This window comes from Apodemus sylvaticus, chromosome 1, assembly GCF_947179515.1.
Source record: "Apodemus sylvaticus chromosome 1, mApoSyl1.1, whole genome shotgun sequence".
NCBI lineage: Eukaryota > Metazoa > Chordata > Mammalia > Rodentia > Muridae > Apodemus > Apodemus sylvaticus.
Genome location: NC_067472.1, coordinates 100,829,849 through 100,974,027, shown reverse-complemented (window position 1 = coordinate 100,974,027; position 144,179 = coordinate 100,829,849). Strand labels below are relative to the sequence as shown.

The 144,179-nt window shown below is 42.5% G+C and overlaps 7 protein-coding genes and 1 pseudogene across 13 annotated transcripts in view; 5 read left to right on the top strand and 3 right to left on the bottom strand.

Moving 5' to 3' along the window:
• Positions 1-34,108: 34,108 nt before the first annotated feature.
• Positions 34,109-35,077, top strand: LOC127680426 (olfactory receptor 688-like). The gene has a single exon (XM_052175885.1). It carries the CDS (start codon positions 34,112-34,114, stop codon positions 35,075-35,077), a length of 966 nt encoding a protein of 321 aa, XP_052031845.1. The 5' UTR covers positions 34,109-34,111.
• A 25,597-nt stretch (positions 35,078-60,674) lies between these two features.
• On the bottom strand, positions 60,675-63,519 carry LOC127680408 (olfactory receptor 52B2). 2 transcript variants are annotated; one of them, XM_052175874.1, is made up of 2 exons: positions 63,500-63,519; positions 60,675-61,632 (listed from the first exon to the last, which is right to left on the bottom strand). In XM_052175874.1, exons 1-2 carry the CDS (start codon positions 63,517-63,519, stop codon positions 60,675-60,677), a joined length of 978 nt encoding a protein of 325 aa, XP_052031834.1. The 2 variants fall into 2 exon arrangements, with proteins under 2 accessions (XP_052031834.1, XP_052031837.1); XM_052175877.1 differs by lacking the exon at positions 63,500-63,519 and having other exon boundaries at positions 60,675-61,643.
• A 15,138-nt stretch (positions 63,520-78,657) lies between these two features.
• Positions 78,658-79,647, top strand: LOC127680398 (olfactory receptor 52W1). The gene has a single exon (XM_052175867.1). It carries the CDS (start codon positions 78,658-78,660, stop codon positions 79,645-79,647), a length of 990 nt encoding a protein of 329 aa, XP_052031827.1.
• Positions 79,648-81,643: 1,996 nt separating this feature from the next.
• Positions 81,644-113,492, bottom strand: Fhip1b (FHF complex subunit HOOK interacting protein 1B). Of its 4 annotated transcripts, XM_052155599.1 has the most exons (13): positions 113,356-113,492; positions 111,575-111,614; positions 100,448-100,779; positions 99,671-100,309; positions 99,209-99,367; positions 98,969-99,055; positions 98,602-98,769; positions 95,668-95,747; positions 95,272-95,477; positions 94,055-94,846; positions 91,601-91,779; positions 91,282-91,444; positions 81,644-89,387 (listed from the first exon to the last, which is right to left on the bottom strand). In XM_052155599.1, the coding sequence occupies exons 3-13, from the start codon at positions 100,583-100,585 to the stop codon at positions 89,029-89,031; spliced, it is 2,970 nt and encodes a 989-aa protein (XP_052011559.1). In that variant the 5' UTR covers positions 100,586-100,779; positions 111,575-111,614; positions 113,356-113,492; the 3' UTR covers positions 81,644-89,028. The 4 variants fall into 4 exon arrangements, with proteins under 4 accessions (XP_052011559.1, XP_052011552.1, XP_052011564.1 ...); XM_052155592.1 differs by lacking the exon at positions 111,575-111,614; XM_052155604.1 differs by lacking the exon at positions 111,575-111,614 and having other exon boundaries at positions 95,314-95,477.
• On the top strand, positions 85,325-88,547 carry C1H11orf42 (chromosome 1 C11orf42 homolog). Its single transcript, XM_052155622.1, has 3 exons — positions 85,325-85,396; positions 87,351-88,149; positions 88,414-88,547. Exons 1-3 carry the CDS (start codon positions 85,325-85,327, stop codon positions 88,545-88,547), a joined length of 1,005 nt encoding a protein of 334 aa, XP_052011582.1.
• On the bottom strand, positions 85,735-85,828 carry LOC127676728 (uncharacterized; annotated as a pseudogene).
• Positions 113,493-118,280: 4,788 nt separating the features above from the next.
• On the top strand, positions 118,281-122,257 carry Cnga4 (cyclic nucleotide gated channel subunit alpha 4). The gene is made up of 6 exons (XM_052175859.1): positions 118,281-118,342; positions 118,476-118,577; positions 118,745-118,851; positions 119,076-119,721; positions 120,752-121,101; positions 121,608-122,257. Exons 1-6 carry the CDS (start codon positions 118,281-118,283, stop codon positions 122,066-122,068), a joined length of 1,728 nt encoding a protein of 575 aa, XP_052031819.1. The 3' UTR covers positions 122,069-122,257.
• Positions 122,258-138,034: 15,777 nt separating this feature from the next.
• The window catches only part of Cckbr (cholecystokinin B receptor), a 9,115-nt gene continuing 2,970 nt past the window's right edge, over positions 138,035-144,179 (top strand). For all 3 annotated transcript variants that reach the window (XM_052175853.1, XM_052175845.1, XM_052175842.1), the window contains exon 1: positions 138,035-138,185. In XM_052175853.1, coding sequence (XP_052031813.1) covers positions 138,035-138,185 — 151 coding nt within the window. The remainder of the gene's footprint in view (positions 138,186-144,179) is intronic.

The window sequence follows — 144,179 nt, the reverse complement described above, 5'->3', positions numbered from 1 at the left end:
TAAATTTGATCTCTCCACATTTACAGGGCATCCACTCAAGGTCATCTACTTTGAATAGTAAACTCCACATGTAAATTGTGTCTCAAAGCATTTCAGAAAATTTCTCTCTCATTTCCTGTGGAAGCCTATGATGCAAGTACTGTTCTTTGTAAGTTCTGCAGACAGGGAAAGTGAATTGAGAAACTTTCCCAAGATTGACTAGGAAGTTGAAACCTAAGATTTGTACTCAGATAGTGTCCAGAGTCTGTGATCTTACCTTCTGCTCCATTCAATAGTAAGTTAATATAGCAAGACTAGTTAACATGTATACTTAATTTTTAGTAAAATTCCCTTTAGAGGATGGCAGTAGAGGTGAATGGCAGCAATGGAATGATCAATTCTACATCCATCAAGAAGAAGAAAATGGGAGCTAGCGAGATGATTCAGTGGTTAAAAGCACTTGTTGCTCTTGTGGAGGATAGGATTTGATTACCAGCACCCACATAGTGGTTCACAGCTGTGCTTAATTCCAGTCACAGTAGATCTGGTGCCATTTTCTGGGATCCTGGACCACGCACTTGGTACCCAGAAGTATATACAGGCAAAACACCTATACACACTATATGGTAAAATAAATTAATCCTTAAAATATTTCTGAAAAAGAAGAGGAAGATGTTCATGATCACAACTTGACTGCGGAACAGAAGGAAATCAAGTCCAGTCAGGCAGGAGTGTGCATACCCAGATCATACGACTCAGGTATATTTACATGCACTCAGAGATACTAGGAGGAAAGCATTTGAACAGTGTGCAGAAGCCATGTTTCACCACATGAAGAACACTGGAACCTTCCCTTTGGACCCTTCCAAAGAGTAAAATAAAATATCAAGAATATTATTACTGTCTATACTGTATGTGTGTGTATGTCTGTATGCATGTATGTTTGTATGTATGAAATTATTGGACTCTGACTTCTGTTTCATCCATTCAGTGTGTGTGTGTGTGTGTGTGTGTGTGTGTGTGTGTGTGTGTGTGAATTTCTACACACAGGAAGCAAAAAACATAATGCCAAGCCAAGGGGCATGCAGTAGAAATGACGGAATGATGAATGGCTTTAGAACTCAAGGAATGCTGCCCATTGGTTACCACAGCGACGTGGGTGAGCCTCAGCCCCGAGGACTACATGGATTGAGAACTTTATACTGTTATGGAGTTCTGCTCTGTTTTCTGCCCTCACATCCCTCTTAATTTAAGAATAATATGAAAACTCTCAGGCATTGTGGGTAGGGCAGATTGGTGATTAAATCACCACCCTAGGAAAGAACTTAGAGACATAGATTGTCAGTAATGACTACTACCCTTAGAAAACATTTGGAAAAATAAAACTTAGTGAAGATAAGATGTTTTTACTACCGCCTCTGATGTTTAAAAAAACACACAAGAAAGACACACTCTTATTAGTTAAACTAGGGACCTTTTATGGTCAAGGAACAAGAAGAACGGCAGCACTGGCTGATGTGACTCTCACTGATGCTAGACTGGTGATGATTGATTTCTTATATCCATTTTTCCCTCAGCTTCCTGATATTATTTATTAAGAGTTCCTGGTAAGTGGATATTCATTTTGAGAATTTAAGTTAGATATGACTAATTTTTATATAAAAGTTTAGATTTGTGATTCTTTGATTCTTACAAGATTACTTTTAAAGATAAATAATAATTAATTCTTCCTTTGTAACCACAAATTGCTACCTACCAGTAAGAGAAACTGGCTGGGAAAACTACCTTGCTTGCTTACACTTTGTTAACAATACCCAAAACATTGCTTAGTTACAAATGTATATGGGTTTGGAGGAATAATTTGTTTTCTTTACCTGTACTACATAATGTTATTTCTTACAAAAGTATTGGGAAACATACTGTTTTTTGACAACTATTTACTAGAAGAAAACTAAAATGTAATCACATTGTAATTTTATACTGCTTGAAAATTTTTGTTGGTATATATAAGCTCTGAAGAAAGAATAAAGTATAAGAATTGGAGCATCCATCAACTCTGCGTATGTATAAGGTTTGTATATGTGGTGGGTTGAAGTATTGTTCCTTCCATCCATAAACTACGTATATGTATGTATATGTGTAAAGTTCGTGTGAATGAGGGGTGGAACACTGTTTCTTGCACTCATCAACTATATGTGTGTGTGTGTGTGTGTGTGGGTGTGTGTGTGGGTGTGTGTGTGCATATATGTATGTATAGCTTGTCTGGGGATGTGTTGGAGCTTGCTCCATCCAACAATTGTGTGTATTTATGTACCTATGTGTGAAATGTTTGGAACATGCTTACTGGACCTTTGCTCTAATCATTCTATGTGTGAATGTCTGTAGGTCTGTATGCATGTATGTATGTATGTGTGTATGTACACATATATGTTTGGGTGTATAAAGTTATTGGACTCTTCCTTCTGTTTGATCTACTCAGTGTGTGTGTGTGTGTGTGTGTGTGTGTGTGTGTGTGTGCACCAATTTTCTCTTTCCTTCTCTTTACCAGCCCCAAGAAGTTAAATGAGTTTATAGGGTTTTTTTTTTTTTTTTTTTTTTTTTTTTTGCTGGCCACAGAAAATGCCAGCCCCAGTAAATTAAGCTTTGCTCCCTCAGGAAAAAAGAAATGTCTGCTGAGTAATTTCTCTAATCCCTGGCTGCCTCTGGCAGCAGCTCCTATAGGTATTTTAATCCACCCCAGTCAGCTGCTTTAAGTACTGACCACCAAGGGCAGCCAGCCTCAGTTTACCCACCATATCGATGCCAATGCCAGTCAATGGCAAAAAAATAAGATATTCTGCAATGCTTATTAATGCTTTATATTATGTCTATAATATAGAGAACTCAGAATGATATTTTTCTTTTTTTCAATATTTTTCTTCTCTTGTACAATAATATGTCTCTTCTTCATCCTCCCCTCCCTCAACTCCTTCCAGTACTTCCTATATCCACACTTCCCAGATCCACTGCCCCTCCATTCCCATTCAGAAAAGAGTAAAATACAGAAGCTATGGTCATTGTTCCCATTTAAAATAGAAAAATATCCCTATGAAAAACGGACTTCTCTTTTTGAGAAGATTAAATTCTTTGAGAAGATTAAGTGATTCAATTTCTAAATGTCATTTGCCAAATGTAAACTTACATAACAAAAATTTAAAGAGTAACTTATAGAAACAGGAAAATGTGGACGTAGCCATGGTCCCAGATCAGATTCTTCAATTCTTGAGGAAAACAAAGAAAGCAAGAGCAGTTCTCCATCACTGTAAACTATAGTACTTTGAAATCCTCTGCAAGGATTCACTCCACACAACTAACTAGTAAGAGTTAGACAGGGTTTATTTTTTTCAGTTCACAAACTTTTGAATTAATTTGCCCTGGAGTTCTATAAAGAAGAAAGCAAAGTATTAAAAAAAATAATAAAACATTCAACTTGACTTAAACTTCTCTGGTGAAATACGAAAGTTCTATAGAGTTTGATAGTGCACCATAAAAAACCATAGAAGTTCTATGGGAAAGTGATGCTTGGCTAGAACAAAGAAACTAATAGACTAAGTTTGTTACCTGCTCAAACATCCAAGTATGGATAACAAAGATTAAATACTGGCTCAGGACAATGTGTGTACAATAGAAGATTTTCTGACATAATATCATGGCATTAAGATAGACTCTGGGAAAAGAACAACTGTGCCAGTAATTTGGAAGCCAAAAATTAGACTTCTGACACTCAAGCCATTGGATCCTCTTTCCTTTCGAAGAGTCAGTTAGGTGGCATGGGCATCCTCTGTGAATAAGGAGACTATTGACCCTGTGAGTTTATTTAACATTCTTCAATCATACTAAGTTAGTGATGCCCAATCATTGCTCATCTGGTTCTATTGCTTTCATGTCTGTGACGAGGCAGGGGTATAAGAGTAAAAAAGCATGTGTAAGAAAGTTGATCATTCAGTGGTCCTTGGAGAGCAGAGAGAGTGAGAGAGGTTTATGGACAAGACCCTTCAAGTCCATGCTCCAAGGAACCTATGTCCGTTAACTAGGATCCCCCCCCCCATTTCCTAAGAGCTCATGCACCTATGAACTTATCAATGGATTAATATGTTTATGATGTTAGTGATTTTATTATTCAATTGCCTCTCAATATGGCCATGAGCTAGGGATTATACCTTCATCACATAAGCTGTTCAGGACGAATCTTCATATCTTAAATATAACCTTTTATGCCTTGCCACCAAAGACCCATATCCATCTCATAATGCAAATGCATATCTATCTCCTAATGCAAAATGCATAGACCTTCATGAGTTCCTGAAGCCTCAATATTTCAACATTTCTCAAACTTCCAAGTCCCCCTTAAAATTCAAGGCAGAATCTTGCTGTGAGCCTCCCAAAAACCATAAAGAAAGTTACACTTTTCAAAATTGCAATGATACAGCACAAACACTCTCCTTCCCAAAGGAAGGGACATGACAAGACCAAAGCCAAGCATCCTCTGTGAATGAAGTAAATGGTCAAGGTCAAAATCCATGTGCATCATCCAGGGCACATGGTGCTGTGCTATAAACTCCAAAGGGCTGAGAGAGCCCCAGTCACACTGTTTGCCTGGGTATAGTCTATAAGGCATCTCTCTCTCTTGGGCTAGTTTTGCATATGAGAGAACCTTCTCTCCTCTGCTCTACAATAATCAAATATAATGTAACAGCTCCTGATTTTGTCTAAAATTTTTAAAAAGGCTTTATCTCTAACACAGAAAACTTTTTTACAATAAAAACAATCATAAAGATTGCTAATACACACAAAAAAATCTATCATCTATCAAGCTTTAACAAAACCCAACATGCTTGTATCAGACAGTTTTTGAGTATTTTTTAATTACTTTTATTTTTTTACAGTCTAGTCCCTGCCTTTCTCCTGGTCCATCCTCCCACAGTTTCTCATCCCATTCTTCCTCCCCACTGTATTCAAGAGAATGTCCCCAATCCCCACACCAGACCTCCATGCTCCCTAGGGCCTCAAGTCTCTCAAGGGTTAGGCCCATCTTCTCCCACTGAGGCCAGACCAGGCAGTCCTCTGCTGTGTATGTGTCATCAAGGCCTTGAATCAGCTAATGTGTGCTGCCTAGTTGGTGGCTTAGTGTCTGAAAGATCTCAAGGGTCCAGGTTAGTTGAGACTGCTAGTCTTGCTATGGGGTCGCTCCTCCTCAGCTTCTTCCAGCCTTTCCCTAATTCAACCACAGGGGTCCCCGACTTCAGTCTAATAGTTGGGTGTAAGTGCATCTGTCTCAGTCAGCTGCTTGTTGGGCCTCTCAAAGGACAGCCATGCTAGGTTCCTGTCTATAAGCACACCATAGCAACAGTAGTAGTGCCAGGGCTTAGAGTCTACCCTTGAGATGGAAGTTTAAAGTTTATTAAAATGTTCAGGCCAACCCCATATGAACTCAGTAGTTTGAATGTCTTTATGAAGTACTCAAAGCGTTATCTGATGTGATAACCTCCATAGCCTTTCAACAAACTTTTTGTCAGTAAATGTCTGTCTCAGCCTGTTTACAGGAGTGTCTTGTTAAGTTTCTCTTGATCCCTCCATCATCTGAAAACACTTGTTTTACTCTGAAACACAAAACTTCAAAGTATCATCCTGAAAAATTTCAGCATTATCACATGTATGAAGTTGTGCATTTTATACAAATGACATCATGGTTATTGTGCCATAGCACAATTTCTTTAATCAACACATATTGTTGACTTTTGAATCTGTGCCAGAGCGGATGAGAGGATTACTTTGAGCTGATTGAATATACTGTCACAGGGGGCTACAAATCCCTGATCCATGCCATTTTAAACTAGGCCATTGTCAGTGTATCCAGTTGAATACTATGTTGGCATATCACATTCAGACCTTAATTGGCATTAATCACATTGTCTCTATGACATGTGTGTTCATTTGATTTGTCTTCTCTAACAAAGGGGATTTGGCTTTGTATTGACAATCTGATAATTAATGTATAATACAGTTAGTAAACATAACAGCATTGTTTTTTATATGCTACCAATATACTCCTTTACTTAGAACATCTTTCCTCAATGATCCATCATTTCTCTTTAGATGTTTCTCTTGTCTAGTGGTCTCAGGATTCCTTAGCTGGATGCTTTTCTTCTCCTGGAAAGATAAAAGTGAAACCCTGCCTCAACCCTAAATGTTGCTTCTTGGTAACACAAAAGTATTAACTTTCAAATTCTAAATAATTCCTTTTAATATTTTTATTTTTACATTTATTTCTACATTTGAAGTTTGAAACTAAATATAATTTAGTGTATGGATAGCTATACCTATATTCTGTTGGGTGTTGGTTTGATGCTGCTATGTATACAAATGCTAAATTCTGACCCAAAAGAACTGGTTTCACCCAAATGAATTCTCACATATACCCACCTTTTTGTGTAAACTTTGCTCCCCAATTTGAAGCTATTTGTTAAATAAAAATGGATACAGCCAATTATTTTGGAGCACAGATATAGGTGGACTTTCACTTAAGGGGCTGGGTGTCACAGAGAGAGAGCATGAGAGAGAATGACAGAAAGAGCAGGAAAGGGAGAGAGATAAGAAAGATGGGAAGAGGAAGAGGCCACCAGGAGAGGAGATGGACAGAAGTGCATCCTCAGGGCAGGCTGCTGAACAGAGTCCACATGGTGAGACTCAAACAAGTAATTTCAGGAGCACAGCTGAGAATTAACCAATTTGGCATATAGAAAACTAGATTGAAGATAATCACTCAGTAATTGTGCTAAGCTCATTAAATAATTCAATAGGATTCAGTCTCCATTATTGGGGAGGGTGGCCAGGTCATATTAATAACTAATAGTTAATAATTAATAAAGATTTTAACAATAATATTCCCCTTTCTCTTTATATAAATTTAACATTGATGTGTATTTGTCGTTTTAAATCATTAAGGACACTACTATTCATTATTAAGCAAAACCTACAGAGTACCTTTAATGAAAAGGAATGTATCATTTTAAATCTCAAACATTTGTTTGCAAGCAGCTTTTTCTACTCTGCAGAGGATCCCACCCTGACTTCATTATGTAGACCAGGATGCTCTAGAATTCACAAAGATCCTCCTGTCTCTGCCTCCTCCTGAATCCTGGGATTAAAGGCCTGTGTTACCACCATACTGCTCAATCAATTATATTACCTCAATTCCAAATCACTATAATTCTTTAACTTAGAAAACAACATATTTGAACTGAGATACTCTGAATTTAATTAAAACCTTTGTCTTAGTCAGGGTTTCTAACAACACCATGGGGTGCACAAACATCCCATGGTCCCCCATGGCCTCTGCATCTGCTCCTGCTTCCTGACCTGCTTGAGTTCCAGTCCTGACTTCCTTTGGTGATGAACAGCAATGTGGAAGTGTAAGCTGAATAAACCCTCTCCTCCCCAACTTGCTTTTGGTCATGATGTTTCATACAAACCTTGTTTTACAGCCCACCCACAAGGGGCCCTCCCTCCTTAATCACTAATTGAGAAAATGCCTTACAGCAGAATCTCATGGAGGCATTTCCTCACTGAAGCTCCTTTCTCTGTGGTAACTCCAGCTTTTGTCAAGTTGGCACAAAACCAGCGAGTAAAACCTTCCTTTAAAAACAAAATCTATGTTTCAATAATACCTCACACAAAAATGTGTCCATGCTATTTAAATAGCTACACAGCTAATAATAGAGTCTGGTCTGCACTTCTCAGGGCAGCAAGGGCAGCAAGGGTCTTGTCTGTGTCCTTGACCATGAACTTTCTACCTCTGTTTCTAATTTTTTTATATAGGATCATCATTTTTATGATGTAGTCATCTCTGATATCAGAGCTAGAAACAAGTTTGCAGCATTTAAAGGCCTGTCAGTAAGATGAAGTGTGGCCTCTCCTTCCTCAGTCAGCCTCCCTCAGCTGTCTCCATGTGGGGGATTACTCACCAGTGTCACTTGTTCTGTCCTGCTCATGGACAACCTGGACCGTCTGTGACTGTTCTGTGCAACACCTTTCAATACTTTTTTCAGGAGTATTTTTTATTTTTATGATTTATCTTTGCAACTAAAGCAATATGAATCAGTGTCTTCCATTGCTGCAACAAATCACGCGTCTATAAATTCATAGCTATACTAGCCATATATGATATTAGTTTTCCCATTTGACCTTCTGGTCCTATAGAGTAAACTGTCTCACACTTTGTTTTGCCTAAGATATTGCTCTAAGCCCTAGAAACTGAATATCTACCTTCTGAAGAGGCCAATCTGGAAGCCAATGTATTGTCGAAATTGTTACATCTGTTCCTGTGTCTACCAAATTTTCAATTTTAATATCATTATAAATACTTTTAGTTTTGACCTCAAATAATTCATTGTTCTTTGCCAAAGTACTTGTTTTCTGATCCTTCTTGAGTTCTCTGTTTTATCTACTGAAGCTGCTCTGACTTTGATATCTGGCTATTTACAGAGCAGATTGGAAAGAAAGATTGGAAGAAAGGAAAAAACTTTTCAGATATGAAATATGGAATACAATCACTTCTTCTTAAAACACAAATATATTCCAAAATCTCTAATAATTGTTTGCAAAACAATTTGACCCTAACTAAATTTTATATTTCCATAAGAGCAACTGTATCCACTAGAAATAATTACTGGAAGCAGTGTTAAAAGGCAAAATTACAACAAACTTAGTTTACAGGTTAAATTGAATTTTACCTTTCATTGTACACTTGCACACCAACTCACTTCATAGTATAAAAAAATATTTCTTTGAACTGAGCAGACATGGTTGGAGGGAAAAACAAAGAAAAGGAAAGGTAAACAGCAAAAGTAGATTGGCTGTTTCTGTTACTTTCCCTAACGGGTTAAAATTGAAGGAACTTCTATTTGTAATGACTCAAGCTGCCTAGAACCTTTTGTATAAGAAAAAAGATGATACAAAGTTCAGGTGAATTATATGAGATTTAGCACAAGTGACTCCATTCTGCTTTGGTCTGGTAGAGACCAGTGATAGAAGCTAGGCCACTACAGCTTCATAGTTAATTTGTTAAATAGCAGAAAATTGTCAAGGTGAAGGTGAGATGCAGAGAAATACACAAAACACACATACACACTCACACACATACACACACACACACACACACACATACACACACACATACACACACACACACACACACCACTTATTTTTTATTTTACTTGCTGTCTGATTTTGTAACGAACCCCTGGCTTGAGAGGATATATCATTATTATTATTGTTGTTGTTGTTGTTGTTGTTGTTATTCTCTCATACAATACATCCTGACCACAGATCCCTTCCCTTCACTTTTAGCAGTTCCTCACCTTCCACCTCCCACTACAACTCCCCTCTCCCCTAGATCCAATGCTCCTTTGTTTCCCTTCAGAAAAGAGCGGACCTCCTGTGGGTATCAACCAAACAGGGCATAACAAGATCTAATAAGACTAGGCAGAAACCCTCATATCAGGGCTGGGTAAGGAAACCCAAGAGGAGAATCCTGTGCCAAAAGCAGGCAAAAGAGGTAGAGCCACCCCAATTTCATTGTTAGGAGTCCTGTGAAAATCCCAAGCTAAACAACCACAGCATGTATTGAAAGGGCCTAGGGCAGACCACACAGTCTCCATGACTGCAGCTTCAGTTCTGTGAACACTGCTTAGGTGGTTCTTTGACATTTGTTCTAATGGTGTCCTCAACCCCTCTGGCTCCTACAATCCTTCCTCATCTTCTTCCACAGGGTTCCCTGAGTTCTGGCTGAAGTTTGGCTGTAGCTCTGTGAACCTGCTCCAATCAGCTGCTGACAGAATCCTCTCTGACGAAGATTGGGTTCAGAGCATATCAATGACATATCAGAATATCATTAGAAATCATTTCATTTATCTTTTTACTTTTTATCAGTCATGTTTGGTTCTATCCTAGGTCTCTGGGACATCAGGCTTCCAGTTCCTGGTCATCTATACAGTGTTGAGAATAGGGTCCTTTCCTGGCTTGGGCCTCAAATTAGACCAGTCATTGGTTGGCTACCCACAGGCTCTGCACCATCATTGTCCCAGTCAGAACAGGTGGCTGAGTTGGTGCCCCAGTTCCACTAGTGGGAACCTGTGGGAGACCAGACTGTGGGAAACCAGACCTTTGACAGCTCCCACCCTGAGAACCAACTGACCCTTTGTCGGGAGCTGAGCCACCCCCTCCTTAAGCAGACCTTGACAACCCTTTGCTTGGTCTCGCTCCCCTTTCTCACCCGTTTCTTTCAGGCTTGCTCTCCCTAGACCCCTGAAAAACTAGGTCCCGCAGGACAGGATAAGTGGCGCCTCAAACGTGGGGCTCGAGGTACAGACCATCACGGATGGAACCTCTCCCCGCGACCCCCCAGAAGGCTGCTGCGGCTAAGAAACCATTTTGAGGAGTGCTCTTACCGCTCATGAGAGAAAGTCGGCCTCGGTAAGTTGACATTTCTCCGTCCCAAAGGAATGGGCCATAAGTTGTCTAAAGAAGCGGTCTTCATCAGAGACCTGAAAGCTTCTCTCAGGGAAAGGGGTGTTAGAGTTAAAAAGAAAGATTTGATAATTTTTTTTATTTTTATAGATCACACATGCCCCTGGTTTTTCATTGATGGGCCAGAGATCCACCGTAAAAAATGGCAAAAAGTAGGTTGAGACCTAAATGAAAAATTGACTAGCCAGGGCCCCGATGCTGTCTCTGCAACTGTTTTTTCTTACTGGAGACTCATTCGCAATGTAGTGGAAGGCACGACTGAGGATCCTGATAAACAGCAACTTTTGTCGGTCGCTGAATATTGCCTCCACCCCTTGTCTTGGGCAGCCTCAATGACCTCTCTTTCCTCCAAAAAGAACCCTTCAGAACCTTCCTCGGTCATTATAGACTTGTCTGAGGCCCCGCCACCCACTCCCCCGGCTTCTCTTTATCCTCCGCTCCTGATGGGCCCATCCCCTTCTGATATGCCATTGACTGATCCAGTCTTTAAGAGGAGCCCTTAGATCCCGGGGATGCGGCCACCCTGGAGGAGGAGGCGGCTCATTTATCATAATCCCGACTGGCTGCCGCTTGCTTCAGTTCCTTCACATGGCCCCCTCCCTGTGTGCCACAAATTTGTGCACCCGTCTTTCTGCCCCATCCTTGCCTGCCGCCACCCTCATGGAAGCCAGGGACAAACTCTAGTCTCAGGTCGCTGAGTTACAAGAGGTTCTACATCTCCAAAAACAGTTTGCCCAGCTCTCTACAGAACTTGCCTCGCTACAAGGCCTCCTTTAAAGAGACCCTTGTCGCCCATCCAGTCGCGGTCTCGAGCAGCTTTAAAAATGAAACCTCAGCCATGGTTTTGGATGGCGTTAAAAGGAAAGCTCGTCGGGGCCTAAAAACTAAAACCCTGGCTTTCCCTGTTATCACCCGCTCTACAGGAGCCTCTAATTCTCCTGCCTCTACCTCGGAGGACCCTCTTCCGGCTGCCGCAGCCGAACCTGCCCCTGATAATCTTCTCCCTGTCGAATCTGACAGCAACGATGAGGCTGCTGGTGAAGAGAAAGTGAAACTCAAGAACAGGCATGGCGCCTGCCAAGCAAACAAGAGTTCCATATATTACTTTTTAAAAGCCTGAGAGAGCTCAACACTCTGGTCAGGACCTATGGACCCAATGCCCCTTTTACCCTCTCTGTTCTTGATTCAATCCAAAGAGGTGAGATTCCTTACAGACTCTTAATGATTTTCAATGCCTGTTAGGAGAGATTAACTGGCTCCGCCCCTATTTAAAACTTACAATAGGGCAGTTAAAACCTTTGTTTGATATTTTGCGCAGGGACTCAGATCCATCCTCCCCATGTATGCTGACCCATGAAGCACGAATGTCCTTGGCCAAGGTAGAACAGGCCATCAATGAACAAAGCATTGGATATTTCTCCCCAGATTTACCTCTCCAGTTTCTTGTTTTCCCTACTCCCTTTTCTCCCACTGGCCTTTTGTGGCAATGTTTTGGGTCCATCTGCCAGCTTCTCCCTCTAGAGTGCTGCCCATATCCTGCACCTTGGCAGGGAAACTGCCCTTAGGCTTTTTGGCAAAGATCCTGATATTATTGTTCTTCCCTAAGATACCTCCCAAGTTCAGTGGCTCATTCAAAATAATGATGATTGGGCAGTTAATTGCACCTCCTTCCAGGGTGTGATTGATAACCATTATCCTGCTGATAAATTGGTTTAATTCCTACATAGGACACCTGTGGTTTTCCCAAAGAGAAACAAGTCAGCTCCCCCTCACCCCCCTACCCCCCACCCCCACCCCCTCACTCCCCCACCCCCCACCCCTGATTGTTGGGGCCATGGTAGTCTTTACCTATAGATCCTCCTCAGGTATGGCTGCCTTCAGCATTGATGGGGAGGTTTCACGTTTTTTTTTTGGTTTGTTTTTTGTTTTTATTCAATATATTTTTTATTTCCATTTCAAAAGATTTCCCCGTTTCTAGCCCCCCACTCCCCAAAAGTCCCATCAGCCCCCTTCCCTCCCCCTGTTTTCCCACCCAACCCTTCCCACTTTCCTGTTCTGGTTTTGCCCTATACTGCTTCACTGAGTCTTTCCAGAACAAGTGGCCACTCCTCCTTTCTTCTTGTACCTCATTTGATGTGTGGATTATGTTTTGGGTATTCCAGTTTTCTAGGTTAACATCCACTTATTAGTGAGTGCATACCATGATTCATCTTTTGAGTCTGGGTTACCTCACTTAGTATGATGTTCTCCAGCTCTATCCATTTGCCTAAGAATTTCATGAATTCATTGTTTCTAATGGCTGAATAGTATTCCATTGTGTATATATACCACATTTTTGCATCCACTCTTCTGTTGAGGGATATCTGAGTTCTTTCCAGCTTTTGGCAATTATAAATAGGGCTGCTATGAGCATAGTGGAACATGTGTCCTTATTACATGCTGGGGAATCTTCTGGGTATATCCAATATATATAAAGAACTCAAGAAGTTAGACTCCAGAAACCCAAATAACCCTATTAAAAAATGGAGTACAGAGTTAAACAAAGAATTTTCACCTGAAGAACTTCGGATGGCAGAGAAGCATCTTAAAAAATGCTCAACTTCATTAGTCATTGGGGAAATGCAAATCAAAACAACCCTGAGATTTCACCTTACACCAGTCAGAATGGCTAAGGTTAAAGGAGACAGCAGGTGTTGGCTAGGTCTCACGTTTTATGGCAAACTTCTCCTCCTCGGCACAGCTTATTGAGCTGGCAGCCATTGTTAGGGTGTTCGAACTCTTGCTTGAAACCCCTTTTAATTTGTATACAGATAGCACCTATGTGGCTGCCTCTGTCTCCCTTTTAGAAACTGTTCCATATATCCGCCCCTCTACCAATGCTTCCCCGTTGTTTGCTAAACTTCAAAAATTTATTCTTGGCCATAGAATGGTCATATCTGTGCCCATCCTGGCCTGCCTGGGCCGCTGTCTGAGGGCAATGATATAGTTGATCGGGCTACCCAGGTAGTGGCTGCTGCCTTGTCTACCACCCCTCTTGCCACCGCGCAACAGGCCCATAATTTACATCACCTTAATGCCCATACCCTGAAACTTAAATTTTTCATCACCTGCAAACAGGCGGGACAAATTGTTCGTCAGTGCAAGGGCTGCCTGACCCTTTTACCCGAGCCACATATGGGAGTCAACCCCTGCGGGTTAGTTCCTGGTGAGTTATGGCAGATGGATGTCACCCACTATGCCCCCTTTGGAAAGTTAAAATATATTCATGTCTCTGTTGATACTTAAAGTGGTTTTATCTGTGCATCCTTACAGACGGGGGAGGCCACTAAACATGTTGTCAGTCATGTTCTCTCCTGTTTGGTGGTTACTCCACAACCCATGATCTTCAAAACAGATTATGGCCCGGGATATATTAGTTCCTGCTTTAAACAGTTTTGTGCTCAGATGGGCGTCAGACATATTACTGGCATTCCCTCTAACCCCCAAGGCCAAGATATTGTAGAAAGGATTCATCAAACCCTTAAAAATATGCTTTTTAAATTGCAGTCTGGAGGCAGGATTCTATATCTCAATCTGGCAACTTCAAGACCCTCTTGAATCATGCACTATTTGTCTTAAATTTTCTTACATACGACTCTGCAGGCAAGTCTGCCGCAGATCGCCTTTGGTACCCCAAGAGTAACAAAGGGCTCACACTGAATCAAGTGTCAGGTCTGGGCTCATGCCTTTTGGGGCCTTCCACACTCCCCCCTCAGGCCTTGCTAGAGCTTTGCAATCAGACTACTGTTGTGAATGCCTTTTCAATACCTTGGGGCTCCTAATGGTACTTATTTAGAATGTTCTACTGGACTTACTACCTATGTGGCTACCCAGACCTTTTTAACTAAAAGATCACTGTGTCCTGGTCCAACTTCTACCAAAATTAATGGTGCACCAAGCAGAAGATCTCCTCCGGTTTGGGGAAAGAGGCACTAACCTGCCCCACGATAGGAGGGAGCCTATTTCCGCGGTGACCTTAGCAGTGATCCTTGGTTTGGGAACTGCAGGTGCAGGAACCGGTATTGCCTCCCTGGGCACCTCCCAACAAAGTACACTCAGCTTAGCCTCGCCATGGACAGAGATATTCAAGAACTACAAAAAGACTTGAAAAATCTAAAAGATTCTTTAGTCTCCTTGTCTGAGGTAGTGTTACAAAATAGGCGAGGTCTCCACTTGGTGTTCCCGCAGGAGGGAGGGCTCTGTGCAGCCCTCAAAGAGGAATGTTGCTTTTATTCTGATAAAGACTGGCCTAGTTCAAGATAGTATAGAGAAAGTCAGAATTAGTTTAGAGGAAAGGAAACACAATAGAGAAAAACAAGGATCTTGGTACCAAATTGGTTTTCTACTTCTCCCTGGCTCTCCACCTTGGTCCCCAGCCTTTTGGGGCCCCTTGTGGGTATTTTGTTGCTTTTGTCATTTGGCCCCTGGGCTTTTAACAGGTTAACCAGTTTCGTTAAATCACAGATTGATTGTGCCTTAAACAAACCAGTTGCAGTCCACTACCATCGGCTAGACATCTGAGGCTCAGCCGAAGACCTCTCTTCCACCAATGCGGAGAGAGCAGCCATTGGCCTTCAGTTCTCCACCCTTGCTGCAGGCACGGAGCCTTCTTGGTTCCGTAAGCTGTGGAGATTTCAATGATGGGAAGGGTGACCTCCTGCTCCTAATAGTGGCTAAGGGATTTAAGCTGTGGAGTCACCAATGACGGGAGTATTGTGGTGCCACAAGCCAGATGTACACCGCCTATTGGCTGCAGGGTGACTCCATGACGGGATTATTGTGGGTCCACTGCCTGGGCACCCATTAGTGACTCCATGACAGGATTGTTGTGCGTCCACTGCCTGAGCACCCATCACGACCACCAAAGGCCTGATCAAGTCATTGGAGTGGGATGAGATGCTGGGAGTAGGTACCACCTACATAGCCTAAGACAGAGGCCCTGCCCTACTAGGACCTAAAAAGGCCTAGTTACTGCAATGCTGGACATGGGTGCAAGCCACATAGCCTAAAACAGGCTCTCCACTGACCCTCTTTTTATGGCCAGCCCCAACTTTAATAAAGAAAAGAGGGAGAGATGTGGGAGACCAGACTGTGGGAAACCAGACCTTTGACAGCTCCCACCCTGAGAACCAACTGACCCTTTGTCGGGAGCTGAGCCACCCCCTCCTTCACACAATGATAATTGTAAGAACCAACTGGTCCTTATCTTGGCTGAACACCTGGGGTTGTTTAGGCAGAACCAGCATTCCAGTAAAACCGCAAGATGTTTCAAGCCTGCAGTCAGCATCTGCCCTAGATGTCCTTCCCTCTTTCTGTGCCTTTACTCATTCTCCCTGAGCCCCTCCCTATTTCCTTTCACTTTGTGCTTATAACCAGTCTTGCAGCCTTTCATTAAGCAGACCTTGACAACCCTTTGCTTGGTCTCGCTCCCCTTTCTCACCCGTTTCTTTCAGGCTTGCTCTCCCTAGACCCCTGAAAAACTAGGTCCGACGGGATGGGATAGGAACCTTGCCTGGTTACAGAAGATAGCAACTTAAGGCTCTCTTACTGGGAGTCTTCCCTACGGTCATCCTCAAAGATTGCAGGAAGGTTTCACTGCACTAGGTTTATATATCACCCCTAAGTGTCTCCATATTCCAGTCTCCCAGTGCGTGCTCTCTCTCTCTCTCTCTCTCTCTCTCTCTCTCTCTCTCTCTCTCTCTCTCTACCTCCCTTCCTCCATCCCTCCATTCCTTACCTAACCCATCTTGTTCTCATACCCACTAACCCGCTGTCCACCTACAAAATTTATATGATTTCCCTGTCTAGGGAAATCCATACGTCCCACCCAGAGCCCTCCTTGTTACTTAACCTCTTTGGGTCTGTGGAGTGGAGTGCAATTATCCTTTACTTAACAGCTAATAGGTACTTATAGGTGAGTACATATCATATTTGTCTCTCTGGGTCTGGGTTACCTCACTCAGGATGATTGTTTGCTAGTTCTATCCATTTGTCTACACATTTCATTATGTCATTTTGGGGGGGGTTATTTTTGTTGTTTTTTATTTTTATTGGATATTTTATATATTTATACTTTGAATATTATCCCATTTCCCGGTTTTCCCTCTGTAAACCCCTCTCCCCATGTTTCTATGAGGATGCTCCCCTACCAACCCACACACTCACACCTCACTCCCTTGGCATTCCCCTACACTGGAGCATCAAGCCTTCACAGGATCAAGGGTCTCCCCTCCCATTGATGCCAGATAATACTCCATTGTGCAAATGTACCACATTTTCTTTATCCATTCTCTGTTGAGGGATGTCTATCTCTGCTGTTTTCAGTTTCTGGCTTTTATGAATAAAGCCACAGTAAACATAGTTGAGGAAATGTGGTTGAGGTAGGATGAAGCATTCTTTGAGTATATGCCTACGAGTGGTATAGTTGAGACGTGAAGTACACTGATTCCCAACTTTCTGAGGAACTGCCATGTTGATTTTTGTATGACTGTATACATAACTGACCCCAAAAATTTATCATGAACTTCTATTGCTGATAAACACCTTCAGTAGTGTGCTGCATACTAGATTAATCTTAAAAAATCAGAGTCCCTCATATACAAATAACAAATACACTTAGAAAGAAATAAGGGAAACAATACCCTTCATAATACTCACAAATGATAAAATATCTTGGAGTAACCCTAACCAAGCAAGTGAAAGACTTGTATGACACAAACCTCAAGTCTTTAAAGAAAGAAATTGAAAAAGTTATCAAAAGATCTCCCATGCGCATGGAATCATAGAATAAAAAAAGTAATAATAGTCATCCTACCAAAATCAATCTACACATTCAACACAATTCCCATCAAAATTCCCAACATAATTCTTCATAGACCTTGAAAGAGCAATACACAACTTCACATGTAAAAACAAAAGACCCAGGATGGCTAAAACAATTCTGTACAATAGGAGAACTTCTGGAGGTATCATCTGGGATTTCAAGCTTTACAGAGGTGTAGTAATAAAAAACCATATAGTATTGGCAGGAAAAAGAAACATTGACCAACAGAATGAAATTGAAGACCCAGATATAAAGCCACATACCTGTGGCCACTTGTTTTGACAGAGAAGCCAAAATTATACAATGGAAAAAAGAAAGCACCTTCAGCAAATTGTATTGATATAACTGGATCTCTGCATGTAGTAGACTGAAAGTATCTACTAGCCTGCACAAAACTCAAGTCCAAGTGCACTAAAGATTTCAACATAAATCCAAATATGATAAACCTGATAAGAGAGAGTGAACACATTGGCTCAGGATATAACTTCCTGACTCACACACCTATAGCACAGGCACTGAGACTGACAATTAATAAATAGGAACTCCTGAAACTGAAAAGCTTCTGTAAGGCAACAGGACAAAGCAGTAGCCTATAGAACAGGAAAAGATCTTCTTTCTCCATAATATGATATAGAGCTAATGCTAATTTCAAAAACATATAAACAATTCAAGAAACTAGACATCAACAAACCAAAAAATCCAACTTGAACAATGGTGTACTGATCTAAACAGAGAATTCAAAATAGAGGAATCACAAATGGCTGAGAAACACTTGATGCAATGTTCAACATCCTTACCCGACAAAAAAATGTAAATCTAAACTACTTAGAAATTTCATTTAATATTTATCAGAATGATTAAGATCAAAAACCCACCTATTTTGGGCGGCGGCGGCGGTAGCAGTGGCTGCTCCAGCTGAAGGGCCATCAGCAGTGGAACCAAGGCGACACAGGGTCCAGTTAGGCCCTGCGCCCACGACCACTGACCTTCGCTGACCAGCCGGGCGGCAAGCAACTGCGGTTCTGCGGAGCCTTTCGCTGCACGGAAGCCACTTCAGAACTCGGCTGCCCGCCAGTCAGGAGAGACTCACCGCCATCTTGATCCCGGGCTCCAGAGATCGGTCAGACTGAGGTACACAAACATAATCCTAGGCCCAACACCGCAGGGGTCTGGCCAGACGGGCGTTGGCCTGCACCCAGGCCCTGGGCTGTTCGAGTGGCCATCGGGGCGCCAACCCAGCCAGGAGTTTTTTTTTTTTTTTTTGCCCCGGCCGGTGCACGCGCCGCCATTTTGCCTACAGGAGCCAGAGTGCTCGGGAGGGCAGAGACTGCTAACAAGCGTAGCCTGAGGCTAACAAAACGGGGGTCTAGGCCCCAAAAGGCACAGGACTGACCCCAAGAACTGGGCGGCTTGGTGGACCATCTGTGTGTCAACCAGCCCAGGAGGTTATTAGCACAACAGACTCTCCCGGTGCTTTCGCGGAGCGCGGACGCGCGCGCCCGCCATCCGGGTCACCTGGCGGACCCAAATAACAGACATAGCCCTAGGGGAACTTTGCTCGGACCTTGGCCTCCCAGGCGTTTGCCTGGACTCAGGGCCCAGGCGACAAGGCTAACCTAGTGTGCGCCAGCCCGGTTGGGGAAATCGGCTGCCCAGCGGAGTGAGCGGAGCACAGGGGAGGTCACAGCAACATTCACCTTCGGAGCTCCCTGGGGGTGCACACGGGTTCCACCTGGTCCACAGACACAATCTGGGGCAAGGCCTCAGGCAGAAGCCCCCAGCTCAACTCTCTCCGATTCAGATCAGCCTGGGTGGCCGCCACATCTCCAGGTCCCTCAAGAGGCTAGTGGGGGCTTCCGGGCGGCCAGCTGGGAGAAGTCGGTGTGCTCCAATAAATCCTGTGGGCCCCAGCGGGAGCCTTCAGGTGCCTGCTTTGGGATCTGAACAGCCTGGACAACAGCACCCTGTCTATAGGCAGTGCAGAGTGTAAGCTGTGCACCAGAGGCCAACGGGGAAGGGGCAGCTTGCACTGGTGAGTCCAGCACTGACAAGACCAAGTAACACCAGTGAGAGCTAGATGGCAAAAGGCAAACGCAGAAACGTCACTAACAGAAATCAAGGCAATATGGCAACATCTGAACCAAATTCTCCTCTACCAGCAAGTCCTGGATACCCCATCACACCAGTAAAACAAGATTTGGATTTAAAATCACTGGTCATGATGCTGGTACAGGAACACATGAAGGACATTGAGGAGAAAATGGATCAAAAGTTAGAAGCCCTTGCAAGGGAAACACAAAAATCATTGAAAGAAATCCAGGAGAATACAAAAGCCAACAAGGAGGAAATGCAAAAAACACTTAAAGAAATACAGGAGAACTTTGCTCAACAGGCTGAGGTCATGAAAGACGAAACACAAAAATCTCTTAAAGAAATACAGGAGAACTTTGGTCAACAGGCTGAACTCATGAAAGAGGAAACACAAAAATCTCTTAAAGAATTACAGGAAAACACAAACATGCAAGGGAAGGAGCTAAGCAAAACCATCCAGGATCTAAAATCAGAAGTAGAAACAACTAAGAAAACTCAAAGGGAGACAACTTTGGAGATAGAAAGCCTTGGGAAGAAATCAGGGGACAGAGATGCAAATATCAACAACAGAATACAAGAGATAGAAGAAAGAATCTCAGATGCTGAAGATTCCATAGAAACCATGGACTCAACAGTTAAAGAAAATGCAAAGTGCAAAAAGCTTGTAACCCAAAATATCCAGGAAATCCAGGACACAATGAGAAGACCAAACCTAAGGATTATAGGCATAGATGAGAGTGAAGATTTACAACTTAAAGGGCCAGCAAATATCTTCAATAAAATTATGGAAGAAAACTTCCCTAACCTAAAGAGAGAGATGCCCATGAATATACAAGAAGCCTACAGAACTCCAAACAGACTGGACCAGAACAGAAATACTTCCCGTCACATAATAATCAAAACACCAAATGTTCTAAACAAAGAAAGAATACTAAAGGCAGTAAGAGAAAAAGGCCAAGTAACATATAAAGGAAGACCTATCAGAATCACAGCAGACTTTTCACCTGAGACTATGAAGGCTAGAAGGTCCTGGGCAGATCTCATGCAGACTCTAAGAGAACACAAATGCCAACCAAAACTACTATATCCAGCAAAACTCTCAATCACCATAGATGGAGAAACTAAGATATTTCACGACAAAACCAAGTTCACCCAATATCTATCCACAAACCCAGCCCTAAAAAGGATAATAGGAGGACAACACCAATACAAGGAGGGAAACTCCACCCTGAAAAAAGCAAGATAGTAACCTTTCATCAAACCCAAATAAGTTAAGCAATCAAATTTAAAAAATAACGTCAAAAATGATAGGAAGTAACAATCACTATTCCTTAATATCTCTTAACATCAATGGACTCAATGCCCCAATAAAAAGACACAGACTAACTGACTGGATACGTAAACAGGACCCTACATTTTGCTGCTTACAGGAAACACACCTCAGGGTCAAAGACAAACACTACCTTAGAGTAAAAGGCTGGAAGACAATTTTACAAGCAAATGGTCTCAGGAAACAAGCTGGAGTAGCCATTTTAATATCAGATAAAATTGACTTTCAACCCAAAGTCATCAAAAGAGACTCTGAGGGACACTTCTTGCTGGTCAAAGGAAAAATACAACAAGAAGAACTCTCAATCCTGAACATCTATGCTCCAAATGCAAGGGCACCCTCTTTCATAAAAGAAACTTTATTAAAACTCAAAGCACACATTGCACCTAACACAATAATTGTGGGTGACTTCAACACTGCACTTTCCTCAATGGACCGATCAGGAAAACAGAAACTAAACAAGGACACAATGAAACTAATTGAAGCTTTGGACCAATTAGATTTAACTGATATATATAGAACATTCTATCCTAAAACAAAAGAATATACCTTTTTTTCAGCACCTCATGGTACCTTCTCCAAAATCGACCATATAATTGGTCACAAGACAGACCGCAACAAATATAAAAAGATAGAACTAATCCCATGCCTCCTATCTGATCACTATGGAATAAAAGTGGTCTTCAATAGCAACAGAAACAACAGAAAACCCACAAACACGTGGAGATTGAACAATACTCTACTCAATGACACCTTGGTCAAGGAAGAAATAAAGAAAGAAATTAAAGACTTTTTAGAACACAATGAAAATGAAAACACAACATACCCAAATCTATGGGACACAATGAAAGCAGTGCTAAGAGGAAAACTCATAGCCCTGAGTGCCTCCAAAAAGAAAATGGAGAGAGCATACATTACCAACTTAATGACACACCTGAAAGCCCTAGAACAAAAAGAAGCTATTTCACCCAGGAGGAGTAGAAGGCAGGAAATCATCAAACTCAGGGCCGAAATCAATCAAGTAGAAACAAAGAGAACCATACAAAAAATCAACAAAACTAGGAGCTGGTTCTTTGAGAAAATCAACAAGATAGATAAACCCTTAGCCAGACTGACCAAAGGGCACAGAGAAAGTATCCAAATTAACAAACTTAGAAATGAAAAGGGAGACATAACAACGGAAACTGAGGAAATCCAAAAAATCATCAGATCCTACTACAAGAGCCTGTACTCAACACAACTGGAGAATCTGGAGGAAATGGACAATTTCCTTGACAGATACCAAATACCAAAATTAAATCAGGACCAACTAGACCATCTAAACAGTCCCATAAAGCCTAAAGAAATAGAAGGAGTCATAGAAAGTCTTCCAACCAAAAAAAGCACAGGACCAGATGGTTTCAGTGCAGAATTCTACCAGACCTTCAAAGAAGAGTTAACACCAATACTCTTCAAACTATTCCACAAAATAGAAACAGAAGGAACACTACCCAATTCCTTCTACGAAGCCACAATTACGCTGATACCAAAGCCACACAAAGATCCAACAAAGAAAGAGAACTTCAGACCAATTTCCCTTATGAACATCGATGCAAAAATACTCAACAAAATTCTTGCCAACCGAATCCAAGAACACATCAAAACGATCATCCACCATGATCAAGTAGGCTTTATCCCGGGAATGCAGGGTTGGTTCAATATACGGAAATCCATCAATACAATCCACTACATAAACAAACTCAAAGAACAAAACCACATGGTCATTTCATTGGATGCTGAAAAAGCATTTGACAAAATTCAGCATCCTTTCATGCTTAAAGTCTTGGAGAGAACAGGAATTCAAGGCCCATACCTAAACATAGTAAAAGCAATATACAGCAAACCGGTAGCCAGCATCAAACTAAACGGAGAGAAACTTGAAGCAATCCCACTGAAATCAGGGACCAGACAAGGCTGCCCCCTTTCTCCTTATCTTTTCAATATTGTACTTGAGGTACTAGCTCGGGCAATTCGACAACATAAGGAGGTCAAAGGGATACAAATTGGAAAGGAGGAAGTCAAACTATCATTATTTGCAGACGACATGATCGTCTACCTAAGTGACCCAAAGAACTCCACTAGAGAGCTCCTACAGCTGATAAACAACTTCAGCAAAGTGGCAGGTTACAAAATCAACTCAAGCAAATCAGTGGCCTTCCTATACTCAAAGGATAAGCAGGCTGAGAAAGAAATTAGGGAAATGACCCCCTTCACAATAGCCACAAACAGTATAAAGTATCTTGGGGTGACTCTTACCAAACATGCGAAAGATCTGTATGGCAAGAACTTCAAGACTCTGAAGAAGGAAATGGAAGAAGACCTCAAAAAATGGGAAAACCTCCCATGCTCATGGATCGGTAGAATCAATATAGTTAAAATGGCCATTTTGCCTAAAGCACTATACAGATTCAATGCAATACCCATCAAAATCCCAACTCAATTCTTCACAGAGTTAGAAAGAGCAATTATCAAATTCATCTGGAACAACAAAAAACCCAGGATAGCTAAAACTATTCTCAGCAACAAAAGAAAATCTGGGGGAATCAGTATCCCTGACCTCAAGCAATACTATAGAGCAATAGTGTTAAAAACTGCATGGTATTGGTACAGTGACAGGCAGGAGGATCAATGGAACAGGATTGAAGATCCAGAAATGAACCCACACACCTATGGCCACTTGATCCTCGACAAAGAGGCTGAAAACATCCAATGGAAAAAAGATAGCCTTTTCAACAAATGGTGCTGGTTCAACTGGAGGTCAGCATGCAGAAGAATGCGAATTGATCCATCCTTGTCTCCTTGTACTAAGCTCAAATCCAAATGGATCAAGGACCTCCACATAAAGCCAGACACTCTGAAGCTAATAGAAAAGAAACTGGGGAAGACCCTTGAGGACATCGGTACAGGGAGAAAGTTTCTGAACAGAACACCAATAGCGTATGCTCTAAGAGCAAGAATTGACAAATGGGACCTCATAAGGTTACAGAGTTTCTGTAAGGCAAAGGACACCATCAAGAGGACAGATCGGCAACCAACAAATTGGGAAAAGATCTTCACCAATCCTACATCAGATAGAGGGCTAATATCCAATATATATAAAGAACTCAAGAAGTTAGACTCCAGAAAACCGAACAACCCTATTAAAAAATGGGGTACAGAGTTAAACAAAGAATTCTCACCTGAAGAACTTCGGATGGCAGAGAAGCATCTTAAAAAATGCTCCACTTCATTAGTCATTAGGGAAATGCAAATCAAAACAACCCTAAGATTTCATCTTACACCAGTCAGAATGGCTAAGATTAAAAATTCAGGAGACAGCAGGTGTTGGAGAGGGTGCGGAGAAAGAGGAACACTCCTCCACTGCTGGTGGGGTTGCAAATTGGTACAACCACTCTGGAAAGCAGTCTGGCGGTTCCTCCGAAAACTGGGCACCTCACTTCCAGAAGATCCTGCTATACCACTCCTGGGCATATACCCAGAGGATTCCCCACCATGTAATAAGGATACATGCTCTACTATGTTCATAGCAGCCCTATTTATAATTGCCAGATGCTGGAAAGAACCCAGGTATCCCTCAACAGAAGAGTGGATACAAAAAATGTGGTATATCTACACAATGGAGTACTATTCAGCCATTAGAAACAATGAATTCATGAAATTCTTAGGCAAATGGATGGAGCTAGAGAACATCATACTAAGTGAGGTAACCCAGACTCAAAAGGTGAATCATGGTATGCACTCACTAATAAGTGGTTATTAACCTAGAAAACTGGAATACCCAAAACATAATCCACACATCAAATGAGATACAAGAAGAAAGCAGGAGTGGTCCCTGGTTCTGGAAAGACTCAGTGAAACAGTATTTGGCAAAACCAGAACGGGGAACTGGGAAGGGGTGGGAGGGAGGACAGGGGAAGAGAAGGGGGCTTACGGGACTTTCGGGGAGTGGGGGGGGGGGCTAGAAAAGGGGAAATCATTTGAAATGTAAATAAATTATATCAAATAAAAAAAAAGACAAAAAAAAAAAAAAAAAAAAGATCAAAAACCCAAAAGAAATCTCATGCTGGTGAGGATGAGGAGCAACACTCCTCATTTGATTTGAAAATTAATATGGAGGTTTCTCAGAAAATTGGAAACCAAGCTACCTCATGACCCAGCTAGGCTATTCTTAGGCATATACCCAAAGCATACTCCACCATATCTCAAGGACACTTGATTCACTATGTTCATAGCAGTTTTATTTTAAAAAAAAAAAAAGCAGAAACTGAAAACAACCTAGATGTCCCTCAAATAAAGAATGGATAAAGAAAATAGGGTGTGTTTATAGAATGGAGTATTACTTCATGGTTAAAATCAATGACATGAAATTTGAAGGCAAACTAGGGAAAACTTATCCTGAGTGAGATAACCCAGATCCAGAAAAATAAACATGGCATGTACTCACTTATAAGTAGATATTAGCTGTAAAGGGTAACCATGCTACAATCCATACATCTAGAGAAGCCAAATAACAAAGGTTCCAAGGGGGAACACATGGGTCTCCCTGTAAAGGAGAAATAAAACAGGTATCTTGTTTGGATATAGGGTGGGGTACAATTGATGGGTGGGTGCTGTGGGAGCAGGAAGTATCAAGTGAAGGGGAGGATTGAAAAAGAGAGTACTGGGAGAGACAAATGGAATCAGTGGGTGTGGGTCATCTCTGGGTCAAACTAGAAACCTAGAGCAATGGAAATGCCCAAGAATCTATGAGGGTGGCCTGGATAAGACTCCTAGCAATGGGGGATACAAAGCCTGAATTGGCCATCTCCTGTAACAATGCAAGACTTCCAGTGAAGGATTGGGACACCAGCCCAGCCACAAAATCTTGTCCTACAATTGCTGTCCTGAATAAAAAATACACTGGGGTAAAGGTAGCACAGAAATTGTGGGAATGGCCAACCCAACTTAAGTTTGGACAACTCCAACTTAAAACCCGTGCCATGAGAGGGATCCCACCACTGATACTGCCTAGAGGGCCAGAACCCAAAGGCCAAGATAACCCAAAAACCTACAATGAAAATTATTCCTAATTATAGACTGCTATACTCATAGATTGGTTCCAAGACCCATTTTCATCAGGGTGGCTTCACCAGAGAATGATGTAAACAGATACAGAAGTTTACAGCCAACCATTAGGTGGAGCTGAGCAGATTCAGTGGAAAGGGGAAGGAAAGATTGTAAGAGCCAGAGAGGTCAAGGACTCCACAAGAAAACCCATAGAATCAGCCAACCCGGGCTCACAGGGACTCAACAGAGAATGAACTGCCAACCAGAGTGCCAACATGGGACTGACCTAGGCCCTCTGCTTATATGTTACAGGTACATCTTCTCAGGAGTCTTCTAACAGTAGAAGCAAGGACTGTCATTGACTCTGATTGATTTAGGGACCCTTTATTCCTACTGAGTTTCCTTGGCCAGCTTCCATATGAAAAGAGTACTTAGTCTTACTGCAACTTGATAAAACATAGTTGGTGCTATCTTTCAGGAGCCATCTAGGAAAGGCTAAAGGCATGCAGGTGACTTTCCTGGAGATTGCGGCATCATTTTGCATAACTGCAATGGATTCTGAATTGCAGTGTTATCAGAAATCTCATTTCAGGATTGATTCTTGTAGCTGATATGCTTTTCCTGACCTCATAAAATTAATCTAATGGTCCCTGGGAATTAGCCCACCTATTGGAAAGATTTTTCTACAAATCTATTAAGATACACTGTCTTGTAATGATGCTATACAGACAAATAAATGATTTCTTAGTTTCTAATGACGATTCTATAAAAATTCCTAAAATTATGCTATCAATTATTAAGCCTTTTATAATAGAACAGAAAATAACACTCTCTGTGATATGAATACTGCAATTGGAATACTACAAGTCTTTACGTGTTATGGGCAATCTGCACTAAGAGAGAAAGCAGAAAGAGCTACAATTAAAGAATACATCCTTTGGGGCTGTAAAACAGTTCACCCAAGGTTATAAAAGGGCAGGAATGATTTATTGTAGGTCAAGGACAGAAGATAAAATATTGACTGCATGTATGTTTATCTATGCAAAACTTCATTGTTAACTTAGACATGGGAATTAGAGTTTCTAACTTTCGATGAACCTTTGAGCTAGTGACAGGAAATGAATGTCTAGATAACTACTTAGAATGATAGATACCTAGTCTTAATGGAAACACATGTAAACATCTCTATTGTAAACTTGTTTAATTTATGTTTAAACCTAGGATGAACTTTTGAAATAGATACCATACTACCTATTCCGCCAAAACCAAAAAAGTACAACAAAACTAAGAACAGTGATAATAGGTGGCAAAAGAGCAGCACTAGGAGGAAGCAGAGAGCAGTAGGCAGAAAGCAGAGGGAGACAGAGAGAAGCTGCGGAGAGACCAGAAAAAGCAGGCAGCCTTCTCCTTACCACGGGATGGACCAGGTTCTTTTCTTAACACTAACGTAGGTTTATGCTAAAGAGGGGAAAGCTTTTTTCCTACAGACAAGTTTAATTTATTTAGCAATAAAAGAGTGGAAGTTTTTTTTTTCTTTCTCTGTGCAATAAAGGTTGGAGTTTATTTTTCATCCAGAATGAATGAGTTCTTTCTGCACTGGCACTTGGACTTTTGCTTCATATGCACATGTAAGTGTGTATGTGTGTGTGTGTGTGTGTGTGTGTGTGTGTGTGTGTGTGTGTGTGTGTGTTAGTATGCAAATATGAGATAATTAGCTAGACCCAACAGGAGTGTATGACAGTGTATGAGTGAGTGTGAGTGTGCATGAATATATATAGGAAAGTATGTGTGTGCATTATGGCTTGTATAAAAGTTTCTTTTGCCAGTGTGAGAGGCTTTGGCTTCTAGGCAAGAGAAAAAGAAGCCCTAGAAAGGAGCCAGAGCAATTAATCCTTTACTTGATTCACTGCTGTCAAGCAACAGGTATTAACTTGCCCAGAGGCCTGAAGCCTTCAGTCAGCAACACTTGGGAGTCAAGACTGGCAAGAATTATTATAGAAAGCAGCCATGATCTCTTGCAAGACCAAGTGTTGCCCACTGCCAGCACTCTTCCCCTCAGGCTGCTTCAGGGAGGACAGAGCCCAGGGCTAAACTCTCAGCAGATATCCATGGGGGAAAGTGCCCATTGCTGAAGAGAAATGGGGGATGCATGGATGGGAGAGGAGGAGAGGAGGGAGAGACTGGGTGGGAGGAGGGAGAGGGAACTGCAGTGGAGATACAAAGAGAAAAAATGAAGGGAGGAAGGAAGGAAGGAAGGAAGGAAGGAAGGAAGGAAGGAAGGAAGGAAGGAAGGAAGGAAGGAAGGAAGCAGAAAATATATTCATTTAAAAATAAGAATGAATTGGGCGGTGGTGGCATTTAAAAATAAGAATGAGCCGAGCAGTGGTAGTACATGCCTTTAATCTGACTTGGGAGGCAGAGGCAGGTGGATTTCTGAGATTGAGGCCAGCCTGCTCTACAGAGCGAGTTCCAGGACAGCCAGGGCTACACAGAGAAACCCTGTCTCGCAAAACAAAAATAAAATAAGAATAAGAATGATAATTCATTATTAGAAAGACAGAGGCCAACACCTCTGTAGGTGTTATAAAAAAGAAAGGCTATATCAGAAAGAAATCTCAGAAGCTCGGCCAGGTATGGACAGTGCCAAGAATCTGATAATCTATATACTGGAGTCTTTTTATTAGAACACTGCTCAGTTCCTGAGGAAGTGGAAAGCTACATCAGATCTCATCTTAGGCAAAGGCAAGATTATGAACCTAAAGTAAAATGTCCTGTTTTCTGATAACTAACATTTGATAACAGTGAGTCGAAGACAGATGAGGCTTTGATAACTCTGAGACATCAGGAAAAGGCCTAGGTAACAAAACAGCACTGAAACTCACCAAAACGTACAGACAAGACAGCTGTCTAAAGCTATATGAAGACCAGAGGAAACTAAGGCAGACACACAGAACCATAACAAAACTGAGATGCGGACAAGTGAGTAAACATTTCCATAAAAGGGTATTTAATAGGTGAGAGTGCAGTGCAACAGTATGGGGGACACCAGAACAGGGGAGTGGGAAGGGGTAGATGGAGGAACAGGGGAGGGAAGGGGACTTATGGGACTTGCGGGAAGTGGGGACCCAGAAAAGGGGAAATCATTTGAAATGTAAATAAAGAATACATCGAATAAAAAATAAAAAAATAAAATAAAAAAATAGGTGAGAGTGTGGACCACATGACTAAAGTCAGAAACTGGAGAAAGCGTAGAGAGATTGGAATAAGGATGACCTAAACACAGTCCAGAGGCCTTGACATGGATTAATGATGGATGGAATTTTAAAAGTCTGAATTTCTCTTAAGATTATAGGACAGTCTGCATACACAATGTGGTTGTTTATCTTAAGGTGCTTGTGGGATTCTAAAAGTAAAAGACAAAAAGTCTCTAACTCTAAAAGTCTCTGACACTTTTGCTTGTTCTTGGGACTCTTTTTCTCTTGCTAGGCTGCCTTGTCCAGGCTTAATATGGTTTTTTTTTTCTTTTTTTATTGGTTGTTTTCTTTATTTACATTTCAAATGTCATCCACTTTCCCAGTTTCCCCTCTACAAACCCCCCCTATCCTATACCTCCCTACTTCATTGAGGGTGCTTCCATTCCCACCCACCTCCTGCCTCACCACACTAGCATTCCCCTATTCTGGGGCATCAAATCTTCATAGGATCTAGGGCCTCCCTTCCCATTGAGGGCATCCTCTGCTACATATGCAGCTGGAGCCATGGGTCCCTCCATGTGTACTCTTTGGTTGGTGGTTTAGTCCCTGGGAGCCATCTTCATCTGATGGCTGCTACGAGGAGACTCAATTCTAGGCATCTATAACAATGGTATTAAAGCCACACCCACAGTGGCACACCAACTTCCACAAGGCTACACCTCCTAAGAGTGGCACTCCCTGGATCAAGCATATACAAACCATAACACTACCTATCCCAACCAGGAAATAACGGTGCATGCTAAGGCAACATATAACCCACTAGGTAGCTCTGTCTGTAGAAGACAGAGCTAAGGTAGAGGCCTGTAGAAGCCTTACATCTCTCATTGTCGCTGCTAATCATCACATTTAACTTTGGATTTGAGAAGCATCCAAGGATTACATCTGTCTATCTATACTTACTTCCCATCCACCATCATCACTACACCAGCTTCCTGACTACTCATCTCAGAAACCCTAGAAGATTCCTCCAGGAAGTAGGCTAGAGCATTAACTTGTTGATTTCAGTATACCTCTGAACTTAGAAGTGTTTGTTCTGGTGCACATCAAAAAGATGCTCCTCCCCAAGGTTATATACATGTTTTGTAATAGTCTGACCTACTGGAGTTCATTTTGTTATTCTGTCATTCAACATTCATTTCACAGAACATCACCAATTCATCAACTATGACCCAAGCATATGTATAATTCCATGCTATACATTGTTGTCATATAATTTCACTAATATCATAAAGAAATTGAGTTCATTTTAAATATGTTTTTATTTTTAGCTGTATGTGAATATACTACCTGAATGTATGTCTGCACCACTTAAATTTGTGTCTGGTGCCTATGGAGCGCATCAGATCTCCTGGAACTGGAGCCACATTATGGGTGTTAGAAATTGAACCCAAGTCCTCTAGAAGAGCAATCAGTGCTCTTAAACACTGAGTCATCTGCCTAACACCCCAACACCAATAGATTGGTTAGTGAAAACTATCACAAAGAACAGCCTTTACCAAAACAGACTGGTGACTCTATCAAGAAAAGTAATCTCATTGCTCTATATTCTAAATTATCATTTAAAATTTGTCATAAAAGAGAGGAAATAGCCTTGGGCATTGTGAAGTCCTTAGCAAGAACAATACTTGGTTTTAAGAAAAAAAAAGAACTGCTGGTAAGATTTAAAAGTCTTCAGAGCTCAAATAAAAGGAAGTAAAAAAGACTGTAGCCTTTCAAAGAGATATTGACTAAAGATAGCAACCATTCTCTTAAAACCTTCCTATTATTAGTGGGACGGTTGATGAGAATGGAGTGAGTTGATATCTGAAGAACCTGGAGTGTTACAGTAATAGTCTGTTAGGCTGCTCCTGGGATCAGGGCTACTTGTCAAAAAGCTCTTGAGTCACATTGCCAAGGCAATATGTGAAGTATTGGACTCTTGAGAATAGAGTAAGGAGGGCCCAAGAACCTGCACCTCAGAAGGAGGCAACCTGGGGAGTTATACTAAACCCCAGACTCCAGGTGAAGGGAATAAGAGAAGGGATGTGTTCAGGATGGCAGGCTGAACACACGTACTGTATCACAGAAAGCAGCAGCTACTGCAGAGCCCTGTAACAGGAAGTCTCTTCACACTCTCCTGAAGGGGTAAGTAAGCCAGGGAAGGGCCTGCAGGTTCAGAGGGGAAAGGACGAGTCCCTGCTTTATAATCCAGTCCTGTTCTCTGAGTGGTGAGGTGACAGAGTCCTGCCCTGTAGTTCAAGCCTGGTCTCTGACTACAGATCTCATCTCTGGCTTCCACAACATGTTTCTTTTCTTTTTAAAATCCGTCATCTTCAATACTCCCTGGCTCTCAGCTCCTCACTTAGATAGAGATTGGGATCTTTGATCAGAAAAGCAGGAGAGGAATGGAGGTGAAGCCTCGACCAAGCAGTGACTAACAGGCCAGTGGACTTTTAGTAATGCTCTACAGCCCGTTACAATCCCTCAGAACAGTAACAACAAACTCCAAAAAAATTTGTAAGACACTTAATATAACAAATATGTCAAGTGCAAAACAATAAAAATATAGTATTTGATGTAAGTCCTATCTTAATTCCCATTAACATAAATTAAAAACAAGGCTTACATGTGCTCATAATGGCATTGTTTCATACTTATATTCCATTCATGAAGTTCTAACCATTTTATTGAGACAGGAAGCCAAAAATAAGGAATATAAATATTTAGAAGAAAGAAAAAATACTGTTTTATGCAGTTTTGTGCTATATATTAAATAAATGTTTTAGAAGCAGTACCAATGAGAAATTGTAGAAATTAATAATACTTTCCTAAAAAGGATGATATAGAATATAAAAATGAAACTGCAATGTATAAAATAAGATATATAAAGCAGCAGTAATTGTTTACTTGTTACAATACAAGATTTTAAAAAATCACAGAGCTTTAAAGGGAGCACAACTTCAGTTGAGCATGGTGCTGTAATCCCAGCTCTTAAGATGTAGAGGAAGAAGGATCAGGAGTTTCAAGTCATCTTTGGATACAGAGTCAGTTTGAGGCCAGCTTGGGATATATGAGACTCTATCTCAAAAAGTGAATAAATACATACAAAATAGTAACAGCACAATCTTATTAAAGTTACTGTATACAAAAAGAAATAACAAAAATAAGAATATACAGATCAACTCAACAGATGGTTATGTCAGAAAAGTATGTTTATACATTATATAGAGGAATAACCATGTTGCTTTTAAAAGATCTCAAAATATTAATAATTGTAAGAACATCACAGACCAACATCCTGGAGCTTTACTTTTTATTACTTGTGTGTGTGTGTGTGTGTGTGTGTGTGTGTGTGTGTGTGTGTGTTTGCACACATCTGGGGGCTGCTCTCAGAGTCCAGAAAAAGGTGTCCAGTCCCCTGGAACTGAAATCACAGGACTTTGAAAGCCCTGCAGGCTGAGAACTCAACTCCAGTCCTAAAGAGCAGCAAGTGTGCTTGCTCACAGAGCTACCCTGTTCAAAAATTTTTTATTGGTTATTTTATTTATTTGCATTTCAAATGTTGTCCCCTTCCCAGTCTCCCCTCTGCAAACCCGCAATCCCATCTCCCCACCCCTTTGCCTATATAAGGGTGCTCCTCCACCCACCCACCCACTCCTGTCTCACCACACTAGCATCCCCTGCCCTATTCAAATTCTTAATGACAAGTTTTTAAAAGGGACATGAAAGAATAATCTATGTTGAATGAAAAAAACTTGATGCAAAAGTGCCTCTTTTCTCCAAACATCCATCCATATGTAAACCCAAATTACTGGTGCTATTTTATAACTTGATACAAAAATTCTGAAGTTGATTAATTGAACAAAACAGTGAAATGAATTAAATTCCATGTGTTTTAAGCTTACAGACCTTTACACAAAAATAACCAGAAATAGAAACAGTGGATTGCGAGGATAGAACTATGTGTGTCCATACACACACATGTGTGTCTACATGTGTCTTCATTATGACTAAAGAGGCATCCTAATCATTTGATGAGAGATACAGAACCTGTACTTAATTATTCAAAATAAATTAGTTTACATAACTCTCATTTTATTGTTTATTTTTAATTTTTATTGGATATATTCTTTATTTACATTTGAAATGTTATCAGCTTTCCAGGCTGCCCCCCTCCCAGAAAACCCCTCTCCCATCCTTCCTCGGCTGCTTCTATTAGAGAGTTCCTCCACCCACTCCACTCCCACCTCCCTGCCCTCAAGGCATCTATCAAGCCTTCATAGGACCAAGGACCTCTCCTCCCATTGATGCCTGACAAGGCAATCCTCTGCTACAAATGGAGCTGGAGCCATGTGGACCCCTTGGTTGGTGGCTTAGTCTCTGGGAGCTCTGGGGAGTCTGGTTAGTTGATAATGTTGTTCTTCCTATGAGGTTGCAAATCCTTTCAGTTCCTTAAGCTCTCATTAACACAAAAATCAATTCGATGTAATCTAGTTATGCTATAGACCAAAAAGACAATCATTAAGAATATCCATTCAGAAAGTAATATTGGTAAAATTATTTTTGAGAAAAGAATAATTATATGTAACTAGTACTTCCTTAAATAATAAATATAAATGTTTTACATTTTATGTAAATAGTGGACTAAGTGGATATTTCACAGCAATGTAAAAATAACCAAACAGAAATTAGAAAAAAAAGTAATAAAAAAATCAATGTTTGGGTTCTTTTGTTCCTATCTGGAATTTTCTAAACATCTTCTGTTTTTTACTTGTTAACTTTATATCCCACTAATTGTCGCCTCCAAGTTAGGCCCCCCAAATAAAAGTCTTATTGAGAATTCAGTATGGTCAATAAACTGCAACATAATGGGTAAGACCTATATCACTACCTTAAGCATAGATAACCATGAATATTTTTTTTTTATTTTTCCTCAGTCAATGCTGAGAACAGACACTCCATGAAATGCTTACGGCTCTGCATGAGACCAACAGCTCAGAGTTCCAAGTGTCTGAGTTCATTCTGCTGGGATTCCCAGGCATTCATCAGTTCCAGATCTGGTTGTCCTTGCCTATGGTTCTGCTTTACATTGTAGCTCTTGGTGCTAACCTCCTCATCTTGATCACCATCTACTGTGAGCCTAACCTGCATCAGCCAATGTATCAGTTTCTTGGTATCTTGGCCGCAGTAGATATTGGCTTGGCTACCACCAGCATGCCCAAGATCCTGGCCATCTTGTGGTTTGATGCCAAGACCATCAGCCTCTCTGAGTGTTTTGCTCAGATCTATGCTATACATACATTTATGTGCATGGAGTCAGGCATCTTCCTATGCATGGCAATAGATAGATATGTGGCCATTTGTTATCCCCTCCAGTATCCTTCCATAGTCACTGAAGCTTTTGTAATCAAAGCCACACTGTCCATGCTGCTCAGGAATGGCCTGTTAACCATCCCAGTGCCTGTACTGGCTGCCCAGAGACAGTACTGCTCCAGGAATCAAATAGACCACTGCCTTTGCTCTAACTTGGGGGTCATTAGTCTGGCCTGTGACGATATCACTGTTAACAGGTTCTACCAGTTGGCACTGGCCTGGCTTATGGTTGGAAGTGACATGATTCTGGTCAATGCTTCTTATGCTTTGATTATTCGCTCAGTGCTGAGGCTGAACTCCACTGAGGCAACATCTAAGGCCCTCAGTACCTGCAGCTCCCACCTCATCCTCATTATGTTTTACTACACAGCTATTGTTATTTTATCTGTCACTCACCTAGCAGGAAGAAGGGCTCCCCTCATCCCTGTTCTCCTCAATGTGTTGCATATTGTCATCCCCCCATCTCTCAATCCTATGGTATATGCCCTTAGGACTCAGGAGCTGAAGGTGGGCTTCCAGAAGGTGTTTGCCTTGGGTGATTATGTGTCTAGAAAGTAAATGGACTATATGTGAAATAGCTCTGAATGCAGTATTGCAGGAAAAAGAAAGTATAGACTTTGACCCCCAAATACCTTATTAAAATTCCCTAACTTCCAGGGCCATCTACTCAAGTTTACCTACTTTAGATCATATGCCCTATGTGTAAAGTATTGGTGGAAGCTTTTCATAAATGTTCCTTCTTACTGCCAGCGATAGCCTATGATGTAGCTACTATTCTTTTTAAGTTCTGCGGAGGTGGGAAAAGAATTGGGAAACTTTCCCAAGGCTGATTAGGAAGTTAAAACATGAGGTTTGGACCCAAATCATCACCACAGTCCGTCCTCTTAACCCTTTCCCTCTGTGTACCTCATTATTTGTTTTCAAAGGTAAGTTAAGAAAATAAAACAATGTAAGATTATATATTCTCATATTTTAGTAAAATTCCCTTTAGAGCATGGCAGTAGAGGTGAATGGAGCAACAGAATAATCAATTATACATCCATCAAAAGGAGGAAGACATGAGCCACAGAGATGACTTAATGGTAAAAGCAGTGTTGCTCTGGTAGAGGACCAGGATTTGGTTCCCACCACCCACATAGTTGTGCACAGCTGTGTTTAATTCCAGTCCCAGGGGATCTGATACCTTCTTCTGGGATGTTTGAGTATGCACTTAGCACTTATAAGTACATACAGGCAAGACACTCATATACATAAAATAAAATAAAATAATCTAAACGAAATGTTTGAAAACAAGAAGTGGAAGATGTTCATGACTACAGCTTGACTGTGGGACAGAAAGAAATTAACTCAAATTGATCAGGGGTGTGAATATTCAGTTGATATGACTGACATACAATTACAGGCCCTGGTAGATACTTTCAGAAAAGCATTTGAACAGTGTACAAGAGCTGTGTTTAACCACATGACAAGCACTTGGACTCTAAAATCCTGCCAAACACTAAAATAAGAGTAAGTAATAACATACTGCCAATGCATGTCTACAATGAAGAGAAACCAGAAAGGGGTTTATCAGTTTTTTTCCTTTTATTTTTCTTCTCTTATACAAAAATATATCCTGACCACATCCTCCCCTCCCACTTCTTCCAGTCCCTCCTACCTCCTATCTACCCCATATCCACAAGCCCCACATTTCCCTTCAAAAAAGACCCAAAACCAGAATTTTATATGAAGTTCATGTATAAAAAAAGAAAAATATCCCTGTGAAAAACTAATTTTTCTTTCTTTTGAGGAGATGAATTGTTCAATTCTACATTGCCTTTTGTGGAATGTAACATTACAGAAAACAAAATTTAAAGAGCAACTTTGGGAAAACGGAGAATGAATAGACTAAGTTTGTTTGTTACCTACTTAAATATCAAGTATGGAGTAACAAAGATAAAATATTGGCTCAGGACAAGGTATAGATCCCTGACACAATACCATGACATTATGATAGAGACTGAGAAAAGAACAACTGTGCCAATAATTTGGAAACCCAAATATGAGAAGTTTAGACCATTGAAAGTTAAGCAGTTGAATCATCTTTTCTTTGGAAAAGTAAGTTAGATGGCATGGAGGATAAGAAGGAATTTTACAGTGTGTATTTCTCTGACATTCTTCAATCATATTAAAACTATGTTAGTCACATTCTATCATTGTTATAAAGTATTTGAAAAAGAACAACTTCAAGAAGAAAAATGTGGGTCTTATATTTTCAGGTGATTCTCATCTGATGCTTTCATGTCTGTAGCAAGGCAGAAGTATCAGAGTAAAACGACATGTATAAGAAAGTTGGTCATTTCATGGCCTTTAGAAAGTAAAGAGAGTAGGAAAGGCTTATGAAGAAGTCCCTTCAAGTCCATACTCCAAGTAACCTACATGCTTTAACTAGGCACCATTTCCTAAGAGCTGATGCACCTATGAATGTATCAATAGATTGATTTGTTGATGATGTTAGTTCTTTCATAATCTAATTGCCTTTAAATAGTGCCATGAGCTAGGGACCATGCCTTCAATACATAAGATATGAAGATGGGAAGAATCTTCATATCCTAACTATACCATTGCCTAACCCACAAAGACAACATATATCCATCTCCTAATGCAAAATGCATAGACTTTCATGAGTTCCTAAGGTCTAAATATTTCAACATTTTTCAAAGTTCCAAGTCCCCTTTGAGACTCAAGGCAGACTCTTCCTGTGAACACAAAAATAGCCAGAAAGAAAATCACATACTTCAAAATACAATGGTAGAGAATAAACACTCTCATTCCAGAAAGGAGGGACACTATAGGAAGATCAAAACCCAGCAAGAGAAGCATGAACCTGAAATTCCATATCTATCATTAAGGACACGTGGTTCTGTGTTATAAAATCCAAAGAACTGAGAGAGTTTTTCCCATGGTTTTCCTGGGTATAATCCACAGGACATCTCTTTTGGGTTAGTTCTGCTTACTGGGGAACTTTCTTTCCTCTGCATATCTTCAAAGTTCTTGGTATCTATGCCTTCTAGGTGTCTTGATTGTAGCTCTTACTTACTTTCATGGTTATTTTCACTGTCATCTCAAGGTCTGCCTAGAGAAATTCTGTTACACTGCTTACCCTCTCAGGTCTATCTTTGGGTGGATATCTCCATGACCTCACAATTCTTGCATTCTGCAGGCCTACAAACTAACACTGATCATCTAATACTAAGAGGGGCAGTGAGACTGTTCCAGCCTAATTAATGAAGTAGCTCATAAAGAAAATTCAAGACAGTTTTGTGATACCATTCATAAGTCTTAGATCAATAAAGAGTAAAAGTGGACCTAAAATATTGGAGATTGAGTAGGAAGACAGGGGATGGACTTGTAAAACTATAAACCATCATTCCCTATGATGTCTGAAGAAAAAGCTCCAACATAAATTAAGCCATTAATATAGACCTTATTTCCCCTACAAGTTCATCAAAGGTATACAGCGACATTCCAAGATTGTCTACTAACAAGGATCACACAGCCAATGATTAAGTAAGTCTGACAAAACTTTAAACATATATATTCCCAGATATAGTTCCCCAGTCTCCCTTTTCTCAGAGCATTTGCTTCAGAAATTTGCTCAACTCCTTCCAGTTCCCCTACACATACTTCCCCTGACCCCTTCCCTTGACCCCTTCCCCTATCCCCTGCCCCAATTCATTGCTCTGATGTTTCCCTTCAGAACAATGCAGTCCGCCATGGATATAAACCAAAGGATGAGGCAACCCAGTAAAAGAAAAAAGAATGCTAAGCAGGAAAAAGAGCCAAAGATACCCCCAATTCCTACTGTTACAAGTGCCATAAGAATCCAAAGGTAAGCAACCACAACATACATTGAGAGTACCTAGTGCAGACCCGTGTAGGCTCCAGGATTTCTGCTTCTTTCTCTGTGCGCCCAAATGAGCCCTGCTTAGTTGATTCTGTGAGCCATGTTCTCGTGTTGTCCTTGACCTCTCTGGATCTTATCATTCTTCCTCCACAGTGTGGCCTGAGTTCTACCTGATGTTTGGCTGAGGGTCTCTGAATCTGCTCCAACCTTGTAGAGCTCCAAGCTGCAGCAAGAAGCTTGTTACTTAGCCTCTTTGGGTCTGTGGAATGGAGCGTGACTATCTTGTACTTAACAGTTAATATCACTAATGTATGAATGAGTATATATTATGTTTGTCTCTCTGGGTCTGGGTTACCTCATTCAGGATGATTGTTTTCTAATTCAATCCATTTGTCTACACATTCCATTATGTCATTTTTCTCTGATACTGAGTAATACTCCATTGTGTAAATGTACCACATTTTCTTTATCCCTTCTTCTATTGAATAATGTCTATTCTCTGCTGCTTTCAGTTTCTGACTCTTAGGAATAAAGCCACAGTAAACATGGTTGAGGAAATGTCGTTGTGGTAGGATAGAACAGCCTTTGAGTACTTATGAGTGGTATAGTTGGGCCTTGAGGTACACTGATTCCCAGTTTTTGAGTAACTGCCATATTGATGATATGATAGTATACATAACTGACTCCAAAAGTTCTCCCCTGGAACTCCTATTGCTGATAAACAACTTCAGCAATATGGCTGCATACAAGAGTAACTCAAATCAGAAGCCACAGTGCTCGGTCTCCAGGAAGTGCGGGAGACCAGGTGTGCACTCAGAGGCAGTCTAGGAGCGCACAGCCTGCTCCGGTGGCACGGAGCTTAGGTTCCAGTCCTGAGGCCTCTGGCAGGAGCCCTCAGGTCTCTCTGCTTCCTGATCCAGATCAGCCTGGGCAGCAACGCCACATCTCCAGGTCCTGCTAGAGTCAAGAGGGGCTTCCGGGAGGCCGGTTGGGAGAAGTCAGTGTGCCCTGGTGAACCCAGCAGGCCCCGGCAGGAGCCTTCAGGTGTCTGCTTCGGGATCTGAACAGCCTGGGCAACAGCACCCTGTCTCCAGGCAGTGCAGGAGGTAAGCTGTGCACCAGAGGCCACCTTGGAAGAGGTAGCTTGCACTGGTGAGTCCAGCATTGACAAGACCAACCAACACCAGTGAGAACTAGATGGCAAAAGGCAAACGCAGGAACGTCACTAACAGAAATCAAGGCAATATGGCAACATCTGAACCCAATTCTCCTTTAACATCATGTCCTGGATACCCCATCATACCAGTAAAACAAGACTTGGATTTAAAATCACTGGTCATGATGCTGGTACAGGAACACATGAAGGACATACTTAAAGAAATTCAAGAGAAAATGGATCAAAAGTTAGAAGCCCTTGCAAGGGAAACACAAAAATCATTGAAAGAAATTCAGGAGAATACAAAAGCCAATAAGGAGGAAATGCAAAAAACACTTAAAGAAATGCAGGAGAACGTTGGTCAACAGGCTGAGGTCATGAAAGAGGAAACACAAAAATCTCTTAAAGAATTACTGGAAAGCACAAACAAGCAAGTGAAGGAGCTAAGCGAAACCATCCAGGATCTAAAATCAGAAGTAGAAACAACTAAGAAAACTCAAAGGGAGACAACTTTGGAGATAGAAAGCCTTAAGAAGAAATCAGGGGACAGAGATGCAAATATCAACAACAGAATACAAGAGATAGAAGAAAGAATCTCAGATGTTGAAGATACCATAGAAACCATGGACTCAACAGTTAAAGAAAATGCAAAATGCAAAAAGCTTGTAACCCAAAATATCCAGGAAATCCAGGACACAATAAGAAGACTAAACCTAAGGATTATAGGCATAGATGAGAGTGAAGATTTACAACTTAAAGGGCCAGCAAATATCTTCAATAAAATTATGGAAGAAAACTTCCCTAACCTAAAGACAGAGATGCCCATGAATATACAAGAAGCCTACAGAACTCCAAACAGACTGGACCAGAACAGAAATACTTCCCGTCACATAATAATCAAAACACCAAATGTACTAAACAAAGAAAGAATATTAAAGGCAGTAAGAGAAAAAGGCCAAGTAACATATAAAGGAAGACCTATCAGAATCACAGCAGACTTTTCACCTGAGACTATGAAGGCTAGAAGATCCTGGGCAGATCTCATGCAGACTCTAAGAGAACACAAATGCCAGCCAAAACTACTATATCCAGCAAAACTCTCAATCACCATAGATGGAGAAACTAAGATATTCCATGACAAAACCAAGTTTACCCAATATCTATCCACAAACCCAGCCCTACAAAGGATAATAGGAGGAAAACACCAATACAAGGAGGGAAACTTCACCCTGGAAAAAGCAAGATAGTAACCTTTCATCAAACCCAAAAGAAGTTAACCAATCGAATTTAAAAAATAACGTCAAAAATGACAGGAAGTAACAATCACTATTCCTTAATATCTCTTAACATCAATGGACTCAATGCCCCAATAAAAAGACATAGACTAACCGACTAGATATGTAAAGAGGACCCTATATTTTGCTGCATATAGGAAACACACCTCAGGATCAAAGACAAACACTACCTTAGAGTAAAAGGCTGGAAGACAATTTTACAAGAAAATGGTCTCAGGAAACAAGCTGGAGTAGCCATTTTAATATCAGATAAAATTGACTTTCAACCCAAAGTCATCAAAAGAGACTCTGAGGGACACTTCTTGCTGGTCAAAGGAAAAATACAACAAGAAGAACTCTCAATCCTGAACATATATGCTCCAAATGCAAGGGCACCCTCATTCATAAAAGAAACTTTATTAAAGCTCAAAGCACACATTGCACCTAACACAATAATTGTGGGTGACTTCAACACTCCACTCTCCTCAAAGGACCGATCAGGAAAACAGAAACTAAACAGGGACATAATGAAACTAATTGAAGCTTTGGACCAATTAGATTTAACAGATATATATAGAACATTCTATCCTAAAGCAAAAGATATACCTTTTTCTCAGCACCTCATGGTACCTTCTCCAAAATCGACCATATAATTGGTCACAAGACAGACCTCAACAAATATAAGAAGATCGAAATAATCCCATGCCTCCTATCAGATCACTATGGAGTAAAAGTGGTCTTCAATAGCAACAAAAACAACAGAAAACCCACATATACCTGGAAACTGAACAATATTCTACTCAATGATACCTTGGTCAAGGAAGAAATAAAGAAAAATTAAAGACTTTTTAGGACTTAATGAAAATGAAGACACAACATACCTAAATCTATAGGACACAATGAAAGCAGTGCTAAGAGGAAAACTCATAGCCCTGAGTGCCTCCAAAAAAAAAAAAAAAAAAAATGAAGAGAGTATACACTAACAGCTTAATGACACACCTGAAAGCCCTGGAACAGGAGGAGTAGAAGGCAGGAAATCATCAAACTCAGGGCCGAAATCAATCAAGTAGAAAGAAAGAGAACCATACAAAGAATCAACAAAACCAGGAGCTGGTTCTTTGAGAAAATCAACAAGATAGATAAACCCTTAGCCAGACTAACCAAAGGGCACAGAGACAGTATCCAGATTAACAAACTTAGAAATGAAAAGGGAGATATAACAACAGAAACTGAGGAAATTCAAAAAATCATTAGATCCTACTACAAAAGCCTATACTCAACACAACTGGAGAATCTGGAGGAAATGGACAATTTCCTAGACATATATCCGACACCAAAACTAAATCAGGATCAAATAGATCAACTAAACAGTCCCATAACACCTGAAGAAATAAAAAGGGTCATAGAAAGTCTTCCCAACCAAAAAAAGCACGGGACCAGATGGGTTCAGTGCAGAGTTCTATCAGACCTTCATAGAAGACTTAACACCATTACTCTTCAAACTATTCCACAAAATAGAAACAGAAGGAACTCTACCCAACTCGTTCTATGAAGCCACAATTATGCTGATACCAAAACCACAAAAAGATCCAACAAAGAAAGAGAACTTCAGGCCAATTTCTCTTATGAATATTGATGCAAAAATACTTAATAAAATTCTTGCCAACCGAATCCAAGAACACATCAAAACGATCATCCACCATGATCAAGTAGGCTTCATCCCAGGGATGCAGGGATGGTTCAATATAAGGAAATCCATCAATGCTATCCACTACATAAACAAACTCAAAGAAAAAAACCATATGATCATCTCATTAGATGCAGAAAAAGCATTTGACAAAATCCAACATCCTTTCATACTAAAAGTATTGGAAAGAACAGGAATTCAAGGCCCATACCTAAACATCGTTAAAGCAATATACAGCAAACTGGTAGCCAACATCAAACTAAATGGAGAGAAACTTGAAGCAATCCCACTAAAATCAGGGACTAGACAAGGCTGTCCTCTCTCTCCATATCTTTTCAATATAGTACTTGAAGTTCTAGCTTGAGCAATTAGACAACATAAGGAGGTCAAGGAGATACAAATTGGAAAGGAAGAAGTCAAATTATCACTATTTGCAGATGACATGATAGTCTACTTAAGTAACCCAAAAACCTCCACCAGAGAACTCCTACAGCTGATAAACAACTTCAGCAAAGTGGCTGGTTATAAAATCAACTCAAGCAAATCAGTTGCCTTCCTATACTCAAAGGATAAGCAGGCTGAGAAAGAAGTTAGGGAAATGACACCCTTCAAAATAGCCACAAACAATATAAAGTATCTTGGTGTGACTCTAACCAAACAAGTGAAAGATCTATATGACAAGAACTTCAGGTCTCTGAAGAAGGAAATCGAAGAAGACCTCAGAAAATGGAAAAATCTGCCATGCTCATGGATTGGCAGGATTAATATAGTTAAAATGGCCATCTTGGCAAAAGCGATCTACAGATTCAATGCAATCCCCATCAAAATCCCAACTCAGTTCTTCACAGAGTTAGAAAAAGCAATTCTCAAATTCATCTGGAATAACAAAAAACCCAGGATAGCTAAAACTATTCTCAACAACAAAAGAAATTCTGGGGGAATCAGTATCCCTGACTTCAAGCAATACTACAGAGCAATAATGTTAAAAACTGCATGGTATTGGCACAGTGACAGACAAGTGGACCAATGGAATAGAATTGAAGATCCAGAAATGAATCCACACAGCTATGGTCACTTGATCTTTGACAAAGGAACCAAAAACATCCAGTGGAAAAAAGATAGCCTTTTCAACAAATGGTGCTGGTTCAATTGGAGGTCAGCATGCAGAAGAATGTGAATTGATCCATTCTTATCTCCATGTACTAAACTTCACTCCAAGTGGATCAAGGACCTCCAAGTAAAACCAGACACACTGAAACTAATAGAAAAGAAACTGGGGAAGACCCTTGAGGACATGGGCACAGGGGAAAAGTTCCTGAACAGATCACCAATAGCTTATGCTTTAAGATCAAGAATTGACAAATGCCTCATAAAATTACAAAGTTTCTGTAAGGCAAAGGACACTGTTAAAAGGACAAAACAGCAACCATCAAATTGGGAAAGGATATTCACCAACCCCACATCTGCTAGAGGGCTAATATCCAATATATACAAAGAACTCAAGAAGTTAGACCCCAGGGAACCAAATAACCCTATTAAAAATGGGGTACAGGTCTTAACAAAGAATTTTCACCTGAAGAAATTCGGATGGCTGAGAGGCACCTTAAGAAGTGCTCAACATCATTAGTCATTAGGGAAATGCAGATCAAAACAACCCTGAGATTTCACCTTACACCAGTCAGAATGGCTAAGGTCAAAAACTCAGGAGACAGCAGGTGTTGGTGAGGATGTGGAGAAAGAGGAACACTCTTCCACTGCTGGTGGGGCTGTAAGATGGCACAACCACTTTGGAAATTAGTCTGGAGGTTCCTCAGAAAACTGGACATGACACTTCTGGAGGACCCTGCTATACCTCTCCTGGGCATATACCCAAAGGATTCCCTGGCATGCAATAAAGACACATGCTCCATTATGTTCATAGCAGCCTATAATAGCCAGAAGCTGGAAAGAACCCAGATGCCCCTCAAAGGAGGAATGGATACAGAAAATGTGGTATATTTACACAATGGAATACTACTCAGCAATTAGAAACAATGAATTCACAAAATTTTTAGGCAAATGGTTTGATCTGGAAAATATCATCCTAAGTGAGGTAACCCAATCACAAAAGAATACACATGGAATGCAATCTCTGATAAGTGGATATTAATTAGCCCAGAAGCTCTGAATACCCAAAGCACAAATTGCATAACAAATGACTCCCATGAAGAAGTATGGAGAGGGTCCTGATCCTGGAAAGGATTGATCTAGCATGGGAAGGGAATATAAAGACAGAGAAAAAGGAGGGAGGTGATTGGAGAAGGGATGGAGAGAAGAAGGTTTATGGGACATATGGGGAGGGGGGATCCGGGAAAGGGGAAATCATTTGGAATATAAACAATAAAAATATTTAAAAAAAAAGAAAGAAAAGAAAAAAAAGAAAAAAAAGAAAAAATCAGAAGCCTTCTTATATGCAAATGCACTTTGAAAAAAATAAGAGAAACAGCATCCTTCATAGTAGTCACAAATAATAAAATAGCTTAGGGTAACCCTAACCAAGCAAGTGAAAGACATATGTAACAAAAACATCATGTCTTTAAAGAAAGAAATTGAAAAAGTTAGCAGAAGAGGGACCAATCTCCCATGCTTATGGATTAGTAGAATTAACATAATAAAAATAACCATCCTATCAAATTAATCTACAGATTCAATACAATTCCCATTAAAATTCCAACATAATTCTTTACTGAGCTTGTGTAGTTGTTTGAATATGGTTGACCCAGGGAGTGGCACTATTAGGAAGTGTGGCCTTTTTGGAGTAGGTATAGCCTTGTTGGAGGAAGTCTGTCACTGTGGGGGAGGGCTATAAAACCCTCCTCTTAGCTGACTAGGAGACAGTCTTTCCTGGCTGCAATTGGATCAAGATACAGAACTCCCAGCTCCTTCTATGGTGTCTGTCTGGACACTGCCATGCTTCCTGCCATGATGTTAATGGACTGAACCTTTGAAACTGTAAGTTCACCCAAATTAAATGTTGTCCTTTATAAGAGTTGCCTTGGTCATGGTGTCTCTTCACAGCAATGGAAAGCCTTACTAAGACAGAAGTTGGTACCAGGGATTTGGATATTGCTGTGATTAAGCCTGACCATGTTTTTGTTTGAAGGGATGCAGATTTGAGGACTTATGATTTGGAAAGCCACAGAATTCTTTAAGTGTAACTTAATGGGCCATCCTAGTAGGAATATTATAAGCTTAGTTTTTTCAAAATCTACTTTAATAAGGGTTCTTAAATACTTCAACCTCCCTTATAGCCCACCAACTAAAGACAGAGGAGGAGAAAAGGTTCATAGGGCAATGGGGACATGGACTTGTTCAGAAGTAGTTCTTTGGGGTGATTCTAATCTTTGTTGTCAGGATATCAGCTGTCCAGTTAACAGTGTCACCAAACATGAATCAGCAATGTCAGTCCAGCAGTCCACAAATCAGTAGCAGCAGCTAGATGCAAAAGAGGCTCAACAAATTGGTGAATCAACACAACTCTGTGAAAGCAGAGGTAAGTTCATTGGTGCATTTCTGTTGATGAAATCACAACAACCAAAGATCAGTGCTGCAGGGGAAGGCAAACCACTGCCAGGGTGTCATGAGCAAAGACCATTATCAGCAAAGCCCAATGACCAGGGAAAAATTACAAGGGGAACCAATGCAATCTCCTCGTCCACTATTGGGTTATACTTAGACTCCAATCTTCACATGTTTTCTCAAGTGTCCATTCCAGGAAAACATCACGTGTTCTTTCACCAGAAAAACATCACATGACACAACTGGGTCTCTGATGAAACCATAAATTTCCACTTCAAAATATGGAAGACAATGATACTGAGGGTTATTTGAACTCTGGAGACTGTACTTCTGATGTTTTGGTGAAGAATGTTGCTGCTTTCTGCCCTTGTCTGAGGAGCCTACTTAAGGATAAGGTGAGGGGTTTCAATTAATTGCTTTGACAAAGCAAGTCTCAGAAATGCCCAACATAGACTTTTTCCTCTGGTTTACCCCAATGAAGAATGTTTTGATCAAATATAACAAGCTTTGACAGAAAAAAAAATAAAAAATATGTGATTCAAGTAATTAAAGGTTACCAGGAAATGCAATGTACCTAAATCCTGTATTCAGGAAGATAAACAGCTTAAGGAAGTGTTGACTTTGGGACAAGATCCCACCTAGCTAATCTTATTGTTTATGCATTTGCCATTGAACAAGAAATAATTATGTCAGTTAGATGTTATTATTACTTGATTATTGTTTTCATTTGGACTTTTAATCTGGAATGAACTACAATCCAGAAATTGAGGACACAGACTTTTGATCCAGATCTTGAGGCATGGTAGCTATGAAAAGCTTTCACTCAGTGTTGGTATATGCATTTAATCCTCGGAGACAGAGGTAAGCAGATCTTTGAGTTCAAGCCAAGGTCAGCCTGATCTACAGAGCAAATTCCAGAACAGTCAAGCTTGGGCAGTGAAGAATGTAATAAAACAAAGGGGGCATGTTCCAGCCCCAGCAAGCAGCAGAACTGTGACTTTGCCTTTCAGAAGGGACATATGTTTAGTAAACTGTCGCATCATTCCTTGTGGATGTGTGTTTGATTCCAGGGAGCGTACAAAGTTATACTTTATTCCAGACCACATATAAACCTATAACCTATTTTAACATTCATAACCAGGTATTGATTGCAACTAGGAAACAGCAGAAAATATCCACCTTAATATTGACAAATATTTCATTTACCCCAAAAATGTGCTATTTCCCCAGGACATGTAGAAAACTGTTTAGATCTAACCAAAAGCAGAGACAGTTCATGAAGTTGATTATGCTGTGAAGATGCTGGTAAACTTGTTTTTTCTTACTTTCTAGCTCCTGAGCCTTACCAAATGTCAATGACAATGCCCTAGGTGTGCTACTTCTTATCTTTTACTCCCTTGACCAAGCTCACTCAGTCAACAGGGTCTCGAGGGGGAATGGGGAGTGAGGATTAAAGAAAGAAAAGACAATTAGACAATACTACAATTTGACTCCAGCAAGTGCTGAAGCAAGTTTATTTTTTCCCAGCTGCTTTTATACCCTTCTAAGTCTGTGCAAAGAATAAGGTCAGTTCTTGGTCAAGGACAAACGAGGCATAAACAAAAGTCTCATGATCACTGTATCCATGGACTTATCAAGAGAATCAAGATACAAGGAACACATTCCTTGGCTGTATTTATTATGAGCCTACTTTCTTGTCCTATCCCAATGTCAATGTTCAAGGACATTCTTGCTGATGTCCTTGAAGCAACATTAAGAGCTCTCCACACTCCCTAAGTGTTTGATATTGTATGTAATACACTCCAATTTACAACTGAGATGAAGAATTCCCTTAATGGTAAGAAGTCATGCTGTCAATCAACTGGATGCACAAAATCAGGATACCATTTTTCATATGAAGCAGAGCTTATATATAGGAATATAATATATCACATGTAAGTAATATAATATTATGTAATATAATATAAAACAGTAAGGAGTGAGAGGATGGAAGAAAGGATTAATCACTTACATATTCCATCCTGTGAGGACACATCTATATTCCACATCCTAGAAAAGAGTCTGCACATACACATCATCAGAATAGAAGATGACTTTCTAAGTCATTCAACATATATTGGTCATGCCCCCCTTCTGCTCAGACAACATGGAAATGTTATATGATTATCTGAATCAAAATGAAGACTTAATATCCTACATGTATAGCCAAATTCTAGTTTCTAAGCCTTTCTTTCTGTCCTATAAACGAATAAATTCTAATTCTGCTTAAAGAACTTGTTCTATTTGTCAACAACAATCTCAAGGCCAATAAACAATTATGTTATTTGAAATTTGCCGAGCTCTCAAATCTCTTTTCTCATCTGTGCAAGGACAGAACTAATACTTCTTTGTGACTACAATGTTCAGGAAGACCATGAGACAGCTGAGGGTTAGCTCTGTGTTAGAACGTGCCTAGTATGCCTGGAGCCCTAGATAGGATCCTTAACACCAGAGAAAGAAAGAAATGTGGGGATGCAGATGAGGAGGGAGAAAGAGGAAATAGGAAAAAACATGTCTAAATGTGAATTCCATAGAATAGTAATTTATTTGCAGTAAAATTCAAAGCATGCTAAAATCATTCCATATGCCCTTTTATAGCATTAAAACCATTTTTAAAATATTTTTAACTCTAATGATACTATGAACAAAACAGGGTGTCTGGCAGGGAGTACCTATTCCTGAACCTACCCAACAAATTCACTATAGATGGCAAGAAAGTAAAGGTGGTATATTTCCCAGTAGAGAAAAATAATGTAGGTGAATGGACAGGCACAGACCAGAAATTCCTAACACCTGGGATGCAGAGGAAGGAGAATCACATGTTTGAGAATAGCCTGAACTATATAGAGACTTATATGAACACACATACACACACATGCACACGCACACATGAACCCATGCATACACACACACACATGAACACAAACTGTACCCCCACACCTCACATATACCCAAACAAAACAAACCACAGTAAGCATTTTGTCCCCAAGGCTGTATCAGATCTGATGAATGTAAGGGGTGAGGACGGGAAGGCTTGCCTAGCATAGGAGGAACAGGCAAACGATCAAAGCCTGGGAAGGAGTTATGTGGGACACAGGTGTGTGCAGGTTCCAGACACTGCTGCAGTGTGGTCAGGTTCGTATCTGCACTGCTAGAGTTGAGAACTGTCATCTTTTTTCTTTTTTTTTTTTCTTTATTTATTGAATATCATCTTCATTTGCATTGCCAATGGTAAAAACCTTTCCTGATTTCCCCCCTCCCCAAAGACCCCCTAACCCCTCTGACCCCCTGCCTCCACCTATATGCCCCCTCCTCCCAAACCACTCCAACCTTTTCCAACCTGGATCTCTCTTTGTTGGAGCCTCTATTGGGCCTTCACCTGACCAAGGACCACTCCTCCCACTGATGCCCAAAAAGGCATTCCTCTGCCACATTTTTGGTTGGTACCATGTGCACCCCTTGGGTTATGGTTTAGTCCCTGGGAGTCCTGGGGTATCTGGGTGGCCAAAATCATTGTTCTTCCCACGGGGCTGTATACCCCTTCAGCTCCTCTGGACCACCCTCCAGATCCTCCATTGGGGACCCCACACCCAGACCAATGGTTGGCTACTAGCATCTGCCTCTGTATTTGTAAGGCTCTGGCAGGGTCCCTCTGGAGACAACCATGGCATGCTCCTTTTGGTATATACTTCTTGTTGTCCATAATAGTGTCGGGGTTTGGTGACAGTTTATGAGGTGAATCCCCAGGTAGGGCAATCTTTGGGTGGCCTTTACCTCAGTCTCTGCTCCACACTTTGTCTCCCTTATTGCTCCTGTGAGTATTTTGTTCCCTTTCTCAAATGAACCAAAGCACCCTCACTTAAGTCCTCCTTCTTGAACTTCCTGTGCTGGGTGAATTGTAATTTGTTTATTTTGAGCTTTTGGGCTAACATCCACTTATCAGTGAATGCATACCATGTGTGTTCTTTTGTGATTGGTTACCTGGCTCAGAATGACACTTTCTAGTTCCATTTGCCTAAGAATTTCATGAATTCATTGTTTTAATTGCTGAATAGTACCCCATTGTGTGTGTGTATATATACCACAATTTCTGTATCCATTCCTCTGTTGAGAGACATCTGGGTTCTTTCCAGCTTCTGGCTATTATAAGTAAAGCTGCTATGAGCATAGTGGAGCATGTGTCCTTATTACATGTTGGAGCATCTTCTGGGTATATGCCCAGGAGTAGTATAGCTGGGTCCTCAGGTAGTACTATGTATAATTTTCTGAGGAATCGCCAAACTGATTTCCAGAGTGGTTTTATCAGGTAGCAATCCCACCAACAATGGAGGAGTGTTCCTCTTTCCCCACATCCTCTATAACATCTGCTATCCCCTGAGTTTTTCATCTTATCATGCAAGGTGGAATCTCAGTGTTGTTTTGATTTGCATTTCCCTGATAACTAAAGATGCTGAACATTTCTTTAGGTGCTTCAGAGCCATTTGAGTTTCCTTAGTTGAGAATTCCCTGCTTAGCTCTGTACCCCATTTTTAATAGGGTTATTTGACTCTCTGGAGTCTAACTTCTTGAGTTCTTTGTATTTATTGGATATTAGTCCTGTATTGGATGTAGGACTGGTAAAGATCTTTTCCCAAATTGTTGGTGGCCCTTTTGTCTTATTGACAGAGTCCTTTGCCTTACAGAAGCTTTGTAGTTTTTGAAGTCCCATTTGTCAATTCTTGTTCTTAGAGCATAAGCCACTGGTGTTCTTATATTCAGGAAAATTTCCCCTGTGCCCATGTGTTCAAGATCATCACCACTTTCTCCTCTATAAGCTTCAGTGTGTCTGGTTTTATGTGTAGGTCCTTGATCCACTTGGACTTGAACTTTGTACAAGGAGATAAGAATGGGTCAATTTCTCCACATAAAGCCAGACACTCTGAAGCTAATAGAAAAGAAACTGGGGAAGACCCTTGAGGACATCGGTACAGGGAGAAAGTTTCTGAACAGAACACCAATAGCGTATGCTCTAAGAGCAAGAATTGACAAATGGGACCTCATAAAATTACAAAGTTTCTGTAAGGCAAAGGACACCATCAAGAGGACAAATCGGCAACCAACAAATTGGGAAAAGATCTTCACCAATCCTACATCAGAGAGAGGGCTAATATCCAATATATATAAAGAACTCAAGAAGTTAGACTCCAGAAAACTGAACAACCCTATTAAAAAATGGGGGTACAGAGTTAAACAAAGAATTCTCGCCTGAAGAACTTCGGATGGCGGAGAAGCATCTTAAAAAATGCTCAACTTCATTAGTCATTAGGGAAATGCAAATCAAAACAACCCTAAGATTTCATCTTACACCAGTCAGAATGGCTAAGATTAAAAATTCAGGAGACAGCAGGTGTTGGAGAGGGTGTGGAGAAAGAGGAACACTCCTCCACTGCTGGTGGGGTTGCAAATTGGTACAACCACTCTGGAAATCAGTCTGGCAGTTCCTCCGAAAACTGGGCACCTCACTTCCAGAAGATCCTGCTATACCACTCCTGGGCATATACCCAGAGGATTCCCCACCATGTAATAAGGATACATGCTCTACTATGTTCATAGCAGCCCTATTTATAATTGCCAGATGCTGGAAAGAACCCAGGTGTCCCTCAACAGAAGAGTGGATGCAAAAAATGTGGTATATCTACACAATGGAGTATTATTCAACCATTAGAAACAATGAATTCATGAAATTCTTAGGCAAATGGATGGAGCTAGAGAACATCATACTAAGTGAGGTAACCCAGACTCAAAAGGTGAATCATGGTATGCACTCACTAATAAGTGGTTATTAACCTAGAAAACTGGAATACCCAAAACATAATCCACACATCAAATGAGGTACAAGAAGAAAGGAGGAGTGGCCCCTGGTTCTGGAAAGACTCAGTGAAACAGTATTCGGCAAAACCAGAACGGGGAAGTGGGAAGGGGTGGGTGGGAGGACAGGGGAAGAGAAGGGGGCTTACGGGACTTTCGGGGAGTGGGGGGGCTAGAAAAGGGGAAATCATTTGAAATGTAAATAAATTATATCGAATAAAAAAATTTAAAAAAAAAAAGAATGGGTCAATTTGCATTTTTCTGCATGCTGACCTCCAGTTGATCCAGCACCATTTGTTAAAAATGCTATCTTTTCCCCCACTGAATGTTTTTAGCTCCTTTGTCAAATATCAAGTAACCATAGGTATGTGGGTTCTTTTCTGGGTCTTCAATTCTATTCCATTGATCTTCCTGCCTGTCTCCATACCAATACCAGTTTTTTATCACTATTGCTCTGTAGTAGAGCTTGAGGTCAAGGATGGGGATTCCCCCAGGAGATCTTTTGTTGTGGAGAAAGTTTTTGCTATCCTGGGGTTTTTTGTTATTCCAGATGAATTTGAGAATTGCTCTTTATAGATCTATGAAGAATTGATTTGGGATTTTGATGGGATTGCACTAAATGTGTAGATTGCTTTAGACAAGATGGCCATTTTTACTATATTAATCCTGCCAATACTTGAGCCTGAGAGATCTTTCCATCTTCTGAAATCTTCTTCCGTTTTTTTCTTCAGAAGTTTGGAGTTGTTGTCATACAGATCTTTCACTTGCTTTGTTAGAGTCACAGCAAGGTATGTAATATTATTTGTGAATATTGTGAAGGGTGTCATTTCCCTAATTTCTTTCTCATCTTGTTTATCCTTTGGGTAGAAGAAGGCTACTGATTTGCTTGAGTTAATTTTATATTCATCCACTTTGCTGAAGTTGTTTATCAGATTTAGGAGTTCTCTGGTGGAAGTTTGGGGGTCGCTTAAGTATATGATCTTATCATCTGCAAAGAGTGATATTTTGGCTTCTTCCTTTCCAATTTGTATATCTTTGACCTCCTTTTGTTGTCTGATTGACCTGGCTAGGACTTCAAGTTCTATATTGACTAGATAGGGAGAGAATGGGCAGCCTTGTCTGGTCCCCGATTTTAGTCGGATGGCTTCAAGTTTCTCTCCATTTAATTTGATGTTGGCTACCAGTTTGCAGTATATTGCTTTTACTATGTTTAGTTACTGATTTTTTTAAGACAAGTTTTTTACTTCTTAGAAATTTGGCATGATTACTGTTGAATTATTCATACTTTTCTTGTCAGAATTAAATCAAATATGCTGTACAGACTGACAAACAGTGCCTAGCAGAGAAACACACAATCAATACTAATTACTGTTAGTGAAGGAATCAGTACAACTTAACAGAAATCTAAGCAACTAATAGACATATATTTAGAACTTACAATTTCAATCTAATGAAGAAATACAATATATTTAATTAATGACATTGGGATATCTGACTAGGTTATTTTTGTGAGAGAATAAGATTATTTCCCAAATCATTAGGTAAACAAATAGAAATTCCAGTTCCCTAAACAGCAAAACTATAAGGATATGTAAAATTAAAATGAGTGTTTTAAGATAAAACATTTTTGGCATTTGAAAGATCTGAATAAAATAAGGGAAACAAATTCCATAGAAAGTAACAAATAACCAACAGTTTGGTAAAAACAGAATGGAGGTTATTAAAAAATAATTCTAGAAGAAAGGTATACACAAAGCTCGCAATAGAAAAGAAGATTGATATCCTGAAATACTAAAGGTTGGTGAAAATAAATAAAGAAGTATTTTTAAACATGCAAATAATCAAAATGGATGATACATACTATATAAAATCAGTCTATACATATGAACAGATGTTCAATCACATAATATTTAAAGAAATGAAAAATCACATAAAATTTAAAGAAATAAAACATGTCCTCTTGAAAACATAAGGAAAACAGCTCCCTGTGGAGAAGTAACTTTCTTTGGCCACTTTGGACAATAAGTTGATAACAACTTTTAAACATTTACTGTTTTATTTTGTTGTTCCTTGCTTGCTTGCTTTTGGTTTGGCTTTGGGTTTTGTTCTTTTGTTTGTTTGGGGTTTTTGGTTGGTTGGTTGGTTGATTGGTTGGTTTTTTAGGGGTTTGGGGGGGCTTGGTGGGGGAGGGGGAGGGTCTTGGTGGTGGTGGTTTAGTTTGGTTTGGTTTGGTTTGGTTTGGTTTGGTTTGGTTTGGTTTGGTTTGGTTTGGTTTAGTTTGATTTGGTTTGGTTCAGTTAGCTTTGCTTTGCTTTTTTGAGACTGAGTTTCAGGTTCTGCCTGTCTTGGAACTCACTCTGCAGACAAGGATGGCCTCAAACTCAGAGATTTATCTATCTCTGCCTCCAGAGTGATGGGATTAAAGACATCTCTACTATGTTCCAGCACTTTTAAAAGTTTTAATTCTGCCAATGTTTCTGTTCAGTAACTTCTGCCATCTACTTTCTGAAATCACAGCAAAGCAAAAGAATCTACAGACATCTACATGCTTTCACTATCAAGTTAGCTGTATAACTTCATAGCCACCCTAGGGCAGTAAGTTAGGGTACATATATTGCAATGAAATGTTTTGTTTCCATTTTGTTTGTTTGTTTGTTCTTTATGTCTAGGAGCTGGAGAGAGAACTGTCTGTAAGTCATTTGAAGTTCTGAATTGAGCTCCAGCACCCACATAAGAAGCTGTGTGTTCTGACATGTACTTCAGTACCATTGCTTAAAGATGAAGACAGGAGAATCACTGGGATTTGCTAGAGACCAGTCTCACTATTCAGCAAGCCCCACGTCTCAGTGAAAGTCTCTGTCTCATCAAAAAAGATAACTGACTCCTGAGGAAAAACAACTGAAGTTAACACTCCACATTAATGCACACACATGCATAAATGTGTACCTCTACATGTGTGAAAATACACACACACACACACACACACACACACACAAGTGTCAATGAGGGCATATAATTAGGTAAACAAAAACTAGCTGTAGATCCAGATGCAAAATCTGATTTCTGTCTGTGAGGCATGCTATACTTCCTTATAAGCAACAGAAAACCCAAATCTACTTTGGCTTGAACACACAGGACCTATCTTTAATTCTGTTTCTAAATAAGGACTGGGGAGACAGCTCAGTTGCAAAAGTGCTTGTTATGCAGGTAAAAAGCCAGGCATGATCCTTCAAGTGTAAAGTTCCAGCGCTAAAGAGGTTGGAGACAAGAGCATCACTGGGGCTTGCTGGCCACTAGCCTAGCTTCTAGGTTCAGGGAAAGACAGCCTCAGGGGAGTAAGGCAGAGTGACAGGACAGGGTATGGAATGCCCTCTGATCTCTGCACATGTACAAGGACATGATCACACATATATACATCCAACACACACACACACTCACAAAATGTTTCTCTCTCAAGTTCATGTAAAGATTCAAGACATCATAAGGGTCATTTTACGGGTTGGGCTTCCAGGTGCTGAGTCACCTAAGATAAAGTGAGTGAGGAACTTATCTTCTGTGAAAAGAATCCACCAAACAAGAGAAATGATATTTTAGCGAAATCCTAAGTAAAACGGCACAATGAACAAAGGATCAAAATTTGAACTACAGATTAAGTGTGTGAAAACACAATAGTGAGCCATATCTGAAGAATGAGAGGAGAAAATAGAAACCCACATGCATGCATTTATGAAGTATAATGACTAAAATGGTTCTAATTCTTTATTTTTCAATTATTTTGGTGAATTTCTTCCATTAAAGCCAGTGAAATTATAGTGAATCCTAATTCTATAACAGTGAAAATGTTTTAAGCAGCCCAAAGTTGCAATGTTTAATATGTCTGCTTTCAATATTTCAACAGTTTAAGCTACTTTAATATTCTAGAGGAAACTAGAATAACTCTATTCCCATTCCTACACAACACAGAAAGATGTCAAATGAATCCATTTAGTATAGCTCACTCCTCAGATGACATAAAAGATACTATTGAAATCAACATCATGCAGGGAAAACCTAAAAACCCCAGAACCAAACAGCCCAGAAACTTACCCGAGCTCAAGAGAAAGTTCTTCCTCCATGTGTGATATAGGCTCTGAAGTGGAGTGGGGTGATATTTGTACCTTATCTTAGAGTCCTTTGTGTCAGGAGATAGCTTCTCCCCGAGTGTTCTGTAGAGAGTATCTGGTTTGGTTAGATAGAAGCAAACCCCAGCAGAGCCAGTCTCCAGAGATCACCAGCTCAGAAAACAGTGGAGTCCTTCCTACTGTTTCTACACGTGGCACCTGCTGATGACTCCAGATCACCAGCACACAGGCATCAGTGAATCTGAGATGCTCCTGCTCAATGTATAGATTATTAATATCCCACCTATACCCACAAAGCTTCAATATGCATAGACATTTGTAGATTAAAAAGGAAACAATAGATCAGAAGGAACTAAGGACTGTATGCAAGAACATATAAGTGAAAGAGAGAGAGAAATTTGGCTTTATACTAATATGCTGAAAATATAGTGATTAATAAGACATGACTGCCACCTCTCAACAGTTCCACCAAATTATAAACCCATCTGTGGATGAATCCACTGATAAAACCAGAGCCATTGTAATTCAATCACATCTAAAACTCTCACTAAGGGAGCTGGAGAGATAGCTGCCTCAGCAGTTAAGAGACTGGAATGTTCTTGCAGAGGGCATGGGTTTGACTCCCAGCAACCACATGGTGGCTCACAACCATCTATACCCCCACTTCCTATAGATCTGAGGATGCATGCTAGCCTCTGTTAACCCCAGGCATGCATGTGATACACATACATGCCTGTAGGCAAAACAGCAATACACATAATGAGTTGTTTTAAAAATTGAAGAAACGAGAACTCATCTAATTAAAAACAAAAGTTCCTGGGCTGAAGAGATGGCTCAGTGGTTAGGAGCACTGACCGCTCTTCCAGGAGTCTTGAGTTCAATTTCCAGCAACCACATGGTGGCTCACAACCATCTGTAATGGGATTCAATGCCCTCTTCTGATGTGTCTGAAGACAGTAACAGTGTCTATATACATACATACATACATACATACATACATACATACATATACATACATATATATATATAATATACATATATATATGTGTATGTGTGTGTGTGTGTGTGTATATATATACATATATAGAGAGAGATAAATAGATCACTTTATAGCCACATCATAATAGTCATTTTACCATCATTAATACTTGTAGCATGTAGCTTTTACTACCCCACTTTAAGCTCCAGGCAGACCACACTACCAGCCCTCACCCAGAGAATATTGGATCTGTGGCTGAAAAACACAGACACACACATAATTCAATTTCAATTAACCTTATTGGCTCAATTGTTGGGTTCTCCTAAGCCTTCTTGGCTATCTTGTCTCCTTTTCACTCCCAGATCAGCACCCTAAATCTGTCCTCAACAGATGCTCAGTTGCTCAGTTACCTTCTCCTTATTCAACAACCCAAAGCTGCCCTCTGCTTAGTTGTGTTTCTAATCTCCTGCCTGGGGAAGTGACCTATGGCTGCTATACCTGAGATCTTACATGACTGGTCACCTTTTCTCCCTCCGAAGCATGGTGAAAAACTTTCTCAGTCTCTTATCCTGTGTGCAAGGACCTAGAAGTTCCGCCTCTTTCCTTCTATCCAGCAACTGTCCCCTGGCATCTTTACTGATTGATCAAGACCCAATTGTGGAACAGGATCTTAACATCAGAACAACCCTCTACAAATACTACTTATTATGTTCTACATTAATATATTATTATACAGTGACATGTTTGAAAATAGAGATGGAATATTGACTCAGGATCATATTATTAAACTAATGCTTACTTTATGATTGACCCTAATTTCCAGGTTTGACTAAAGAAATACTAGATTATATTATAAGTGTAAATTGCTGTGAAGTCAACAATAATTATGTGGACATGGAAACACATATCTGTGATAATAGAAATGAAAAACTGTGTGCACAACTCAAAAGATGTCAATATGTCCCTGCCTTATTTGACCAAGGAACATCAAAGTACAAAACACTAGTATTCCATGTCTACAGCTACAGAATATTCTATGGGAAACATTCTGTAATTAATGAATGATCCTCTGAGTATCTGACAGAAAGTAGCAACTTTCTGTATTCTGTCCTTTACAATGCTTAACACAGAGTCACTTGTATTATATTAAAGTATAAAAGACATAAAACATTAGTTCAGTTAAACCAAAGTTGAGCATGGTGGCACACACCTTTAATCCTAACACTTGGGAAGCAGACACAGGCAGATCTCTAAGTTCAAGGTCAGCCTGGTCTGCAAAGTGAGTTCCAAAACAACCAGAGCTACACAGAGAAATTCTCTCTAAAAGAAAGAAAGAAGGAAAGAAAACCAGAAAGAAAGAAAGAAAGAAAGAAAGAAAGAAAGAAAGAAAGAAAGAAAGAAAGAAAGAAAGAAAGAAAGAAAGAAAGACAGGCAGACAGACAGACAGACAGACAGACTAATATAAAACTTGGGGTGAAATAAGATAAAGCTTATTAGTAATTTACAGAGGCAGTGTTAAAAATATTGTAATTAAACAAATAATTCAGTACTAGTAAAATATTTTCTGTATAATATGAGCTAAGGATTATATAAGTGGTATATCTGTGTATTTATGGATTATTTAATTTAGCTCTCAATAGCTCTATGAAAGTGTTCATAGTTACCATGTGTTACCACATAGTTACCATTTTATAGGTGAAAAAGTGAATTTCCAGGTTTACACACAGAAAATAATAGAAACAAGTAAGATTGAAATAAAATTTCATATGATTCCAAATACCACCTACATGACTAAGCAGAAATTTCATTATTAGTAGTACTGATAATAATGTGTTGAGGAGCAGGACTGAGAGGAAGAAGTTAAGAGGACTCCAGGGTTCCCTGCATGGTGAAGTAGGTGAGACTGCCCTAATTTAAACAAATTCTGGAAGAAAGACATGAATCTAGTGTCCACAGTGTAGGTGGGAGCTGGGAAAATGGATATGAATATGAAGGAGCAGGGGTCAAAAACATGAGTCCTAAGGAGTGCTACAATTCTGCTAATCTGACCATATTATTTAAAAAAAAAAAAACATCATTCGATATGACACAACAGAGGGGCTGTTGGGATCCAGGGAGAAGAGTCAAGCATGCCCTGCCTCCCTGCCCAGTGCCAAGTAGAGCCGAGGTGTGAGAGGTAAGGGCTGCGGTGCAGCCACTGACTTACCTCGGCGATGCTAAAGCATCACTGTTTTTGTGGACTGATGCCATTGGCCATTTCTGTGCATCCTAGAGATTCATGTTCTGAGTTCAGGAAGGTCATCGTACTTTTACTTACTTCCCATTTGATAAATGCCAGATATTTTTCACATGTAATAGTAAAAATATTAAACACATGCTCTTCTGGTTTCAAAGCATTTACAGTCTGTCTTAGTTATAGTTTCCATTGCTGTGAGCAGACACCATGACCAGGGCAACTCTTATAAAGGACAACATTTAACTGGGGCTGGTTTACATGTTCAGAGGTTCAGTCCATTATCATCAAGATGGGAGCAGGCAGTGTCTAGGCAGGCATGGTGCAGGAGGAGCTGAGAGTTCTACATCCTCATCTAAAGTCTGCTAGGAAAACACTAGTTTCCAAGCAGCTATGAGGAAGGTCTCTCAAGGCTGCCCCCTACTCCCCACAGTGACACACTTCCTCTAACAAAGACACCCTCCTAATAGTGCCATTCCCTGGGCCAAGCATATTCAAACCACCACAACAGTCATTTCTAGTTACAAAGAAATGAGCAACTTACTACAACCAATTCTGCACATGTAGAGATTTTTATGATACGAACTAGGCAGGCAAAAGTAGGAGCTGTGGCTTGCCTGGAGAAAATAGGAAAAACTTGACAGAGAAGGTAGTTTCCTCAGACCCCAATGCCTGACCCCTGCTCCTGCCTCCCAAGTGCTGGAACTAGAGGTATGCACTACCACCACCCTGCTGACAAAGTAGTTCTCAGGTTGAAATTTAAAGAATGAGACAATTTCCCAGAAGGAAGAAAGACATATGTGGCATTAAAAAAAAAAAACCACAGAAGTTAGTAAAGAACTTTTATTTGTTTTGTTTGTTTGATGTTTATGACAGAGTTTTGCTTTATAACTCAGATAGTTCTTGAACTGACAAGTAAGCCAAGCTGTTCTCAAACCCAGACCAATCCTCAGGCATGAGCCACCAAGCCACACTCACTTGATTCTATACCCAAAAAGCAAAAGCAAAACAACAAAAAAAAATCTTAAGGACATTAAAATAGCAGATCCTCTTCATATATTAAATATGTTTAGCTCTATTCATTTGCTTATAGCCTTACTTCCTGTGATATGTCAATTACTGAGAAAGTCAAATGCTAATATCAGAGAAATGTACAGTTAATCATACATAATAAGTGTATGACCGTTCATACATAACCATTCATAAGTGTATGAAGTAGGTAGCAAACATTAAACATGAGAAAGAGAAAAGAGAACCAATTAGAAAATGGAAATGTGCAGAGTGTGGGAGAAGGAAGTAAAAGATAATCTTCTCTGTCCAAGAGATCTGTGCTCCTAGGTGAAACTGGATATAATAAAGATTCACAGGGAACCAGTCATCCCAAAGGCGAGAAACAGCACTGTGTCTTGATGTCCAAGAACCGGTGGACCACACCCTCCCGGATCTGCTTGGTCTTCACTCCGTAGACAATAGGGTTCAACATCGGAGGCACCACCACATAAAGATTGGCCAGCAGGATATGAATGTGTCGAGGAATATTTCTCCCAAAGCGGTGGGTCAGTAATGTAAAGAAGGATGGAACGTAAAACATGAGGATGACACAGAGGTGCGAGCCACAGGTGCTGAGAGCTTTGCGCCGAGCATCCTGGGAGGGCAAGCGAAACACTGCTCGGAGAATGAGCGAGTACGACACAGCAATGAGGATCACATCCACGATGACCATGACGATGGGCACTGAGAAGCCGTACCAGATGTTAACAGTGATATCCGCACAAGCTAAGCGGGCCACCCCAATGTGCTCACAGTAGGAATGGGGGACGATGTTGGTTCGGCAGAATGGCAGTCGCTTCAGCAAGAAAATCACAGGAAAGATAATACAGACGCTTCTGATGACAATGGCTAGAGCAATCCTCCCAACTGTCGGCCATGTTAGCACTGTTGCATATCTCAGTGGCGCACAGATGGCTACAAAGCGGTCAAAGGCCATAGCTAACAAGATGGCAGACTCCCCCACAAACATTGTGTGGACAAAGAAGACTTGGATGACACAGGCATCAAAGGCAATGTTGTGGGAATGGAGCCAAAAGATGGTGAGGGCCTTGGGCACAGTAGTGGTGGACAGTAAGATGTCTGTGATGGCCAACATGGAGAGGAAAAAATACATGGGCTCATGAAGGCTCCGTTCTGTGATAATGACCATTATCAGGACACTGTTTCCAAGGACTGCAGTGACGTACATGAGGCACAGGGGTATAGACAACCAGGTGTGATAAGCCTCCAACCCAGGGATGCCAAGCAGCACAAAAACTGCAGGGTGGAAAATGGTGGTGTTGCTGCGACTCATGGTGCTCACTATGCTGCCAGAGGAAGAGAAAGAACCTTGAGTACAACGCAGAGGCAGGAAGATAGATGTGAGCTTGTAAACTGCTGAGCTCCAGAGAGAAAGTTCACCTAGAGGCTAGTGCCTAGGGTGTTGGAATAGCTTCTGGCCCTGAGTGTTTCATTTGTCCGGTTTCTGTGGCAATGTGCTTTAAGAACCAATAGAAGTTACACCTGCCCTGTTCATCCTGTCCCAAGTGATCTGACCCACCCCCATCGTTTAGCATTAATTCTACCATTTCTCACAGAAGCACAAATGCCTGCTACCTACCTAGCTTGTACTTGTTCCGTCCACAACACTTTGTTCTGCTTGCCTAAATTTTTCTTGTTTGCCCCAACCTTAGCCTTAAAATAGCTCCTCAAAACACACCACTCTGTAATGTGTTCTTAATATATCTCCTTCCTGAAGACATATTAACTAAATGTCTTGAAATTCGATTATATGTAATCATATTGCTTATCCGCTTATTACCTTGAGCATTTCTCAGAACGGCTGTCCTCATGACGCCCTGTGATGGACATGGGGAGTCAGGTGGACACTGGGAGGCAACTAAGGGATGATGGATCCGTCCACCCAGGCCCAGATTCACAGCCTTCTTGAAGGCAGTAAATAGGGGTCAGCCAATGAAACTGAAGGAGCATTTTCATCACTCTCCTCATGAACCTGAGCTTCAGAACGTTCCACACAAACACCTTTTGATCAGTTCTACATCTCCTTATTCACATAACCCTGAATCCCATGGAGCCTTCTTCTGAACAAACTGGGCTAACAAGAGAGAATTATCGATTCTGTCTCCCTGCGCTCCACTAACTCCAGCATAGCTTTCTCCCTGCTTGCCCCTTACTCCAAAAGCAACCAAGTCTCCCTGTTACTAAAAAGTGTAATAAATCCTCCTCTACCTAACACCCATGGAATGCTTGTCTCTGGAGCTAATTATTTGTCTGCCATTTGGACCACAGAAAGGGTTACTATTGATAATGTAAATATGACCTCGATGAAGACTCCATGGGGTAGGCATGGTGACATGTGCCTGTCATCCCAGCACTCCGGAAGCTGGGGAAGGAGGATAGGCAGAAATCTGAGGCTAATCTAGGATAGGCCGTGAGGTCCAGACAGGCCAGAGCTAGGGAACAGGTTCTTATCTCAAACAAACAAACAAATAAAGTGCCATATGAGAATAAAGAAAGAATCAAAACAATAAAGAATCAATATATAAAAACTAGACAGACATCCTGATAAACGGTCCTGTAGCCCTATGGAAGAAGCCATGCAAAGGAATAAAATCCTCAGTTCAAGAGTCCATCCTCCTGCCTGTGGAAATGTACTGGGTGGAACCACAACCAGCTTTGAGGAAGAATGAGTGGAACTCCAGGTGAATACAAGGGAGAGGGCAGAACCAGATCCCGACAGGTAGTGGCTGGGCAGACTCTGCGTGCCATACCTCTCAAGCCAGATCCCTTAAAATTGTGCTCAGTATGTACTCGGAGACACTGAGCTTTGCTGGAATAAGCACTGAGGAGAGGTGTGCTGACATAGAGCTGCCTCTGTTCTAAAGGACCTCCCTCAAGTCTATAGAAACAAAAGCCACACCAGAAAACTAAGCTACTTTTTTTTCCTGAAGAAAGGATATTGCTGTTTAAATCTTTACTACTGCTCCCAACTCTGCTACTTACTAATTCATTCTTTATAAAAATAAAATAGTATTGCTAGATATAAGCCCCTAATTAACCTCTGCTCTCCTCTTGAAACTATATGGTATAACCACCAGACTGAGATGCCAAGGGTCTGGGAAGCTGTGGGAGTTCTTGAAAGAATGCTACTAACTGGAAAGGATTGTCATTTCACTGTGTGCTTCCTGGTGTACTGTCTCAGCCTTGCTGTTTCTCTGCCAATCCACACTGATAGGTTCTAGGTTCTCACTGCTGAACATGGGAGTGAGAGTCATGAAGAGGCATGTGTGATACCCCAGAAAGCATTTCCCAAGGCTTTAGAGGAAAATTAGAGCAATTTTACAAAAGAGAAGGAGAACCAGAAGGGTAGAGAAGCAGCCAGGAGCCACGTACTGAAGGAGGCTGCGCTGGGTGGGAGCACTTACTTACAGGGCATCCTCCTCCTCCGTGCCTCTATTTTCTCCTCAGCAATGAGAGAACAATAGTCAGCTGTGAGGGTAACTGGGGGGGGGGGGGGATACAGGGTTCTCCTGGACAGAGGACAACGTGCTGAGGTGGCAGGGCTGCTGCTGTTAACATAGTTTGATTGGATATCATCCTACTGTACTTACTCTGGAAGCAAAATATCTGAGTCCCGCGCCACAGTGAACTCTGTGCTGAAACCCTGTTCTTCACCCAGAGAGGCCCGAATGAAACACCCTTCCCAGGAGGAAAGGGGAGGAAACTGAACAAAAGAAGCTCCAAAGAGAAGAGAGTCACTGGCAAGCAGGTCTCTCAGGTAGACCTGATGTCTCAGAACCCGAGCCTAGACCCAGACTCAGCCTGACTCAGAACAACCCAGCATTCTTCAAGCAAGTGCCTTGAAAGATAACCATCCATCTCAGCACACACAAAGAGAAATTGTCCCTGTGACTTTCAGAACTTCCTAGGACATAGTGTGGTGACAAGGGTGGCTACAGTGTCAAGGAAGCTGGAGTGGAAGCCTCAGGAAAGCTGTCCAGGCTTGGAACCAAGGCATCCTGTGGCTCCTATCCAGGGCTGCTCTCTTCCTTCTCCATGTGGAATCCTGTCTACAGACTCAGTCATTGTCCCTTCCTTCCATCTGGAATTACACAAAGACCTTTTGTGTCTCTGCAGTCTGAATTTGAAAATGTAATATCATATTAATATAATAGAATGCACTCATAAATCCCAACCTATGGAACTGCTAGGTGACGACGAGTTGCTTTTTGCCTGGCTGAATCACCTGCGAGCTTATTAATACACGTATTAATACACATATTAGTTGCACTTCGCCATCATGCTTCAAGTGTTTTCCACCACTCAGACTCTCCCTGCACACTGACCCCATGCGTCTGACAGACACAACAGCGTATGTTATAGCAGGTTTACTCCAGCTGCATCACAGAGCTTCAGTTTTCTTTAACTTTCCTCACTAACATGCATTGATTATACATGTTAATGAGGTGAAGTTTGAAATTTGGAAAGTGTTTACTTTTTAATGTATTGATACAAATGGTCCTCACTCCTGCCCACAGGTACTCAGATAGTACACCCCATGGTTTCACAATCTAAAGTCAGCATTAGCTATATTTCAGAAGCACCAAGAGTACCCTGACTCAATACCACATCTTTAGAGAATTGGTAAGTCATTTTTAGCAAATAAAAATGTATGTATGGTATACAACATTATACACACACATATTATATATACAAATATATATTTATATATTTATACTTATATATTACTGTAGCATATCTAATAAAGTGAAGTATTATGTATATTATTTTACATCATACATTTAAAATCTACTTTCTGAGCAATTTTAAATACATAATATGCCCTTATTAACCACAGTTACTATGGTGAAAAATAGATCCCTTGAATTTCTTTCCTTTGCCTAACAAAGATTCACATGTTCTTCTTGTTGATATCTCTCTATCCCTGGGCCTCCTACCCCCTGCTACTCAGCATAACTCTTTTTTCTTGTTTCAATGAATACGCTGTTCAAGAAAAATGTCCACCTACCTGCTAGCTTCACTCTCTCTAAGTATTTTGGGGATTGTGTTCAAACTGGAATGACCCGGTGTGTCGTGTGAGTGACCACCTCTGTGTTCTTGTGATATACCAATTGTGGCAGCCCCATAAGCAACCTCTCTCCCAATGTCTACATCTGTTCTCCAAAATGTGAGACAGTGGGCCAAATGAGTTTAGAAGCTGAGTAAAAGAGGCTCCCAAATTACTAAGAAAAACTGTCCTGAACAGTTCTCACCTGGGCTCATGCTGTCGCTCAGGGGGTAGAAGCCCTGTCACACAAGCCTCAGGACCTGACTTAGATCCGCAGAACTCATAGGAGAGAACCAACTCCCAAAAGCTGTCCTCTGAACTCCGTCCATGCAGCATCCATGACACAGGTGTTACACACACATACAAATAACAAAAATAAATAAACCAAAAAAAAATTAAAGAATTCTCCTCACTTTAGAACAGGAGTTCATGGCACTTAGAGTCTGTCATGCTGGCATTTAAGAAATATTTGAATAAATAACCTAAGAAACTGGTAGATTAGCATTTATCTAGTATTTTATTGCACCAAAAGAAGACAAGGGTCAAAGTTGTTTCTGTGAGGAGTCCTCTGTCACCCTTTCCTCCTACAGTTTGATCTGAGCTGCCCTCAAATCTTTATCAAGAGCTGACTCCTCACCATGTCCCCTCTTTGGACTCTCATTTCTGTGTCCCTTGGTGTCTGCAGTAGATTCAGTGGTGTGCTTCCCCCCTCACAGTTTACCTGTCTAACTCCCTTACTTTCTCCCACATGCACTTCCTCTCCAGGCCTGTCCTTGCCCTTTGCAGATCCACACATCCCAGCCTGTTCCTCCTTCTGCCCTCTGCCACCAGGGTTCTTATACTCACCTATTACATCACAGTATCAGCTGAGGGACTGAGAGAAGCTAAAGAACCACTCATTCTGAGAAGAGAGGAACAATAGGAAAAGAGTCTGCATGCTCATCATGTTGGCCTGTGTGGGTATCACTGCTCCAAGCCGTGCAGGACTTTTATGGCTGGATACTGAGAAGCCATGGGCACCCTTCTCCTGGAGTCAGCTATCAGTGCCACCCTTGGGATCACAGAGCATGCATCCAGCAAACCTCACGGGAAAAGAAAACCTTTTCACGGTGCCTCCAGGAACACTAACTCTATGGATGATTAGTAATACCAGGAAAAAAGAGGATACAACATAAGAGAAGTATGGGACATCCTAGCAACAAAATAACATAGTAACTTTCAGGTGTGATAACCGTTTACTATATCCCTGTCACTATTTTGAGTTTTTAGCACAAACTGTATCATTTTATTCTCAAAATAACCCAATGAAAAAAGGCACTATTATTATATCCATAGAGGCTGAAAGTGAAATAGTCCATCAAGGGAAAAATATAAAATCCTGAAACTGAACGTATGAAGTGTTCAGACTTAAACTCAGTCCCCAACTAATTATGAAGTAACCCTGGAGGACCAATACCTCGAGGTAATCTCAAAGAAAAAGGACAGAACTAAGGAAAATCTGATTAAAATTCTTGCACCATTAAAAGCAAAATGTACAAGTTCATGATCATTATGGGGAAATGCAAATCAAAACTACATGAAGATACCACTGTGTACTCATTAGGAGAGCTACCATTAAAAATTTAAGTTAAGATTAAAAGAAGAGAAAATAACAGTTCTGGCCAGGGTGTTAGAGGCTATGCTTTGTTAGTGGCGATTCCAAATGGCACAACTGCTCTGGAAACCGCATACCAGTTCCTCAAAACATAAAATTACTATATAACCCACTATACTGGTTACAGTATGAGTTTGAAGATCAAGGCTAGCCTAGGTTACAGGAGAACCTGTCTCAAAAAAAAAAATACAAAAACAAAACCAAAAAACTACATTTGGGTGGTGGTGGCACACACTTTTGATCCCAGCACTTGAGAGGTAGAGGCAGACAGATCTCTAAGTTTGAGGCCAGCCTGGTCTACAGAAATGAGTTCCAGGGTAGCCAGGGCTACACAGAGAAACCCTGTCTTGGAAAATAAATGAACCTAAAAGAAGTAAACACTGAAGTGCCAAAACATCCAATCAATAAACAGACTAATGGATTGAATGGCCAGTTCTCAAAGGGAGAAATACAAATGATCAATTTAAAGCTATTTTGAGATTACCTCACCCCAGTCAGAATGAGGACAATGAGAAAAATAAAGGCTAGCAAGCACTGGTGAGGATGTTTCTTGCTGGTGAGAATATAAACTGGTGTGCAATATGAACGTCATCTGAAAGTAATCAACTACATGACCCGGCTATCCATCCCCGTGTACACATGCAAAGACTGAATAAATAAAGACAAATGAATAACACAGAAAAACGTGTGGGTCCATAGCTAAAAGCAGTTCTAAGAGAACTCTTTTAGCACTGCAAACCTACATTAGAACCCAGATCAGCAAGCCAAGTTCCCAATACCAAGAAGCAAGAGGAAAAATGGAAAATAAACTTTGTACTTATTAGGAAAGCTATGTTAAAAATTAATTGAAGTAAACATAGATAGAAAATAATATCCTTAAGAACAGAAATTTGGGGGGTGGAGAGGAGGCTAAGTGGTTAAGAGCACTTACTGCTCTTGCAGAGGACCTGGGTTTGGCTCCTCCCACCGGCATGGAGGCTCCTGACTGTTTGTAACTCATTTTAGGGGCCCCAGTGTCCTCTTCTGGATTCTATACATACAGGTTCAGGCAAACAGAAACTTAAAAAATAATGGGTCTTAAAAAAAAAAAAGTTAGCCCTCTATCTGATGTAGGATTGGTGAAGATCTTTTCCCAATTTGTTGGTTGCCGATTTGTCCTTTTGATGGTGTCCTTTGCCTTACAGAAACTTTGCAATTTTATGAGGTCCCATTTGCCAATTCTTGATCTTAGAGCATATGCTATTGGTGTTCTGTTCATAAACTTTCTCCCTGTACCGATGTCCTCAAGGGTCTTCCCCAGTTTCTTTTCTATTAGCTTCAGAGTGTCTGGCTTTATGTGGAGGTCCTTGATCCATTTGGATTTGAGCTTAGTACAAGGAGACAAGGATGGATCAATTCGCATTCTTCTGCATGCTGACCTCCAGTTGAACCAGCACCATTTGTTGAAAAGGCTATCTTTTTTCCATTGGATGTTTTCAGCCTCTTTGTCGAGGATCAGATAGAGGGCTAATATCCAATATATTTAAAGAACTCAAGAAGTTAGACTCCAGAAAACCAAACAACCCTATTAAAAAATGGGGTACAGAGTTAAACAAAGAATTCTCACCTGAAGAACTTCAGATGGCAGAGAAGCATCTTAAAAAATGCTCAACTTCATTAGTCATTAGGGAAATGCAAATCAAAACAACCCTGAGATTTAACCTTACACCAGTCAGAATGGCTAAGATTAAAAATTCAGGAGACAGCAGGTGTTGGAGAGGGTGTGGAGAAAGAGGAACACTCCTCCACTGCTGGTGGGGTTGCAAATTGGTCCAACCACTCTGGAAATCAGTCTGGCGGTTCCTCCGAAAACTGGGCACCTCACTTCCAGAAGATACTGCTATACCACTCCTGGGCATATACCCAGAGGATTCCCCACCATGTAATAAGGATACATGCTCTACTATGTTCATAGCAGCCCTATTTATAATTGCCAGATGCTGGAAAGAACCCAGGTATCCCTCAACAGAAGAGTGGATGCAAAAAATGTGGTATATCTACACAATGGAGTACTATTCAGCCATTAGAAACAATGAATTCATGAAATTCTTAGGCAAATGGATGGAGCTAGAGAACATCATACTAAGTGAGGTAACCCAGACTCAAAAGGTGAATCATGGTATGCACTCACTAATAAGTGGATATTAACCTAGAAAACTGGAATACCCAAAACATAATCCACACATCAAATGAGGTACAAGAAGAAAGGAGGAGTGGCCCCTTGTTCTGGAAAGACTCAGTGAAGCAGTATTCGGCAAAACCAGAACGGGGAAGTGGGAAGGGGTGGGTGGGAGGACAGGGGAAGAGAAAGGGTCTTATGGGACTTTCGGGGAGTGGGGGGGCTAGAAAAGGGGAAATCATTTGAAATGTAAATAAAAAATTATATCAAATAAAAAAAAGTTAATGAAATTGACTCAACAAAATTAGGTGACAAAATGTGCGCCCTTCATTATTGGTAATGAAGTAACACGTTTACGGGCTTTCACGTGCCGATCCTTCTGTATTTCATTTACTAAGATGAGTAAGGTATGCTTCTTTCATATTACTTGCTCCTCTGTTATGGAAAAGCAGTTTTGCTAGGCTTACTGCAAGAATACGACAGTGCAGAAGAGATTGCCAGTCCCTGGTGGCTTCCAGGGCTATGGTCACCGAGCTTCGTATTCCCAGAGTAAGCAAAACACTGCCCAGTCTTCATCATGATTTTGTGATAAATTCATACATCTTTTTAAAATTCTGAACAATATGTGAATAAAGGTATGTATATACAATCTACTTGGAAAATGTTTGTTCAACTCTATTTTTAGAGGTGTGCAAGGATACAATAAAAGTGGGGTTTTCTATAACTGCTGCTTAGGGGACTTTGTTGCCCTGTGCACTAACAGGCCTAAGTTTCGGCAGCCAGGACTACTTCTTGAAGTAGAGGCACTTCAAGAAGAAAACTGAAACAATTCACTCTGCTGTTTGAGCAGCAGTGTTTCATAAGAAAAGAAAAAAGATCTATCTTGTATTTCACACCACATAAATGCTTCTTCTCTTTGAAATAAAGTAAAAAGCACTCCTCCAAAAAAAAGAGTTATTATCTATTGACCTGAAGGTCTGAAATGTGTTCTTGTCAAGTACCTAAGAGCAGTGCTTACTATAAAGACAGCAGCCATTAATATTCACTGACTAAGAGAAAGGTGTGAGAGAGATCAATAAGCATCTTAGATGTAGAGAAGCTGCTCATAAAAGGATGAGATGGAAAGAGATTGCTATTAATTTGGTCTTTATATGCCTTTATTTTTATTTAATAAGTAGTTGTGAAATCTATGTTAGGAGGAAACCATAAATAAACAATATTTTTAAATATAGTTGGATGATTTAAAAGCAAACAACCTAGCAAAATAAAAGGAAAACACTGAACAACAAGAATGCAACCAGAGGACTGCCTGGATATAGTTATGATGGGATAATAAGAGATTTTCACACTGACATGAACGCTATCATATTTTCATAGACCTTGTGGCAAAGGCCTTGGGAGAAAAGAAAGTGGAAAGGTTCTGTGACAAAAGACTCAACACAAAAACAATCACAGACAGAGGAAGGTAGCTGAGGGACTCAGTACTGCCTATCCTCAGGCACCACACACCTCTGTTACTCTGTACCTGCCACTCAGAACTGGAAAAGGACACCTTGGCCCATGTGGAAGTGGAAAAAGCAGACTGGAAAAGATGTGTATTTGAGTAATGTGAAAATGAAGAAAACTGACATTTTCAATGACTCCTACCCAGCACCGACCCCCATGCTGTCAGGACATCCAGTTCCTCAGAATGTCTAGCACTGTTAAGTGCTCAAGGAAAGGAGCTGATAAGAGATGCTAGACAAGGAACTGGGGGGTACTGAATGGACTTTTAGAAAAGCTGGAAGATACATCTGTGTGCCTTCGACAGGGAGAATCTCATCAAATTCAAAAGAGAACTCCAGAATGCAGGCAGAAAGTGCAAGTGTCTCACAGACAGGAACCATAATGTGGGCAATTCTTAGTATAATCTGGATGGACGTGAGGATAGCCAAGTAAGCACAGAGACAGAAGAAAAGCCAGTTATTTGCCTACTGAGTACAAGCAATGCACTCAGGGCTGCTCCTTCCACCTCAAACAGGGTGGTGTTCTGAGAAAAGGAAGTGCAAGCTGAGGAGAAATGAGATTACTCCAGGAACACATGATGAGGCTGAAGCTGATTTTGTTTTATTAAGTTCACATAACCCTGAAACATGCTGTCATTAAGAGAATCTATTCTAGACTCAGACTGACCTGAATTTAAATTCAGACTCATTAGATGTTTGGTTGTCATAAGCTACTCATTCGCCAATCATATCAGACATAATGTAGAAATGATAGCATCCAGCTCCACACTAAAATGATATATGTACAAATGCTTAGCTTAAACTTGACTCATAGGAAGTGTTTGCTATCTCAGGACTTGAGAGTTATTGAGAGTGAATAGCAGTGTCTTTACAACCTCAGGGGAGGAAAACACACAATAAAGCATATACAAAAAGGAAATGTCCTAGACATGTTTTTATTAAAATTTAAATTTCCTTCAAAATAAATGAAACTACAAATAAAATTAAAAGTCATCAGCCTGAAAGGTTATATTTCTAATGTAAAATAAATAGTTGTTGTCTAGAATACTTAAAACCATCTACATACTTACGCAGGAAGAAACCGGCTGGCTGGAAAAACAGACCAAAGAAATTACTGGGGGATTTCCAACAGCGAAGTCATAAATAACCAATAAAGGCATGTAAAATGTATACTAAAATGAAGTAATATTATTATTTATCATCATAAAAGATCAGTCTAACAATATAAAGTTGTCAGTAGTATTTTTAAAAAAGATCTTGCAGAAAGTTGCTAAAGAGAAGTCAAATTAGAACAACAATTTTGAGAACAATTTTAGAGTAGTAATGAAGAAATGTGCCTATCTTCAAATCTACAATTCTACATAAATATATATGCTCTAGAGAAAGACATATGAAATTTTTACATCTCCATTTATACAGAAGATGTGTACAAAGTTGCCAATAATAGTATACATAGCAAATAGTCAGAAGCAATTTTAAATACATTTTAAAATACATATTTGGTGTAATCATAAGCTATAAAGCTCTATAGTAATTTAAATGAGTGATAAAAATCTGCTTACCTGTCTAATCATCACTCAGGAACATAATTTCTACATATAATAGTGATTACTTCATGTAAGTATATAAAAGCACCAACTAAGAAAAGAATTAAAAATTCATAATAATTTTTTAACATGAGAGAACAGGACATCATAGGGGTTAAAAAGACTTCAGTAGCTGTACTTATTATTGCCTGTATTAAAAATATCTAAGAGCAAGTGGGATAAGGCATTAACAATTGTCGATTTGGGGCATGTTGATACTTGTGAATATTCTTTGTACATCTATATGTTGGTCACTTCTAAGATAAAAGTATGATTTTTTAAAGTGAAATATAAAAATATACAAGAGACAAGGGGATTAGTAATGAAACTACTACAATATTCCAGAATAGGAACCAGTCACAAAAATGACATGCTCCAGTGGAGACAGTGATCTCAGACACATAAGGTCCAAATGAGATAGCCTTGGTGGCTCTTTGAGTGTATATCCAGGCTGCTGTGATAAAGTACCACAGACTATGTGGCTTAAACAACAGGCATTTCTATCACATGGTTCTGGGGGCTAAGAAATCCAAAATTAAGGAGACTGCTGAGGAGGCTCCTAGTGGGAGCCCTGTCCTTGATTTAGAGCCAGCTTGTTGCCCTCTCACTTGTCCTATATAAGACGTAAAGAGATAGGGAGAGAGCAAGCTTGCTCTTCCGATTCTTGTAAGGGCACTAATCTCATTCAGAGGGTCTCATGGCCCTAGCTTAGCCTAATTATCTCCCAAAGACCCATCTTCAAAGATCACAGTGGGGGCTGGTGCAACAGATGAATTGAGAACATAATTGTACATTCCCCAACAAACATAATAAGACTATTTTCCATCTACAGTACTATGCTTGGCATATAATGAATTCTTATTATTTTATGAATTCTGTGTGTAACATTAGTAGTTTTTCTGCTTATAAGTCACCCATACAGTGAGTTCAGAGGGAAGGAGATTCTGGTGGGAACCATAAAAGCATTGCCCGGTACCTCAGGGAAATCTTTTTGTTGTTTTTCAACAGTCTCACTCTGCAGCCAGGGCTACTGTTTAACAGCAATCCCATGCTTCTGCCTTCCAAGTGCTACAACTACATGCATAAGACACCATGTCTGGGTGGGAGGTAATTTCTTGATGGCCTCAGCCAAATTTCAATAAAATTCAGGAACCTTCTTCTAAAAGCTAGAGGACCTTTACAAAAAACACCCCAGTACAGGTCTATGTTTTCAGCTAATAACAGTATAAATAAATAAATAAATAAACAAACAAACAAACAATCAATCAATCAATCCTCTTCTATGCCTCTCCTGGAAAGAAAAAATATCCTTTCTGTACATTACAGGGGTTTCTTAGTGCCCTAATCCAGTCTCACAGGTACAGTGTGTACTAGGAGACTGTGGCATCAGCATGCAGAATGTTAGCCACTAGTTAAGTATAGTCAAAGATGATGTCAATCTCAGAATTCTACGATTAGAAAGGACAATTCTGTTGCAGAGGAAGAAAAAATATATGCGGAGAGCAGATAATATACACAAGGTTGGCTAAGCTAGACATGGCAGGTTATGGTAGCACACACTAGTAATCTCAGCTATTCAAGAAGTTGGGGCAGTAGGATCACTAGTCAGAGGCCAGCCTGGGTTATGTAGTGAATTCCAGTACTATTTGGGTAAATTTCTGAGTTCATATCTGAAGAAAAAATAATAAGGGACTAGGAATATAGCTCAATGGTAGATAACTTGCCTAGATCATATATGAGTTCTGTTTCAACCCCCCAGTAAGGCAAAATATACATACATACATACATACATACATACATACATACATACATACTAGACATAACCTATTCTATACTCCTAACACAACTTGAGTTCCACAAGATCCCACTATAAAGAAGAGGAGAATAGTTCCTTTTTCAAATCAGTGCCCTCAGTCCAAGCATATCTACTACTCCAGGGAGTGGAGATTGATAGTGTCCCATGGTTAACAGACTATTTTAAGGACCTTCATGTACAAGGGTTGGGAGGCTGGAGATGGTGGGGTGACTGATGCTAGAAGACAGAATGGGTATGGTGATTTGATGATCTTCCCACATTTCCATATAGTAATGCCATCTTTCTTTACAAGGTCCTTTCTCTTGTCTGGATTTAGGGGAAGATGAATACTCAGCTACTGTGATGCCACTAGGTCTGAAGGTATCTCACACTGACCTGGTAATTTTGGCTTGGTACTTCAGAGTTACTTAGGATTCTGTAAGAGGATTCAGTGTTGAGTGGCACCACTAAAACCAAGATATTTTTTTGAAATGTAATCTACTGCATAAATGAGTGATGTGTGTAGTGTTTACAGATCATTTAAAGTAAAACAAGCCAACACAGAAGAGGTCCACGTGGAAGCATGCTGATATCTGACAACCCTGTCTGTGGAAAATGATGGGGGAAGCTATATTAGTCTAAGTAAGAGAGTCAGAGTCAATCTCAAACAGAGCCTTCCCTATCCTATTTTTCTCTGCCAGTCTTGAAGCAACTGAGGGGATCAATGTCCTCTTCTCTATAGGAATCCTGGCAAACAGCAAGGCTGGAGCAGCAATCTGCGTAAGGCAAGAAGAAAATCTCATTCAACACAACTCAGTAGCTGGTACTGGTTAAAACTTCAAGAGTCTGGTACCAGACTGTTTATTTTAGGTATGTTTAAATATATTATAATTTTGGGGAAACTTTCCTGGTGTAACACAATCTCATGTGCACAAGGAGACATAATTAATTACATAGAAACTCTTCTTAAAGAACATGTCCCTTCTTCCATGATGATGGGTTCTAAAGATAGGCTACATGTGTTAAGGGACTAGGAGAGGAGCTGGTGTAGTCTCGATCATAGAGATAGCACAGAACTTACCTAGGTTATTAGCTACCTCTGGTCCTGCTGTGGAAACGTAAAGGAGCCTCTCATTCTGCTTATGGAAATGTGGAGGAGCCTCCAGCCATATAGACAGTATGGGAGTTTGGAGTAGCCAGATATGGCCTGGTCCTACACATAGCCCAGAGGTTATCTAGACCATTAGTCACTTCCATCCCAAGCCCTCTAGGCAGAATATGGGTTGCATATCTTCTCCTTTAAAAGGACTATCCAATTCGCTTAACATCTCATTTCCCCAACGCTATCTGTGAGCGCAATGATATCTGTGCTCCCAATACTTCTTCCCTGCCACTTCCCACAAACCTGGGAGGCTTTAAATCCTCCTATGGGAAGCAGACCCTAACATAGTAGTCCTATAAAGTCATGGACATATTGTCAAATCTGCATCTTAAGTCAGGTGACCAAAACATGCACTCAGAGAACTTCTATAAAGATGATCTAGGGTCTAGAATATCAACAAAAGAATTTTCAAAAAAAAAAAAAACAAATCTGGTGCATCTCGTAAACTCACAATTAGCAGGTTTCCAAGAACTCAATTATAGACTGCTGGATCTATTTGATTTATCTTACAAGTCATCTCTAATAGACAGCCAAAAACCTCTTTATCTCTTAAAGCCATAGCATTTTTCTCCAACTCCTGCCTCCTAAGCTGTCTTTATACAGTTCCTAGCTCCTGAACATTCCTTTCCTTCCTCAAGCAATTACAATGCACTGCCTACTGATTGCATCAGACTATGACTACTCACCAAAACAAAGGGCCCTGAATTATCTGTGCCAGGAACTGTACCCATTGCCCCTAGCTATTCTACTAAACTTCTATCACATGCTAAATTTCAGCTGAAGTACTTAGTGGTAGCTAAGTGCAAGTACACTAAAGCCAAACTGTGTATTAACTTTGCTATTGGTTGTGACTATTGGCAGGTTGTTTCATCTTGTGCCTTAGGGTGTTTGTTTATTTTGTTTTGTTTTTTGTTTTGTTTTGTTTTATAAAACAAGGGAAAGAAACATACTTTAAAATCTGTTTGGAGGTGAGGGCTTAAATCAGTACATAAACTCCTGGAGAGCCACAGGTCTTGTTATGGTCCCTTCATCTTCCCTCAGGTTGTAAAGGACCAGGAACAAAAAGGGTTCAGTCAGTTCTGCTATAGTGCTGGTATTGAAATGTAAATTTGTCCAAACATAGCTGACACATTAGGAAACTGAGCAGTGAGTTTTATACTTGTAAGCGATTCTGCATTTTGGAGACTTGAGAGCCACAGAACACTGCACCTAGATAATCCTCGCACAAACTCAGCATGAACTCGAGCATCTGTCAGCTACCTCAGCTTACCCTGTAACTTTCAACACAATTCTGACAGGCTTTCTACGAAACTCAAGTTTTTTCTCCAGATAAAAGTACAGTATTTGCATACTTTCTAACCATATCATACCTAAGACAGTTGTACTGTGGAGGGCTTTTTTAGTTATTTTTGCATGTGTGTGTATATACATGTGGAGGCCAGAGGTTGACATCCTCAACCATTCTCTATTTATTTATGGAAGCAGGGTCTCTTGCTAAACCTAGACACACTCTAGACTAGCTAACTTGGTCCAGGGACCTCCTGTCTGTTTCCTAATTGCTGGAATTTCAGGTGGCCCATCACATCCACTTGGCTTTATGTAGGTGCCAAGGATCCAAATTGTCTTCACACTTGTATGGCAAGTACTTATCCAATGAGCTATCTCCTTGGCCACCATTCCTACCATTTTTTATATGTGTCACTGATATTTTATGGTGCTATATCCTTATTTCCATTTTTCCAGTAATCCCACTGGTTTTCACTGTGATTTTTTTGAATACTGTGGTCAGTTTAAGGATGCATTTTTATAGCAAAAATAAATAAACCTGCATTCAGCAGTCTTCTGGTTGATGGTGAATAACTTTCTCTTCTCCATGGATAGATACTTAACTCCTAAAACTGTTAGCAAGTGTACCTGTCATCCTAGGCTTTGAGGCTAACAGACCTGCTCACAGCTGAAAGTCATAAATGTTCATTCATAACCTAAACACGCATGCTAGATAATATGAAGCTGTGAAAACAATGTGGTTAAGGAGAAGCAATGCTTGTACTGCACTTCTACTTGAGGAGGAGAGACAAATAATGATTAGAGTGGAGCAGATGCCATTATAGAATGATACAAGTTCTCTCCATCTACAAATACCTTCCAGAGAATATGTTCCTAAGATTTTCCCAAGTTTTTCCTTCCATGTCTCCTTTCCTTTCTTCTTACTGAACATGCTGAGTTTATGAGCACTAAGCAAGGATATAGTACAAAGAAGAGTTAACTGGCACAGGTGGACGGGATAGGGGCCCTGAGGGATGCAGGCAGAACAGTTCATAAAAGGCCCCAAGAGGCACTGGTCAAGGTGAAGAGAGACTGCCAGCACTCAAGGTCGCTCCCTAATCAAGTCTTCCACTGGTTTTGTCTTCATTCTACATTTAAGCTTCCGCTGGGTGTTAGATGCTTGCAAAGACTGCATCTACTTACCGTGCCTATTCCATCAGAGGTATTTCTTCATATACTCAGTACTCTGGGATTTCTACCACTTCCTCCTTCAGTTGCTTTACTTCTGAGGCAGTCCAGGAATAAGACTCCAATGGAACCCCCTTCAGAACCAGAATGAAAGGATACCAAGAAGAAACATTTCTTTTTTTGCTGCCATCTCTCTCTCTCCATTGCTCCCTACTCACAACTTCTCTCCACCTGATGTTCAAGGTTACAACTTCAGCACCAAGTGCGGAATAATGTAAGCACCCCTTGAGCCTACCAAATTTCTCGTATCGTTTCAGGCTCCCAGCTTCACTCCAGATCTTACTTTGTGTCATTAGAGTTTCTCCCTGTCTTTCTATACTGCCTCCTCTTTGCTTCCTAGTGTATTGATACCCTAATTATTAATTCAGGTAAATACTTAAGATCACTGTGTCTAGCCCTATTATAGAATCAAAATCATAGAGATTCAAGGACCTTCCCAAAAATAGTCAAGATGAGGTAAGATGGTCCTCACACCACACCAGTTTTCTCTCCAAACACAGAGACCAAGACTGTCCTTGCTTGGACTCTGAGGGAAAAGGCAGTCATCTCAACTCTGTCTCCTCAGATGACCTCATACGGGAGGACTCATCAGCCACCTCATCAGTCACCCACTTCTTTAACCCTTCCATTCTACCCTGCCTCTGCTCTCTTTATAACATTCATGGATAACTAGAAGCAAAAGATTATCCTATGACCTAATTGTGGTCATGACCATAATTACCAATCCAACCCCTGTCTCAAGCAAAGATCAGTATGCTTCTGTTATATTCCAGGCACTTCACCAGTTCATGGATGGACTTGTGGCAATGTAATATCCCTAGAATCTCTCCTCCTCTTGTCCTTCTCCCATCAGGAACAATATCCCCATGAGACCTAAACTTCATCCTTACAGAATGGCAGAAAGTTCACAGTCCAATTCTACCTTCCAATGCCCAGCTTTCTTTATATTGACTGGCATCCCAGGGTTGGGAGATGGCCAGGCCTGGCTGACCCTAGTGTTTGGGCTCATGTATCTGCTGGCCCTACTAGGCAATACAACACTTCTGACAGTGATCCAAATAGACTCTACATTGCACCAACCCATGTTTCTACTCCTAGCCACTCTGGCAGTTACTGACCTGGGCTTAGCCACATCTATAGCCCCAGAGTTGCTAGCTGTGCTGTGGCTTGGACCCCAACCTATACAATATACTGCCTGCCTAATCCAGATGTTCTTTGTCCATGCACTGACAGCTATGGAATCTGGTGTGCTCTTGGCCATGGCCTGTGATCGAGCTGTGGCAGTGGGGCGTCCACTACACTACCCTATCTTGGTTACTAAAGCCCGTGTGGGCTATGCAGTCTTGGCACTGACACTGAAAGTCATGGCTGTTATAGTGCCTTTCCCTCTGCTGGTGGTACGATTTAAGTACTTTCATGCCAAGATCATACACCATGCCTACTGTGCACACATGGCAGTTGTAGAGCTAGTGGTGGGTAACACATGGGCCAACAATATGTATGGGCTAGCACTTTCACTAGCTGTGTCTGGTGTAGATATTCTGGGCATTGCTGGGTCTTATGGGCTCATTGCCCATGCTGTGCTTCGGCTACCTACCCAGGAGGCCCGAGTAAAGGCCTTTGGTACTTGTAGTTCTCACATCTGTGTCATCCTGGCCTTCTATGTGCCTGGTCTCTTCTCCTTCCTCACACATCGCTTTGGTCGCCACACTGTCCCAAAGCCAGTGCATATCCTTCTGTCCATCATCTATTTGCTGCTGCCACCTGCCCTCAACCCCCTCATCTATGGGGTTCGCACCAAGCAGATCAGGGACCGATTCTTAGAAATGTTCAAATCCAGAAGAAAGCAGTTTTAATGGACCTTGAAGTAAACAGGGTAGAGGAACTCCCCTGGAGCAAATCCTGGAGTCTGGGAATGTGGGTTACATTGTCATTGTCCTATATGCATAGAACTTTAATGACCCAAAAGGTATCTTCTGTGACACCCTTGGTGTGTATATCACTGGCACCTGTAAACTTTGGCCTAGCCTGTCATATCTTTGACTTGAAAGGAGGCAAAAGCAGGGGCTGCACATTTCCATGCAGGGAAAATAAGGACACGAAGGAACTAGTTGAGATTCTAAGAACTAGTCTATTGGAGAATTTCCCTCTCCTGCCCAACCCTATCATTTCAACCCAAGTCTCACTCAGCTTCTTAGATGTGTAGGTACTTGTCTGGAGTTACACCCTTGTCTGTACCTGGAACCAGATCTATTTTCAGCCTGTTCTAAAGATGTTATACAAACTTATACTCTACATTGTAAGAATCTTAAAAATGTACCCTATAGAGCCAATTAAGCCAGCATATAGGACTCAAGATACTCCCAGTCAAAAAATTCTCTTGGTCTCATGTGTAATCACTACTTTATCTTCCTTCAGTTCCAACAAAGACCCCCAAATCAATAGCTACAACTTCTTTCTCTGAAGCTGGGACTTTGGGAGTCAGGGGTCCAACTAAAATAAATAATAATAATAATAATAATAATAATAACAACAACAACAATAGTAAAGCTGATATTTAAAGCTTTGTTATTTATTATTACGATTACTTGTCAGTCTGCCTTTCTGTGTACCCTCATGCACTCCTCTCTGTCTTGCTCGTTATCACTAGCAGCATGTGATACTGGTACAATAAGATGAAATGGGAATATTTCATGCTGCAGCTGCCCAACAGAGTATTACACTGGAAACAGCATGGTGTTGCCCAATGGGGGAATCCATTTCCAATTAAGGCTGGACAATGGAAGGACTAATATACAACAGGCAGGGAGTCACAGCTGTAAGGCCAAAGAAAACTGCAGTCGTAACCAGTTTGGTGTTAGCTATGGAAACCTGAAGAACCACCTAGCCCAGTAGCTCAGGGAGCTGGACCAAGCACCGTGAGACACCACACAGAGGTAGCTCCAGAACTGACAGACATTGGTCATTTGTAGGGCTAAATGGGGTCCTAATAGACTCCTATAAACATGGAAGAGATACCTCAAAATGTCTGTATAATTTCAAAATCATACTGAATCTGACTGGGTGAAGAGAACATCTAGTCCACGTGGTTCTCAGCCTTCCTAAAACTGCACCTCTTTAATGCAGTACCACATGTTGTGGTGTCCCCAATCATAAAATTATTTTTGTTAATATTTCTTAACTGTAATTTATTAGTTATGAATCATAATGAAAATATCTTTAGAGGCAGAGGGTTGCCAAACAGGTCACAACCCACAGGTTGAGAACCACTGGTCTAGTCACTGATTTATGGGTCCAATCATTCTCAAAACTAATCTTTTTCATGCAGTTCTAAGTTTAAAAGTCCTCCACAAAATGATTTTGTGAAAAGCTAACAAAACACTCGTCCTGGAGCTGAAAGAGATGGCTCTGGGAAGCACTCCTAGCCTGCAAGTATAACGACCTCCATTCAGATTCCCAGCACCCACATAAAAGCCAGATGGGACTCTGTAAGTCCAGTACTGAGGAGGAGGAAGAGGAGGAGGGGAAAGATTAAGAGGAGGAAGAGGACGAAGTAGAGGAGGAGAAGAGGAGGAGGAGGAGGAAGAGAAGAAGAGGAACGAGAGGAGACAGATTCCTGGAGCTCCCTAGCCAATCAGTGAGCTCGGGTTCAGTGAGACACTGTTTCAAAACATAAGGTGGAGAATGACAGAGGAAGACACCCACCTTCAGCTCTGGCTCTTCTGTGCATGTGTGTGCACACACAAGACATACTGAACCTGATGGACCACACGCTATGGTATCTGTATACTTCTCTTATGACATTTCCCTTTGATCTAGTCTGAGAAAATAACTGAGATGTGAACAAACATGTATGGCAGTAGGATATTTATTACATTGTTATAAAGAAATATAAAGGAATTAGTGTGTGATAGTCCCATATCACACATACATACACACACCGTTTTCTTCTCTGATACATGGAAAGGGAAGTCATGTGCAATCGATGCTCATGAGCAGTGAGTCTGTTACCATCCCACCATGGGAAGATAAGGCACCTTCAACTCCTAGCTGTGCACACTTCTCCCAGTTTGCTTGTTCCAAAGCCGGTGCTGAGAATGTTTTTTCTTCAAGCCAAAACTCTAACACGCCTGTGTTTCGACGATCTTCCATACATACCTCCCATGTGATATGTGCAGAAAGCTTTGCCAGCACACTCTCATTCTCGTTCTTCGTAATAACCTGAGAATTAACTATATGCCCACTACCCATCACCTATATTTTCAAAATAAATAATCTCTGTAGAAACATCTTCTCCACAACTTTGGCCCCAATCTTTATGATCCTATTTAAAGCCTTTATTTTACTTAGTGAAATATGTGAAAGGTTCACATATTTAACTGAAAAGAACACTGACAGGTTTGACTAGAGGCATTGCCCTGAATCTCAATGGGGACATTCCAAAACATATGAAATATTATTTCCTTTCTGTAAACTTAAAAATTATCAGCTTTATTTCATATTTATCTCAAAAACTTTAAATAAAGCATCAAGAATCTGTACAGTTCTCCCTGCAGTCACCACGAGATTCATGCAAAGAATCCCATGTTCTCTGCATAAACAGTCCTAGTTATGTATTTCCTACCTCCATCCACTTCACTCTCATATCCTCAAGGCAATCAGCACCTCTTTTTCCAAAGATAACCACAGGATGGTGCCACATGGGAAACAAATCCCAGAAAGATAGGGCCCAAACAGTCCAACCCTCAGGCTCACCAACTCACTCATGACTTAGTTATCTGTTTTCCTTGAGCATCTTTCAGTGTCAGATTCTGAATAAAAAGGAAAAACAGACTTATTCAAGTTAAGGTATAGCATCATAGAATTTAGGAAGCCTACAAATTCATGGGAATTGGAAGGCAAGAACAGGGCAGAAGATGAGAACGTCCAGCCAAGTAGTTTACTAGAACCCAATCTTCTGCTTCCTATTTGACCAATAAAGCCATCCCTGCACTGTCCTCATGCATGTCTTCTCATTCTAGATCCCCTTGTCATCTGCATTTGCTTCTCAGTCAGCTTACTTCTACACTGCAGAGGTGCAGAAGGACATGATTCTGTCCATTCTACTTGTCTCTATATGCCTCTTATTCCACCTCAGTGTTCATCAAAATTTCTTTTGGGAGAAACAGAGCTGCCAACTACACTACACTGTATTTCTTTTCCTTGTCAGCCAAAATGAAAGGATGGTATACATATTACAATGTAGCAATTAAGTCAGAAGTACATAACTGGGAGACCAGCTTCAGTAACACAATGACAAGCTGGATCAGGAATGGAGAGAATGCTTCAGTGATTAAAAGCACTGACTGTTCTTCCAGAGGATGAGGGTTCGATTCCCAACACCCACATGGCAGCTCAGAACTATCTCTAATTCCAGTCCAAAGAATCCAATGATCTCTTCTGGCCTCCAATTGCACCAAGTACACACACTCATGATGCACAGCCAGACATGTAGGCAAAACCATAAACATTAAAAATTACAGCCCTAATATCAAAGATGGTAATTGTGTGAGGGCCTTGCCAAATAGGCACAAAAGAGAAGGAACTTGGTTTCAGCTGTCTTAAGAAAACTGAGGTTTCTCATGTGGACTGTTGTGGCTTCTCTTGCATCCTGTCCACTTCCTTCTCACTAAGCCATTTGTGTTTCTCTCATTACACACTAATCTGTTGTTAACTACTTACTGTGTGTTATTGGTTAATTAGTTTTTCTGAACCTTAAAAATGAAACAATAATACATACTCCAGAAAAGAAGCTGGCTGTGGTGCACAACTATAATACCAGCATTGAGAAGGCTGAGGCAGGAGGATTACTGTAAAATTTGGGAAGTTTGCAGCTATAAAATGAGTTATAAAATCATTCTGGATTACACAATGAGACCCTAATTCAAAAACAAACACAAAACAAAAATAAGAAGTATATAAAAGGATTATCTAAGATAATACATTTAGTATTGGACACACACTCTAGCACTGAAGAGTTCAACAAATATCTGACATTAATTCCTCTTCTGTACTCAGGACCAAGTCTATTGTCAAGCATTTGCTCAAAGAACTGGCACCTGTCCATGCATTAGCACTGGCTAAAGAGACTTGCCTTTGGCTTGAGACCAACTGCACTTCCTTTTGGACAGTTCTCTTGATAACACTGTCCCATCACTGCTATACTCTTCTATGTGGCATGACAGATACCACTTTAAGCTGGCAATGAGTATAGCCAGCTTTGCAGAACAGCATTTTTCTCTAGGTCAAGCTGTAACAGGATATCCCCTAGACAAGAGACCTCCAGGGTACCTCAGAAACAGTTAAGACAAAGTGTTGAGTGGGAAAATGATTACTAAAAAGTTCTAAAGTAATTTTTTTGAAAAGTCATTCTACTCAAACAAAACACTAGGTAAGCTCTCTGGGCAAAGACACAAGGGAGAAGGGTAATGAGACTGGGAGAGAAACTACTACACACAAACTGGCCTGCGAAAGGAATGGAACATCAAGAAAATCTTCGTGTTTACCTGGGTAATTCTGGCTTCCTGAAAATTCCTGCCAGTTACTAAGGGAACATAATTCCATCCTGATCTTACTCTCCATATTGCTGGCTCAGCCTAACACCCTCCTACGCACACCTGCTTTCTACAGCATTTATAACCCGCTCATTAATAACTGGTTTCAACCCAGGAGTTTTTAGAAGTTAGGATTCCCAGGCATACCCCTAAATGGATTAAATCATAATTTGTAAGAATAGGAGACAGGTATCGGTAATTGTCAAATCTCCCTGGTAATTTAGAGATTGAGAATCCCTGGGATTTTATTGTTGCTGATGTTGTTGTTGATGATGTATTTTTCAGTCTGAGTCTTGATCTATACTTCTATGTCCTTCCAGACCCCAATGCAACCTCAAAGAGAAGTAATCCACAACTAACCAGGTAAAAGTTACTCTAGTTAAAAAGAGGAGTTCTTAACTAGTTAAAAACTCCTCTTTTTAGTCCAGTTAAAAAGAGGAGTGGTCCTACCCTGTTTCCTTAAAGAACTCAAACCAAGAATTACAGATGAGAAACTGGGACAGAAAGAATTTCCTCTCCCGAAGCAATATAATGACCACTCCAGGCTGAGGCAGAAAACCACAAGACCATGAGGCAAGACTGTATAAGAAGAAAGAAAAGGGTGAGTGAAAAGAAAAGAGAAGTGAAAGAAGAAAGCATCTTTGCACTGTTTAAGGACAGGAAAGGGCATGGCAGGAACATAAAGGAAAAATGAAACTTCAAACAGTAATAGAAATGGGAAAAATAAATAAAAATTTGTAAATATTATGACCCACAGGCTGCAATGTGGCCTGTGGAGTTATGATGGTACTCTCTGTATCCAAGGCTCTATCACCTAGCAGGGTCTATGACCTCATGCTGGAGTAGGTCACAGCCCAAAGTAGGTGGGCCTTACCTCTCTGGGCAGCTTGGGGGTTCCTGCAGCAGCCACTACCTTGCTCAACCCCTCCCACTCCCCACCATGTTGGTCAGTACCCCCCACCTGCTAACACTGGATGAAGCAGATGCCACTTGGGCCCTCATCAAGGATAAGGTAGGTAAAGTGAGAGGGCTAAGGAGAAAGTGGCAAAGTATGACCAGGCTGGGTCTAGGTGGTTTCTGTGTAGGAAGAGATGGGAAATCTAAGACAAGAGTAGCAGTAGCAACCAACTTATAAAAGTCACAAAAGACAGCTGAGTGAATGAACAAAGAGTGAATGAGCAGCAGCAAATTTAAGATGAAAACCAAAATCCATGTGAGGAAAAAGGAAAAAAAAAAGATGTTTATTTTCCATCTTAAACCACCATCAAGCACCCACCAGACTTGATGGCATTAACTCCCATTGCTTGGGAATATGCTAACCACAAAAGCAAGGGAGGCAAAAAAAGAGAGAAAGGGTCTTCCCAAGATCAAGACTAATTGGTTTCAACAGTGCTGAAGTCTACCTATACTACACTTGATCTTAGCCAAAAGGCTGAGAAGCGATGTCTGTACCTACACTAGACCTGTTAAAATTACATTATCATAAATGTATTCCATTATAGAAAAGAAAAAAGAAAACTCTCCTTATATTATCTCAGTGAATAACTCAGGGCAGAGATACAGGATAAACATGCCAACTTCAAGCAAAACAGGGAACCTCTGAGTGCCCTGATTTCTTTTTCAATACAACAGACAAACACTTCAACACTGCTTTATGTTACAAAATAAGAGCAGAGCAGCTTCAGGGATCATTGGGTAAATTCAGAATAAGAACAGATAATGTGGGATCTGGGAGATAAATGGTGGGTAACTTAGAATTTCTGTATGGCTTTGCAATCTAGCATAACTGAGAGCCAGAAGGCTCAGCCAATGAAATCTCTAACAGTTCAAAACTACAACAGCTAAGTTACTAATTACTAAAGAGGATCTTACCAGGTTCCTAGGTACTCTCAAGAACTGGTCACCAAGCACAAATACCCCAAACAAAAAATAATGATAATAATAATAAAAATAAAGGGCAAACCTAAGGAACTGGAAACCCTGAACAGATAGTGGAACAATACAAAGATGAGACATCACACACACATAGAAAGAACTATCCTCCCTTGTAGCTAGAGTAGAAAGCACGTAAGAGGTAACTGCCTCCCCCAAAGGATGGACATTATCAGCCTGTATCTGTGTACCCATTTTTCACTAATATTACCATATAACCCATCACCTAGGCATGCTCTTTGAGGAATTCCTCCGTTTTCCACATCCATGAAGAGACCAAGTTCTACCAATGCTGTGTCCTCAACTCTTTCCCATTATTTAGTTCAGGAACTAAAATCATGTTTTGCTTGCAATTATTACAACAGTCTTAAGTTACTTCTCCTTCCTGCTTTATGCTTATTTAAAAAATCAGCTCTCTTCTTCCTGGTCCCATCTTCCCACCATGGGCCTATAAGTGGCTTCCCATTGGCCTCTGAATAAAACAGCCATTTATGAAAGGCATACACACATGACTTTCCATATCCTACTTCCTATGTGCCTTTCCTCTTCCTTCCTTAAATGCAAGTAATATGAAATTATGTGTTCCTAAAGGTCCCTAAAGGTTCAGGGATTTTTCCTGGCTGACCATTGCCAGGAATGACTACTGTCCAACCTGTTAATTTCTCCAAAGCTCAAGTACTGCCACCTACCAAATTCCTTTGATCATCTTTCCATCAAAGACAACAGCTTTGAAATCCTTTACACATCCTGCTATTATTTTACTTAGTTACTATTCACATTTTTGTTCCCTCCATTATCCCAAGCTACATTAGTATAAAGACAAAGTCTCATTCTTTCATGTATCCAAGTATTTACCAAAATTTGGCACAAAATAAGACATTAGATTCTTATACAGGGAACTGGGAAATAATGGATCTGTGTATACTGTAGCAATGTACTTAAACAGTGAACAATGGTGGGTAGGTCAATTTAGACAACACAAGTTAACCTCTGACCTTAACTCAGCCCCTGACTTATAAACTGGCCACCTGCAGGTCATCGAGGAGCGTTTTGGGTCCAATGTAGTGGCAGTACCTTTCCTGTCGGATGCAGCCTACTATGATCTACTGGGCGTGCTAGTGAAACAGTCCCGTCCAGCCCACACCCGCCTGGCTTTGCCAGGTCGGCAGGGCCGAAGGGCACTGAAATCAGTAGGGCTGCTACCAAATCTTCTAGAACAGGCAGGGTCTGAGGGTGTCTTTGCCCACTGCACTCGGGAATACTCACCAAATGGCCGAGCTGAGATAGCCTATGAAGAAATGCGAATGCTGGATGGGCAGCCCTGCAGAATTCGCCTACATATGGGAGGTCTGCGCAAGAAAGTTGCTTTCCTGCTGCTACCACCAGGGCAGGTGAGCCTACAGCAGAATCTTCCCTGGCTCCGAAGCACCCACAGCATATACGTCATCTACCAGGTCTTCTCCTGCACCTGGCTGCAGCTAGGGCTTTTGCCCACAGCCCGTGAACCCCAGCTGCTACGGTTACAGCGCTCACTACCTATTGCTTTCTCCTGCCTCAAGTTTTCACTGCAGCCCAAGGGTGTGCTGGGACCACAGAAGTCTCTGACCAAAGATCCATTGCCCCAAGGAGCCAACTGGGTTAGACCTAGCCTTAGCATCATATCAGCTCTGGCCCCCACATCAGTACCTGCTGATACCCCTGAAGTTGCTGACGTACCTCCACCTGTCCCAGCCGCACCTACACCACCTCCCCAAGAAGGGCCAGAAGGCAGACCCACCAGATTCTCCTATAAGGGTCGAAACCCCTTCCGGAGGGGCCCCTATATGCTTTCAGGTACTACTAAGGGGAATGAAGATGAGGGCTGGGAAAGACCATTGGAGGGAGAGGGTACAGGGAATATAACCAAGGAATGGGTTCAGCAGCCCAGAATTTGCACAGGACCTTCATCAAGGACTGAGGGAGCCAAGGGGAGGGTGAGGTGGAAGCATGGTTGTGGTGAGGCAGCGGGATGGGAGTGTGGTAGTACAGAGCATCACAGGGAGGGACTAGGGAGGAAGACCAGGGCATGAGTCAAGCTGTGACTATCCCCAACCCTAGCAGAGAACTGGCTCTTCAGTCCCCGCAACCCCCCACCAGGAGCCCAGGGTGGGGGCCCCGGGGACCCCGATCGGCACTCCATGTCCCTGCCCCTGCTGCAGGGTCTGTCTTCGGAGTTCGACAGCGACGAATGAAGCTGAGGCAAGAGATGCAGGGGGCAAGGCCCCTAAGATCTGGCATAGGGATACTGGTCCCCAATAAACATCAGCTGCTGCACCCCGAAACCACCCTGGGCCTGTGTGCTTCTTCTTCCAAGGGTCCAGAAAGAGAAGTCTCCATTTTCCCCTAAGCATCAAGTCCTCTCACCTTCTAATAGTAAAGGGGCTATCTTGAAATCCTATCATCAGTGTTTTCGGGAAAGAGAAAAATGCCCAATGATTCCCCCACCTATATACAACCTTCATAGGGCCACAGCCCCACAGATAAAGGGTGGCAAAGAAGAATGAGCACAGAATAGAGATTTCCCTTTTATACATATTGCAACAAGTTCTCATAAAACATTCATCTGAAATAAATTAAAAAGTCCATTTGCCACTGCCTCCAAACATAAAAAGGAGCCCGTGTCCTGGATTTCTGCCCAGGCCACAGAAGGCCCTGATTGTCCATGGAAGAAAATTAAGGATTGAGGGGCCCAAAGCCTGAGATGGGAGGAGGAGATACCTCCTCTGAAGTATCCAACAAGAAAGGCGAGGTGACAGCATGGGCCTGGGAGATGGCAGCCAACTCCTTGAGAAACTCAGGGAAAATGACTGCACAGTAGACAGCATTCTTGACTCGCAGAGCCTCACCTTGGCGCTCAGAAGCCCCGCCCCGGGGAAGTAGAACTGGAGTTGAAGCCCCTGGAGAGCCCCCACCTAGTCCAAGTCCTGTTCCATCTCGCCCAGGTTGAAGAACCTGCGCCGCCTGTCGGGCCCTGGTTGGGCTGTGTGCATGCCGCAGGAGTAATTCCCCCAAGGATGGCCTCCGGCTCCTCACTGGGAATAAACAGGGGTATCAACAAAGTGCTGGGACCAGGGAATCTGCCTTAGTCTGAGGAGCAGATTCCCCAATCCCCTTAAGTTCTTAAACTTCTCTCCTGGGGTTCTGGAAGGACAAGATGGACAAGAAATGAACTGAAGTCCATTTCTTGTCTTGTTTCTAAAGATGACTGAAGATGAGAAAGGTGCTTTTCTCAGTCTTACACCCAAATCCAGCTTGTTCAGCATTTCCCTCTATCTAGTCTCAACAGCCAAAATTTGAATTACTTTATTCCCAGCTACAACTCCTTCCTTCTCCATGACCCCTCCCCCTAAAGAATTTAATCACTATTCTAGCACCACCAAGATGAATCTCCTCAGTCTGATATGCCCTACCTTGTTTCCTATCGCCCTCCGAATGCTGCAACACTTTAATAACAGTTTCTCATGTTGTGGTGACCCCTAAACAAAATTACTTCATTGCTACTTCCTAACTATAATTTTGCTAGTGTTATGAACTGAATTTAAATATCTGATATGAGAGATCCAAAGGGGTCACAAGCCACAGGCTGAGCACTACTGCTTTAGGCCTACACACATATATAGTCACTACTTCTACTATGCTCTGCCTACCTAGAGCTGACCCACACCCTCTGCTCCTTCAACACTGACATATACAACTGTAGTTCAGGACTGCTTCATTTCTTCACACTCTAGTGCCCATCCTGGGTCAGTTTCCTTACACTACTTCACTCATCAGCCCTTCATCAGCTATACCTACCAAGACCTCCCTCCCATTGGGTAGACCCAGACAACTTCATATTTACTTAGACTGAACTGAGCTGTCTAAAATACTGTCCTCTGTCTGCCTTTCTGAACTTCATCACTCTGGAGCCTAGACTCTCACCTCTAGATCATGATAAATGTTTCTACTCTCCACCTCACATACTGGTGACAGAGACAACATATAAACTTATCAACCTTGCCTCCAGAGTCGTTCACAACCCAGGTCTCACTCACCAACCTCTTCTCAAACTCTCTAAACCACACACACTTCTGTGCTGACACCTACCTTCCTGAAATCTAACAGGCTCCTTACATCTAATGTGTAGCTTCCTCTGGCTACAATTTGCCACTCCTACTTTTTCATCCTTTCTAGCTTAGTTATCTCACCTGGGAAAACCCTGAAAACACCTGTGACATCCCCTTCATTGACTTTCTGTTCTACTATCATTAACATCAATAATTTCTTCCCAAGGCTTCTATCTCAGGCCCTAAACTATGAACTAAAGAACTTAGACTGTCACATTGAATGCTGCCTTGTCTCCTCAACCAGTGACCATATTCTTTCTGCAAAAACTTCTTTCCCATCTCTGCCCTATCACATGCTTCTTTTCTTTTCAAATGTCCTGATCCTGACTGCTCTTCCTGAATCCCTTCTCTTAGTGCCAATTACCTGCAATTATTCAACACATGCAGATTTTTAAATCTCTCCTGATTTCTTAGTGATTGAAATATCCAACTTCTGCTCAGCCTAACTGCCACTCTAAAAACCACTCTTACCAATTGTTCCACAACCTTGTAAAATTCCCTATTCCAACTAAAATGTATGAAGTCTCCTGAATAAAAGAACAGAATACATCTATGCCTACCTAATCTCTACTTACTCAAGGCCACATACCACATCAAGTTCTCACAATACCTCAAACCGGTAACTTCCTCCTTCCTTGTCCCTAGACCCTTATGCACTTTGTGTTGATACTGCCAATTAGGCTCTTTTAATAAAACAACTGTATTCTCTGACCCAAAGCCTGACATGAAGACTTGCTTTCCAATCACTCTTCAATTTCTGGATCTTAACTAACACTGGCCAATGAAATATCTAGGGAGAATAAAGGAGGATGATCCTCACCTAGGGAATCAGAGCGGCGGGGGGCAGGTCCTGCTGTAGGACCCTCAGCCCAGTCCAGCTTGCCACGGGCAATGAGGTACTTCTTGGCTTTGGATAGCAGAGCAGGGAAGTCCTCCTGGGAGGCCGCAAAGCTCTCAATCTTATTCTTCACAGAGCCCAGCACCTAAGAAACACAACTTTATGACATTTCTGATAGTTCTACGTTTATACAGGCCTTTCTAGTCCCAGTGCACCTGGTCCCAGCCCACCCAAAGTCACTAGCTGTGGGCCTGGCCCACCACTGAGCCTGGACGCACCCATGCATGCATGCATCGCACACCTGCAGCAGGGACTTGACACTGGGCTGGAAGACCATGTTGGTGTTGAGCAGGAAAGAGCGGAGCAGGGGCTGGGGGTGACAGGCCAGCTGGGCCACCAGCCCTGTCAGCAGGAAGTTGACATAGACGGAGTTCTGCAGCATGTTCTCGAGTTTGGCAAAGAGCACAGCCATGAAGGGGCCTGGGAAGGGGATGGGCACAAGGATACAAGGCCTGAACACAATGCACACTGCATGCATTACCTCCCCCAACCAAGACCCCCACTAGATGAAAATTATATGTAAGTATCTGAGTGTCAAATGACCTGTGACCAATTTATCTAGACAATTAAGATGCCAGCATTATACATATAACTGATGAGTCAGATCTTAGGCTATAGAGTCAAATCTGATCTCAGATTTAGAAATGTTCCCTGGGACAGGATAGACTGAACCTCGCCAACACTTAGTTCCCTGTTTGTGGTAAAAATAAATATACCTACTTCATATGATAATTAAGAGGACTAATGAGATATCAATGTCAAATATCCAGTACAAGATCTAGTAATTTTTTCATTTGATTATAATCATAACCTATAGGTATTTCTTAGTTTTTAAGAAGCTTCACTCAAGAATACAACAGAAGAATACAGAGAACCAAAACACAGAATCAGGTTCCAAGTAAGACAGAATAGCATGAAACTGGTCACAAAAAAAAGTAAAAAAAATAAAATTAAAAAAAAAAAAAAAGATGTAACAGAAGAAACTATGAACTTCAAAGCAACTATTGAGTCTTTAAGGAAACAGAGATAACATTAGCTCTGACCTTCAGGAAAAGGGAAGAGAGGTAAACTAGACCTTGCAGGAAAAGAATAGCTTAGTTGAGGCACAGAAAAATGACTCGGGATAAGAAGGGATTAGCATTATGCCCTGGGACAGATGTCTTAAGACATAACAGGACACTAGACCACTTAAGCCATCAAGTATTTCTCTTTTTTTTCCTGTTTTTTATTAGATATATTTCTTTATTTACATTTCAAATTCCTGGTCCCCACTCCCTGGAAAACCCCCTAACCCATCACCATCACAGTATTTCTAATGAAGGATATTTTGGGAGAAAAGAGCTGTGTTAGCAACTATGAAATTAGAATTATGAACAAGAGTAGTGAATCCTGAAAGATTTTATACTACCATCTGCTGGAGCTGTCCATATGACTAGCCATAGCTCAAAAGTAATACTAGCTTAAGAGTCTAAACAAAATCTCTAACTTTATCCTTCTGTTCATTCCCTGGGAGTACCTTGCAAAGGATAATATAAAGAGCGCAAATAACTTTACCAGAAAGAAAGGGGAAAGAGGCACCAACTAATACTTCAAGACTGTGATAAAACTATACTGTCTCTTAAAAGAACTGAGCAGGAAAGGAGTAGAGCAGAGGCTGAAATGAATAGATAGTTTTCTAGAGTCTGCAAGAGAAAGAATATGGCCCCAATGCTTACCATATTCAGTAGATTAACTTGGATACCAACAACTAGGATAGGTGGTGTTTTGGTCGACTTAAATCTCCCATAATTCACTGGAGATAATCCCAGTGAAAGCTACCATTTGCTGAGTTTTCACAAAGTGCCAATATAGTATTAATGATTTTCATGCACCGCCTGTGGGCTTAACCTTAGCCACTGCACTGCTTCCCAGATTGTTTTTCTGAGATGTACATTAGAGCCTGATAAAGGCTTGTCTTGCTCATAAACAAACCAGAGCCAGCCCAAAATCTCAAGTTGGGTCTAGCTCCAGGGGCATGAACCCAAAAGGGCCTACCAGGGACACTCAGAACCACACTTTGTCATTTGCCCTCAAAGAGATGTTGTTGCCTACCATCCAGTCCTTAATAATCATGTCCTATATTGGACAGTCATGGCAACCAAGAAAGTACAAGATGGTACATGGAAAAAAATGAAATCAGGCCCTTCTTTAAAAGAGACAGAAGGTGCTAAGCAAGAAGGAAAACACCAAAAGGGCTGACTTCAGGACAAAAAAAGACCTAGCAGAAGATTGAAAACTCAAATACACAGACTGGTGACTGGTGGGAATGGCACAAAACAGAGGTGCACATGTGTCTTTCACACAGCACAGTACAAACATCATCTGTGTAGCTCAGATGTATTTTTCGCCAAGCACAGAGCATCCTATTTACAAAACCCCAGAAAATGGCCAGACAAAAGGAAAAGGAGGAAAATGCATATAAGGACATACAAGGCTCAGACATAAGTCAATATCCAAACTAGCATAAGCATGGAAAGCTGCATCAACATGAGGACACAGTAGGGCATGGTATGTATGTAGACGGGATTCAAGCAACATGGATGACGGCTAGGCAAATACATGAAAATGGCATAGCCAAAAAGTCTTAGAAATCTGCACAAACATGTTGAAAACATGCAAGAGTACACAGAGCGAAAGCTTAGGTCAAATAGCTTACCAGTGAAGGGCTGACTCGGCAGCTGGTGGAGAGTCCGCAAAGGGCTGCTGAGGAAGGGGCCGGGGGGCTCAGGAGGGCAGGTGAAGCTCTCGTAGGCCTCCTCCTCCTCAGGAGGTAGTGGAGGCTCTAAGGGAGGCTCTGAGCCAGCTCCACCATTGCTCAGTGCCACCTCCAGCTCCTGGAGCTCTTGCCCAAAGCTCTCTAGTCCTGCCAGGCCTTCAGAGGTACCCTCTAACAATTCCCTAACTCCTTCTTGTGGTACCAATCGTGGCACCAGACGAACCTTCTTGGCTGCTTCTGGCCATGGCCCTGGCACCCCATTAAGCTGCGGTGGGGGTAGGTAGCCAGGGGTATCCCCTACACCCACAGCTAGCCCCCGACTCCCTAAGTTTTCCTCCTCTCCTTCCCTCACATTGTCCCTGTCTTCCTCTGGCAGTAGACTGCGTTTCTTAGTCCGGGAGCCAAGAGGGTTAGGCTCAGGAGGGGGGCGCTCGCCATCATAAGGGGCAGACCAGGTTCGGCAGGCTCGGACACAGCTGTCTACACCACGGCGTGCCTCACGCAGATACTCCAGGTAATTGTCTTCTAGCTCACCAGGCTCCTCTGCAGGGCTGGGCCTTCGACCAGGGCTGGAAGTTGGGGATGCAGTAAGCCCTGGTGATCGAGGAGCTGGACCTGGGGACTCAGAGCCACCTAGGCTCTGTTGCCGAAGAAACAGAGCCAGACGAGAAGGTGTGGAGGGGCGGGGCACTGTTACCACTGATGAAGAATCAACACTTGGGCTTCCAGGGCCTTTAGAGAAAAAAGAAAAATAAGCAGACTCAAGGAGACAGATCAAGAGATAAGAAATCTAGAACCTAAAAGAAAAGAAAATGAGTAGGTAGAAATGGAACCATTTTGATAACTAAAATGAGTAGGTAGAAATGGAACCATTTTGATAACTGCTCTCCAATCTCTAAACTAATTTTTCCTAATTCACCACCACCCTCACCACCTCCATGAATGAAATTATACAAACAGAATACATGACTGAAATAAAGAAGAGGAGGGCTAGTTCTTCCCAAAAGTTCACCCTAAATTTCCCTGGCAACACTAAAGATCCTCTCTGCAAGCCCACTCATTAATCTCCCTAGAAAAGGAATTACAGCCATTGTCACCTTCCTCCCCTCACCCAATCCCTGCTTTCTCTTTAGGCTCACCCAGAACCCAGGCCATACCCGTGATGTCCTCCCTTCTCCCTGCTTCTCTGCTAGGCCCACCTCGTGCCCATGAGGCATGCTCTGGATGAGGTGGGCTAGGGGCATGGTGCCGACAGCAGCGTGGGATCAGGGAGAGAAACTTGTCAGCAGCTCGTCCATAAAGATCCACATCACGCACAGCTGGCTTCTGGCTCAGCATCACGTGGTTACATGGGACAAGATACCTGGAAGAGAGCAAAAAAAAGAACATAGGGTGATCAGGAAAGAAAGCACCTAGAAGAGCAAACCAAGTGAACTAAAATGCTAAACCAGGCTCCAAGAGACACTCATAAGCAACCTCAATACAGCCCATCACCCCAACAAAATACTAGGCCCTGAGGGTCAGCCATCCCTCAGCCCTGCCCCCACAGGTACCTGAGAACCAGCTGCAGCAGAACATCCTCACAGCTGAGGTTCAGAAGGGTCCTGAAGAGACTCAGAGAGACCATGCAGAGCTGAGGGGGAAGGGGAGGGAGGGAGTCACCATAAGAGCTCTCTACCCTCCAAACTACTGACCATTCCCCAAACCCCAGGCCCAACTAACCATAGCCCATGTGCAAGGTCTAGCACATAATCAGTATACAAGTATTAACTAGATAAACATAATCTTTGTGAACAAGACTTCACTATGCATAGATAAGAAATAGTCATGCATCAGATTCACTGGAATTCTATAGACCATATACATAACTGAAGACCAACAAAGTGATTCCATTAATGCTCCAATGAGACCCAAGGAAACAGACAAGAAAGACTATTATAACAAAGTAACTGATCCGAAGGAAACTACAGCAATATGATAGCCAAGCAATTATCTGTCAGAAGGGACTATAGTCACAGTACTTGAACAGCTACCAATAAAGAATCAGAAGATGGGTTGGGGGTTTTCTGGGAGGGGGGAAACAGGGAAAGGTATAACATTTGAAATGTAAATGAAGGATATATTCAATAAAAAAAAATTAAAAAAAAAAAAAGAATCAGAGGGAACCTGGAAGAATCCCAACTAGGAAATATGTGGAATTATGGTTATGGCGTCAGAGCCACCTCTCCAACACCAGTGTATCTCAGGCAGTGGGATAAAGAGCTCAGGGCAACTGACAGGAAAGGGAGAAAGTAAGTAGGTAGGTCAAAAGCAGGAAAACATTTTGTTTTAGAAATGGAAGAAGCTTTATTCATTTCTGGTGAGACATAAACAACAGACATGCAATAAGCTAACTTTCATTGCTCTGAATTCCTAGTGTTTTATGCTTTCTTTATGGCAAGTATATCAGATATCTTTGTCTTATATAGTTTTGGCATTGCTGCTAAATGGCTGTTAAAAAATTAAGTGGATCAATAATTGGAAAAAGTTCACACTTGGGGCAACATAGATTTTCTAAATGACCATTTTAACTAGCAATAGTAGGGTGAACAGCAATGTAGTTTTTCAAAGACTTGGATCGTCAGAACCCATAAGCATTTACAGTCCAGAAAGGACTTTATAGATGTGATTCAAATTATGGACCCTGTGGGGCTTCAGAGTGTATCTCAGTGATGAGTATTTATTTAGTATGCATGAGGCCTGGCTATGATATACAGCATCATGGTTGAGAACGTGAGACTGTCTCAAAGAAAAGGAAACAGAAAGCAGCTGAGGAATGTAGCTCAGTGGTGGACTGCTTGCCCAGCACACAAGGCCCTGGGTTTGCTTCACAGTACTGTTTATATGAAAAAACTGTAAAGAAAAGAAAGATGGGGAAAGGGGCCAAAAATATAGCAGGGATGTGACCTGTAGTTGTTGGCTCTAAGATGAAGAGAGTAGTCACGCTGGGGCTGTTCTTCAGCAGACAACAAGAACAACAGCCCAAGTATGTACTCTAGAATGAAAAACAAGTGTTTTAAGTCACTAAGTCACTAAGTCCATGGTCATTTGTTCTGACAGCAATTAGAAACTAACACAAATAATCAGGCCCACAAACAAGTCAGCCACAGTAGTTCATTTGAAGGCACAAAAGCCAGGCCAACACACTATCTTACAAAGACCAGAAGGTGGAAATGAAAGCATCTATGCTTAACATGGGTATCCTACAATCAGAAGAGACCTAATTACTGCAAGAACCAGCAACCAAGAAATAACCCAAGAACATGAAAAGGTCCTAAAAACCCTTGGAAACTAACAGAAGTGCTAGAAACTAAAAACCATGAAAACTACAAAAGTTAAGATTAGGACGAAAGAATGGCAGATAATCACAAGGATGACAGAGGAATACACCTTGAGGGAAATTAACTGTCAGGGCAACCCACGGGGTCAGACAGACCTCAGACATAGGCATGCCCTACCTTTAAAATAAGCATAAAAGGTAATGTACCTTTATAAAACTGTGTGTGATATTAGAAACATAGCCACCTTCTCTTTTCTCTCCTCTAGGATGCATGATTCCAATCTTCTCAATTCTCATCCCTCACTCTTTCTCCCTCTTGCTCAGCTCATCTCTAGTCACAAAGATCTTTCAGTCCTAAACTACGTTATAGTCATTCCCTCTTACATGTATATTGGCCCCTATGCCTAAACTATTATTCTTACTAAATATTCAAGATAACTCCATCATCTTGGACATAATGTCACCTCCTCTAGGACATCTTCTCTAGTTAATCCATTCTTTTCTAAACTCTACTATTTATTTATTTATTTATTTATTTATTTATTTATTTATTTATTTCACAAATAGTAACCTCAGTTTCCACCTATTTTAGTAACTTTATTACCTATTTTCTGCATTAAATAAAATCTAAGGTATCAGCAACAATGACTACATGCACCCAGTAACCCAACAGAATGTTGTATCACTGCAAATGTGCAGGAGGAAGGAATATAAGTGAGTGGGCAGGGGGATTTGTGCCCTGATTATAGTTCAAATGCAGCCAATCCAAAAAGGGAAGACAGCAAGCCTACAAGGAACTAGACCATTTATTAGTACAGACATAAAACCCAAAGCACTCTTACATCACCCACAGCAACTCAGGGAGTGATAAACAACTTAAGGGAACTATAAAGCAATACTACATTGCAAGCACTATATCACAGCAAAGCCTAGAGCCCTGAAAGATAGCTGTGCTGTAGAGGCACATAGCATGAAAACAGGGAAGTAAATTAAATTCTTTAATCAAAATTGCTAAAAAAAAAAAAAAAGTTTAGTGCTACATAGTGCCAGCTTGAAGTGACTGCCAGAGTTAAAACCCAAAAAAGAGCAGGAACATTCTTGAACAATTGAAATCAGAGAAAGATGGCTCACCCAGGTAGTAAGCCAGGACAGAGTTTAAGAGCCATACCCGGGAGTTGCTGCCAATACGGGCAACGAGGGTGTCAAGAATGGTGTGGGTATCATGCCGATGTAACAACAGGAATCGCAGGAAGGTACGGAGCAAGGCAGGCTCTGAGATGCTCCGCAGGAAAAGTTCCAGATAGGCGGTACTTGCAATCATCTCTTCCACAGAGGTCTGGATGAAGGGAAGAAAAAGTTTGGAGACTTAGGGTTTCCCTACACATATTCATATTCCCTGAGTTCTAGAAAACAAGAAGTATCAGGAAGGGACAAGAGAAGGAGAACACTACCCATTGCATTCCATGTAAGTCCTTTCACTGGTCAACCACCCTCCAGACAAGGTCCTCCTATGCCTCACCACCTACCATCCTTACCTTGTGCAGGGCAGGGCCCATGACAGGCACCAGGAAACCATTATGAATATAATCAACCAGTTGCTTCTGCACCAGGGGATGAGCTACCTAGATGGAACAAGAGAGAAGAACGAGATTACAAAGAGTCCACTGCCTAGAAGAGAGCAGAATAATATAAAAAAGACAGGCATGACTCCAGGAAATGGACCCTCTTACCCCAACTTCCCAAAGGACCACACCCCTTGGGAATGCCATTCCTACCTGAATGACTGCATTGCAGAACTCTAGGGAACTCATGAAGAGTGCAAGAGCAGGCACTCCAATCCAGTCTTCCCGGCGCAAGCAGTGCCAATCATCCCCTGGAACCTCAATCTTTCGAGGCAGTGAGGAGTACAGGGCACTCAGCCCTGTGGCCAGCACCTAAGGAGGGTTACCAAAAGCTCAGATAATGTAACAAGAGGGCTTTGGGAACTAACTAACCATAAGATGTTATGGGACTACAACTAAAAGATACTACCAAGGCCACGTATCAGTACCTCATCTACAACACCTGCCCTACCTAGCTACACTCATGTCTCATCCCCATTCCAACACCAAGGAATTGCTTCCAAATCTGAAACAAAGGGCCCTTCTTGATACCTAGCCTTTCCACACCTCATGCATAAGAAGATACTGTTCAATGTTCACATGCCTCACCCTACCCCCATCCTAGGGTTTGCTAACCGGGCAGAAGTAAGAGTGATCTGCGATGTATCGGCCCACAGTGGGGCTCCCATCTGACAGAGCCATGAGCAGAAGTAGAGCATCACGGGCCTGCTGGCCCAGGGTGCCTTCTCGATGAACAAAGGGGACAAGGCGAGAAAAGAGGAGAAGACGTGGAGCAGCTCCAGGCTCTGGGGGTGGCTGCAAGAAGAACTCGAGCAGTGAAGGCTCCCGAGCAACACACACGCACAGCTGGCTGAGAAGTAGCACCAGGCCTTCATCCAGTGCTGGGCTACTGGGCACAGGGCGGCCACAGGCATCCAGCAGGGCAAGCAGAGCCTCACGAACTGGCCCATGCCGCAACAGAGGCTGGCGAGCTTCGCTCACTAGCATTTCAAATAGTTTCAGCTGCTCAGCCCGCCGTTCTTCGACCCCATCCCCAAACTCATCCCATTGTAGCTGCCATATCAACACTCGGCTCAGCAGATCTTCACGCAGGGCAAACTCTAGCAGGGGCCCAGGGCCTGAGGGGGCTGAAGGAACTGCTCGATCCTCTGCCAGCAATGTTAGCATTTGGTACGTGTGGTTTCTCACAGCACTGAGATCATCTGCACCTCCAGCAGCTGCCCGAGGTCCTTGCCGCTCCAGGATTCGCACCACCTGAGGCAAAGGACAGAAAGGAGGAAAAGTCTAAGATGATAAGGTAACTGAATGGAGTGATGAGAACATCAGACTCAAAAGGTCACAACTACCGGGTTGAGTAACAGACTAGGTATTTTATCCCATGGAGTCTCCTACCTGGGACCAGTGATTCTTGAAGACCATGAGGCATGTCTCAGGGTCAGCCATGACAGGGGTCTGTAGACTGGCCCCTTGTGGTACACGGTGCCCAGGGACCCGGGAGGCCAGCCTGCTCAGCCAGTTCATCTTCTCCATGAGGCAGGCTGGACAGGGCCAGCAGCCAAAGGACTACACTCTGAGAATGTACCAGCTGGAGGCTTTCTCCACTTGTGTCTCCAATCTGCTTCATCCGGTCTGTAGAAGCCAGTAGCTGGCCAGAGAGCCACAGATTACACCAAACTAGAGTAATAGCAAGCCCAGAGTTCACTGTCCAGTCCAGTGTTGCAAATCTAATTCAAAGGGAGAAAATGAAAAGGATAAACAGTTCCCTTCTCTTGACTTCCCTGAAACTATTACTTAGAAGCACTCCACTGAAAATTACACAAATTACACAATTTCACACAGTACATGGAACTTATATGCCCAAAATAGAATGCATAATTTCTACCACCAAACTTGTAGCTTCCTCAACCTTTTCGATTTCACTGTCACAAACATTCACCTATATGCTTAGGTCAAAAGACTGGCCATAGTCCTTGTTTATCCTCTTCTTTCCAATATCTAATTCATTTACCAAATGAGTTCAAAGCCAGCTTGGACTACATAAGGGTTAAGGCAAGCTGAAGCTAATAGTTAAGACTTTATCTCAAAAAGAAAACAGGGATAAAAAAAGTACAAAAATAAAATCATATCTATTATAATAGTTTCTAATGTAGCTTTGAGTCAGGCTCTCAATATATTGAACAGGCTAGCTTTGAATTCACTATGTAACCCTCATTCATCATTCTGGCCTCAAACTTATTCTCCCGCCTCACTCCTCACCCTTGCCAATGCTGTGATAGAGATGCATGCCACCATGCCTGGCTTATAGTTCTGTCTTTGCCATCATGAGAATTTATTCTCCATTCAGCAACTATATTGCTTTTAAATCTAGATTTTACTGCATCTCTCCTCTGTTGGACAGCCCTCAATGGCTTCCTATCACACTACTAAATCCTAATTCTTTACCTTATCCTACAGAAGCCTATACAATGTAATCTCTACAAGCTTCTGTCAGTCTCCTCTCACTGATGCTTTAGTCACACAGGTCTTAAATAGTTTCTATTCCCTTTGTCTAGAGTGTTTTCCAGCTCTCTCCTTGCTTTCAACAGTTCTATTTAAGTGCTATCTTCTCAGAAGTCCTCTGTACTTAACAATTTTCTAAACACGTTATCTTCCTACCTTCACTTTCTAGTTCATAATTCCTTAAAGTTTCTATTATCTGAACTCTATCTTCTCTAGTTAGCTATCTTCTCTACCAAGAAATTAGTTCTTGGAGGGCAGGATATGCCTATCTTATTTACTTTTGCATCCTCACTGGCTAAAAATAGTGTCTATTTGTTCAATGCTTGAATAAATACCTGCTCAATGAATGAGCATATGGATAACATATACCAAACTAGCTATTGGCCCAGACCATAACCCACAGTTCCTTCTCCATCATACCTAACCCTTCCTCAGCAGTACTGTCACTAAAGAGCAAAACCGCCTCACTGAATAGTGTGGTTCAGCTGTATTTCCTCTTTACACTCTAAAGGAGCTGAAAGAACCCAGAAATCTGAATCAAGTCCCACACTTTGACCTAAGGTTATGTTAACCAACACATCCTTTCATCCATTTTCTTCACAATTACCACATCACAACTAAAGGAAGATGGCAACTGTGCTGAAGGAAACATTTTGTAGAAATGATCTTATACAGGGAAAGGCCAGTCCTAAAGGTCAGGAAAGACATATTCAACTGATTAACTCAATGTATAACAATACTGATAAAGTATTGAACATTGTACTAAGTAAGCATTGAAAATACAGGTAGGGCTAGAGAGATGGCTCAGCATTTAAGAGCACCAACTGTTCTTCCAATGATCCTGAGTTCAATTCCCAGCAACCACATGGTGGTTCATGGTCATCTGTAATGGGATCTGATGCCTTCTTCTGGTGTATCTGAAGACACCTACAGTGTACTCATATAAATAAAATATATCAATAAATCTTTAAAAAAAAAAAAAGAAAAGAAAAAATACAGGTAAAACAAAACTGGGATAGGATAGGAAAAATACCTAGAAATATTTTCAAAACTGTAATAGAAGAGTAAAGAGATGCAACTAACTTTGCCTGGGGTACTGTAAAGAGGGATCCACAGAGATAGTATCTGACTTAGGTCTTTAATGATACGCTAGTTACATGAGGAGCTTTCTTCATAGCAAATACAATAAAGTCAGGCAAAATGGCTCACACCTTAAAATCCCAGCACTTGGGAGGGCAAGAAGGAAGTTCATGAGTTCTATTACAGCCTGAACTATATAGCTAAAACAAATCTCCATAAAACAAACAAAAATAAAAAAAAAAATCTACCAAAAAGTAGAGCACTGGGGAAAAAAAAAAGCATGGCAAATCGAAAGTGAGCCTGCAAGTTCAGTGAATCTTAGAGAGCAGAGGCATGGCACTAAGTTGAAAAGAGTGAAGGTTACAAACACCACTAAATGTGATGCTACAGGAATCTTAACTATTGACATCCTGGAGACAAAAATGTTTTTAACAAAGACATAAGATCAGATTTACCTTTAAGAATACTTCAAGAGGCTGAAAACATCCAATGGAAAAAAGATAGCCTTTTCAACAAATGGTGCTGGTTCAACTGGAGGTCAGTATGCAGAAGAATGCGAATTGATCCATCCTTGTCTCCTTGTACTAAGCTCAAATCCAAATGGATCAAGGACCTCCACATAAAGCCAGACACTCTGAAGCTAATAGAAAAGAAACTGGGGAAGACCCTTGAGGACATCGGTACAGGGAGAAAGTTTCTGAACAGAACACCAATAGCGTATGCTCTAAGAGCAAGAATTGACAAATGGGACCTCATAAGGTTACAGAGTTTCTGTAAGGCAAAGGACACCATCAAGAGGACAGATCGGCAACCAACAAATTGGGAAAAGATCTTCACCAATCCTACATCAGATAGAGGGCTAATATCCAATATATATAAAGAACTCAAGAAGTTAGACTCCAGAAACCCGAACAACCCTATTAAAAAAATGGGGTACAGAGTTAAACAAAGAATTCTCACCTGAAGAACTTCAGATGGCGGAGAAGCATCTTAAAAAATGCTCCACTTCATTAGTCATTAGGGAAATGCAAATCAAAACAACCCTAAGATTTCATCTTACACCAGTCAGAATGGCTAAGATTAAAAATTCAGGAGACAGCAGGTGTTGGAGAGGGTGCGGAGAAAGAGGAACACTCCTCCACTGCTGGTGGGGTTGCAAATTGGTACAACCACTCTGGAAAGCAGTCTGGCGGTTCCTCCAAAAACTGGGCACCTCACTTCCAGAAGATCCTGCTATACCACTCCTGGGCATATACCCAGAGGATTCCCCACCATGTAATAAGGATACATGCTCTACTATGTTCATAGCAGCCCTATTTATAATTGCCAGATGCTGGAAAGAACCCAGGTATCCCTCAACAGAAGAGTGGATACAAAAAATGTGGTATATCTACACAATGGAGTACTATTCAGCCATTAGAAACAATGAATTCATGAAATTCTTAGGCAAATGGATGGAGCTAGAGAACATCATACTAAGTGAGGTAACCCAGACTCAAAAGGTGAATCATGGTATGCACTCACTAATAAGTGGTTATTAACCTAGAAAACTGGAATACCCAAAACATAATCCACACATCAAATGAGATACAAGAAGAAAGCAGGAGTGGTCCCTGGTTCTGGAAAGACTCAGTGAAACAGTATTTGGCAAAACCAGAACGGGGAACTGGGAAGGGGTGGGAGGGAGGACAGGGGAAGAGAAGGGGGCTTACGGGACTTTCGGGGAGTGGGGGGGGGGGGGCTAGAAAAGGGGAAATCATTTGAAATGTAAATAAATTATATCAAATAAAAAAAAAAGACAAAAAAAAAAAAAAAAAAAAAAAAAAAAAAAAGAATACTTCAGATAGCATTATAAGGTATAGCAAGATGATATCAGTAGACAACTTAAATTTTAAAAGATCTCTTTTTTAAAAAGTAATGGTATAAACTAAAGGAGCAAAAATACCAATTAAAAGCTAAATCTTAGATTCACCTCTATCTAAATTTGTCCTGTGCAGTAAGTATTCATATCTATAATGTATTTGCAAATTATTTATACTATTTCTCTTCTCTTACTGCAGGGAGCCATATCATTCATTCTTTGAAATCCCAGTGCCAGCACAGCATTCAAAGATGTTTGTGAAACACTGGCTCAATATAATTAATAATAGCATATATACATATATATACACATAAACACACACTAAGCTCTGCTCAAAGCATTATTTATTAATATATTCATTTTACAAGTGAGGAAACCAAAGCCCAGAGAGGCTAGACAAACTGCCTCAAATTAGGCAGGTGGCAAACAGCTGGCCTAGAATATAACTGAAGATAATCTGCCTCTGAATTTAAATCAAAGGTAAAAACAGTAAGACCTGGCACATCCGGAGGTGAGCAAGAGAGGTGATTCATGCACCTAACATTGGAGACTTGGGAACACCGTTGATAGTCTTGTATCACATAGAATTGTGCTTTACAAAAGGTGATAAGATCAAGTATAGTACACACCTAAAAAGCCAGCACTCATACTAAAGCAGGAAGACAAAGGCCAGCCTGAGCTACATAGCAGGTCCCCAACTAGCCCAAATGAAAATATCATCCCTCTAAGTCAGAGGGAAAACAACAAGATGGAAGAAGAGGGGGAGACAAAAAGAAGGACAGACAACAGTTTTAAGCATGTTAAATTTTGACACACTTAAAGAATACTTCAAATATCCAGAAAATGGGCTAAGAATATAGCCTCGTTGGTAGAATACTTTGTCCAACATGCACAAAGCCCTAGATTTAATCCCCAGCACCACATAAACCAGGAATGATGGTGCACACCTACAATTCTAGCACTTGGGAGGTGAAGAAAGGCAGGACAGAAGTCCTAGATAATCTTCAACTACAAAATGAGCTTAAAAACCAATCTGGTCTGTAAGACTGGCATAAATAAATAAATAAATAAATAAATAATTTAAAAAAAGAAAAATAGCATACTTAAGTTCAGAGTGAAATTAAACAATTAAACTAGAGCTATACAATTCAGGAGTTGCCAGTCCATAAGTGATCAATGAGACTGCGAATGGTTATCATGGAAGAAGCTAAATGCAAAATCTTAAAAAAAAAAAAAAAAAAACACCAGGACTTAGGAAAGCAGAGTGTGGTATCTGAATGAAAATGGTCTCTACAGGCTCATAGGGAATGACACTACTAAGAAAGCTTGGCCTTGTTGGAGTACATGCAGCCTTGTTGTTACTGGGATTGAGCTTTGAGATTTCCAATGCTCAAGCCAGGCCAGGTCCAGTGTGTCTCTCTTCCTGCTGTCTGCCAATCCAGATATAAAACTTCCAGTCTGAGGTCCTTATCTGCCGGTACACCATGACCATAATATACTAAACCTCTAAACCTGTAAGCCAACCCCAATTAAATGTTTTTCTTTATAAAAGTTGCCACGATCATGGTGCCTCTTCACAACAAAAACCTAAACTAATACACAAAGAGAATTCATTGACAAAGATTTAGCAAGATGAAATCTGCATTCCTATAATCCCAGCACTTGAGAAGCTGAGGGGGGAAAATTGCCAGTTTGAGGTTAGCCTGAGTTATTTAACAAGGTAATTTCTCCAAAAAAAGAAGAAAGAGAAAGAAAGGAAGGAAGGAAGGAAGGAAGGAAGGAAGGAAGGAAGGAAGGAAGGAAGGAAGGAAGGAAGGAAGGAAGGAAAGAAGGAAAGAAGGAAAGAAGGAAAGAAGGAAAGAAGGAAAGAAGGAAAGAAGGAAAGAAGGAAAGAAGGAAAGAAGGAAAGAAGGAAAGAAGGGAAAGGAAAGGAAAAAAGAAAGATAAAAATGCCAGGCCTGGTGGTATATGCCTTTAATCCCAGCACTTAGGAAGCAGAGGTCTGTGAGTTCAAAGCCAGCTAGGACTATCTACATGGAGAGTTCCAGACCAGCCAGGGGTACGTAGTAAAACTGCCCCTCCAAAAACAACACACACATATATATATCCATTCACACCCCCAATAAAGACAGTGAAGGCAGTCAGAAATTAGAGACATCAAAGAAATAATGATCTAGAAACCAAGGAATGAATGTTCCAAGAGCCTGGAGATTGCCCGTAATCCCATAAAGAGAACAAGTAGAATGAAGATGAAAAACTGTCCACTGGTTTTACTGATTTTTTTATATAATCTTTGAAAAATAGTTAAAAAATGAGAGTCAAAGTATAAAATATACTTTAACAAAATTCAGTGACACAGAGAAGGATGAAAACAAGACCATTTGTGTAGAAAAAATGAAGAGGTGGGAGTCAAGAGTTCATATGGTTCAGAACTGAATGCTGCTGGCTCAGTCCTAGGAAGCTGAAACAGGAAAATCACAATGAGTTCCAAGCCAGCCCTAAAGTGTCATCTGAGAAAATAAGTCTGAAGAAAAGAAAAAGTTAATATGGATAAATAAGTTAGAAATAGCAGACAAAAATAAGGAATACAATATCTAAGAAAAAAAGAGCATATACCTTTTTGAAAGAAAGCAAGACAGCAGTACAGGATGAGTGCCCACCTCAAGTAAATATAAATGCAAGGACAGAGGGAAGCATCTACCACCTCACCACCACCCCCATCCTCCATACCCCACCCTACCACCCCAGCCTCAGCCTGCCCCTCCCCTCACTCAGAAGACTAACAGTAAGGGAGAAAGAAATGAGAAAGTAGAGCCACAGGAGGGATACTCACTCTTTCATACGCAGCATCCTATAAACCAACCACTGCACACGCTAGTGACTAAGAACAAAAAGGATCCACTGGAAAAAGTACTTACTCATAGTCCCAAGGATTTGGGGTCCTAGGCAGGCACAGACTGAGAAACACAAAGCCCACAGTTAAAGAATAAAAACTCTTCCCTCTTAACTGCTATTAGCCTTTGATACTATATCAGCTTCTGCTGATTTCTTTAATCACTGCCTATACCTTTGTAAATACAGTCCCATTATTAATTAAATTCTTATGAAACCCAGCCTGAGCCATCTGCCACCTGCCACCTGCCAAGGAACTTGACTGATACAAGAATATCACTGTTTACAGAGTATGCTCTACAACATATCTCATTTGAGGACTGAAAACAAACAGAAGCCTTATGCTTGGAAAAGAATAACACAAATAGTAGGTAAGGCTTGAGCTCTGAAAGTCCTCAAACAAAAGTCTAAATCTCAGTGTACCATCTTTCTACTGTGTGATATTAAATAAATCACAAATCGCGACTTGTTTCCTTGTCAAAAAAGTCCTAACAAAGTAACTATTCCTTTTAAGAAGTAAATGAGAAGGGCAGTGGTGGTGCACGCCTTTAATCCCAGCACTTGGGAGGCAGAGGCAGGTGGATTTCTGAGTTCGAGGCCAGCCTGGTCTACAGAGTGAGTTCTAGGACAGTCAGGACTATACAGAGAAACCCTGTCTCGAAAATCGAAAGAGAGAGAGAGGGGGGGGAGGAGAGAGAGAGAGAGAGAGAGAGAGAGAGAGAGAGAGAGAGAGAGAGAAGAAAGAAAGAAAGAAAGAAAGAAAGAAAGAAAGAAAGAAAGAAAGAAAGAAAGAAAGAAAGAAGGAAGGAAGGAAGAAAAGAAAAGGAAAGGAAAAAAGAGAAAAGAGAAAAGAAAAGGAAAAAAGAGAAAAGAAAAGAAAAGGAAAAAAAGAGAAAAGAGAAAGAGAGGAGGAAGGAAGGAGGGAAAGAGGGGGGAGGGAGGGAGGGAGGGAGGGAGGGAGGGAGGGAGGGAGAAGGAAAGGAAGGAAGGAAGGAAGGAAGGAAGGAAGGAAGGAAGGAAGGAAGGAAGGAAGGAAGGAAAGTAAATGAGGTAACAGCACTCCTGGCAAAAAGCAACTCCTCTGTAAACTGTTTCTTCACTCTTTTCCTTTCTGGTCCTGTATGACAGGGTGCTCACACCTCTGAGATAAGAGGTCTAACCTACTCTAAAGTACAACCTGCACTCTCAAGCCTCAGGAAGCTCAGCAAAATTAGCCTTTCATGTGTCTAAAACAAAACCCTTCCAGGTGTTGGGAGATTAACAACCCACTTCTATCATGCAATATCTGGGATACCCAGTCTTCCTCCCCTCCTTAACCATCACAAAGCACCCTTTTCTCACTACCTCCTGTGGGCCTTGGACAAGAATCACATAAAATCAGCATCTCAGAAGTCAAAACTGAACACTTAATCTTGGCCCTGTTGAGGTGATGGAAAAAAAAAAAAAGGTTAAAAAGGTCTTTCCTTGGTATTCCTAGCACCTATTTAAACTCCTGGCAAAGAGGCAGAACCGCCATGTAGTCATGATGCCCTTTGTCCCACAGCAAAGTCCAAAGAAAGATTCCTCTGTCTTCCCTGATTTATCTTCAGGCTAAACCACAGGTGAATAGGGAAGAAGTTGATTTTTCAGATCTACACACAGCCAGAGTCAGTCACTCACCTCAGAGTCCAAAAGACAATACAGCTTTATAGGCCCCCACAGCAAAAGGTGTCGATCAACCTTAAAACAGCAGAAACAGGAAGTGGCTCAGTTTCAGCCTCTAGTAAGAACCTTTGCCCTGGGAGAGGCAAAGAGAAAGAAGCAGGAAGGGATAGATATATAACTTTAACAGACAAGGAAAGACCAAATGACCTTCCGAGAACAAACCTTTTCCTAAGAAACATTACTGGCATAAGGCTGTTGCCCCAAACACGGAAAGTGGAAATACCTGATTAAACCTGTAGAAAATGGGGGGGGGGGGGGTTGAGGGGGGTTGGGGGGGTCTCAATAGTCTTTCTGGAGCTCAATTCCCACATACCAGCCCTGCTTTTCAATGTCTCAGACAAATGGGCTTTCAGGATACAGCCCACCTCGCCCCATACTACCTGGGCCTCTTACAGGTAGGTATCTCTTCATCTCAGTGGATTCTCACAAGGCACAAAGTGAACTGCTAGCACACAGTGACTGTCTTTACAACAGTGAACTCCTCAGTGTCACACATGGTTATCTCTACACCTGTTATTTGAGGGTGACAAAGAGGAAGTCAAAGACTGGGTGAAATTGATCCTAAGTAAAAAAAGTTCACTGGGCAGAGAAGAAAAGATGTTCCTAGAAGAGGAAGCAACTTTTACAAAGATTCCAAGGCTAAAAAAGTAACATGTTTGTTAGAGAACTGTGAACAATTTATTCAAGCTAGAACACCGAGGAAGGAGCGGTAACAGACAAGGCATGTCGAGGTGAGCTGAGGCCAGATTAAGGAAATTGGATGTTGTCCTACAGGCTACAAAGAGCCAACTTTTTAAAGCATAGCTCCATGATCGAATCTGTATTTTTAGAAAGATCATTCTAGGAATAGGCAAGAAAAGATCAACTTTTAAAGCAACAGACTTTAAAAAAAAATAAATAAATAAGCACCAAGGAGCTGAGGACTCAGGCAAAAGTTAGTGATAATGTGGCAATGGAGATTAACAGAGGGAAAGTATTAGTCTTCTTAGTGACTGACCAAATTTAGGAGGTAAAGGAGCAGAAAGAATAGAGGATGACACCAAAGTCATCCTCTGGATTCATGTAAGGGCAGATGGTTGCAAAAGATGGGTCTTTGGGGCAAAAAGAATAAATTTTGTTTCAGGCATGTTATTTCAAAGATCACTGTGGAGAATTGTGCATAAGTGCATATGTATATTTAGAACACAGACTAAGACAGATATAGAGAAATAATCACATTATTCTGATTTTATATATATATATTTTTTTTCATTCTCCCTTTAAACTAAAACTCTTTTTCTCCCCTAATCAGAAAGAAAATTCCATGCAACTTTATAGGACCACAACTTAATTCTATTGTTATCTTATGGGACTGAACTTACAACAAGAATTTGTTTAAAGAATAAATGAATGAATTTGTTTTCCTAGCCCTTACTAAGAGTGCACACACCACCACAAAAATGTTTCTGTCACTACAGCATCCTCATCCATGTTTCATCCTCTCAGGCCTACCATTCGTCTGTATATCGGAAGTTAAAATCCATTTTAATGATTATGTTACTGTGGCAACAAAAAGTTTAGTATAGCAAACAAAAAGCTTTCTAAATTCTGTGCCTTCTCTAATACAACCAAGAATTTAGAGAGATCCTAAGAATGCTCTAACATGCCAACCATAGTCATGAACACCTTTTATCCCAGCACTTGGAAGGCAGATGCAGGCAGATCTCTGTGGCCAGCCAAGCAAGACAGTAAGACCTCATCTTTGCAGGGGCAGGGGGGAGCCAAAAAAAGGGGGGGAGTGGGGGAGGGACAGGGAATGATAGAAAGAAATCCTCTAACATATGATTAACATAATTATCAATAATATGCACCCAATACTATACTACCTTTTCCATGACATTGATACAATAGTAAACAAAGTCCTTATCCTTATGACATGCTTACTCCCCTTAATTTTTGTTAGTAGAACAATTGCAAACCATAAAGAAATAGTTCTTGCACGTATGAGGTCCTCTATTTCATCACTTTTTCAATACAGGATGTGCTGTGCCCTTTACCCATAGTGCCTTTACTTTCTATTACAAATCTTCCTCCTTCTAGTCACTAGCACTATGAAGTTGCCAAACTGACTCGTTTCGTCACTCTATCCCTGTGAACTGCTAGCTTCTGAATCTGATTCCTCATCTCTAAAATTCCTTCCTTTGCCACCTACTTCACAAGGTATCAACATAATGTCAGCAAATTTTGAGGTTGCTATATAAAGCATGTCACTTTGATTTTATAAGGAATTAATAATATGTAAGTATGCATGCTATTCAGATATTTGAAATTACATAAAATTACTATATATGTACATGGTTCTTCAACCTAAAAGACACACACACATACACATATACATACACATACACCCCACTATCATTCTAAATGTCAGGATTTCATAAACCAGTAGAAATATATATTTTAAAAAAGGTCATCAACTCTTTAATGAATTTCTTTAAACCTACCATGTACTTCACTATTTCTTCAGTGAAGAGCAAAGAGCACCTTAACACCAAAAAAGAACAATAATATTAGAATAAGTTAACCCTGCCCCTCTTTCCGTTGGGATCAAACTTATGGTCTTAAACATGGAAGGGCACTCTCCCACTGAGCCACTCCCCCAAGATATAACTTTATCTTTAGTTCTTTCATCCTATTTTATACAGATGAACACTGCCATGGACTGGATCACCAGCTCAGTGTTTAGAGACCACTACTACAACCTGTTATGCTTGTCGGTCCTAAAAAGTTCTGATTGTCTGGCCAGGCATATCATTATGAAGAAGGTGTCTTTAGCTTCCAGAGAGAAGAAATGCAAATATATCACAGACCTCTTTGGTCTCCAGAAAGAAGAAAATATATCACATGATAAAATAACTAGCTCTGAAGCTGAGATTCTTTAATAGAATATAAACTAAGGCTGCCTCAAATTCTCAAGGGATAGTCTTCATAAGAAAGACATAAATATTTGTTATGGTTAAGAGGTTCAAGATTCCTCAACTACATAGCAGTAGTTGTCTGCTCTCAGTAGAGACGATCCAGCGACGTGAAAATGGCCATATCACTGAGTGAGACTAACTTCCCCAAATTCATGTCTGTGTGGGTAAGGAGATGGCCTTGTAAAATACAAATAAAATGAACTTAATTACAGGGTACAAAGGGAAAGAGGAGCTGTAAAAGAAGAGAGAAAACTGTACAGGTGTCAAAGTGTTTGGCATCTTGATTTCACAAATATGCACATATGTCAAAACAAGTACATTTAAACTATAAGCAGTTTATTGTACAAAAATTTACCTCCACAAAGCCATGGGGTTTTTTTTTGTTCCTGCTTTTCAAACTCCTAAGAGCAAACCTATATACAGCACTGCATATGACAAGCCATGTGACTTCCATGAAAGCAACTGACAGTCCAATACAGATGACAGCAATAGGTAAGGAGGAATGCAGTAAGGGTGTCCAGAAGTAGTTCTATCTCTCCACCTCTCCAAAAAAACAAGCAAACAAACAAACAAACCTTCATGAGGGTCTCATCTTAAAGTCTGCCTTACAAAAGCAGAACCTGAGGAAACTGTGGTTCCATTATTACTCTGTGGATGACTAAACCTCAAACATTTTCATTATCACAGTTATTGTCGCTCATGATGCTGTTTTGTGTGTGGTGTTTTGGGTTTGTTGCTGTGGTGGTTGTGGGTTCCCCCCACACACTCTCTAAAATATCTATGGGCGCAGGACGGCCAAGCGCACAACACTTGCACCTGTACTCTGCTTGATCTGAAACTATTGCTCTCCCTGGGCAGGACACCCAAGGAGGCCCCACAACCTGCCTCCTCTCTCATCCAAGTCTCACAACCCTCAACCCCCCTTTCCTCCTTTGCCCTGCTTTCAACTCCAACATCAAGGCGCAGCCCTCCCTCGCCGGTTCCCGCCTTGGCCTTTAACTAAAGCTCCCCGTCCTCGCACAGGCCTTACCCCCTCCACTCTTGTCCCAGGACGCCCCTCACCTTTCCAAGCTCTGCGAACCCACACCCTCTGCAAACGGTGGCCATGAGTTCCTTCAACTGGGCCCTTCAGACCTGCGCCCAGGATCTCCTCTAGCCGGCTTCTTCCTGGTCCGCGGCACCTAGGCTGTCCCCTGCCCCCTACCTCAGACGTTCGCAGCCCCTCACCACCTGCCAACCCTTCACCCTGTCCCTTCAACGCCAGCAATTCCCAAACCCGGTGCCGTCATCCCGAATCCCCTCGGCACCTTGCGCCTCTGCGCGCGCCGCGACCCACGCGTCTCTTTCGCTTGCACCACGCCGCCCTGCCCAGGCCTGTCGGCGGCCGGGCTAGGTGAGTTCAGGCCGCCGCCATCGCTCCCCAGGCGAACCAACCGCGCCCCGCCCCGCGCCACACGCAGCCCGCGCCCCCGCGCACCTCACGCAACCGCCCAGTGACGCACGGCTGGGCAGCGGCGTGCCAGCTCATTGGCCCGGCCAGGTCCCAGCCAGAGCGTCGACGCTCGTTTCCTAGCAACGGCCGAGCGCAGGGGCGGAGTCTCCGTCCGCATTCCAAGAAAGGAGCGGCTCCACACTCTCAGGCCCCGCCCCTTCGTCCCGCAGACTCCGCCCCTCTGAGGATTCCTGCATTTCATAGGGGACGATTGAGAAGAGGCGGAAGCCTGAGGGGCAAGGGCGGGGCCAGAGGAGAAGAATTGGAACCAGAGGGCAGGAGGATGCTCTAAGGGAGGGACTAGCTTCTGAGGCCAGGAAAGACTAGGCTTTAGAAGGCGCCAGCAAGATAGAAGGCGAGGACGAGGGGGCGGGAATACAGGCCCTGGGCGGTGCTTATAGCGTCAAGTGGGCAGGGCTTTTCCTGAAGGATAGGCCAAGGGCCAGTCTGTGGGCAGGGCTCGGGACCAGACTGGTTACCACCAAGCTAGTTTGTTTCCACCAGACTTGTGCCTGCAGGTTAGAGTCCACCTTCCTACCCGCGAAGACCGCCTCTTCCTGGCTCTCCCGAAGCTTCCGTGACCTCGTGGAATGAGGAATAAATTCCTGTATGGCAGCCTGGTTTGCTGAACCTGTCTCAGAATGAGGGCTGTAAAAGGAAAAGCATCTAGAAGCAGTACTTATCATGATTCCTGTGCATAGAGGATCAAAGAGCTCTCTCTTCCAGGAGGAATGCTGGCTGAAACAAGAGTGAAAAACACTAAGAGAATTAGCAGTTTCCGATAAAATCTGTAGTTGGAAGTATTCTATCAGTGATACCTGATTGTGATCATTCTGTGGTTACATAAGATGATGGGTGACGGGAACATGGGTAAGGAGTTTACAATTTTGTGTGCTGTTTTGTGACTTTTCTGTGAGCCTAAAATTGGTCTAAATTAAAAGCATTCAAAAAGAAGAAAGAAATTGAAATTTCACCCTAAAGAATAAGCTATACTAAGGCAAGGCAGAATGAATGGTCAAGACCCAAAGAGCATCAGTACAGTGTGTCTGGAGCTGGGAGAATGCAAAGCAAAGATCAGATGTGAATGAAAACAGAATATATAAAACACTTCAGGACTAGTTGACCATTTTAGTTTATATTGTATTCTTGGAATAATAGATAAAATTTTATACATAGTCAGGTGGACAGGTCACCTTTGCAAATGGTCATTCAAAAGAAAAACCCAAAATGGGATCATAAGAATATAGAAAGGGGAGTTCGTGGACACTGGAAGGGTTTGAGAATTAGGTAACTGTAAAAGAGAAGGAGAAGAATTAAATATTGATACCCTATACAAATTAAAAACAAAGGGAACTGGAAAGATACCATCATGGTTAAAGCACTGCCTGAGCAACTGTGACAGTCAGAGTTCAAATTCCCCAGAAGCTACATAAATACCAGGTGGCTGTGGTGAATCCACCTGAGTCTGGCCTTGGAAAGTAACTCTGTTTTATTGAGAGAACCTGTCTCACTAAATCAGATGGAAGAACAAATCAGTGCGATTCCTTCTGTCAGTCTCAGGCCTCCACATGCACATACATGTGAACACATACACACACACACACACACATGCTCACACACACCACTCAAGGGCATACTCACAAATTTCCAGAGCTGGAGGCATTGTGATGAGAGGTAGGAGTAGCAGTGACTAGAAAGGAGAAGAGTGACTCCTCAAGCTTACAGTGGTTCTGCTTCTTGATCAGTGCTGAGTGGGGTAAGTTCAATTTGTGAAAATGTAGCAAGCTAAAGATTTCTCTATTACTGTTGTTACAGTGGTAGTGGTAGTTACTATGTTGGATGTATTAGCCAGCTGTCCATCAAATGAGATTAATTACTTTCAAAAAGTTTATCTTGGCTCAGAAATTTCTGCCCATGGTTGCCTCTGGAACTGTGGTGAGGAAGCAGATGATGCCACATAGTGTATAGCAGAGGAGGCTGTTACTTCGTGCCATCCTGGAAGTAAAGAATGAGATAGAAAAATGTTAGAACCCCAACATTCTTTTCCAGGGCATACCTCACTGGCATGCTGCCTGCCCCTTCCTGATGGTTCTACTGTCCCCCAATTGTGCCAGAAGCTATTGACCAAGACCTCAGCATGTAACCTGTGGGGTACATTTAAGACCCAAGCTGTAGTACTAAGTCACTCCAAATTTGTGGCATAAACCAGAAGGCCTGTTATTCTGTGACTCCAACAAGATGCAGCAGAAGTGGCTTACTTCTATCCCATGATACCTGGAGCTGCATCTAGGAAGCTCAAATGTGGGAGTGACTTGAGCCATCATTAGAATCATCTAAAGGCTTCTTCAATTGAATGTACAGTGCTGGGCTGGGACAACTGAAAGGCTGAACTCAGCTCAGACTTCTCAAGTCTCTTACAGTGTGATAGAGAGGATCTAAGAGAGCAGGCTCCAGAGAGGCGGTGATCACAATATGCATACCAAGCTTCCCAGAAAGTAGCAACGGCTTTGATGGTCAAACCTTAGATGTCACACACTATCACCCTTAGTATGCTCCAGCAGCTGACAGTCACAAGTGACAAACATAAAAAAAATTTGCAGTCATTTTTTAAAATATCCACTGCATTACATAATGCTAAATATTGGTCCCAGATGTTTGACTGAAAGGACAGAAATGGGTGTTGGGGGGAAAGAGCAGGTGGAGGAAGAGAAAGGCACTGATACAGCGGTGGTTGACTAAGAATGGCCGCCCAGGCCGCTCAGTCACCAGCCAGCGGAACTCTTGACATGATTAGAAAGATTGGAAGGTGTGGCCTCGTTGGAGAAAGTGTGTCTCTAGGGTGGGCTTTGAGGCTTCCAAAGCCCCAGGCTTGCACTGTCACCCCGCCCCTCCAGCCCTGCCTATGGACAGGGGCCTCCTCACATGCCCATAGATGTAGCTCTCAGCTACTTCTCCTGCAACCTACCTGCCATTCCTGCTACCATGCTCCCAGCCATGATGCTGAGGGACCAAACCTCTCAGACGGTAAACAAGCCCCCACTGAATGCTTTCCTTTTTCCTTTTCTGGTTGGTTGTTTGGTTCATTGGTTGGTTAGTTTGTTGGTTTGGTTTGGTATTTTGAAACAGGGTTTCTCTGTCTTGCCCTGGCTGTCCAGGAATTTACTTTGTAGACCAGGCTGGCCTTGAACTCACAAAAATATACCTGCCTCTGCCCCTGCCCCTGTCCCCCTCCTGCCTCCTCCCCCACCCCCGCCCCCCGCCCTGTCCCTGCCCCTGCTCCTGCCCCTGCCTCTCTATCTTCTGAGTCAGTGCTGGGATTAAACCACACTGGGTAAATCATTTCTAAGAGTTGCCCTGGTGATAGACTCTCTTCACAGCCTTAGAACAGTGACTAACACAGTATGACTGTAGAGGTGTCAAAGTGGGATCTAGTATGTTAGTCCTGTACATGACTGAAACTCAAGGGAGTTCATGAGAATTACTAGATAGTAAAGTAATTCTGTGGGGGACCAAGAGCAGCCAGAACACATGTGGAACATGGAAATGAAAGAGATCTAAGAGTTCTAGGAAACACTAACCTAGAAGGAAAGGGCGAAGACACTTATAAAAGTGGCTAAGACATAAAGAGAACAGCCAGGAAATGGTGACATTACAAAAGCTATGTATTAAACATTTTGGAAACATTTCTTAGAAAGGTAGATATTTCTTTCAAGAAACTCCAAAAATATAAATCTGACAGTAACCCATAACTATACAAAACAGTTTACAGGTTCCTGGTTGTCTTTGGAAAAAAATCCAAGTTAATATCATGACTGAGAAAACTCTCCTGACCTGGCTTCTGTCCACCACTCAGCCTCATTCTTCTCACCACCTGCCCTTTCCTGTCCCCTTTTGTTCTAAAAATAAGGGGTGGGGACAGGCTAGCAAGATGGCTCAGCAGGTAAAAGCATGAGCTTAGCACTGGAATTTGCTCTCTAGGTGCACCAACTGACTCCAAAAGTTGCACTCTGACCTCTGACCTCCATAGTAATGGCAGCAGGGACATCAACCTAAGGGGGAGAATTATAGGAAATATGTCTGTTTTGTTATGAAAAGTTCACAAGAAAACTTGAAAGAAGTTGAGGGTCTACAAAATATGTCCAATGGCTGGTGGCATTGGGCATGAGAGAGAATAGGAAAGAAACAAAAGTAACATAAGATGACCACACAGCCCCAAAGGTTGGGTGATATGTATGTAGATAAAGATGTGGCTATGGAAAACACTTCTACGTGAGAGGCATCCCTGTGTCCCTAGAGACTAGTTTAACACATGACACGAAGGAGCTGCTTGGCACTTAACAGTTAAATAACTGGGCCCACAACAGAGACCTGCATAAAATGAAACAGAATTCTAACAGACACTAAGGGCAGGCTTGGGAAAGGTGAAAGAAGAGGCAACAAAAGCGAACCTTCCTTCCCAAGCATCCGCCGCCCACCAACCTCCAGGGACCTCATTAAAGGTGTTTAGCTGGGCAGGTGTAAACCAGCCTTGGCCCTGGGAGACAGCAGAGTGCTAGAGCACCGGTGCCTCCACCCACTCCATACCTGCTAGCTCCAGTCGTGTTGCTAAGAGCTTCAAAGACAGAAAAGACGCAGCTGGAGCCTGGGGCAGCCTCTTCCAGGAAGCCAGGCACTTTCTCAAGCCACCTATAATTGGAGAAGGGCTGGATATTCTACAGGCTAGGACAACACTACAGAAACATGAGCCAGGACAGCAAAGTGAAGACAACAGAGTCCACGCCCACAGCCCCAACCAAAACCAGGTGAGAAGTCTGTTCCTCTGTCTAGGGTCTAATCACCTCACTCTCTGGGGCTTCCTTCTTCCTGGTGTCCTGGTCATAACCCAAGCACTGAATGTCTGGTGGATAAGTGAGAGGAGTCTTTTCTTCCCTACAGGAAGTGGCTGCCCGTCCTAGACCCATCCGGGGATTATTACTACTGGTGGCTGAACACGATGGTCTTTCCAATCATGTATAATCTCATCATCGTTGTGTGCAGGTTTGGTAGGGGTGCTAAATGAGGTTCCTTAAGAGAAGGGCAGGCCTAGAGGGTGGAGCCTAAAGGAGAGGTGTCGGGCTCAGGGTAGAGGACCGAGGGACCTGTCCTGACACCCCAATTACACAGTTAGTGCCTTTAAGCAAATCCCCTCTGCCCCTACCCTGTAGGGCCTGTTTTCCTGACTTGCAGCACAGTTACCTGGTGGCCTGGTTCGTGCTGGACTACACGAGTGACCTGCTGTACCTAGTAGACATCGGGGTACGCTTCCACACAGGTCAGTGAGACCCTAGGACTAACTCCCAGAAACCCCAAGAAAGTGTTAAGAAAGCAGCCACCTCTAGGGCTGCACTATCACATGCCACTGTGTTCGTCAGCACCATAGTGCTCACCCCAGAAACCTGCCTTCATCTTGTCTTCATGCCTGGCCTTGGCATATCCAGCTTGCCCAGCCTATAGCTGACTTACCCATGGTTGACCCTAGCCCGTCTTTCCTCCTAGGATTCCTAGAGCAGGGCATCCTGGTGGTAGACAAAGGCATGATCGCCAGTCGCTATGTCCGCACCTGGAGCTTCCTGTTGGACCTGGCTTCCCTGGTCCCCACTGATGCGGCCTACGTGCAGCTGGGTCCCCACATCCCTACACTCCGGCTAAACCGCTTTCTCCGAGTGCCCCGCCTCTTCGAGGCTTTTGACCGTACAGAGACCCGCACAGCTTATCCAAATGCCTTCCGCATAGCCAAGCTAATGCTCTACATTTTTGTCGTCATCCACTGGAACAGCTGCTTGTACTTCGCCCTGTCCAGGTACCTGGGCTTCGGACGGGATGCATGGGTATACCCAGACCCCGCGCAGCCTGGCTTTGAGCGCTTGCGGCGCCAGTATCTCTACAGCTTCTACTTCTCCACTCTGATCCTGACCACTGTGGGTGACACGCCGCTGCCAGCCCGAGAGGAAGAGTACCTCTTCATGGTGGGTGACTTCCTGCTGGCCGTCATGGGGTTCGCCACCATCATGGGTAGCATGAGCTCTGTCATTTACAACATGAACACTGCAGATGCAGCCTTCTACCCAGACCATGCTCTGGTGAAGAAGTACATGAAGCTGCAGCATGTCAATCGAAAGCTGGAGCGGCGAGTTATTGACTGGTGAGAGACCTGGTTTGGGGGGGGGGGAGGGGACATGCCTTAGGACCCGAGTGCAGTAACTCTGGTCTCACTGCCTTCCAGAGGGTGGCATTCGTTCATGGGTCCACTAGATTAGGCTTAGAAAATGGTGTCTTCTACTGAGGGAATCTGGAAGGGTGTTGCTACTTTGTTTCCAACCCAATTCCCTGGTAAAAGAAAGCTCAACTCAATCAGTTAACAAAACAAGCTATAAACCTAGATTGGGCAGATCTCCGACTACACTACTCTATTCCCATCTATATTATCCCATATAACTTGCAGTTTCTCCAGGCCATGGCCTCTCCTGTCGATCTCCGGGTAGCTCCTCCCCCTCCTCTTTTCCCCCATGGCTCCTCCCTCGACCTCTGCTCCTCCCATTTCCTCCTGCCCAATCATTGGCTCAAGCCTTTATGTGAAAAGTTAAGGTGGGGAGAAGGTTCACAAGGCAACTCCTCATCTGCAGCCCCTCCGAGAAGTGGAATTAGCATCAAAATACAAGCCCAGTGCCCACAACAGAAGGGAAAGAGGGTAGGCAAGAAACAGACAGAGAGAAACTTGTATAAAAAGGTGACACAGAGGCCGGAGAATGAAAGCTGCTACTGACTGAGAAAACTGGGGTGGCTCTGAAAGGAATGGGTGGAGAAGGGAACTCTCCAGCCAGGAGATGGCCAACAGATGGTTGATTATATCATGATAATGCAAACTATGTTCTGAATACAGGAAGTGTCTCAATGTCAGGGAGCTACTACAATGCCTAGCTAAGAAGGTGGAAGTTTGCTGATTAAAGCAACTCAATGTGGAAGTTGTACACTGAGGGTGGGGGTGGAGCCTGATCGGGGCCTCTGCACCTTGGATGAAGTAGAAAAGATCATGTCTGTAACAAAGAAAGGGGCTCCCATTGCTCTTATAAGAAGCCAGTGTGGCTGGATTCTTGGGTAAACTGAGTCCTGATGAGTAGGCCGAGGCAGACACACTAGGTTCCAGTGAGGAAATGGCACTGCTTTTCTCCCAGGTACCAGCATCTGCAGATCAACAAGAAGATGACCAATGAGGTAGCCATCTTGCAGCACCTGCCTGAGCGGCTGCGGGCAGAGGTTGCTGTGTCCGTACACCTGTCTACCCTGAGCCGAGTCCAGATCTTCCAGAACTGTGAAGCCAGCCTGCTGGAAGAGCTAGTGCTGAAGCTACAGCCCCAGACCTACTCACCAGGAGAATATGTATGCCGCAAGGGGGACATTGGTCGAGAGATGTACATCATCCGCGAGGGCCAGCTGGCTGTGGTGGCAGACGATGGTGTCACGCAGTACGCTGTGCTTGGCGCAGGACTCTACTTTGGGGAGATCAGTATCATCAACATCAAAGGTAAGTCTCCAAAGGATACTGCTAGGAACAGGGTAGCAGAACCCTGGGGCAAGATGGTACTTTGGAGCATATAGACTAAGGAGATCCGGCCCTTGTCTGAGTTGCTACAGGACTCAGGAGAGAAGCAGGATGTGGATTATCTGTTGCCTGGGAAACAATTGAGGCAAGGTCAGTGGGTGGGATGGATCCTTAAGAAACAAAGCATTCATGTTCCACGGGTACTACTGGAAATGCCAACAGACCAGCTGAACATTACTGGACCCACCATGTTGTTATATAAGTACCCATTAATCGGCTAGCAAGGAAGGTTACTGATAAGCTCAGGGCTTGGTCAGTAGCACATTACTAAATGAAAAAGTAAGTCAGGACAAGTGGCTCAGAAGCACCAATGTGGAGGTTATATCCTGGTTCACCAATGAAATGCGACCTTCCTGTCTCTACTAATTGCTCTGCCCCCCACCCCCACCTTCACCCCCACCCCGTATGTGTCTGCCCTTGGACCACAGGGAACATGTCTGGAAACCGACGAACAGCCAACATCAAGAGCCTAGGTTATTCAGACCTGTTCTGCCTCAGCAAGGAGGATCTGCGGGAGGTGCTGAGTGAGTACCCACAAGCCCAGGCGGTCATGGAGGAGAAGGGCCGTGAAATCTTGCTCAAAATGAATAAGCTGGATGTGAATGCTGAGGCAGCTGAGATCGCCCTGCAGGAGGCCACAGAGTCTCGGCTGAAAGGCCTTGACCAGCAGCTTGATGATCTACAGACCAAGTTTGCTCGCCTCCTGGCGGAGCTGGAGTCCAGCGCCCTGAAGATAGCTTACCGCATTGAAAGGCTGGAGTGGCAGACTCGAGAGTGGCCAGTGCCAGAGGACATGGGTGAGGCTGATGACGAGGCTGAGCCTGGAGAAGGGTCGTCCAAGGATGGAGACGGAAAGGCTGGCCAGGAGGGGCCCTCAGGCATAGAATGACCCTATCCCCACCCTGCGACTCCCAGCCCAAGTAAATCCAGAGTGTTAGGAAAGGCTGCCTATTTTCAAGGTCACAGAAACTTAAGTAAATTGGCCTATAGATGCCTAGCTAGGGATGTAGGTCATAGCATATATTTGTCTCATACGCACTAGCACATGTGCCCATACGCACTAGCACACACACACACACACACACACACACACAGACTCACAGGCTCAGGCTCAAGACTGAGTTCCACATAAAAGGTTCCTGCCTTCTGCACCCTCAAGCATCCTCATAAGCATAACTACTAGAACTTACTCTTGCTTATCCCATGATCATAGAGAACAATGTGATGCACTGGGACTGTTGAGGTAAGCTTTATACATTTAGAGGAGGTCACCAGTATAGGACAAGGACCGAGTTGGAGCTGCGGGGAATGAAGGCTGATATAATTTCTGGATCATGTTCACTCTAGATCACCCCTTCAGCTGCTTCAGAGCATGGCCAGACTTCAGGTCTGAGCTGGGCCCGACGGTATTTTAAAATGAACCTGACGTGTGACTTAGAGTACAGCTAGATAATAAGTGTCATTATCAGGAGACCTTACGAGGGTCACTGCACTTTAAAACATGCAATTATTTTGTGACTTATTAATAAAATGTAAGGTTCATAATGTTGGCACTTGGTTTATCTTGTTTGTCTCTACATTTCCAGGGCCCAAACTGCCTGGTGCGTAGTAGGTGCACACATACACACTTGGTGAGCAGAGCTGAAATATAGAGTGCTGGAAGAAGACAGGTACCAGTTCCTCAAGGGCCTTCTCTACCAACTCTGCCCTCAGATGACAATGAACTAGAATGGGGGCGGGGCACAATGTGAATGGCGTCACCACGTACCATGGACTCAGGGATGTGAGATAAGCTTATTGTCAGCACAGTGTGACAGACACGCTGGACCCCTTGGAGGCGCTGTTAGAGTGGGTGAGTCCTGCCACACCATAGAACCCTCATCTTCAGCAGCACATGTACACTGATACAGGGCCAGCTCCAGTTACTGGGATACAGGAAAATAAGTTTCAAGGTCAGACGTGCATGTTCTTTTGCCCCTGTTCTCTGAGGATGAAAGCCATGATGTCACCTTACGAGTCCTGCAGCGGTGGAGCAGGTCCCATCCCTATGCTTACGGCAGTGCGTTCGCAGTTTGGAACTGTGATGGGTAGTGAGGCTAGAACAGTCTCGAGATTCTGTAATAACAAAAATAAAAGTCAATTCTTTTAGTCAAAAACCAAAACAAAACAAAACAAAAAACAAAACCTCAGTGTGTAACAAGCACCAAGCAAGAAATGTCATTGAAATAGTCATTGGGGTACTGATCGCTTCACCCCCATTCACCATAGGAAATAACTGAAATGCTGCCTTACCTGAACATGAAGCTATTTGAATAGCGGGGTCTGAAACCAAGAATCATCAGAAACCTCTGCCCCATTTTGTTTACAAAAGCTAGGTCTCTTAGGACTTCATCAACAAGTCACTTGGAGGCAAATGTTCCTGTCCATTTACACAGGCTGAGAGGTGAAAGAACAGAAACTTCGGGACCTCAGGGTAGAATATTCCTTAAGACTGATTAAAGGAACAGAAATCATGAAGATTGTGTTAGGTTTTTTTCTTGCTGTAGCATCTTACCACAAACTCCACAGCCTAAAACAGCACCCACTAATTACCTCACAGTTGTGTGACTCAGATCCAGGCTCTGCTCAGAGCCTGCTAAGACTGGGTTCAGATGTCAGTTGGGCTGGGCTCTATCTGCTTCCAGATTCATTCAGGCTATTGGCAGAATTTGCCAGTCTTGACTATAGGACTCAGATCTTTGTTTTCCTGATGCATGTCTCTTTTAAGCCCACCCCCAGCTCTTTCCCCAAGCATTCAACTTCCAGGACCCAGCAAAGGAAATCTCTTCTTCTAGGGCCCCGTCATGTTAGGCTAGGTCAACCTGATTCATGTGGAACAGCTTTTCTGTCTCAAGTTTGGCCGATTATGAGCTTTAATTACATGTGCAACGCTCCCTTTGCCATAATCAGAAGGCAATAGTAATAAGCAAACTTCTGCCCACTATAATCTCTCAGGAGGAGGCAACCTAGATCCCACTTTCACAGAGGGCACGGGACAGCAAGAACTAGAGTTGAATGTTTTGGGAAACTAGAGGCTGACCACAGTCTCACGAAGCACTGGAATCTCAGAATGTACCCCGTAAAGGTATGTAAGCTTGCACAAGGCACATCTCAGCTGGCACTGTCAGAACACCATAGCTGGGGAAGAGAAAACAGACAGAAATCCATAAAATACACCTGAGATAAAATCCCCCAAAAGTTAGATGGTTAGAAACTTTAATGAAATTTGCAAAACTCAAGATATGCACAGTATTTTCCATATCATTACAGAAGCATTCACAACTGCTATACACATGTTTTTCACTCTCGTACCTATGTCAGGAAGTTTACTATTGTGTTCATTCTCAGAGCAGGAAACTGTAGCCCATAGAGCAACTGAAAACACTAGATTTGGTTGTTGAGGAGTGACTTTATGCCAGGTTCTGGACCACATGTATTGTCTCAGTTCATCATTGCAGTCATATGAGAAGGATATCAGTACTATCTTCGTGTTGAAATGCAGAAAACGAAGCTACGGGATTAAATAACACACCCCAAATCACAGGGCTTCTAAGTCACATTGAAGGAAACCTAACTCACATCAATAAAATGAAACCTACATCTATTATTTTTATACTTATTTATGTATTCATTCCTTCTGTGATAATACTAGCTTTGGGACTAAAGCAATTCAAGTTACTTCCTTCACAGAGAGCAATGCTGTGCTTTTGATCTGTCACTGTGGTAACCACGGGAGACCAAGTCATTCCAGCAAAGCAAAGCTCTGACCTACTGATGAGGTTGTTCAGTGTGATGAAGTATGATCTCAAGGACACGGCCAACAAAGGTGGGAACCGCCTGCCACAGTGGAGAAGTGGGGAGCGGGGCAAGCATCTACACACCTACATTATGTATGCTGCTAGATTTGCCCCAGAGTGTCAAAATACGTCCAGGGCTTTCTGGCTGAGACCACGGCTGCTTGAGATTTAGCTCTTCTTACTTCCAGGAGATCCAGGCCCACACTGTCTCCTCTTCAACAGTCATGACTACAGGATGCCTGGGCTGAAATTCAAGGTGTTCACCGGCTCCTATTTCCCCAGCTGCTATTCTCCTGCAGAAAAATTACCAGCTCAAAGCTCTTTCTTTCCTTCTCTTTCACTCTTTCTTTCTCTCTCTTCCTTCCTCTTTCTCTTTTTTCCTCTCCTTTTCTTTTTCTTTCTTTCTTTCTTTCTTTCTTTCTTTCTTTCTTTCTTTGTATTTGGCTGCTAGACCTGGAAGACATATAAAAATAACTTGTCGAGCTTGGGAAGGAGTCAGATTGATAGGGAGAAGGGCTATCCACCCCGAGGTGAGAGCTAACACAAACTCTAAGAATAGGAGGCAAGGTGGGTGGATTTTTGCTTGGGGTTCAGCTGGAGTTTGAGTCTGGAATCAGAGATGGGTTGTCAAGCTGGTATCAAAATTATGACTCAAGTCGAGGTACCTGTTAAGCTGGGCTGAAATACTGCAGGCGGGACAGAGAATGTAATTGTAACCAATCACACTTGAGGTTTGCTTCTGCTCTGCAAACTCTTTAGCACTATTGAGAGCAAATGCTAGAAAATTAAAATGCAGATTAATTTATGAATGTAGAATTCCCACCAGCATCTGGTGGATAGAGATTTCTCCATAATGAATATCATCTATCATTCGTGATTTTTGCCTTTAGAGTTCTGAGGCTCTAGCTGTCTAGCTCCTGTAGACCCAAGAATTTATGGCCTCTGGACTCTTCTGACAGTACCAGATGCAGCCAGCAGAGGGCACCAGGTTCTTCCTCCTCTTATAACCCCTCTGTTCCAGGCTTCAGAATTTGAAAAACTGGGAGACATACCTAGGAAGAAATGGAATTTCAGGGCAAGGAATAATATTGGTGGGCATCGTGATCTCGACTGTGAAAACATTTTTTCAGACTTCTTTTCTTAATTTTTAGATTTATTTTATTTTATTAGTATGTGCATTTATATCTGTACACTCCTGGCACCTTCAGACACAAGACGAGGACATCAGATCCCAAGGAACTAGAGTTACAGATGGTTGTGAGCCACTGTGTGAGTCCTGGAAGCCGAACCCAACTCCTCTCCTGTATTAACAAGTCCCTTCCCAGGTTCAATATCTCAGTCTGTTGCTTTCAGCAGGACCCACAGGAGCACCAGAAGCTAAGGATTTGGAGACATTCTTAGAAGCTCTCTCTGGCTCTTCTTTGACTGTATTAGCCCTCAAGTGAGTTCTTGACCTGGTAGATCTCTGGTTTTTATTGACCAACTCTGAGGCCCAGTCAACATCAAGTGTCATTATCCAGCCAGAGACAGCCTCTGGCTGTGTGGCTCTGCTCTCCCGGAGCACAAGCTTGGGGACCTAGAAAACCAATACTGGCCCTGATTTCTTTCCCCTGCCCAACATTAATGCCTGCTCTGACTCCAGCTGGCTGCCTTCCCAGCCATTTTCCTCTTTGTTTAATTATGGCAAGAGAAGAGCCTCCTGTGTGGGTGGGGATTGCGTAGGCAGGCACTCTACACAGAAGCATATCCACACATCACAGAAATGCAAAGAAAGCCTTGAAAGGTGTGGACTCAGGGAAGGCAACCTAGTCAGACGCAGAGAGAAAGAATGACAAAATGAGGCAAGGGGGAAGCTCTGTGTGTCTGTGTGTGTGTGTGTTTGTGAGAGAGAGAGAGAGAGAGAGAGAGAGAGAGAGAATGTTAGGGGTAGACCTTATCACATGACCCTGACACGACACTACTGTGTGAATGGTGGGCTTCTCAAATAAACAACTAGTATTTTGTGGACCTGTCAGCAACTTAGAATAAACATTATCTTGCAACAAAGGTCATCTAACTGGGCATTAGGTACTGTATTCTCCTCTCTTTGGCTGCTTTTCCTGAGCATTTACTGAAGCAGTAAGCACCGTCTCTCACCTACCCCCTTTGTGGTATTGAGTACCAAAAGAAGGACCATATTTGGGTCACTGGGTCAGAGAACGCCTGGGTGACGGACCCTCTCTGAGGGAAATGTAAACCACTCTAACCACAAGAGTGAAAGTTAGTGGTCCAGAAGCCCCGAGACACAAAACTAAACTAAAGGCAAACACAACCTTGGCAGGTCAAGACGGGCTCCAGCAGCAGCCTCCCTCAGCACAGAACCTGGTTCTACTCAGGACATTGCGTGGTTCCACTTGCTCCTTGAGCACATAAGTTTGTGACGGACTCTAGGATGAGGGTGCCCGCCTTTCTTCTCGGAATGTTCATACTGACCTTGCTGTCCTCTTCTTGTTCTCAAAGAAACCTTCGCTGTCTCCTGGCCCTGTGCAATCTTCTCTCCAAACCCTGGAAGGTCCTTGGTCTAGCTGGAATTTCCTCATTTGGAATTATGAATGTTTATCCTCTTAACACGTCTGCATGGGTTCTTCTCTCATACATGGAGATTCCCTCTTCTCCAGGTAGAGACTAGTTTCTCTTCCTTTTCCTACACCATCTTCACAGGCTGAGCATGCAGCTCAGTGGTAGAGCTCATCCACACATGCAGGCCCCAAGGTTCATCTTCAACACTGCTGAATTAACTAACTAAACAACTTTCATTAAATCAGCATATTCACCGTACTTGCTGGCCCTGGGCTCCCATCAGCCTTCAGCAGTTAGACACTGCAGAGGAAATTAGCCCGGTCAAGAGATGTGGACCAGCATGCCATGCATAAGAAATTATCATCGAAGAAGAGGAAGTGGGGAGATTGTAAGGGCCAGAGGCGTAGATGAGCAGAAGGGGACAGGCGCTTTAGACACAACAGGCCGATGCACAGATGAACTCACAGAAACTCTGACAGCTTGTCCAAGACCGATACAAGAAGTGGGCACGAAGTCCCAGCCTTAAGCGAGCAGCTGCTTATAACTGATACCTGCCGGGAGAGGAATCTGTTGTTCTGTTCCCTCGGAATGGGCATGGCAACCACAGGCCAGAGCTTCACCACTCTTGAGCTGTTGGAGAACAGCGAGCCGTCAAAATGAACTCCATGCTTTTATGTGCTTTTTTGTTTTGGCTTTGTTTCCCTTTTGTTTGTTTTGATTTGGAATTTTTTTTTTTTGAGAGATGGATAAAGGATGTGAAATTGAGTGGGAAATGAAGTGGTGGTTAGGTTCTGAGAGGAGTTGGGAGGAGATGATCAAAATATAAAAATGAAAACAATGCAAATCTCTATTACAAAGACAAAATGAGACTGTCAGCAGTTTGAGGTTCCTGAAGCCAAGTATAACCATTTGGAGCCAAGGTCTAAGTATGATACTAAAGAATATGAGGAGAAAATGTAATGAAAGAGCTATGGAGGGCTGACCAGATGGCTCAGTGGGTAAAGTCATTATCGGGCAAGCACTGGGGCTGCCTTGGGATCCTCAGAACTTGTGTATACCTCAACAGAACAGCGTATGTTGATGTGTGATAGCAGCATGCCCACAGTGAGATTCAGTGTACCAATGTAGACACAGACCAGCTAGCTCCACAATGACGAGAAGAAATCCTTTCTCTAACAAAGTCAAAGGTGAGGACCCAAGGTGACCTCTGACCTCCACACCCAAGCCAAGGTGCACCTGTGACAGAACCCACAGAAGTGCATATACACACATACACACAAACCCCTCACACGGGGGGGGGGGGGGGTGGGAGAGGAAGAGGGAGAGAGGGAGACAGAGATACAGAGATTTAAAAGAAGTATGGGGAAAGGTCTGAGAAACCATTAGAGAATGAACATGCCATAATAAATTACCACAGCCTAGGTAGCTGAAGGAACAGTGATAAATTTTTTTTCAGTTCTTAAGCTACAGTCTTAGGTCTGGGCAGCAGCAGACTCAGCTGTCTGGGATGGTCATTTCGGGTTTGCAAACACTTGCTTTCTCACTGTACCCTACGTGATCATTCCTGTGTATGAGGAGAGGGAAAGATGTCTGATCCCCTTCTCTTATGAAGGCATCTTCTGAAGGGCATCAGTTCTGACCATGTCTGATCTCCCTAACTGCCTTCCAAGCGTCTCACCTCTTAACAACGCGTCAGCTTGGGGCCTGCGCTCATCAAAGCTGTGTCCTCGCTCTCTGCAGTCCGGCATGTGAAAGTCCCAGATGTCCTTGTGCTCTCCATTTCCTCTTATCACTGAGGAGAGCTGAGGTCTCCAGAGCCCCTCTGCTACTCACCTCAGGCTTTGCCTGCCCCCCCCCCCGTAGTTCCCGCGCTGTGCCCAGCTTAGAGCCCACAGCCCATCCCTCCACACTCGTCCCTGTGTTCTATCTTACCCACCTGCTAAATCCCTACCTTTGATGAGCTGAAGTGAACCATTCCTTCCAGCTAAGCTGTTGAAGGAAATGAAAGCTCTGCTGGGGCGGGGCTCGCCCTACTGCCCCACTGAGCATCCCTCCATGCGCGTGCTGCCGCTTCCCACCCTGCTACACTTAGGTAATGTTGGTTTTGTGGTTTTGGTTTTGGTTTTGGGGGGTTGTGTTGTGGGTGTGGGAGTTGGTTTGGCTTGGTTTTCTGGTTTGGTTTGGTCTGAGTTTTGGTTGGTTTTTGATATTGTTGTTGATATTGGGTAGGGTGATGGCTCAGTGGGTAAAGTGCTTGCTGGGCAGGCACAAGGACCTGAGTGCAAATCCTAAAACCACACAAAGCTGAGTTCAGCAGCCCATATCTTCAACCCCAGTGTTCCTACTCCAGATGGGAGGTGGAGATAGGGGGATCCTCAGAAACTTGGGGGACAGCTGGCCTGACGTACACACTGCAGAGTAAGAAAGACACCTTGTCTCCAACAGGTGGAAAACAAGAACAGACACCTGGAATTGTCTTCTGAGTGCTACACAAGAGCTGTATCATGTGTGCACACATCCCCCCACCACACACACACACACACACACACACACACACACTTACCTAACAGTCTGTAGCCCCTGAACACACCAAAGCCACAAATCTACTGTATTAGTTAAGATTCCCATTGCGTTGCTATGGCAATGGTGAAAGAAACGAGAGGGAGGGATGAGAGTGTGCAGTGCTTTGTATGCAGAATAACCGGAGATGGTAAAAATCATTTCAGAGTGAAGCACATCCAGGCTTTTGCTCTCTTTCACCCTGACACCTCGCCCACACTGCCTCCAGGCACCACCAAATGTGGCTTGCCCTCACTACAGTCAGCCTGCAAGAGGAGAGGAGCCTGCGTCTCTCCTTCCGTCAACACCTCCATGTAGAGCCGTGTTCTTTCTCTTCCTGGCACAGCAACTACGCACGAAGACTCACTTCACCACAGGAAAAAATAAAGCAAAAAATAAATAAACCAAAGAAAATACAGTTGTTGGCTGGTTGCTAACGACTTAGTTACAACCTTCCACTTTCGTTCCCCTTTTACACTTGACATTGACATTAAGTCTCTACGTCTATATCAAAAAAAATATAGGGCCCTCTTCTCTAGAGCCCATCCCCCTTGTCTTCTCTAGAGCCCAGCCCCCTTGTCTTCTCTAGAGCCCATTCCCCTTGTCTTCTCTAGAGCCCATCCCCCTTGTCTTCTCTAGAGCCCATCCCCCTTGTCTTCTCTAGAGCCCATCCCCCTTGTCTTCTCTAGAGCCCATCCCCCTTGTCTTCTCTCTAGAGCCCATTCCTTGTCTTCTCTAGAGCCCATCCCCCTTGTCTTCTCTCTAGAGCCCATCCCCCTTGTCTTCTCTCTAGAGCCCATCCCCCTTGTCTTCTCTAGAGCCCATCCCCCTTGTCTTCTCTCTAGAGCCCATCCCCCTTGTCTTCTCTAGAGCCCATCCCCCTTGTCTTCTCTAGAGCCCATCCCCCTTGTCTTCTCTCTAGAGCCCATTCCTTGTCTTCTCGGGGATCTGGCATTGTAAACTAACCTCCTCCATCCTTCCAGCTGCATCAGAAGTCTTCTCTAGATTGGAAGAATTCCATCTTAAGGAGAAAAAGTTTGAGAGTTTTTTTTTACAACATTCCCACATTCTTCTATAGTTCTTCTCCTTCTGTAAGGATCACATTCCTAACACCTTCCTGAAATTGCTCACTCTGCTTCCTCCAGGCGCTGACCAAAATGGCTCTTTCCAAGGTTGCCAAGGGTCTCCAGGTCACTAACATCTGAACAATTTCTCAGTCACTCAGTTTCTTACCCCGGAACAGCACTTTAAAGGTTCAGCACCTTCTCCTGTGATGAGGATGTGGCGATTATCTTATGTTTGTATGGACTTGGTACGTATCAATAATAAATCTAATAGCCTGTGCCTTAGGCAGGAAATAGGGGGTTGGACATCCGCTGGGAATTCTGGGAGAGCCAGACACAGGAGATTCCCTGGGGACAACGTGATGAGAGGGACACATGGTGCCTGAGCACAGGTAACCAGCAGACTGTAGGTTAAAATAAATGGGTTATTTTAAATTATAATCTAGTGAGAAGATTGTACCTATAAAGCCAAGGTATTTGTAAATCTATTTTTTGTCTGAGTATTATTTCTCAGAGTATAGAGCAGGGAGGAAGAAGCAGACCTAACTTCTACAACGAACAGCCCTTATTCATTGCTGGTAGAAATGTACGCTAGTACAGCCATTATGGAAATCTGTATGGAAACATCTCAAATCAAAAATTACTGGGGCTGGGGAAATGGCTCCACAGTTAAAGCCATTGTCATCAAGCAAGGGTACCAAAGTTCAGATGCCTTGAGCAGTGGTTCTCTACCTTCCTAATGCTGCGACTCTTTAACACAGTTCCTCGGGCGGTGATGGATGACCCCAATCTTAAGTTATTTTCACTGCTCCTTCATAACTGTACCTTTGCTACTGTTATGAGTCATAATGTAAGTATCTGTGTTTTATGATGGTCCTAGGCAATATCCCCAAAGGGGTCACAACCCAAACATTGGAACCACTGTCCTAGAGCCACATGAACCGAGCATTGCAGTGCACTGAAATTCCAGCCTATGAAGGCAGAGACAAGGGAGTGGTACAGAAATCTGGCTAGTGAAATTCGATGTATCTTGTGAGTTCTAAGTTTGATTGAGAGACCCTACCCCAAAGAACAAGGTTATAGAGCAACCAAAGAGGATTTTTTTTAAACATCAACATTCACACACACATACATACATGTGTTCATTCCTGAACACATACACACCTTTGAACATACACACACACACACACACACACACACAGAGAGAGAGAGAGAGAGAGAGAGAGAGAGAGAGAAGTAAGCCTGATGACATTTTAGCCCTGGAACTCAAATAAAGGTGGAAAGGAGAGAGCCTAATCTATAAAATTGTTCTCTAATCTCTACATTTGTGTCATATCACAAGCAGACATACACCCCCAATGCACACGTGCACACACACACACACACACACATTATACACTTATGTACACACATAATGATAAATAAGATACAGTTTTTAAAAAAAGAAAAATAGAACTGCAGCATAACCCACCTCTACTACTCCAGGGCATATACTCAAGTGACTCCAAGTCCTACCACAGAGATTCTTGCACATCTATGTTTACTGCTGCATTAGCCATAATTGCAAGAAAATGGATCCTTCCTCCATGTCTACCGACAGATGAATGGATAATGACATCGTAGTGCTACCACCCAATGCTAGAATGGTGGAAGGCTGGAGGTAAACACAGATGAAAGTGACTGATACTAGAAAAGGCTACATTAAGCCAGGTAACTCAGAAAGAGAAAGAAATAAAATACCTTCTCATATGCAGATCTAAGCATATAATGATTGTATGTGTGCACCTACATGGATATGTGTGCACTGGAGACCATGAGAAGAGAAGAGGAGTGGAGGAAGTCAGGCAGTGGGGCATTATGTCCTGAAAGGAGGCTACAAATAGTTGGAAGGGTTGGGAAGGTCAGGGGATATAGGCAAAGAGGATGGTAGGAGAATTAAAAAATAATTTTAAATGCCAAAATCAAACCTGATATATGTATGCTCATTTAAAATTCCTAAAACAAAATAATAAATTTACAAATAGTATCGGGCCTAAATTTATAGCTCTCTGTGAGAGGAAAAGAATTTATCAAAAGTAACATGTCTAGAACAGTTTCTGTTAGCAGTTTTTATTAATAATTTATTTTGAAAAAATCTCAGGGACTTTTCTCTCATTCCCCTCTGTCACTCTTTATCTGCAAACACCCCGAGTTCTGTTTCCCGGACAGCTTTTACATCCATCTTCTACATTCTTGCTGTGACTTTAAGCCACTACCACAACCCATCTGACCTGGTCTCACCTCCTGAATTGTTTTGACATGAGCACCCCACGCCTTTCTGGTGTGGCTTACGAGCGTCGCCACCCACTTAACTACAAGGTGTGCTGCTTTTCTCTAGCAGCTGCAGCAGATCACAATGGTTGCAGTAGCTTGAAGCCGTTCATTGCTCTCAGAGCCGCTGGCCAGAAGTCTGCCCAACGTGGTGTCAGAAGCTGTCATCCACACCGACTTCTCTTGCAGAGATTCAGAAAGGACTGGAAGTCCCTGGTCTTTCGCTGGCTGCCATAGGGCAACTGCTCTCAGGTAGAAGCCACTTTCAGGTCCTTGCTCTGTGCCCTCCCCATTCTCCAGCTTGTACCACAGGGTGCCATTTCTTCACAGGGTTCCCTGCCTTTACATTGAGGGGTAGGGGAGGTGTCTCAGCAGCTAAGAGTGTTTATTGCTCTTCTAGAGAAGCAGAGTTCAGTTCTCATCAGTACCCTCACCACTGCCTATAGCTCCAGCTCGGGGATCCAACACTTTCTTCAGTCCTCCACAAGCATCCACATACACGTGGCATACACGCCCACAGACACACGTGATACACATAAGAAAAAATTTTTAAAAATCAGTCTTCGAAAACATTGCTGTTGGGTTGGAGAGATGACTCAGCAGTTAATAGCACTGACTACTCTTCTGAAGGTCCTGAATTCAAATCCCAGCAACCATATGGTGACCCACAACCTTCCCTAATGAGATCTGACTCCCTCCCCTGGAGTGTTTGAAGACAGCTACAGTGTACTTACATATAATAAATAAATTTAAAAAAAAATGCTGCACTGAGCTTGGCATGGTGACTCTCTTAGTGAGGCTTCTGCTGCTGTGATAAAACACCACTGGCAAAAGCAACGTGGGGAAGAGAGCGTTTATTTGGCTTACACCTCTATATCATAATCCATCACCAATGGAAGTCAAGACAGGAAGGCAAGGCAGGCTCCTAGAGGCAGAACTGAAGCAGGAGCTGTGGAAGAACGCTGCTTACTGCTCCCTATGGTTTGCTTAACCTGCTTGCTTATGTACCCCAGGACCACTTTCCTGGGGTGGTAACACATCAGGCTGGGCCCCACCATATTAATCGTTAAGCAAGAAAATACCAGACAGACTTGCCAACAGGCACCCTGATGGAGGCATTTTCTCCTTGGGCTCTGTCTTCCAAGATAAACTCTTCCTGTTATAAAGATGACAAAACAACAACAACAAAATAGGACAGTGGTACAGATCTGTAGTTCCAGCATCAGGAAAGTGAAGGCAGAAAGATCAGGAGTTCAAGGTCATTGTCAGCTACATAGTGAATTCTGGTCCAGCCAGGGCTACGAGACCCTACTTCCACACACACTTCCTTCTTCAAATATCTGATTCCCATTGCTGGGAATCCAGCCAGGGAAAACTCTTGGCTGTTAAAGGATGAATAGGATTTGACTAGGACTATCTGAATAATTTCTGTATTTTTGAGAACAACTGATTAGTGACAGTAATTCCACCTACAAAATCTCTGTTTCCGCATCACGTAGTCGTATAGCTGATTCTTCACTGTACTCACTGGTTCAGCTACCCTCAAGAGATGATTGTACAAGGATGACCATGAGTAGACATCACCCTGCGATACAGTCAAGAAAACATCTCTGCAGAATGCTATTGTACACGAGATTAAATAGATGGGCACCGAAGGAAGAGAGAACCTTCCAGTAAGCATATGCAAACTCCTCACGACTGGAAAACACATGACAAAAAGGGGGGTACTTAAAGAAGACCAAAGTGTGTACAGCAGGGGCAACAAAAACTGCATAGACGCCTAAAGAAGTTAGCAGAAGCCAGGCTGTGAGGGCTTCTTAGATCCAACTGAAAGATTCCCTCTCCTCTGAAAGCAAAGGCTGGTAGGCTGGTCAGCATAATTCAAGTAGTATTCTGAACACAGAACTCTGCCATAGCATAGAGGATTAGATGTAACCAGCAGAGTGTGTTAGCTGTCCTAGGAGCCCGGGATTGGATCACTGACAGGCTGCTGAATATAAGCACAGTCACCGAGTAGCCGAAATCAACGGGATTGCTTGAATGTGGGAGCGATATAGCTATGCTCCCCAGGAGGGAGACCCTAAAATAGAGAATGCTGTGAAGAGTGTTTACTAAGGAGTACTCTGGAAGTCAACGCCTGTTCAAGAGCCGATGGAAACAGGACTGGACAAAGCAAGAAACTGAGCAGTAATTCAGAACCAACAGAGTCCTCAGCCAACCTTGCAGGAGGAGCTAGAGTGTAACGAACAGACTGTCCCTCAGGGAGATGAGGATCATTCTGGGGCTGATCCTCTGTGCCGATCAGTCAATAGATGCATAATACCCTGGGAAGAGCTCACGATTTTGAAGGAGTCATTACTCTGTCCTAGCAGCTTCTGAAGGGGGCTGATACTTGAGAGACGACTGCTAGGCAATGAATCCTTTATTTTTAAGGAGTCTGGGCTTTGTGTCACAACATCCACTACAGTGGTGGAAGAGCACAGAAGAGTTAGGATGGTTCTTAGGTTTCCTTTTTATTTTTATTTTATGTGTTTATGTGTTATGAGTATTTTGTCTACACGTATGCATGTGTGTGCCACATGAGTGCCTGATACCCACAGAGGCCAGAGGAGAGGAAATGGATCTGTTCAAAGATGGAGTTGAAAATCACCTCGCCAGTGCCAGGGAACCAAGTCCAGGTCCTCTGCAAAAGAAGCAAGTGCTCCCCGAGAGCTGAAGCATCTATACAGCCCTGACTCCTAACTTGTCTATGTGTGCCTCGTCACTCTTGTTTGTGGGACTGTGCATTGCATACTCTGGCTTATTTGGTAAAATCCCCACTCAGTGGGAGCCCTTCAGAGACAGACTGATTGATTGCATGGGAAGGTGGCACACAGTCCCATAATCAATACCTGGATATATAGTTTGCTGGATTAATGGATGCAAGCTACATCCATGTTCCCCTCTCCCCTCCCCCCCGTGTGTCCTTTGACCCCTTGTTTCTCAGTGCTACCGTCATCCGATGTGGGATGTGGGAAAAGCTCATCGGATTATCAGAGATACCACCTGTGCTGGGGCTGAGCAAACAACACATCAGGTTCCTCTGATCAGGCTCTCAGAAGAGCAGAGGTGACAGTGGAGGGAGGGGGTGATGACATCCCAGGCTTAACCCCTCCTCCAGCGCTGCAGCCCGTATGAACTCACTGCTGACTGATCGGGCCCTTTCCAAAACAGTCAGGATACTGATTCTGAATTCCCCACATGTCTAGACTCCCCCCCCCCCAACTCTAATTCTCTCTTCCTCGGATCCCCCTCCACCCAACCCCTTACAGCCACTTTGGAATCCCAAAAGACATTTCACATCACACTAGAATTTCTTTGGAATGGAGGAGACTGGTAGAAACAAGGTTGATAAAGTCGTGGAGGCCAGTCCTACCTCAGGAAGTGGAGTCCGCTTCAGTAGTGCCTTCAGTTTTGCCTGCCCTCCCCCTGCCCCGGCCACACCCCAGTGACCCAGTCCTTTTCTGGCCCTCTCTCATGGGAACCCAACACCCTACACGGGTGCTGTACTTGTGCTGAGGGCAAATGGAGCATCATCGCTTCTGGTGGGGGTGGGCGCTGCCTAGAAACGAGGGAGATGACCAAGCTGCCCGCTCCCATCTTTCACCCTGGTCAGGGCCAGAGCTAGAACCCTTGCCATCCCTCAACTCAGTTCATTTAGTGCAGTTCTCACCTCAATTCCTGGCCTCCCTCAATGCCCTAGTGCACTCTAACCCTTTTCCTTGTACAGTCTCCATTGTGAGCAACTGCGGCCCTCCAGGACCCTCGGAGTCTTTGAAGAAGCAGCCTAGGTTTTGGGTTTCAGATAGGAGGTGGGATGGACCAAGGCAGAAGCGAGCCCTCACAAAAGAGCTAAGGTGATCACTGCGGCCACTGCGGCAGAACTCGGTAACTGCGGGTCCAGACCGACTAAGGCACCTGCTCTGTAGCAGGGACCCTGGGACACAAACCGGATCACCACCGCCATCACCATGTCTTCTAAACCACCAAAGAAAAATGCTGGACCCCCACAGCAGCCACTCGCTCCCCCATCACACCATCCCCCCCCCCCAGGCAGGAGCACGTGTAAACACACACACACACACACACACACACACACACACACACACACACACACACACACACACACACGAATTTCCAGAGCTGGGGCCATTGGTATGAGAAGTGGGCAGAAAAAAACATTTCTGAGAGAAGAAGGGAGAACCTAGCGCGGGAGCGAGCCTGTGTGCAGTCACCCAGGAGCGCGCGCGGAACTCAGGAGCGGAGGAGGCGCGCCAAGAGTCACCTGGTGGGACAAAAGCCGCCCAGAGCCTGGGACCGGCTGGGGCTAAGGGAAGGCTGGTGGAGGAGTCGGGCCAGGGCAGGGGGCGGAAACTAGGAGGGGCGGGCGATGTGGTGGGCGGGAGCCTGAGCTAGCAGCGCCGCGGGAGCAGGTGGAACCGGTGCTGGAGCTCGCTTAGCAGAGCTGAGCGGGACTTCACTGGAGCCATGGAGCTGCTCAAGCTGAACCGCAGCTTGCAGGGACCGGGACCCGGGTCGGGGTCTTCTTTCTGCCACCCGGGTGTCTCCCTCCTCAACAGCAGTAGTGCTGGAAACCTCAGCTGTGAGCCCCCTCGTCTACGCGGAACCGGGACCAGAGGTGGGTGCCTTCCTAAGCCCTTCTCACTGCACCCAACAGCTCTATTCAAGAACCGCTTCGACCTCTACACTGTCATCTGCCCATAGCTTTCCCTGGTAGGACTTACTCAGCTTCCACACAGGTCCCACTGTGCTCCCAAGCTCTCCTAACTCCAACACCTTCACACCGTGGTTCAGGGTCCTGGCCTCATACTTGCCCGGCCATTAGCTTCTCAGATCATCCCTAAGCTCAGCATCACACAGCTGGAAAGCAAGGACCTCTTCTTGCCAGCGGGTTTAGCTTTCTTTTCCAGTTTACAGAGCCAATAAGAGGGAGAGAGAGTGACAGAAACCGGGGAAAGAAAGGCAAAAGAAGGAGGCTGGGCTGGTGAGGGCAGAAGCTCTCTGGACTGCGTGAATGGGAGAGTTGTAATCGTCTCCCACCCTACCCCACCCAACCTTCCCAAGAAAAGATTCTCAGATCTGAATTTAGCTGGCACTAGGGGTCCCTACCCTTCTTGTGTCATTTGTCCTCAAACTCCTCTGCTCCCAGGATCAAGCCCTCCATCCACCTATGCACCTTCTGTGTCTCTCTGAAGGTCTCTGAGATCCTTCCAAAGCGCCCCTAAGCATCCCTTTTCTCACTTGCCTAGAGCCAGCTTCCCCTGCAACAGTCACCCCATTTCTTTGTGTCACCTTCCCTTCCTACTGCGTTCCCTCATCCCAGCTTCACAATGACTCATTCCTTCCATCAGTAGCATCTTCATTGCTTCAATGAACATCTTTAAATGCATTACCCCCCCTCCATCCCCATATTTGCTTGCAATGTTTAATGAATGTTAGGCTTAGCGCTGGGGACACCAAATAAACTAGACAAAGTCTGCAGCCAAGTGCACAGGGATAGAGACCACCAGGAAAATCACTGCCTGGAAATCCCACAAGAGGGTCTGAGTGGAATATGGGCACCCAAAGGAATTGGGGGTCTGGTAACTTCACTGAGGGTGTAACCTGGGAGCTTGGGTTCAGTAAATGGAAAGGGAAGGAGTTGGAGTCTATGTTCAAGAAGTAAACATTGAAATAAATTATAATCTACATATTTACTCAGTCCATGAAACAATTCGTGCTTTCTCATTTTGGCTTTGACCCACTGTCACTTAGAGTCTTTCATTCAGGAAATATTTATTGAACCAGAAACTGTGCTAGGCAACAAGGATACAAGTTTAACAAAACTGACACAGCGCTACTTTATGTAGCTCCGAGTTTATAGGGGAAACAGACAAGTAAACCAGGAATGGCAGCAGGAAGAGAAGAAATATAGTGAACACAGAAGAGGGACATCTCCAGCCGGCTCTGCCCTTGGGGACTAAGAGTGTCCTGGGATAGGGGTATGATCAAGTAGGGAATACGACAGAGTGCCAAGTGACAGAGCAGAAGAGGCATAAAGTGTCGTAGGCAAAGACAGCCTGTCTAAAAAGCCTAAAGTTTAAAAGGCCATAGCATGTTTGCTCAGTACAGCATAGTTTTTGAATGGCTGGAACATGTATCATTAAAGGTACCTAATCACACTTAGGCTGAGCCAGCCTTGAGTATATTTGGGGACCTTTATAGCCCTTGCTATAGTGCGTAGATTTTATGCTGAGGCATTGGGAGCCACGGAATAGTCTTTGCTGCCAGGATTGATTGCATGGTGTTGAGATTGAGATGGAATGCAGAAGGATACTTTAGAAAGCTATTGCATTACACAGATCTGTCTGGAAGACGATGCTAGCACAGAAGGAGGGGCTGACAGTGCAGATGCAGAGAAGTGGACGGATCCCAGAGGGGACGGAAATGGAGTCAACAGAACATGAACGTTGGTTAGAAGTAGAGAGGGTGGATGAGGTCAAGGGATGAAATCCAGTTTCTGGTTTAGGAAACAGAAAGGATGTGGATGGCCTATCATAGAAAGACAAGTGAGGAGAGGCTGGATATGCACTTCATATCACAGCACTTGCCTGCAACTACAAGCATTCAGCTCCTAGTAACAAAGGAGCAGAAGCAGTTTTGGTAGACAGGATTATTATAAACTCAATTCGGAACCCATAGCATCCAAAAACTGATGGTTACTCACCAAAGCTGTTGAATCCTGAGATCTGGAACTTACCTTGGAGATCTGAGCTGGAAATATAGACTTGAAAAGTCTTCACCTGGGGTGAGGGGTTACTGGAAGCCATAGGAGTAGGCAAAATATTTTTTAAAAAATACTGTATCAATGAGTGCAGGGCCGCTGAGACAGAACCCTAGAGAAGGCTGGCATTTAAAAGCAAGGCGGAGGAAGGAAGGTCCACAAGGAGATGCAAACAAAACAGAAACAGTAGCTGTGTCTTTACAGAAAGTGAGAGACGACGAGTCTTAGCTGCTGTCGACTGAGGGATACCACTTATTGCTATAATGCATCAGAGATGAACAAAGCAGCCACACCAGTGTTGTTCATATACAGTAACTAGTTCTGAGGAGGTGATGTGGATGGATACCAAGACCTGACTCAGAAGGAAGAGGACTGGGCCACAGAGGAGTTGCAAGAAGTGAACAAGAGTAGTTAGGCAAAACGTCTAAGAAGTGAGGTGCGAGGGAGAAAGAAAAATAGAACAGTAGTAGGGATTTTATGATGTTGAGGAAAGGTAGGGATGCAGCAGGGCATTTCTTTTTGCTTCTTTTCTTTTCCTCTTTCAGTTTCTTTCCTTTTCAAACAGGATCTCAAAATGATGGGTTCAATATTTTTATGTATTAGCTCCTAGAGTAGCAAGGACTACAGATTTGCTACACCATGGGTGTTTAAAAGTAGAGAATGATCAAGAGAGATGTTACTGGTTCTGATGCAAAGGACGGCAGCCAGTCGAGCAAGGGTCCTTGAAGAACAAGATGTTCAGAGCCCATTCAAGGACTGGCATCATTTGTCTGGATGTTGTTGCATGCACACATCAGGTCATTGCCTGGGTGCTCACACGTCATATACAAAGACTGTTGGCCAGTCTCCTTGGAATAGGACCCCCAGAGATGCACTTGCCACCTGGGCTCACTACAACAAAAGAGAGAAATTTGTATGCTGCACACTTTATTTTTTAGAAGAGCATGTGACTTTATCATCAGCTCAGATGTTGTCCATAGTAAAATGGCCAACACCAACACTCGCATCAGTATCATCCACAGTCACTTAGTAGTTCATTGAAGAAGAAGCATGTCTGTCACATGCTATTCTTATTATATTATTTCCTACAGAATATATATCTTTCCCATGATGGCTTAAGTAAACCTTCTCCAGATATTACCCAGAAAATCATGGAGTATCATTTTTAAGCATTCAGACATTTTCAGAAAAGACTGTATGTTCACTCGGGATCTTAGCTATTTCACACAATCAAGATTAACATCTTAACTGAGCTAAATGTGCTAACATCTGACATTTATACTCACTTAAATAGTGCCCACACATCGTTGGTATTACTACCACCTCCTCTGTCAGAACTACCATCACTTGATTATTCTCCTGTTCATATACAGAGCTCTACATGTAACCCATGCTTCCTGAAAATGTCACCTACAGAGATGTTATTTAGTCTTGGCTATTGTCCTTGCTTATTCCAATGTCGCCACAGTTACTCAGGTGTTCTTTAAACTTAAATGTGGCCTGAATTCAACCTAATATTACCTCCAGACATGTAGATGATACTCTCTCCAATCCTCTCACAGAGAAATAAGGGTTACTTCCACCTACTTGTAGAACACTAAAGCATCACTCAGTGTTCTGCTGCTACCAACTCACCATGCATATGACCTCCGCATCCTTGCTCAGTGCCACTGACACTTGGATGTTTCCCACACACTACACTGAGCTATTGTCCTCAGTTGAACACTATTCATGCTCACCAGAGAAATACACATAAGTACTATACTGACGTCTGTTCGTGAGTAACCAGAACCAGCGCAGCAGGTGAAGGCATTGGCTGCTTTGGTTCTGTGAAGTCTTTCTTAGAAAATCCTATTTATTTTTGTTTTGTTTTTAGATAGGCTATCATGTACCCTCTCCTGGTCTTGAACATCTGATCTTTCTGCCTCCAGTCCCTGGGATTACAAGCATGCTCCTCCACACCTGTTTTAGAGGGTGCTGGGTATCAAACCCCTGGCTTTGGGCATGTTAGGTAAGCTCTCTACCAACTGAGCCACAGCCTCAGCTCAAGTTTCAGATATTGTCTTAATTCTTGTACTCACGTTTCTTTATCATCATCTGGATGATTGCGCGTGCACTCACACCTCTCTCTCTCTCTCTCTCTCTCTCTCTCTCACACACACACACACACACACACACATATTCACACACTAGCACACACTCACCTGCTCACACACTAGCAAACACATGCCCACAATCTTATACACTCTCTCACAATGCTCACATGCACACTCAGGCACACACTCAGGCTACACATTCACACACACTTGCTATACAGTTACTTATCACACTTACTGTGACTTTATGCTCTTGTTTTCAGAAAACTCCAAGTACATTATGAACTTTGTAAGTGGGGAAGTGTAGCTTCCTTTTTTGGAGCTACCATGGGCCAAGCTGAAAGGCACACATATGGGGTGTATCTGTTGGGTGAATGAGTGAGACATGGGTTTTTGAATGCTTGTATAGTTCAAAGTGCTACACCAGCCTGAAGGGTGGTGACCGCACTAAGAATTAGTGGAAGAGAGATCCAGGGGATGTGAGAAGGACAGCAGAATTGAAGAAGTTAAGGCGGGTGAAGACAGAAGGAAGTAGACTTGGAAAACAGAGTTCTAAAAAGGCCACCTGCTCCTTTTCCTTGGGTGCAAGGGCCTCTCTAACAAAGATCTCCCTTCCAGAGTTTCTTTGCTCTCCCTGCACGCGCGTGCACGTGCTTACACCGACACATACACACACACACACACACACAACCTCAGATTTGTCACACAAAAGCCTTCCATATCTGTCCCTGTGAAAATAATATAGCTTGAATCAAATATGGTGGCACATACCTTTAATCTTAGCACTTGAGAGGTAGAGGCAGAAGGATCTCTGTGAGTTCAAGGCCACCTTGGTCTATATAGGGAACTCCTGGACAGCTAGGACTAGCTTCTTGATAGCTAAGACCCTGTCAAGAAGAAGAGGAGGAGGATGAAGAGGAAGAAGAGGAGGAAGAGGGGAGGAAAACTTAAAGATAGACATACAACAGCACCAACACCAGCCTGTCATACCTATTGGTCCATCAAGACCCTTTAACATGTGTCTCCCAAGATACACAGGCAGGAAAGAGAAGCACAGTAAAGCGAGGCGCCATGACAAATATAGAGGTGGGGACAACGAGGCATTTAGACTGAGATTTGATTGCGAGAAGAAAGAAATAGTATGATGAATAGCTCGATTCTACAGCAACTGTCAGAGAAGCATACTGGGTATTCAAAGATCTAAGCAAGGAATGCTACTGCTGTGTCCTATTTGAGGAACTCTTTTTTAAAAATTTCTAGTGGTGGTGGTGGTGGTAGAGGCAGTGGCAGAGGTGGTGTGTGTGTGTGTGCGCGTGTGTGTGTGTGTGTGTGTGCACATGTGCACACTTGTGCATGCAAAATAGGAAGTCAAAATAGGGTTTCTAGGATCTGGAATTACCGACAGTTGTGAGCCAACCAACATAGAAGTGCTCTTTATATCTTTAAGCCTACTCTCCGGCCCCATGTTAAGAGACTTCTAATAAATAGCACTTTATTGTAAAGCAAGCTAGTTATCATTATAAAATAATAACACAGTTTGGAAGCTAAGCCAAGAGAAGAGAGCTAGCTAACAGTTAAAGGCGAGGCTGTGCCTCTGGACTCTTACTGCCCCACCGTGTAGGAGGTCTCTCTCCTGTCCTTCCTCTCCTCCAGATCCCATCTCCCTGACACAGAGGCCATGGGTGTGCATGACTCAGTCTTCTTCAGGTCAACCCGATTTTGTTCAGGTTTGCATGCTTATGATACAGGTCCA

Coding starts and splice junctions, on each gene's coding strand:
- Cnga4 (XM_052175859.1), top strand. CDS start 118,281: ATGAGCCAGGACAGCAAAGTGAAGACAACAGAGTCCACGCCCACAGCC. Junction 118,578..118,744: donor CTCATCATCGTTGTGTGCAG/GTTTGGTAGGGG, acceptor CCTACCCTGTAG/GGCCTGTTTTCCTGACTTGC. Junction 118,852..119,075: donor CGGGGTACGCTTCCACACAG/GTCAGTGAGACC, acceptor CTTTCCTCCTAG/GATTCCTAGAGCAGGGCATC.
- Fhip1b (XM_052155599.1), bottom strand. CDS start 100,585: ATGGAGAAGATGAACTGGCTGAGCAGGCTGGCCTCCCGGGTCCCTGGG. Junction 95,478..95,667: donor CTGCTGCAGCTGGTTCTCAG/GTACCTGTGGGG, acceptor GCTCTCTTCCAG/GTATCTTGTCCCATGTAACC. Junction 94,847..95,271: donor GAGAAGGGAGGACATCACGG/GTATGGCCTGGG, acceptor TTTTCTCTAAAG/GCCCTGGAAGCCCAAGTGTT.
- LOC127680426 (XM_052175885.1), top strand. CDS start 34,112: ATGCTTACGGCTCTGCATGAGACCAACAGCTCAGAGTTCCAAGTGTCT.
- LOC127680408 (XM_052175874.1), bottom strand. CDS start 63,519: ATGACAATCCTTTCCAGTTA. Junction 61,633..63,499: donor ATGACAATCCTTTCCAGTTA/GTAGCATTCTTT, acceptor CATGAGTCGCAG/CAACACCACCATTTTCCACC.
- C1H11orf42 (XM_052155622.1), top strand. CDS start 85,325: ATGTTGGTCAGTACCCCCCACCTGCTAACACTGGATGAAGCAGATGCC. Junction 85,397..87,350: donor GGGCCCTCATCAAGGATAAG/GTAGGTAAAGTG, acceptor GGCCACCTGCAG/GTCATCGAGGAGCGTTTTGG. Junction 88,150..88,413: donor GGGCCCCTATATGCTTTCAG/GTACTACTAAGG, acceptor CCCCAACCCTAG/CAGAGAACTGGCTCTTCAGT.
- LOC127680398 (XM_052175867.1), top strand. CDS start 78,658: ATGAGACCTAAACTTCATCCTTACAGAATGGCAGAAAGTTCACAGTCC.